General features: G+C 38.0%; 2 protein-coding genes and 3 non-coding genes across 5 annotated transcripts; 1 reads left to right on the top strand and 4 right to left on the bottom strand.

The window, feature by feature from the left end:
• Positions 1 to 6,372: 6,372 nt before the first annotated feature.
• Positions 6,373 to 6,480, bottom strand: LOC130938050 (small nucleolar RNA R71). Its single transcript, XR_009069232.1, has one exon. It is a non-coding gene; the product is annotated as a small nucleolar RNA R71 (small nucleolar RNA).
• A 54,053-nt stretch (positions 6,481 to 60,533) lies between these two features.
• On the bottom strand, positions 60,534 to 60,637 carry LOC130937095 (small nucleolar RNA R71). The gene has a single exon (XR_009068329.1). It is a non-coding gene; the product is annotated as a small nucleolar RNA R71 (small nucleolar RNA).
• A 23,492-nt stretch (positions 60,638 to 84,129) lies between these two features.
• LOC130932982 (UPF0481 protein At3g47200) lies at positions 84,130 to 85,961 on the bottom strand. The gene is made up of 2 exons (XM_057862462.1): positions 85,127 to 85,961; positions 84,130 to 85,046 (listed from the first exon to the last, which is right to left on the bottom strand). Exons 1-2 carry the CDS (start codon positions 85,829 to 85,831, stop codon positions 84,366 to 84,368), a joined length of 1,386 nt encoding a protein of 461 aa, XP_057718445.1. The 5' UTR covers positions 85,832 to 85,961; the 3' UTR covers positions 84,130 to 84,365.
• Positions 85,962 to 91,147: 5,186 nt separating this feature from the next.
• LOC130932906 (uncharacterized) lies at positions 91,148 to 94,421 on the bottom strand. Its single transcript, XM_057862362.1, has 3 exons — positions 93,335 to 94,421; positions 92,647 to 92,842; positions 91,148 to 91,885 (listed from the first exon to the last, which is right to left on the bottom strand). The coding sequence occupies exons 1-3, from the start codon at positions 94,028 to 94,030 to the stop codon at positions 91,362 to 91,364; spliced, it is 1,416 nt and encodes a 471-aa protein (XP_057718345.1). The 5' UTR covers positions 94,031 to 94,421; the 3' UTR covers positions 91,148 to 91,361.
• Positions 94,422 to 140,138: 45,717 nt separating this feature from the next.
• LOC130938536 (small nucleolar RNA R71) lies at positions 140,139 to 140,242 on the top strand. Its single transcript, XR_009069699.1, has one exon. It is a non-coding gene; the product is annotated as a small nucleolar RNA R71 (small nucleolar RNA).
• Positions 140,243 to 144,179: the final 3,937 nt, after the last annotated feature.

Raw genomic sequence — 144,179 nt, 5'->3', positions numbered from 1 at the left:
TGATGAAGTAGGACTCCCACAAAAAAAGTTATAAAGGTAATCCCTGAAAGAGACCTGAACAAGGTCCAAGAAAGAGGATTACAAAAATAACTTAGAAGAGCCCGACATGATGAAGTCGGACTCCCGCAAAACAAGTTATAAAAGTAATCCCTGAAAGAGACCTGAACAAGGTCCAAGAAAGAGGATTACAAAAATAACTTAGAAGAACCCGACATGATGAAGTCGGACTCCCACAAAACAAGTTATAAAAGTAATCCCTGAAAGAGACCTGAACAAGGTCCAAGAAAGAGGATTACAAAAATAACTTAGAAGAACCCGACATGATGAAGTCAGACTCCCACAAACGAGTTATAAAAGTAATCCCTGAAAGAGACCTGAACAAGGTCCAAGAAAGAGGATTACAAAAATAACTTAGAAGGGCCCGACGTGATGAAGTGGGCCCAAAGTACCAAGTTATAAAAGTAATCCCTGAAAGAGACCTGAACAAGGTCAAAGAAAGAGGATTACAAAAATAACTTAGAAGGACCTGACGTGATAAAGCCAGCCCAAAACATAAAGCTACAAAAGTAACCCCTGAAAGAAACCTAGATGAGGTCCAAAAAGAGGGTTACAAATAACAACTCGGACAAAAATTGACCTGACGAAATCAACAACCACAGCGTAGTTCCTTACTAAGACCTGAACAAAGTTCGAACAAAATAGATTGCCGAAAATAACATCAGGCAAAGGAATCAAGCCAATCAGGTCGGACAAAATTCCAACACTCCAAAGCCTACAAAGGTACCAAAATAAGTGCAGACGGACATGACATAAAAACACAGAGTTATAATAGTAGCAAGCTTCAAAGGCCACCAAAGGTCAGCCCAAAAAGCCTGAAAACCATTTTGTTTTTCAAGATAAAGTTGCTAAACAAGCAACTAAGAAAGTGTCAACAGCAAAATACCATTTACAAAAGTGAAGGTTCAAAAGCCCACAAGTCGGGCTAATTACACACAATACCAAGAATAATTAAAGAGGATCCAGAGGCTTCCCAGTAGCGGCATCAACATGGGGCGAAGGAGGGCGCGTTTGTAAATGCACAGCATCCACGGTCCCATCCTCTCGATTCAAGATCTGACAGTCAGGTTCTGACTCAATTCTGGCTGCAGGAGCTGAAGAAGTCAGCACGACAGAAGCCTTGGTGGCAGGCGCAGGAGGAGGCTCAGCATCATTATCATCAGGGTCGTCAGGGACAATCTGACCATCCCTCAGAACTTTGCCAAGACTAAAGAGAGTAAGGGCAAGCTCGGGTGCAAAAACTCGTACCTGCTCCTTTAAGTTCTCATAAGCAGCCGTCATGCTGCCCACGAGGTGACCCTGGAGCTCGGTATAATCATCCCGGGCAGTTTCCAATTCACCACAGAGACGCACCACCTCTCTGTAAGCCGAAACATAGCTCTCCTTGTGCTTTAGAGCAGTGTCTTCGGCCAACTTCACAGAAGCTGCCAAAGCCACTGAACTAACTTTTTCACCCTCTAATTCTTCTTCCACCTGTGCCGACTTTACCTCCAGCTCCTCCTTCAAACCTTTTATCCTATTAAACTCCGACTTAGCCTCCATCATGAAAGATTTGGTAGCATGGACCGGGATACCCTGAGCAGTTCGAAAAAGAGCCGCACCCATATGAGCCATCTTCACACTACTTTTAGTTATGAACTCCAGGTGATGAAAAATGGACACACCATCCATTGAAAGACCTCTATAGAGGGCAATTTGCTGGTCAACAAACTCAACAGCATCAAAATCAGGGGCATCAAGGTTAAAAGGCTCAGGCATTTTTTGCTTTTTCAGAGGAGGAGCGTCAGAAGCAACAGCTGAAGTTTGCGGAGGGTCAACCAGACGAACCCAGGGAGTAGGAATCATCCTCCTCGGCCCGGGTGAACTCGGCACAGACGGCTTCACCCAAACTTGAGAAGACCCATCTCCGGCCGCCTTAGCCAATATGTTTTGAGCAGCAGCAGCCTTCTCGCCTTTTTGAAGGCCTTCATGGAGTCATTATTTTTTGACATCTCTGAAAAAGTCAGACTGTACCCAACACAGTTCGGACCAGGGAAGGGTCCCCTAGAAACTTTTTGGTATCAAGATGGGGGGGTTCCCCCCATAGGTCCTCTAGAACAATCACGAAAGCCCGCTCAACCTCGTCAAGCATCTCCCAGGTATATCGAGATACTGTCGCATCCTTTTGGCATTCCAGAGGAAACGCAGGCTCGTCATTTTCATCGAGAAAAAAGGGGCGAGCCCCCTCAACAGCTCGAACCTTAAAGAAATAGTTCTTAAAATCCTTAAAGGATTCATCATACATGGCAAAAACTTTATGCCCTTAAGCAGATCTAAAAGAAACCCAAGAAGCTTTCTTTTTGGAAGAAGCCCTAGGCTTGGCCGAAACAAAGAGATAAAGAAAAAGAGTCTGAGAAGGTTTGATGCCTAATTCATGATAAAGCAACTGAAAAATCTTGACAAAGCCCCAGGAATTCGGATGAAGCTGGGATGGGGCAACGTTACACGACCACAACAAATCAGTCTCAAAAGCAGTAAAAGGAAAAGTAATGTTTAATTGGCTAAAGAAATATTCATAGGCATAAAAGAAAGGATGCTCCCCCTTGACTGATGTCGGAAAGCAAACCCTCTCATCATAATCAGGCGCTACAAGCTCATAATCCCTCTCTTGGGCACCGCTACCACAAACCCTATGATGTTTTCTCAACTCTACACAAAACTCGACATTCACCACCGAAACACACATTAAGACAAGGGAGTCCAACCAGTCGGACATCCCCTCAGGAACTTTAGAAGACGTCTCTACAATATTTTTGTGAGAAGACATGGCCAACTAGTCCTACAATCAAAGAAAAGATGGATTACTAAAACTACTCGAAGTACTAATCAAACATCTCGGCAAGTTAGTGAAGAGCATCTTGGCCATAAATGGATACAACTCAACGATAAAAATATGCAAATAAATAAATCAGACATATCAAACGAACAAAAGGAAACCCCGGAACTTATGCCAAAAGATCCATGGGCATCCTTTGGAGGCAGCAAAGGAATGAGGAGGTAGAAAAATTTTCAAGTCTACATCCTGGCATCTCTCAAACGGAAAAAACCCTCCTTCAAACCATAATATTTTCAAAATCATAAAAACATCATCATTTACCCAACATTCTATCAGCAAGTGGAATTGTCAAGCATCAAAGCATGCCAAGTAGAAAATGATCAAAATGCAACCTTCTTCAGAATCAAGCAAAGTTCGCGTCAAATCAGAAGGCACAATCAGGAGCAGTAACAAAAACTCAAAGCACTAAGAGCAGCAACTATCAAAAAAGAACGGCGAAAGATCAGGCAAATTAAGGAAGCCCAAAAATAGCGCACATTGCAGAAACAATCAGACACAAGCAAGCAAAAGAAGATTTAAACATTCTGAAAATAAAAGATCGAGACTTTCTCAAAAAGGATGTGAAACAACGAAGGAAGTAAAAAAGCAGAAAGAAGAACCAACCTAGAAAAACCGAAAACTTCAACAAAATTGGAAGGAAGAAGTGGAGTCAGAGAGTCGCCCTCTCACAAACAAAGGAAAGCACAGAACAATTACCGAAGCAGCGTCACAGGAAGAAAAACAAAAACTGCAAACCTCAAGCAAGAACGGAAATAAAGAAAGAAAAGGGAAGTTACGGAGAAGAGAAACCATTTTTCTGAAGAAGCGAAATTCAAAAAAGGGAAGACTAAAAGAGAAACGGCGCAATTAAAAAACAATTAATGAGGGGATTAAACCCTCGCTTGTTCCCAAGGCCAAAAGCGCTAATGTAAAAGTGCGCCTTTAAAAGAAAGCAAACATTCTGCATTCAAAGGAGAACTCTACCAAGAAAGAAATTGACAAAATGCTCGAGTTCGGCTTCACTAGAGAAGGATCGAAGTCTTAAAGACTCGACCTCAAAAACCGAGCTCAAGCAGGGGCACTGTTCATACCCTAGGTCGAGCTGTCAGACCTGGGATATTCTACAGACAAAGAGACCGACCTCTGTAGGTCAGGACAACCCGACCACTTCTCAAAGAGCTCGGCCAAGTCACCAGGAAAGCCCAAAAGAAGGGCCCTAGTGGAGGACTGCACACCTAAGCCCAAGGCAGTCCAAAGCCTATAGGGAGAAGGATGGTTCCCTCGAAGATAAGATAAGATAACTAACTTATCTTATCTAAGAAGGTTATTCCACGCAATTATAAATATGCTGGAGCACCCAGGTATAACTCATACTCTGATCCTACAAAAACCTGCTTAATACCCTTGCTAACTTAAGCATGGAGTCCCTTGCAGGTACCACCACCCTTCGGTGACGAAGGATCAGCACCATCGCTCCGTTCGACAAGTCGGACACGACAGCTCCGACCGGTACAGAAGATCTCGTCCAAGATCGACCTACAGTTTCAGGTAACCCTCGGAACATAAGCCATGTCTAATTCTTGGACCGGAGCTTTAGACTAACATTGCATGATTCCTGAAATTCTCATTAAGAATTTTGAATTCCTTATTTTCTTTTTTCCAAAATACTTTCGAAAAAAAATACAAAAAACAAAAAAATTTATAAAATCATAAAAACCAAAAATTTTATGTTTCTTGTTTGAGTCTAGTGTCACATTCTAAGTTTGGTGTCAATTGCATGTTTTTAATAATCATTGCTTTTTTCGAAAACTCATGCATTGTGTTCTTCATGATCTTCAAAGTTGTTCTTGATGATCTTCTTTGTTTGATCTTGTGATTTTCTTGTTTTGCATTATATGTTATTTTTCATATGCATTTTTAAATTGTTAGTGTCTCTAGTATAAAAATTTCTAAGTTTGGTGTCTTGCATATCTTCTCTCTCTTAAAAAAATTTTCAAAAATGTGTTCTTGATGTTCATCATGTTCTTCAACGTGTTATTGGTGTTCATCTTGGCATTCAAAGCATTCTTGCATACATTATCTGTTCTGATCTTAATTTTTCATGCTCTATTTCAATTGATGTTTTTCTCTCTCCTCATCAAAAAATTTCAAAAATATATCTTTTCAAGTGAATAGTACAGAAAAATAAAGATTCAGAACATACAGCAGAGGAATCACAGAGAAAAAGTTGGGCATTCAAAACGCCCAGTAAAAAAGGATTTCTGGCGTTTAAACGCCAGCCTGGGTACCTAGCTGGGTGTTTAACGCATAAGGAGGTAGCCAAATGGGCGTTAAATACCATAATGGATACCATTCTGGGCGTTTAAAGCCAGCATAGCACCAAGGAGGTGATTTTGTTTTCAATTCAAATCTTTTTCAAATTTTCAAGTTGTAAAACTAATGTTTCAAAATCTTATCTTTTTCATATCCTCTCTTATCAATTATATCCTTTTCAAAATCAAATCTTTTTAATTTCTTTTTCAATCATATCTTCTCAATCACATCTTTTTTAAAATAATTTTCAATCATATCTTTTTTATTGCTAATTTCAAAATCTTTTTCAAAATCACCTAACCACTTTCTCACTCTCAATTTTCAAAAACCATCAACCACTTTTTCAAAATTCTTTTTAATTATTTTAAACTTTTAGTTTTTAGTTTTATTTAAAAATTTGTTTTCAAAAATCCCCCCTCACGTCCTTCTATTTAAGGACTAACACTTCTCCTCAATTAGCAATTCGGACTCTATCATTCTTTATATGTTCGAAATCTTCTCTATCTACCTCATCCCTCTATTCCTATTTACCTCTGACACCTCAAGGAATCTCTATACTATGACATAGAGGATTCTATACTTTCTTGTTCTCTTCTCTTTCATATGAGAAGGAACAAGGACAAAGGCATTCTTGTTGAAGCTGATCCTGAACCTGAAAGGACCTTGAAGAAGAAGCTAAGAGCAGCTAAAGCACAACACTCTGAAGAGGACCTGGCAGAAAATTTTTGAAAAGGAAGCAAACAAAACAGCCATGGCCGAACCCAACAACAACAATGCAAGGAAGGTGCTTGGTGACTTTACTGCACCAACTCCTGACTTCTATGGGAGAAGCATCTCTATTCCTGCCATTGGAAGCAAACAACTTTGAGCTTAAGCCTCAATTAGTTTCTCTGATGCAACAGAATTGCAAGTTTCATGGACTTCCATTAGAAGATCCTCATCAGTTCTTGGCTGATTTTTTGCAAATCTGTGACACTGATAAGACCAATGGAGTTGATCCCGAGGTCTACAAACTTATGCTTTTCCTTTATGCTGTAAGAGACAGAGCTAGTATATGGTTGAACTCACAACCTAGAGACAGCCTGAACTCTTGGAAAAAGTTGGTCAATGCCTTCTTAGCTAAATTCTTTCCACCTCAAAAGATGAGTAAGCTTAGAGTGGAAGTTCAAACCTTCAAACAGAAGGAAGGTGAATCCTTCTATGAAGCTTGGAAAAGATACAAGCAATTGATCTGAAGGTGTCCTTTTGACATGCTTTCAGAATGGAGCATCATAGGTATCTTCTATGATGGTCTGTCTGAGTTATCCAAGATGTCATTGGACCATTCTGCATGCGGATCTATTTATCTAAAGAAAACGCCTGCAGAAGCCCAGGAACTCATTGAAATGGTTGCAAATAACCAGTTCATGTACACTTCTGAAAGAAATCATGTGAACAATGGGACAACACAGAAGAAAGGAGTTCTTGAGATTGATACTCTGAATGCCATATTGGCTCAGAACAATTTATTGACTCAGCAAGTCAATATGATTTCTCAGAATCTGACTGGATTACAAGCTGCATCAAGCAGTAATAAAGAACCATCTTCTGAAGAAGAAGCTTATGATCCTAAGAACCCTGCAATAGAAGAGGTGAATTACATGGGAGAACCCTATGGAAACACCTATAATCCTTCATGGATAAATCATCCAAATCTCTTATGGAAGGACCAACAGAAGCCTCAACAAGGTTTCAACAACAATAATGGTGGAAGAAATAGGTTTAGCAATAGCAAGCCTTTTTCATCATCTTCTCAGCAACAGACAGAGAACTCTGAGCAGAGTAGTTCTGGCTTAGCAACCATAGTCTCTGATCTATCTAAGACCACACTAAGTTTCATGAATGAAACAAGATCCTCCATTAGAAATTTGGAGGCACAAGTGGGTCAGCTGAGTAAAAATATTACTGAAACTCCTCCTAGCACTCTCCCAAGCAATACAGAAGAAAATCCCAAGAGAGAGGGCAAGGCCATAACCATGACCAACATGGCTGAACCTGGAGAGAGTGAGAAGGAGTTGATCCCAAGGAAATCTGAGGCTTATACAGAGATCATAGAGATTTCATTGAACCTCCTTCTGCCATTCATGAGCTCTGATGAGTATTCTTCCTCTGAAGAGGATGAAGATATTACTGAAGAGCAAGTTGCTAAGTGATGTGTGGAAAACGATCCAACACAAAACTCACCGGCAAGTGTACCGGGTCGCATCAAGTAATAATAACTCACATGAGTGAGGTCGATCCCACAGGGATTGAAGGATTGAGCAATTTTAGTTTAGTGGTTGATTTAGTCAAGCGGATCAAGTATTGGTTGAGTGATTTGTGTTTAACAGGAAGTAAATGACATTAAATGTAAAGGGGGAAGGGAAAATTTCAGTAAATTATAAAGCAAAAAAGTAAACTTGCAAAATCTTAAAGAACAAGAATGTAAATGACTGAAACTTAAAGTGCAAGAAATGTAAATTGCAGTAACTTAAATGGCAAGAAATATAAATTGCTTGAATGTAAAAGGGGTTTGAGGACTGGGATTGCAGAATCTAAACCAAGAGAAAGTAGATGGCAACAATTAAGAGAGCAAAAATTGAATCAGAAGCAATAAGCATTCAAACAGAAAGGAAATAAGGTGCAGCAGAGGTTCACAGAAGAACCCAAGTGAATTTTGATCTCAGGACTCAAGGGCTTAGGTAGCAGAGCCTAAAACCCAATTTCCTTCCCAGATCCGAGTTATCTAAGCAATTGACAGAAAATTAAAGAAGAAGCAATAGAAGAACAGAAATTAAATTGAATTATGCAGAAAACAAATTGAAAAGAGTTTGAATGGGAATTGAGACAGAATTTCCTCAATTTCACACACCCAAGACTCAGAAACAGAAGATTAGAAGTGCTCAGGCAAGAATGAGGAAGAAGAGAGATCAATTCTCTTCCCCAATTCTCAGAATTCTCAGTAAAGTTCCCAAAAAGCTCAAAATAAAAGTGAAAATTCAAAGCTCAAAGTAAAAGTGCCAAATTCAAAAGCTAAGCAAAAGGTCCTAATTACATCAAACTAACTCCTATTTATACACTTTCTATTCTTGGATTTTTGGATTTGGATGGGCTTTTGAATTGGTGAAGAAATGAATTAAAATGGGATTTTAATTTGAATTTTCGGCCCATGAGAAGTTGCTCCCAGGAGGCTGCCCTGCCCTTGTGGAGGGCAGGGCAGAAAATTGATGCATGGTGCGGACGTGTGGTGCGGCGTGGTGCGAGCTGGGCGCGGCCTTGGTGCGTGAGATGCTGCCCTGCCCGCGCCAAGGGCAGGGCAGGAAAAGTTGGTGCGCCAGAAATTCCTTGGTGCTGCCAGAATCAGGAATTGGTGCGCCAGAATCAAAAATTGGTGCGCCAGAATTGAGCTTGGTGCATAGGATGCTGCCCTGCCCCCGCAGAGGGCAGGGCAGGAAATTTCGGTGCTGCCAGGATTGAGGTTGGTGCGCCAGATGCTGCCAGGGACGTGCCATGGTGCGCCAGATTTGCTTCTTGGTGCGCCACACACAAGATTCTGCCCTGCCCGCGCAGAGGGCAGGGCAATGTTCCCTCCTTCACGTCCCGTGTTCGAAACACGGCCGGGGCACACGCTTCTCATTTTTTCTTGGCTTCTTGGCACGACAATCAACCTTAGTTCTTGGCTTCCTCATGGTTCCTTGTTCGAGTCTTGTGGCATGCATGGGTGACATTTTTCCCTTGAATTTCTTCCTTAGAGAGCCCGATACTGCCCTCCACAAGGGCAGGGCAAGGTTCTCTTCCTCTTGGTCCCAAGGCACATTTTGTGCTCTGCCCTTGTAGTGGGCAGGGCAGAGTTGCCTTCCTTGGTTGGTTCCTTTATGTTGCCCTCCTAGAGGGCAGTCTGCCCTTGTGGAGGGCAATGTTGCCTCCCCCTTTGCATGCGGCACGCTTCTTCTCTCTTTTGCCACACTTTCCTTTCCTTGGGCTACACTTCTTAGGCCACGCTTTTCCTTTTCTTTTCTTTTCTTCACCTACAATAGACCTAAACAACCACTCCAAGTATCACTAAATTCAAGAGGCTTATAAATCAATTAAAATTAGCTCAAACCTCATGGATTAACATTAATTTCATGGTGGTTGCTTGATTTAAAGAAGTTATGCATTTTCACTCCAAATCACTTACTTAGGATACAAGAAAGTGCATAAATGCTAACAAAACAAGTAAAATCAGCTTGAAAAATGGGTATATGATGACTTGTCATCACAACACCAAACTTAAATCTTGCTTGTCCCCAAGCAAGCATCAAAACTAAGAGTACATGAAATGAATAAGAAAAGGATATTATCCTTATTATGCAGATAGCAGAACTTGATCTATGGGGCATTTATGCAGACAATGACAACTCATTTATTGTTGCTGCTGCATAATACATATTTTGCATCAAAGGTTTGCTAAACTTGCTGTTAGAAGACTCACTTTTTAATTACTCCCTTGCTAACTCTTCTTGGCTTATAATGCTTTAACAAGCTTATTATTCTTTTAGAGGTTGGGTGTCAAATGCTGCAGCATAGCCTTTGGCTTTATTTTCTTTTCTTTTGCTCAACATCTTTCCACCACAGACACATGGCTCACTAATTCTTCCTAGGATCATTGATGCCCAGCATCTCTTTGGATAACTAAATGTTTTGTATCTAAGTTGCTCTTTATTGTGGATTTTCAATTGGCCATCCCAAATCAGTTGATCTAAGTGACCGGGTTTTAAAATACCCCTTAGAATTTACTCATCCAAGCAGATCTTAGTACAAGAACACCACATGCATATGTCCTAAGGTCCAAGCTATTGGTGTCCAACCTTTATTCTTTGTTTTTCTTGCCATTTTGGCTTTTTCTTTCCCTTTTCTTTCTGTTTTTGTTACCAAGGGCCTTTTCATTATTGATAAGAGTCTTTGTAACAGCAAGCTAACTCATAATTGAATGAGAATGATATTATGCAACAATTATTTCATGAGTTATGCATTTAATCATACACATATACCACCACCAACTTCCATTCATGCTTATGCAACATTGGATATTTTACTTTTCAATTCAAACCACACTCTTTTATTTAAGCATATGGGAAACAAAACAATATTTAAAGCTAAGTGATGGATAACAAGCAATATGCAGACTTAGCATTCTTCTAGCTATTTATTAACTAACTAAAGCGAAAAACAAAGAACAAGAATTGCATGAAGTAAAAGAAATAAATGATGGAGGCATATCATGTTTCAGACATGCATCTCCTTATTAGAGACATGAAAGAAGAAGTATGAAAGAACTTTGCCACCTTCTAATTGTCATGGCTGCTGCTTGATTCTCCATTCTTCTTCTTTCTCTTCCCTGTCTTGGAATAATCTTGGATCTCTTCACCAGGACATCTTCTTCCCCAAACAGAATCTAGGAGTCCTGAGAGCCCAACATCTTCCAATCTTTTAAAGGTTGACTCAGTATATTGATGAGTTCTTGCTTGTTGCTTGGCTAAAAATTCAGGGCATTGCTCAAATGGCTTGATATCAGGATTGAGTGTTGGCAAATTGTGGGTCAAGTACTCCAACCTTGCTTGCATATTTTCATCAATCTCCATTCTTTGTACGTATCTAACTTCTCCCATGGTATGATGAACATTCTTCCATTGATACAGGTTGTGACTATATTCCCCTGCTTTAGCTTGACTAAAATACAGCTTATCATATGATTCTTTGAACTCTTTGTATTGCTCTTTTTGTCCTTCAAGAATCTGTGCTTGAAATTCTTGCTGCTGAGTCATCATTTGTTGTTGCCATCTCTCTTGTTTTTCCTCCATTTGATGCTGCCAAGCTTCTCATTCTTCTTTTTCTTTCAAGAATTGCTCCATGAATTCTGGATAGGGCTCTAGATATTTCTCTTGGCCCCCTTGATTTTGGCCTTGTTGAGCCTGCATGAGTTGCTGAGATAATTCTTCTATTGATCTTTGTAACTAGCTCATGTCTATGACATCATGAGCTTGATTTCGTCCTTCCTCTCTTTGTGATCTCTTTTGTCTAGGAGCTACTACCCCTTCTTGATTTTCTTCTTCATTCGTTCCCTCCATGCTCTTCTTGGTAATCCATTTCCCTTTCTTCACTTTTATTGTATCCTCATCTTCAAAAATTACTCCAGCTTTGTCACATAGCCTGAGGATGGTACTTGGATGTCCAAGACTCTTTGATTTGCTTGTGCTATCGGCCATTTCTTGAATACTGTCAGCTATGAGTTGTGCGAGGTTGATCTCACCTCCATGCAAGATGCAGTATGTCAAGAGTGCTCGTTTGATTGTGACCCAAGAGGCGTTTCCAGTAGGAAGGATAGATCTCCTCACTATTTCATACCATCCCTTAGCCACAGGAGTGAGATTTATCCTCCTTATGTGACTTGGAACTCCCTTTGAATCTCTTTCCCAATCAGTGTTCTCCACACATAACCCTTGCAAAATTTCATCAGGATTATTTTCCCTTTGCAATCTAGCCTCATAACTAGGCTCTGCATAGGTTATGGTTCTCAACTTGAGGGCTCTTGTGATGGCTGCTGGACTGAAGCTCACTTCAACTCCTCTGACATAACTTGTGTAAGGAGCACTATCTTTATTTTCCTTCACAGCATTAGCATAGAACTCCCTAATCATAACTGCACTGATGTCGGTTAGAGGAGCACACAAGAGCTCCCACCTTCTTTCTTTAGTGATTTGCCTCATGATGGGGTATTCTCCTTCCCTTAAATCAAGACCTTTCTCATAAATGACATTCTTTGCCTCCATGAACCTATAATATCTCCCTTCATGGAATTGGGATCTAAATTTGGTTGCATCAAAGGATGGAGGTTCGGTTACCATAGGTTCCTTTCCCGGCCTTCTTTTTGAACTTGAAGAGGCCATCCGATTTGAGGTAAGAAGAAAGGAAAAATGAGAGTAGAAGAAATGTGTGTTGTGTTTGGGAAGAGTTTTGGTTCGGTTCTGTTGTGAGGTAAGGGAATTATGTTGGCTTTGAAAGTGGAAGAGAGTATGGTTTTCATATGAAAATGGCTTGAATGAGAGTGTGTATGCCGTGTTGGTGCCAACGGCTACTTATAGGCCAAGTCTTCAAGCTTCCCATCGAAACCACAATGAATGAATGTATGAAGAATCCGTTTGTGCTCATGAAGGGCTGAGATTGAATTGTTCATCTAGAGGACTCATGGAATGGACGGTCTGCATGCATGGTTGAGGCTTGACGAGGATCCTTCTTCCATTGGTTGCATGCATTTAGGTGTTCAATGTTTCATGCATGCAGATTTTGTTCCCCATGAGCGCATTCTCCTAGGCACATGTGACCTCCCTCACATAGCTTCTCCTAGCCGTGGCCCCTCCTTGCGTTTATCTTAATCTTTTTTCTCCTGCAAGAATAAAGATAGCTAGCCTTAGATCATTAATATGGCCGTTGGCAATTAATTTGTATTAAATGAAAAAAATTGTTTTGTTTTGTTTATTATTATGAAAAATATTTTCATGGTCAATTGTGTCCCTTAATTAAAGATGTTAAAGGTTGGTGAACACCAAACTTATCTTTTATTTAGGGGATGGCTTAGCAATGCAAACCATTCTTCACAATTGATGCATTTTAAAAGACTGATGTATGATCCCTTTGTGTATGGTTTTGAATCCATGATTGGGAAATGATCCTCTGAACATTGTTACACATGCAGACACCAAACTTAGTGTTTGGTCATATGCTTCCTCAAGAAGAATTATGCATATGTTCTAAGAATAACTCCCTCTCTTTTTGAAAAGCAAAAATTAAGTGTGCCTTAAGGGACACCAAAATTAGAAGTTTGACATGTGCTTTAAAACAAGTATGCAGTCATTAGGCATGAAAGTTCAAAATCATATTCAGAGGAATCATAGCTTATTAAATGAAAGAGAAGACAGAAATCTTAAATCATGGGTTGCCTCCCATGAAGCGCTCTTTTATTGTCACTAGCTTGACATTGGACTTCCCTTTAAGGTGGTTGATGTTGGTGATGTCTCAACTTGTCACCTCTCACTGTCAGCCTTCTTTGTGTGCCTTGATGCTCAATTTCCATATGCTCAAGAGAAAGTATTTGGTTGACAGTGTAATAATCTTCTGCTCCCTGTTGTTGATATACTAGTTGCACTTTATCACCTTTAGAAAATCCTTCAGTTGGGATTCTCTTGTTCTTCCACCCTTTGTGAGCTTTTTTCTTGCTCTTCACCTTTTTCTTGTTTGTTGATCTTTTTTTCTTGACAGTTATTTGAATTGTGATACCTTCCTTCTTGCTTATCACCCCTGCTTCCTTTTGAATCCCTTTTTCTTCTTGCATCTGTTTGTTTTTCTGTTCTACTTCCTTGTCAGTTGATTGCCTTGGAAGGAGATCATCACTCATTTTGCTTGTTTCTTCATCCCTTTGTAATTCTGGAAAGACTTTCAGTATGATGCTCTCCTCATGCATCCTGAGGGTTAACTCTCCTTGCTCTATATCCACAATGGCTCTAGCAGTGGCCAGAAATGGTCGACCAAGTATTATGGAGTCACTTCCATTTTCTGAAGAATCCAGGACCACAAAATCTGCAGGATAAATGAACTTGTCAACCTTAACTAAAAGGTTCTCAATTAGTCCTTTAGGATATACCACTGATTGGTCCACCAACTCCAAGGACATCTGTGTTGGTTTCACTTCCTCTATGCCAAGCTTTTTCACTAGAGAATATGGGATTAGATTTATGCTTGCTCCTAGATCACACATCCCTTTGTTAATGAATAGGTTTCCAATAGTGCATGGTAAGAAGAAACCTCCAAGGTCTTCAAGCTTGGGAGGGAGTCCCTTTTTAATGAGTGCACTGCATTCTTCACTAAGCATCACCGTTTCCTTCTCATTCCAATCTCTTTTCTTGTTGATGAGCTCCTTTAGAAACTTGGCGTACAAAGGCATTTGTTCCAATGCCTCAGCCAGAGGTATGTTGATTTCCAACTTCTTGAAAGTCTCAAGAAATTTGTGGAAATGTTGATCCTTTGTTTCCTTGTGAAATCTCTATGGATAAGGTAGTGGTGATGTTGAGCTCTTCTCCACTTGATGTTGTTTTGGAACTGGTTCCTCCAAGGTCTTCTTTCCTTTCTTCAAATTCTGTGGTTTGTTGTCTTCCTCTGTGAGTTTTTCTAGAGCATTCTTGCTTATCATGTCTTTGTTGATGGCTTCATCATTCTTTGTTGGCTCTGTGTCATTATGCTTGGTTGCTCCTTGGTTACCATCTGTTAATACTTTTCCACTTCTTAGTTGTACGACCTTGCATTCTTCCTTTGGGTTGGGAATGGTGTCACTAGGTAGTGAACTTGATGGTTTTTCAACAGAAATCTTCTTGGAGATTTGTCCAATCTGCCTCTCTAGGTTCTTCATGGAGGCTTCTTGGTTCTTTGTTGTCAATTCTTGGTTCTTCATCAGTTTCTCCATGAGCAGCTCTAGATTGGTGATTCTCTGTGAATCTTGTGAGATGGGTTGATTTTGGGGTGTTGATGGATGAGGATAAGTGTTTTGGTTGGTTGGGTGGTTATTGGGTGGATATTGGTTAGAATTTGGGTAGTTGTTTTGTGGTTTTCTGTATGAGTTTTGGTTAGTGTTTGGCTGGGGGTTGTGGTTTGTGTTTTTCCAATTGTTCTGACTTGTGTTTCTTTGCCATGGTTGTTGGGTTTGATTGTGGTTGTCTCCCCATCTGAGGTTGGGATGGTTCTTCCAAGATGGATTGTAAGTATCTCCATAAACTTCATTTGTTCCAGGATTTTGGTTGTGCATGTATTGGACTTGCTCTTGCTGTTGCTCCTCTTGAGTTTCTTCACTTTGCACCCAAGTGGTTGGTGGTTGGCTTGTGGTGCTCACTGCTGCAACTTGCAAGCCATCAATCCTTTTGGCCATTTGCTCAAATTGTTGTTGAATCTGCTGCTGCATCATCTTGTTCTGAGCCAGAATAGAATCAACTCCTTCCAACTCCATTACTCCTCTTCTCTGTGATGGTTGACGTTGTCTTTGATGAGCAAAGAAATATTGGTTATTGGCCACCATATCAATGAGGTTTCGAGCTTCCTCTGTGGTCTTCATGAGTTGTAATGAGCCTCCTGCAGAGTGATCAAGAGCTTCTTGAGCTTTAAGAGTGAGTCCCTCATAGAAGTTCTGCAACTTGTCCCATTCAGTGAACATCTCTGGTGGACATTTCCTCAATAGAGCCTTATATCTTTCCCATGCTTCATATAAGTTCTCAGCCTCCAATTGAGTGAACGTTTGAACCTCAGTCTTCAACCTTAGGATTCTTTGAGGGGGATAAAATTTGGCAAGAAACTTGCTCACCAAGTCATCCCAAGTGTTGATGCTTTCTTTTGGAAAGGTCTCTAGCCATTGAGTGGCTTTGTCTCTGAGAGAAAATGGGAAGAGCAGCAACTTGTAGCTATCAGGGGGTACACCATTTGTTTTCACTGTGTCACAGATTCTCAAGAAGGTAGACAAATGTTGATTTGGATCCTCCAAAGGCCCTCCTCCAAAAGAACAATTGTTTTGAACCAGAGTGATGAGTTGTGGCTTGAGTTCAAAATTGTTTGCATTGACATTGGAAGGAAGAATGCTACTCCCACAATGCCTAGCATTTGCAAATGTGTATGAAGCCAAGACTCTTCTCTGTTGTTGATTATTGTTGGCTCCTTCTCCTGGTTGATTGGTATCTCCTTCCATTTCTTGGAATTCCTCCTCAGATTCTTCTTCTCCAACAACGTTCTTCCCTCTTTCGGCTCTTCTTATTCTCCGAAGAGTTCTTTGATCAATTTCAAAGAGGATAGGGGAAGATCTTCCTATACCTGACATACAAACACACAACAATAAACACACAAACCCAGAAAATCAATAAAACTTCAATCTATTGCTAGAATGAGGTTTTAGTTAGTTTAAGCAAAAATTCAAACAGTTAGCGTGTTAGTAGGAATCAAAATAACAGAAAAGAAAAAGTGCTTAATCTAGACCTCCACTTCACTTAATCATTGTCAATCTATTTCAATCCCCGGCAACGGCGCCAAAAACTTGATGTGTGGAAAACGATCCAACACAAAACTCACCGGCAAGTGTACCGGGTCGCATCAAGTAATAATAACTCACATGAGTGAGGTCGATCCCACAGGGATTGAAGGATTGAGCAATTTTAGTTTAGTGGTTGATTTAGTCAAGCGGATCAAGTATTGGTTGAGTGATTTGTGTTTAACAGGAAGTAAATGACATTAAATGTAAAGGGGGAAGGGAAAATTTCAGTAAATTATAAAGCAGAAAAGTAAACTTGCAAAATCTTAAAGAACAAGAAAGTAAATGACTGAAACTTAAAGTGCAAGAAATGTAAATTGCAGTAACTTAAATGGCAAGAAATATAAATTGCTTGAATGTAAAAGGGGTTTGAGGATTGGGATTGCAGAATCTAAACCAAGAGAAAGTAGATGGCAACAATTAAGAGAGCAAAAATTGAATCAGAAGCAATAAGCATTCAAACAGAAAGGAAATAAGGTGCAGCAGAGGTTCACAGAAGAACCCAAGTGAATTTTGATCTCAGGACTCAAGGGCTTAGGTAGCAGAGCCTAAAACCCAATTTCCTTCCCAGATCCGAGTTATCTAAGCAATTGACAGAAAATTAAAGAAGAAGCAATAGAAGAACAGAAATTAAATTGAATTATGCAGAAAACAAATTGAAAAGAGTTTGAATGGGAATTGAGACAGAATTTCCTCAATTTCACACACCCAAGACTCAGAAACAGAAGATTAGAAGTGCTCAGGCAAGAATGAGGAAGAAGAGAGATCAATTCTCTTCCCCAATTCTCAGAATTCTCAGTAAAGTTCCCAAAAAGCTCAAAATAAAAGTGAAAATTCAAAGCTCAAAGTAAAAGTGCCAAATTCAAAAGCTAAGCAAAAGGTCCTAATTACATCAAACTAACTCCTATTTATACACTTTCTATTCTTGGATTTTTGGATTTGGATGGGCTTTTGAATTGGTGAAGAAATGAATTAAAATGGGATTTTAATTTGAATTTTCGGCCCATGAGAAGTTGCTCCCAGGAGGCTGCCCTGCCCTTGTGGATGGCAGGGCAGAAAATTGATGCATGGTGCGGACGTGTGGTGCGGCGTGGTGCGAGCTGGGCGCGGCCTTGGTGCGTGAGATGCTGCCCTGCCCGCGCCAAGGGCAGGGCAGGAAAAGTTGGTGCGCCAGAAATTCCTTGGTGTTGCCAGAATCAAGAATTGGTGCGCCAGAATCAAAAATTGGTGCGCCAGAATTGAGCTTGGTGCATAGGATGCTGCCCTGCCCCCGCAGAGGGCAGGGCAGGAAATTTTGGTGCTGCCAGGATTGAGGTTGGTGCACCAGATGCTGCCAGGGACGTGCCATGGTGCGCCAGATTTGCTTCTTGGTGCGCCACACACAAGATTCTGCCCTGCCCGCGCAGAGGGCAGGGCAATGTTCCCTCCTTCACGTCCCGTGTTCGAAACACGGCCGGGGCACACGCTTCTCATTTTTTCTTGGCTTCTTGGCACGGAAATCAACCTTAGTTCTTGGCTTCCTCATGGTTCCTTGTTCGAGTCTTGTGGCATGCATGGGTGACATTTTTCCCTTGAATTTCTTCCTTAGAGAGCCCGATACTGCCCTCCACAAGGGCAGGGCAAGGTTCTCTTCCTCTTGGTCCCAAGGCACATTTTGTGCTCTGCCCTTGTAGTGGGCAGGGCAGAGTTGCCTTCCTTGGTTGGTTCCTTTATGTTGCCCTCCTAGAGGGCAGTCTGCCCTTGTGGAGGGCAATGTTGCCTCCCCCTTTGCATGCGGCACGCTTCTTCTTTCTTTTGCCACACTTTCCTTTCCTTGGGCTACACTTCTTAGGCCACGCTTTTCCTTCTCTTTTCTTTTCTTCACCTACAATAAACCAAAACAACCACTCCAAGTATCACTAAATTCAAGAGGCTTATAAATCAATTAAAATTCAATTAAAATTAGCTCAAACCTCATGGATTAACATTAATTTCATGGTGGTTGCTTGATTTAAAGAAGTTATGCATTTTCACTCCAAATCACTTACTTAGGATACAAGAAAGTGCATAAATGCTAACAAAACAAGTAAAATTAGCTTGAAAAATGGGTATATGATGACTTGTCATCACTAAGTACCTTGGAGCAATCATGAAGCTGAATGCCAAGTTATTTGGTAATGAGACTTGGGAGGATGAACCCCCATTGCTCACCAATGAACTGAATGATTTGATTAGGCAGACATTACCTCAGAAGAAACTGGATCCTGGAAAATTCTTAATACCCTGTACCATAGACACCATGACCTTTGAGAAGGCTTTGTGTGACCTGGGGTTAGGCATAAACCTCATGCCATTCTCTGTAATAGAGAAATTAGAAATCCTTGAGGTGCAAGCTGCAAGAATCTCACTAGAGATGGCAGACAAATCCATGAAACAGGCTTGTGGACTTGTAGAGGATGTTTTAGTGAAGGTTTAGGGCCTTTACATCCCTGTTGACTTCATAATCCTGGACACTGGGAAGAATAAGGATGAATCCATCATTCTTGGCAGACCCTTCCTAGCCACAGCAAAAGCTGTGATTGATGTTGGCAGAAGAGAGTTGGTCCTTCAAGTGAATGAGGACTACCTTGTGTTTAAGGCTCAATCATCTCCTTCTGTACAAATAGAGAAGAAGCATGAAAAGCTTCTCTCAATACAGATTCAAACAGAGCCCCCACATTCAAACTCTTAAGTTTGGTGTTGAGAGGCCATCATCATGCTCTGAGTATCTATCAGGCTCCATGAGAGCTCACTGTCAAGCTATTGACATTAAAGAAGCGCTTGTTGGGAGGCAACCCAATTTTTACTTATCTATATTGAATTTCTATTTTCCATTATTATTTTATGTTTTCTTTAGGATGATGATCATGTGGAATCACAAAAACAAAAGCAAAAATAAAAAACAGCATTGAAAACAACACACCATGGAGGATGAGCTTACTGGCGTTTAAACGCCAGTAAGGCTAGCAAAATGGGCATTAAACGCCCAGTCTGGCACCATTCTGGGCATTTAACGCCAGAAAAGGGCACCAGACTGGCGTTTAACGCCAGAAAAGGGCACCAAGCTGGTGTTAAACGCTAGAAAGGAAAGAAAAGCTGGTGTTAAACGCCAAAAATGGGCAGCAACTTGGCATTTAACGCCAGGATTGGCACTCAAAGTGGCATTTACACGCCAAAATGGTGCAGGGATGAGAAATCCTTGATACCTCAGGATCTGTAGACCCCACAGGATCCCCACCTACCTCAACTCACTCTCTCTCTTCTTCACACCTTTCCATAACACCCTTCCCCAAATACCCCTCACTAATCACATCCATTTCTCTTCCCCATCACCTCTTCACCACTCACATCCACCTACTCTTCTCCAAAAACCCTACCTACCTCACAGTTCAAATTCAAATCCTTTCCCTCCCAAACCCAACTCCTAATACACGAACCCTACCCTTTCTTTCCACTCCTATATAAACCCCTCATCCATCCTTCAAACTCACAAATTAAAAACATTTCTTCTCCCGCTTGGCCGAACCACTCACACCTCTCTATCTCCTCCACTTCTTCTTTTTCTCCATCCTTCTTTCTTCTTTTGCTCGAGGACGAGCAAACCTTTTAAGTTTGGTGTGGAAAAAGCATTGCATTTTGTGTTTCCATAACCATTTAAGGCACCTAAGGCCGGAGAAACCTCTAGAAAGAGGAAAGGGAAGGCAAAAGCTTCCACCTCCGAGTCATAGGAGATGGAGAGATTCATCTCAAAGGTCCATCAAGACCACTTCTATGAAGTTATGGCCAAGAAGAAAGTGATCCCTGAGGTCCCTTTCATGCTCAAAAGAAGTGAGTATCTAGAGATCCGACATGAGATTTAAAATAAGAGGTTGGAAAGTTCTCACCAACCCCATTCAACAAGTCAAAATCTTAATGGCTCAAGAGTTCTATACTAATGCATGGATCACCAAGAACCATGATCAAAGTGTGAACCCAAACCCAAAGAATTGGCTTACAATAGTTCGGGGGAAATACTTAGATTTCAGTTCGGAAAATGTAAGGTTGGCATTCAACTTGCCAATGATGCAAGGAGATGCACCCCCCTACACTAGAAGGGTCAACTTTGATCAAAGGTTGGACCAAGTCCTCATGGACATATGTGTGGAAGGAGCTCAGTGGAAAAGAGACTCCAAAGGCAAGCCGGTTCAATTGAAAAGGCATGATTGATAAATGAAATTTATCATGCCGATATAGAATTCAATAATGGATGTAATCGTGAGTATAGTCTAATCGACATTCAAACTTCACATCAAACAATCCTACAATCTATAACCGAGAGTACTAGACTCCCGAGTCATCCTCCCTTGGAATTGCTAGAGAATGCATCTTATTGATTAGGAAGCCTTGTTATTATTCTTTGAGGGTTTAGCAAAATAGATGACAAACAATCAATTTTAGAAGACTTGGCCTAGGGTCGGCATTAGAAATTCTATCATTGTAGCTTCTTCAATGATGATAACAATTAGGCCTTGCTTCATTTAGTTAACCCCTAGGTATAGAGAAAAGTCAAATGAGAGTAACTAACTTGAGTCACAAGTCCTAGTTTTACCCTAGGGAAATCTAGCTTTAGTGCACTCCAAGTCAATTAGCAATTTCTAATTCCAAATCAACAATTGACATAAACTATTCAACTCTTTCTAATGGTCCAAACCCTATGCCAAGTAAGAAACTTTTACTCTATAACTAGTGTTGGTATTTTATCAAACAATTGATGAGCAAGGATGAAAGGCATAGTAAGAATGAGAAGAAATTAGAATTAAAAGTGCTTCAACACAGGAAACTAACAACAATCAACAAAGAACAACAATGGAAATGAACTTCTCAAGAAATTGATAGAATCTAAAACTACAAAGTTGAATCTAGGATCTATGAGAATTGAGCAATTACAAGCACTAATTGAGATAGAGAAGAAGATCTATAACATGAACAAAGTAAATTGAGAATTGCAATGGATCTCACCAAAGAGTGATTGAGAATTCAGAAGTTGAAGAAGATGAACCCTAATGAGAGCTTGGAATCTCTCTCTCTACCCAAGAGTGTAACTACCATTAGCAAAAATATCTAGTACAATCTAAAAATGAGCCAAAAAAATCCTTTAACCCTTCAACCCCTGGTCTTCTTAAGCTCTTCCCGCCAAGGCACTTCCCCAAGATGGGATTTCCAACTGTATCCACACCCAGGTCACGTGACTCTTTTAAAAATCATATTCGAGTATCGGTGCGCACGCGCAAAGCACGCGTGCGCACCACTGGGCATCTTGCAATGCGAGCGAAAGCGTAATGTACGCGTGCGCGCCCATGGGGATCATGGCTTAGCCGCTACACGTGCCGGCTCGTAGCTTGGCTTCTGACTTTGGCTTCTAGCTGCGCAATCCACGCGGGCGCGCCAAGTACGCGCACATGCTCTTGCTGAAGTTTCCAAGGCTCAATTTCTCATGCTCCCTTCCTTTGCACCCATTCTCCTTCTCTCTTCCGGTTCATCCCTGCCCTATATTCTGAAACCACTTAACACACATGTCACGGCATCGAATGGCACCAAGAAAAGATTAGAAATGTATCTAGTTTAGTGCAAAATAAGAATGTTTTCATCCATAAGGCAGAAATTAGGAAAGGAACACAAAGTCTTGTATTTTCATATGAAAAGCGTGTGGAATCATTGATAAAACCCTTGAAATCAATACAAGATAAACCCTCAAAATGGGGTTTATCAATGACCTTAAACCCGTGGTTAGAGGATGGTTGGAATTCATCCAACGCTCCATCATTCCTACTAGCAACCGATCCAAAGTGACTATAGATCGGGCTATCATGATCCATAGCATCATGATTGGAGAGGAAATAGAAGTTCATGAGGTCATATCTCTAGAACTCTACAAAGTGGCTAACAAACCCTCCACCTTGGCAAGGTTTGCCTTTCCTCATCTCATCTATCACCTATGCAATTTAGCTGGAGTTGTCATAGGAGAAGACATCCTCATTGAAGAGGACCAGCCCATCACTAAAAAGAGGATAGAGCAAATAAGAGAGCCCACTCATGGACCTCAACAAGAGCATGAGGAAGTCCCTCATCAAGAAATCCCTAAGACGCCTCAAGGGATGCATTTTCTTCCACACAACTATTGGGAGCAACTCAACACCTCTTTGGGAGATTTGAGTTCCAATATGGAGCAACTAAGGATAGAGCACCAAGAGTACTCCACTATTCTCCATGAAATTAAAGTGGATCAAATAGCCATGAGGGAAGAGCAACAAAGGCAAGGAAGAGACATAGAGGAGCTCAAGCGTTCCATTGGATCTTTAAGAGGAAGAACTAGCCGCCATCACTAAGGTGGATCCGTTCTTTGATTTCCTTGTTCTTATTTTTCTATTCTTCGATTTTTATGCTTCATGTTTTATCTATGTTTGTGTCTTCATTACATGATCATTAGTATTTAGAGTCTATGTCTTAAGGCTATGAATGTCCTATGAACCCTTCACCTTTCTTAAATGAAAAATGTGCCTAATTACAAAAGAACAAGAAGTACTTGAATTTTGAAATTTATCTTGAAATTAGTTTGATTATTTTGATGTGGTGGCAATACTTTTTGTTTTCTGAATGAATGCTTGAACAGTGCATAATTTTGATAGTGAAGTTTATGAATGTTAAAATTGTTGGCTCTTGAAAGAATGATGAAAAAAGAAAAAGGTTATTGATAATCTGAAAAATCATAAAATTGATTCTTGAAGCAAGAAAAAGTAGTGAAATACAAAGCTTGCGAAAAAAATGGCGAAAAAGAAAAAGCAAGCAGAAAAAGCCAATAGCCCTTTAAACCAAAAGTCAAGGGAAAAAAGGATCCAAGGCGTTGAGCATTAATGGATAAGAGGGCCCAAAGAAATAAAATCCTGGCCTAAGTGGCTAAATCAAGTTGTCCCTAACCATGTGCTTGTGTCATGAAGGTCCAAGTGAAAAGCTTGAGACTGAGTGGTTAAAGTCGTGATCCAAAGCAAAAAGAGTGTGCTTAAGAACTCTGGACACCTCTAACTGGGGACTTTAGCAAAGCTGAGTCACAATCTGAAAAGGTTCACCCAGTTATGTGTCTGTGGCATTTATGTATCTGGTGGTAATACTGGAAAACAAAGTGATTAGGGTCACGGCCAAGACTCATAAAGTAGCTGTGTTCAAGAATCAACATACTGAACTAGGAGAATCAATAAAACTAACTTAATTCTAAATTCCTAGAAATGTCAATCATTCTGAACTTCAAAGGATAAAGTGAGATGCCAAAACTGTTCAGAAGCAAAAAGCTACTGGTCCCGCTCATCTAATTGGAGCTAATCTTCAATGATATTTTGGAATTCATTGTATATTCTCTTCTTTTTATTCTATTTTGTCTTCAGTTGCTTGGGGACAAGCAACAATTTAAGTTTGGTGTTGTGATGAGCATATAATTTATACGCTTTTTGGCATTGTTTTTAAGTAGTTTTTAGTATGATTTAGTTAGTTTTTAGTATATAATTATTAGTTTTTTATGCAAAAATCACATTTCTAGACTTTACTATGAGTTTGTGTGTTTTTCTGTGATTTCATGTATTTTCTGGCTGAAATTGAGGGACCTGAGCAAAAATCTGATTCAGAGGCTGAAAAAGAACTGCATATGTTGTTGGATTCTGACCTCCCTACACTCGAAATGGATTTTCTAGAGTTACAGAAACCCAACTGGCGCGCTCTCAATTGCGTTGGAAAGTAGACATCTTGGGCTTTCCAGAAATATATAATAGTCCATACTTTGCCCGAGTTTTGATAATGCAAACGGGTGTTTTAACGCCAACTTTCTACCCTTTTCTGGCGTTAAACGCCAGAACTGGCATAAAAGCTGGAGTTAAATGCCCAAACTGGCACCAGAGCTGGCATTTAACTCCAAGAAAATCCTATGCATGTGAAAGCTTCAAATACTCAGCCTAAGCACACACCAAGTGGGCCCCGGAAGTGGATTTTTGCATCATTTACTTATTTCTGTAAACCCTAGGTTACTAGCTCATTATAAATAGGACCTTTTACTATTGTATTTGGATATCGGGTGATCTTTAGATCATTTTTGAGACTATCTTTGTATCACTTTTGATCTCTTGATCACGTTCTGGGGCCTGGCCATTTGGCCATGCCTGGACCTTCATCACTTATGTATTTTCAACGGTGGAGTTTCTACACCTCATAGATTAAGGTGTAGAGCTCTACTGTTCCTCATGAATTAATGCAATTACTACTATTTTCTATTCAATTCAAGCTTATTCTTGTTCTAAGATATTCGTTCGCACTTCAACATGATGAATGTGATGATCAAGTGACACCCATCACCATTACCACTTATGAACACGTGCTTGACAACCACTTCCGTTCTACCTGAAAACAAGCTTGAATGTATATCTCTTGGCCTTCTGGTCCACGATGCATAGTTGCCTCTCCTGACAACAGAGCCTTCCATTCCGTGAGATCAGAGTATTCCGTGAGATCCAGAAAGTCTAAACCTTGTCTGTGGTATTCCGAGTAGGATCTGGGATGGGATGATTGTGACGAGCTTGAAACTCATGACTGTGGGCACAGTGACAATGCGCAAAAGGATCAGTGGATCTTATTCCAACACAAGTGAGAACCGACAAATGATTAGCCCTACGTAACCCGTAACCGGACCATTTTCACTGAGAGGATGGACGGTAGCCATTGACAACGGTGATTCCCTAACATACAACTTGCCATGGAAAGGAGTACGCATGACTGGATGAAGGCAGTATGAAAGCAGGGATTCAAAAGGAACAAAGCATCTCCATACGCTTATCTGAAATTCCTACCAATGAATTACATAAGTATCTCTATCCTATTTTATGTTTTATCAATCTTTTAATTATCAAAATCCCATAACCATTTGAATCTGCTTGACTGAGATTTACAAGATGATCATAGCTTGCTTCAAACTGACAATCTTCGTGGGATCGACCCTTACTCACGTAAGGTATTACTTGGACGACCCCAGTGCACTTGTTGGTCAGCTACGTGGAGTTATGAAGAAAGTGTGTGAGATCACGATTTCTCATACCAACTACTAGGATGGAAAGAAACATTAAAAAGCTCAATAGAGTTGAAAAACCTAGTAGATGCTTGTGGTGAAGATGTGTCAAGAAGAGACCTGGGCGAGTAAATTCTTAGGGGTGTTTTAACACCTAGTGCCCTAAAGCCAACTAGTTTAGGAGTGCTAATTGAAAGCCTAACTAAAGGGTTGTCTTGAGACAAAACACTTAGAGTCGTGGCCAATAAAAAGAAAATGAAATAACTCTTATTACTTCAAGGTGACAATCAATAAAAAGGACCCCTGAAGCTTATACTTGGAAGAACACTCAAGGATCTAGAAGCTCTTTGTGGCTTCGAAACCAAAATATGCATGCATGTGTTAAACACTTAGTCCCATCCTTAGTTATGTTTGTATCCACTCAAGGTCAAGTCTCAATTCTTATAGACACTACTCACATTGATTTGCTTGGGACAAGTAAAGCTTAAGTTTGGTGTTGTGATGATTTGCATCCTCTACCTTTTTTCTTGCATAAAAAGGACCATAAAAGAGCATAATCTCATTTGATCATTGCAATTCATGCAACATTTGATGAATAATATAGTACATTGCTTTGAAATGAGTTTGTGCTAAATTTCAGGTGAAAAAGATATAAAAAATGAGAAGAAAACAACAAAACAAGCTGGGCGTGTGAAACTGGTGTGCCACATGGAGCAAACGCCACAAAAATGCACTCGTGTGGCACGCCAGGAGCTGGGCGTGGCACGCCAGTACTGAAGTCCAAAAGAGATTCTCAAAGCATTTACATGGGCGTGGCACGCCAGAAGCTGGGCGTGGCACGCCAGTACAGTTTTCCAGAAAGCAACAATGAAGGCCACTAAAGGGGCGTGGCACGCCAGGTTGGACGTGGCACGCCTAGCCCACCACTTACGATGGGCATGCCACTTGAGCCATGGGTGTGGCACGCATGGCATGGCATGGCACTTGAACATCATGGCATGGCATGCTAGTATAAGATGCCAGAAAAGGGGCTAAAGGCTAAAAAGGTTTGGGCGTACCACTTGAGGTCGAAGGCGTGGCACGCCAAGCCCTCACCCTCACTTGGGCGTGCCACTTAAGCATCCAGGCGTGGCACGCCAGCATACAAGAAGGACAAAGCAAAGGCTGGGCGTGCCACTTGGTATCGAAGACATGGCACGCCAGCTTAAGAGTCTCACCTGGGCGTGCCACTTGAATGCTGAGCGTGGCATGCCAGCTACTGGAACCAAGGTAAAATGATGGGCGTGGCACGCTGGTTTATTTTCCAGAAAGGGAGTTAGGAGGCCAACCATAAGGGCCTGCCATTTGGTATCGAATGCGTGGCACGCCAGCTACTGATGATTAGATTTTTGACGGCTTAGAATTTCACAAATGAAATCTCTTCGAAGTATAGTTTCTAAACCAAGCAATAATCCTTTCATACAAAAGATTGTTTGTCACTAAAACAAACCCCTAAAATTATAAACCGAAGTATTTAAACCTCGGATTGTTCTACCTAGGAATTACAATAAAGTGTCTTGTTATTGGTTATGAGTTATGTTTTGGGGTTTTGATAAGAGGCATGAAAGATAAATGGCAACGGAGTAAACTAATGGCTAAAAAGGTCTTGGCAAGGTTTGGTGGTCAAGAATCTCTATCCTAATCACTAACTAAAACTTGAGAATTGGCAAGGATCAATCCCATTAAGTCATCCTCTAACTAGTACTAAAGGAAAGTTAAATGAGCTATATCAATCCTAGTCCGTAAGTCCTAACTCTCCACTAATTCAATTAGTGAGAATTAGGGTCAATGTCTCCCAATCATCAATTACTTGGACATTAGTAACTCAAGAGTTTCTAAGTTAGCTTCCCAAGCCAAGAATATAAAATTCTACTCTATAATCCAACCAAGCATTTTAGCAAACACTTGGAAGGCACAAAAAGAAAGCATAGTAAAATTGCAAGGAAAGTAAATCTACACTACTCAATTGCAAGGAATTAAACAACAACAATTAAAGAAAATAAGATCTACATGAATTACCTTAAATTGCATTAAAGGAAAATGGAAGAAGAAAGAGTGCATCAACAACAAAGTAAACAATTACAAGAATGAAATACAAAATTAGAGAGAGGAAGAGTACAGGAATAAGAAATTGTAAAGGAAAAGTAAATCAAAACATGAATTACACCTAGATCTAAGAAGAGATTAACCTAATCCTATTCCTAGAGAGAAGAAAGAGCTCTCTCTAGAAACTAACTCTAACTACTTCTCAAACTAAACTATGACTAATGATGACTAGCATCTAAGTTCCTGCATTCCCCCTTCAATCCTTGGCTTAAATAGCATCAGAAATGAGTTGGATTGGACCCACAAGGCTTCTAAAATTGCTGGCCACGAGTTACATTTTAAAAAGTCATGCGCAGCATCGGCATGTACGCGTTGCAACCATGACAAATCTTATATCATTTTGAAGCCCTAGATGTTAGCTTACCAACGCAACTAGAGCTGCCTCTTTTGGACCTCTGTAGCTCAAGTTATGATCGAATAAGTGCGAAGAGGTCGGCTTGACAGCTTTTGCGATTCCTTCATTGCTTCATGAGTTCTCCATTTTTACATGCATTTTCTTCATCCCCTCAATCCAATCTTTGCCTCCTAAAGCTGAAATCACTTAACAAACATATCAAGGCATCTAATGGAATCAAAGTGAATTGAATTTATCTATTTTGAGACCTAAAAAGCATGTTTTTACTCTTAAGCACAATTAAAGGAGAATTTACAAAACCAGGTTATTTCATTGAATAAATGGGAGACAAGTTGGCAAAACCCTCTAAATTCAACACTAGATAAATCCTAAAAATGGGGTTTATCAGCAACCACTCTCCACCCAGGCGTGCCACTTTGAGTCTCAGATGTGGCACGCCATCATCACCAATCAACCAAAAGAAGAGCTAGGCGTGCCACTTGAATGCTGGGCGTGGCACGCCAGCAAAGGACCATGCACACAAATGGGCGTGGCACGCCAGACCCTGGGAGTGCCATGCTAGTTCAACTTTCCAGAGAGATGGATCAAGCACACAGCATGGGCGTGGCACGCCAGTCCCTGAGCGTGCCACGATATATAGTTCAATTTTCCAGAAGCAAGAAGAAGAGGAAGAAGGCCTGGGCGTGCCACTTGGGCCCGAAGGCGTGGCACGCCAGGCTACACAAGTGATTAAAAGACCCTTGACGTGCCACATGGTCTCAAAGGTGTGGCATGCCAGGGAAGCTAACGAAGGAGGGTGTGCCACTTGACGAGCTGGGCATAGCACACCAAGCTAAAATCAAAGGAATGCGTGGCACACCACTGAAGCGCCAGCCACACGCCAGCTGGGAGATCACGTTTATTAAGTTCTTTTTCCCTCCAAATTGTAATTTTCTTTTCACTTTTGTATTTCCTTTATTTTCAGAGTTGGTAGTAGTATAAATAACCCCAAAAAAGTACTGAGAAAAATGGAGGTTAAGTAGTTAGGAAGCAAAGTTGTAGTTAATAGCTTTTAGATCTACTTTTTACTTTATCATCTTCTCCATCTCAAGTACTTTTCTCTGAGCTATGAGTAGCTAAATTCCCTTTCATTGAGAGAGGGAGCTCTGTTGTACTTGATGGATTAATGATAGCAAATTTCTTCTTCTCTTCATCTTCTCTTTGATTTGCTAGAAGGAATTTCGTTCTTCATGCTTAGTGTTTAATTATCTTGGAAAAGAGATTGAATGCAAAATAGGTTTCATGGGAACCTTGGAAAAGGAATCATGAAACCATGCTTGAAATCCCTTCTCACACTTGAGTAGAAACTGGGTTTTGGTGTTTGGATATGGTGACATAAAATCCTCCCTCTACTTGGATCTATGATGATGTGTGGTATAATCAGGGACCAAGCATATCTTTCTTCGTGAGCAATTAGACAAAGGAATTGGCTATTGATCAAGATCTAAGAGATTGAGTCACCAAGGGATTGGGACTCAATCAATCATGATTGCCAAGAGGTCAATGAGTTGCATGATTGAAGAAGATATGGGTTAGATTTAATCCAAAAAGATAACATCTCCTGATCTCAATGAATTTCCCTATTCTCATCTTTCACCTTCTTTATACCTTTCTTTTACATTCTGCAAATCCTGATTCCCATTTACAATTATGTCATTTAAACTTCTACCCTTTTTCATTCTTGCCATTTTCATTTCTGCATTTTACTGCTTCTCTTTATTTTTGAGTCATTTATAATTCTGCCCTTTTATAATTCTGCAATCACAATCTATTCTATTAGCTTAACTAATTCACCAATTGATAAAAATTGTTCAAATCTACCAAACTCTGTGGATACGATCCCACTCCACTGTGGGTTATTACTTGATGATAAGTTTGGCGCGCTTGCCAAAAGAACGGATTCATAATAAAAAATTTTATGTGTAGTAAATTTTGGTCATCAGAACCCCCTGAAGAGTGGTCCACAGCTTTCTTTGTTTCATACGATAGACCTTCATAGAAGATGTGTAGTTGGGAACATATCTGGAGGGCACTTCCTTGTCAAGTCTTTGAACATCTCCCAAGCCTCATAAAGTAGTGTTTCACCATCTTGCTATCTGAAGGTTTGCACCTCAGTTCTCAATCTATTGACTCTTTGTGGAGGGTAGAATCTTGCTAGAAACTTGTTCACAACCTCCTCCCAAGTGGTCAAGCTCTTCTTAGGGAATGCCTCCATCCACTTTGCTGCCTTATCTCTGAGTAAGAAAGGGAACAAGAGTAGCTTGTAGGTGTCAGGATGTACACCATTAGATTTTACAGTGTCGCAAATCCTCAAGATTGTAGTGAGATGTTGGTTTGGGTCCTCTTGAGCACCCCCTCCATATGAACAATAATTCTGGACAAGTGTGATGAGTTGAGGTTTCAACTCAAAGTTGTTAGCATGGATTGTTGGCTTCAGGAAGCTGCTGCCATAGTTTCCTGGATTTGGGTTAATGTAGGAGCTTAAGACTCTCCTCTCTTGCCCAACATGATTGCCAGCTTCCTCTCCAACATGGTTATGCACTTCTTCCTCCATAGTAGTTCTCAATTCTTCCTCCATTACTTCCTCTCCAACTATGCCTTTGCCTCTTGCTTCCCTCCTTAATCTAAAGAAGGTCCTCTTAGGTTCACTATCGAAGGAGGATGAAGTTTCTCCCATTCTACCTGTCATACATTCAACAAATAGCCAGTAGAGGGCAAGTGAAGTAAAAAACTCTTGTTGAGGTTAGTGGTTAGCTTGGTTGATTCAATTGATCAAACAGTTAATATGGCAGTAAGAAGACTGGAAATATGAACAGTGAGTAACTAAAATGATTAAAGTAAAAACAAAACAAAACAGGAAAGCAGAGAAAAGAAACTAAAAAGGAATTAACAAGGTAATTAAAATGCTTAATCTAGCTCCCCAATCAATTTAGTAATTGTCAAATTCAAACTAATCCCTGGCAACGGCAACATAAAACTTGATGTCCAGAATTCACACCACTCAAAATTTTGATTATGAATCTGTTTGTTTAGCAAGCGCACCAAAATTATCGTGAAGTAATAACCCAGAATGGAGTGGGATCGTATCCACAGAGATTGGTAGATTTGAGCAATTTTAATCAATTGGTGAATTAGTCAAGTTGAGCAATATAGAGTATGGTTGCAGAATTGTAAATGGACAGAAAAGTAAATGACTCAAAAGTAAAGAGAAGCAGTAAAGTGCATAAAAGGAAATGGCGAGAATGTAAAGTGTAGAATCATAAATGACTTGATTGTAAATGGGAATGGGGATTGACAGAATTGTAAAGAAAGCTATAAAGAATGTGGAAGATAAGAATAGGGGAATTCATTGAGATTGGGAGATATTGCTCTCTTTGGATTAAATCTAGCTCATCTCATCTTCAATCATGCAACTCATTGACCTCTTGGCAATCATGATTGATTGAGCCCCAATCCCTTGGTGACTCAATCCCTCAATTCTTGATAATCAGTCAATTCCATGGTCTAATTGCTCATGAAGAGAGATATGCTTGGTCCCTGATTATACCACACATCCTTGTAGATCAAGAATAATGGGTGGATTATATGTCACCATATCCAATCACCAAAACCTAGATTCCACTCAAGTGTGAGAATGGATTTCAAGCATGGTTCCATGTTTCCTTTTACAAGGTTCCCATGAAACCCATTTTGCATTCAACCTCTTTCCCAAGATGATTGAACACTAGCATTAAAACGAAATTCCTTTTAGCAAATCTAAGAGAAGATGAAGAGAAGAAGAAATTCACTATTATTAATCCATCAAGTACAACAGAGCTCCCTCTCTCAATGAGAGAGAATTTAGCTACTCATAGCTTAGAGAAAAGTACAAGAGGTGGAAGAGATAATTGTAAAAGTAAATCTAAAACTACTTTAACAAAACTACTACCCAACACTCAACAACAACCACCTTCTCAGTACTTCCAGGGGTTATTTATACTACTCCTACTACTAGAATTAAGAAAATACCAAAAAAAAAGAAAATTACAATTGGAGGGAAAAAGAAAACTCAATAAACGTGACCTCCAGTGGTTGGCGTGTGACTGGCGCTTCAGTGGCGTGCCATGCCTAGCTCCAATTAGGCTTGGCAAGCCACACCTAGCTCTCAAGTGGCACGCCCCATGTGTTGATATCCCTGGTGTGCCACGCCTTCGATCCCATATGATTGGCTTCCTATCTCCCTTTCTAGAAATATAACTGGCGTGCTACGCCCTTTGTGCACGCATCTTCACCGTTCTGGAAAATATAACTAGCGTTCTACGCCCAGGGTCTAGTGTGCCACGCCCATAGTTCTTCTTCGTTCTAGTAGCTGGCGTGCCACTCCCAACATTCAAGTGGCATGCCCAAATGATCAATGAGGGTTGCCGTGCCACGCTTTGGCATTCAAGTGGCACGCCAAAGTAAAGATGAGAGCTTGGCGTGCCACCCCTTCGATCTTAAGTGGCACGCCCAGCTTTACTTTGCCTTCTCTAGTCATTGGCGTGCCACGCCTGGATCTTTAAGTGGCACGCCCAAGTGATGCTTTAGAGCTGGCATGCCACGCCTTCGACATCAAGTGGCACGCCCAGCTTTACCTGGCCTTCTCTAGTCATTGGCGTTCCACGCCTGGGTCTTCAAGTGGGACGCCCAAGTGACATTTGGGAGCTGGCGTGCCACGCCTTCGACTTCAAGTGGCACGCCCATGATGGTTGATGGTCTAGGCGTGCTACGCCCATCTTGGCGTGCCACGCCCCTCTTGTGGCTTCTAGCATTGTTTTCTGGAAAATTGTACCAGTGTGCCATGCCCAGCTCCTGGCATGCCACACCCATATACTTTCATGGCGTTTGCTCCAAGTGGCACGCCAGTTTCACACGCCCAGCTCTGTTTTGTTGTTTTCCTCCCTTTTTGTTGCACTTTTTACCTGAAATTCAGCACAAACCTATTTCAAAGCAATGTACCATAATACTTAACATTTAGCTCATGAAATTGCATTGAAACAATGAATATGTGCTCCTTTTATGGTCCTTTTACATAGGTAAAAAGGGTATATGATGCAAGTCATCACAACACCAAACTTAAGCTTTGCTTGTCCCAAACAAATTAATGTGAGTTACTTTTAAGTGAATTAAGACTTCAACCAAGAATAAGTGCATTCATTACCAAAAGTAAGGCTAAGTATTAACACATGCATGAGTATTGTTGTTTCAATGCCACAATGAACTCCTAGACTCTTAAGGAATTTTCGAGTGTTTGTCTTAGGTGCCCTTTTTATTGATTGTCACCTTGAAGTAGCAAGAGTTGCTTCTTTTTCTTTTCTTTTCAATTGACTACGACTCAAAGTGTTTTGTCTCAAGACGACCCTTTAGCTTAGGCTTTCAATTAGCACTCCCAAACCAGTTTGTTTTAGGGTACTAGGTGTTGAAACACCCCTAGGAGTTTACTTGCCCAGGTCTCTTTTCTTGACATATCTACTAGGATATCTAACTCTTTTAAGCTTATTTAGGTTTCTTTCCACCCCAGTAGTTGATGCTCAAAGTTTTGGGTCTTTGTTGCTTACTGCTTCTTGGTTTTATAGATATTCAAGAGACATCCTTAGCCTTTACTTGTCACTTCCTCTAAGTCTAGTTACTTATCATGACTCATTTTCTTTTTAATTTATTCATGGTCCTACACTTAGTTCCTTTATCTCTTGGTTTTGAACATCCTCACTTGGTCTTAATCTCTCTTACTCTTTTTTTTTTGCAACAATTCACAAGAGACTCTTATGGAAACAAACTACTTCTTTTATTGATGATTGTAAAACTTAACAACATTGCATTTTCTTTCTTTGAAAACATAAAAGACTCATAAAATAAACTTCAGGACATAAAAAAACTCAACATTAAACATAAACTATCCTAACATTGTAACTTATTATCAAACAAAAATTTAAACATAAAGAGAACTAAACAGAATTCAGAAATTTAAAAGAAATGTCAACCATAGGACTTAACAATCTTGAGCAGCTTCAGTTCATTGGCCCTTTTCCTTTATCCTTCTTTTTGGAGTAGGAGGAGTCATCACCATTCTTCTTAGAGGATTCCTCTTGGGCTTCCAAAACCCCAGCCTCCTCATGTAGGATTTCACATTTTCTTTATGCTAGTCTGTAATTTCTTCTTGCCTTGAACTGAGCTCTACCACCTTTTGCATGTATGTAGGGTAGTTGGGGTTCAGGTTGGCTACTGCATTACACAGATAGCTCAATTTTGTTTTTGCATAGCCATCATATTATCCTTTTGCTATGGTTCTAGCTTCATAAAGATGCCTAAACTCAGCAAGGTTCACCAGTTGGTTTTGTTGTTGTTCTAGGAATATTCCAAGGTTACCTTGCATCTCACCCTAGTTGAACTGTCCTTGCTGCTCTTTCATTGACTCCATACTTCCTTGGAATTGTTGTATGTTCTCATTCATGTGGTCTCATTGTTGTTATTGCTATTTGAGTTGGTTGACATCCTCTCTCAGGTGGTGTATGTCTCCTTTCATTTGGTGTATGTCTTCTTGCAACTGCTCCCAATTGACACCTTCAGGAAATTATTGGTAATGGTGGTATGGTGGTGGTTGAAGTGCTAGGTGAAGTGGTTGATCTTCAGCCTATTCTTCTTGTTGAGGTTGCCCGTGTGATTCATGAGCATGCGCTCGATGCTCTCTGGCCCTTTGAAGTGGGTTAACAGCTACCACCTCGGCCATCTTCTTGGCAGTTATAGGCTTCTCTTACTCCACCATGACTTCATCAATAATCTTCTTAACCTCTGCTTCATCACATAGCCTTTGGATGATGTTGGAGAATGTCAACCTTGAGCTATCTTTGGTACTTTTCAATATTTTGTTGATGTTGTTGGCAATCATCTCCCCAACATTGACATTTTCTCCCTTCATTATGCTGTATATGAGCACAGTTCTTTCTTTAGTTACCTCTGAAGTGTTAGAGGTGGAAATTAGAGTCCTCCTCACAAAGTCTAGCCACCCTCTAACTTGGGGCTCAAATCTCTTCTCCTCAGCTGGTTGGATCTCTCATCCTTGTCATTAATCCACTGCATATTCAGTAAGCAAATTTCATTGAGGATTTCATCAAATCCTGGGTCCTGCTGCTTGATCCTCCCTTTATAGCACTGGTGGAGCTTGTTTTCTTCACCATCAACATTCTGTCTATGTTGGAGGGGCTGTAATCAATGGCCTTCCCCCTAACATAGCTCAGATAGCCATAAGGTTACCCAGGTTGGGGCACTGCAATGGCATAGAACTCTCTGACCAAGCTTTCTACCACCTTCCTTGGTGAGTTGCACAAAAGTACCCATCATCTGTTTTTGATTTCCCAGTTGATCTCCGGGTGCTCATTTCTACCAAGTTGGAAGCCAACTTTGGGAATGATTTGCCTCTCACTCACCCAACCATAAAATTAGTTTTGGTTGAATGATGAGAGAAACTTGTACTCATTGTAGCTTGAAGAGGATCTTGAAGTTGGTTCCTTGGTCTTTCTCTTCTTTGATGATGATGCTCTTGGTGGTGCCATTGGGTGAGAAAAGAAGTGTGTGTGGTTAAAGAAATTGGAAGAAGGTGTAGAGAAACAAAGAGCAAAGTAAAGGTTTGCTCCACACACCAAACTTAGGACTTGATTGTCCCTAATCAAGTAGAGAAAAAGAGAAAGAAAAGAGAGAAAAAGGGTTCTTTCGCGTGTGAACTTTGGGTGGGTTGAAGTGTGAGGAGTGGTGGGAAGTGTTTGGCTTTTATAGTGGTTAGGAGGGTTGGCTCGAAGGGGGGTTTGTGGTGGGATTTAAAAGCAATTCATCTTTTCCCACTTGGGAAGTGGCGCCTAGCGTAGGAAGAGGTGCCAACCCTTCTTTTCTTTTGATTCTCTGCATGTGTTGAGTTCCAAAGTGCAAGTACACTTTGACTCTCTTCTTGATAAGCTATCAATCATGTGGGCCCTATCCTCTCTCCTGAACGTGAAAATCGAAACACCATAAGTGAAAAGAACCCCTTTATATTCCCTTTCATAACATATAATTGAAATGCAATTGATGAGTGTCCCTTGGGACACCAAACTTAATTTCCTTGCATCTAAAAAATTGGTTTTATCATTGAGTATTTAATGTGTTTATAAGGGTGAATTAACTTCACTTCTTTCACATTCTTTAACTCCTTCTGAACACATTAAGGTGACCTTATATGCACAGCCAATATATTTAATGCATTCAGACTAAAAACATGCTAGGCTTACTATATGGACATTACATGGTAGTGGCCACACCAAACTTAATCTCCAGGCTTACTCTCAAAATTAATTCATTCAAAGGTTTGTAAGCCTAGATTAAGTGGGTTAGTGGCCACACCAAACTTAGCTTTTTAGCTAGTTCCCAACCCAATCACTCATATTCAGTAAGTTTGTTCATCAAATAACATTTTCAGAAAAAGAAAACAAAGAAAAGAAAACAAATTGAAGAATTACTAGCTATCAAATATTGGAACTGATATGTAAACAAACTAATCTACCACTTACAATCTACTCTTAGAAAGCAAGAGAAACAAAGGTATTAAACTGGAACTTAAACTATCTAAATTGGCAATTCTAAAACTACTTCTAGAAAGCAGGAAATCAAAAGGATATGAATGTTGGGGTGCCTCCCAACCAGCGCTTCTTTAATGTCATTAACTTGACATTCCTCCATCTTTAGCTGAGTTTCACTACAAGAAAAAACAATATTTGTAACAAAAAAATTGTTACAAAAAATCAAAATTTTGAAACAAAAGGATTTTGTAACAAAAAAAGGGGTCATTGCAGTATGTCCCGTTACAAAAAGTTTTTGTAACAAAAAATGGAACTGTTACAATTCAAAGTGATATTTTGTAACAAGTTTTTCTGATACAAAAAACCAGAAGTCATTACAAAAGTGGTAACAAATTTTGATCTTCAAGGTATTTTTTGTGACAATCTATTTTTTCTATCATAAAATTTTGTTACAAAATGTAACTTGATTTTGTAACGTTTTTTTTCTTTAGTTACAAAAGCAAAATAATTATTTTGTAACAATTTTTTTTAATACAAATTGCATGCATAATATAAATATACTAAAATATACTGAAATTAATTACTACAAAATGAGATATTTCATTAAACTCAAAATATTGATACACAAATTTCTCTTGAAAAGTAATAAAACATGTTACAAATCTAAACAATAAAAAATACTACAAACCTATGACTATGTTACATCAAGTTAGGCTATAAACCAATCCCAATGACAAATCCTAAGAAGCATATTTCTAATTAGTAACTCTCCTGCATTGACAATAACAATTAACAAAATAAATAAATAAAAAAAAAGTGAAATCAGGAAACCATCATTGGCAATAACAATTACAATTAACAAAACTTAAATTAACAAAATTATCAACATATTTTCAATCAGTAAGTCTCCTGCAAATCTCACATCAATTGGTTAGCATAGCACATACTAAAATGTAAGACAAATTATATGTCAATGTTATAATAAACCTGTTATAAGTCGCTTCTTTTATCCCTCTGAGATGCTCTTGAGCATTTCATCGCCCACCAATGTGTCTCTACATATGTCTAAACCTAATATCTTTGTGAAAAATATCTTAGCACTTAGGAGATTGGAAGACTTATAAAAATGTCAATATGATGTAAGTTGTATTGAAACGGGATACTAATAGCTTGAGCCTATTAATCTCTATTTTTACATTTTTATCAACTCAACAAATATTAAACTATTTCGCAATTTACTTAATGAATACCTTTATTATGTACTCTACCACAAGATCTATTTCATGTCCTCCAAAAGCTATTAACTACAAAAGAAAATAGATTAGATTATTAGTTTGTGTAAGAAGCTTTCATACGGGAGAAACAGAGGAGAAAATACTTCCTGAAAAAGGGAAGGGAAAAAATAATTAATAAAGAGCATACCTTCATGAAAATATCAAGATCAACATCTGGTTTTATTCCAGCACTCTTTTCTCTCCTAGCAAGCTCTAGCAGCATATCTGTTAACGCTCAATACTTTAATACTTAGAATCGTAAGTATTTTCTAATGAACCAAATATAAAAAACAACTACTCAATGTAACTTGTGTATCATAACACATTACCAATAAAACTGATGGCTGAAAGTAATCTAGTAAGATGGCTAAATAGTTTTTGCTCATCAATTCCACCACCATTATAATATATTTACTAAGCAGCTCAACAGTAATCAACCAATACAATCCATCAAATTCAGCATTCACAATAATTATTTGTCAAATAATTCACAATCCACATAATCAATCAAACACTAAATCAACAATTCCAAATCTCAATCTCAACCATTCCAATCATAATTTTAGCCACAATTCAACATTCACATAATTAATCAATTACTCACAGCTACTAAAACAGAACAAGGGTAAAAAGAGCTACTGTAATAGCAGAACGGAGCAACCGCAATCCCGAACTGACTCGGCAGCAGCTCCGATAGCGGCCAGAAGCCCCTGTGGTTCAACAGCAACCTTAATTTTGACGTGCAAACACTGGAACTCAGCCCTACAATACCAACATTTGAATATCTTTAATAAACTTTAACAGAGCACTATTTTTCTAAATTTAATTTTCGAGGGTTCCGACAAGGAACACTTACCGCACTCAGAAACAATGCTAGCACAGAGCAATGGGATCTCCGACGGTAACTCCCAGTGGCGGCTCCACGGACGGTGATTGGGCATTGCAACGCGAGCAGCACCGCCTTCTCCTTCCGTTTTCCTCCTTCCACGCGTTTGCTCCTCGCGCGCATTCTTGTTGGCGGCAGTGAAGAGAGATGCAACGGCAGTGGAAGCTGGCGTTGCGGATAGGAGCAGCAGTGGCGATGCATGAATGTCAATGAGGGTGGCTGATGCGACGCTCGCTCTCTCACCCACGAGCTCTTTCTCTCCGTGACTCTGCTTCGATGGCGGCTGCCAGAAGCTCCGGTCTTCACCCACGACAGCGACGATGGCGATCGGAGATGAGGGTGACGGCGGTGGCGACAGCAACATGCGAGGCAGCTTCTCTCTCTCCTTCCAGTCACAGCCTCTCTCTCTCTCTTAGTGACTCGATGGCGATGGCGGCTCCCTGCCCCACCGGCGCCATCCCCTTTCTTTCCCCGTCTTCTTTTTAGCTTTTTCCCTTCCTTCCGTGCCCCCCCTTCTTCTTTCTTTCCCTTTCTTTTGTTTCTTTCTGCTGTAGGTTAGCTTAGGAAAGCAAAAGTGAATGGCGGCTAGGGTTAATCTAGGGAGTTAGGGTTAATTTGGTTAAAGTTAGGTTTTGGATTGAATTTAGGAAAATTTGCCTTTAGTAATTTTAATCAAAATAGGATATGTTTTATTAATTTTAAATCTAATTTAATCATTAAAATTATTTTAGAAATATTATTTAATTATCAGTTTGCTAATTAGCATTTAATTAGGTATTCTAATTTAAAATTAGAAATAATATAATTAATTTTCTCTATTTATAAAAATTAGAGTATTAAATTCCAAAATCTCAATTATTTAACTAAATCGTATTAAATTCTTATTCTTTTACGACTATTAAGTTGTATAATTTAAATATATAAAATTATTCAATAATTATAAGATTAAATAAGAAGATATTTAAAATAATTTCTAAAAATAAAATTTTTAAAAATTATATTGATTTATGATGAAATTATCTCTGAATCTATTTAATTATTTCTAATAAATTATTTCTAAAATTATAAAGTTTAAACTTAATAAAATAAAATCACAATTTATTTATATTTAGATTTTCAAAAATGCAGGATGTTACAAAATAAAATTATTTTAAAAAAAATATATACACAATTTTTTTTTATTCTTAAAGTGTTTAACATTTTGAAAAAAAAAATTGTTATAAAACATATTTATATTTTGTGACAAATAATTAACTTGTTACAAACAATATTGAATTTTGTGACAAATTAATTTTTTGTTACAAAATAATTGGAGTTTTTGAAACAAAAAGTTATTTTGTTACAAAACAATTGAAGTTTTTGAAACAAAAAACAAAATTTGTTACAAAATATTTTGAATTTTTGCAACTTGTTTTTTTTTTGTTACAAAATATTACAATATTTTGTAACAAAACACCATCTCGTTACAAAAACTAACATAATTTGTAACAAAATAAAACAGGTTATTTGCAACAACTTGTAATATTGTTACAAAACATTATTCTTTTGTAACAATCACATATTATTATTACAAAATACTATTTTTTGTAACAATTTTAAATTTGATACATATTTTTTGTTATAAATATTCTATTTTCTTGTAGTGGTTGTAGCTCACTCTCTGCTCCTCCAAAGAGTCTCCCAAGTAATGTTTGAGTCTATGGCCATTTACAGTGAAAGTTCTCTGAGTTTTGTCCTCCATGAGCTCTACATGATCATAGGGGGTACTTTAAAGATGGTAAAAGGTCCTAACCATCGAGACTTAAGTTTTTTTGGGAAGAATTTGAGTCTTGAGTTATATAATAACACCTTTTGACCTTCTACAAACTCTCTTCTTGCTATCTTTTGATCATGGCACCTCTTAGCTTTTTCCTTGTAGATTTTGGTATTTTCATATGCTTGAGCTCTGAGTTCTTCTAGTTCTTATAGTTGCAAGATTCTTTTCTCCCCAGCAGCATTACTATCAAAGTTTAGTAGCTTGAGTGCCCAAAAGGCTTTGTGTTCAAGCTCCAGGGGTATGTGACATGCCTTCTCATACACCAGCTGATATGGGGGTCATCCTTATTGGTGTTTTGAAGGCTGTCCTATATGCCCAAAGAGCGTCATCCAGCCTCTTTGACCAGTCCTTTCTTGAAGCTCCCACAGTTTTTTCTAGGATCCGCTTTAGCTCTCTATTAGATACCACTGTCTGCCCACTTGTTTGAGGGTGATAAGGTGTTGCAACCTTATGTTTCACTCAATATCTCAAGAGGAGGGCTTCCAATGGTCTATTGCAAAAGTGGCTCCCTCCATCACTATAAGAGCTCTGGGTACTCCAAATTGGCTAAAGATGTTCCTCCTAAGGAAGTTCATGACTACCTTGTTAGCATTTGTTGGTGTTGCAATGGCCTCCACCCACTTAGATACATTGTCCACTACCACTAGAATGTACTTGTTTGAGTATGAGGTAGGAAAAGGCCCCATGAAGTCAATTCTCCATACATCAAACAACTCAAGTTCTAGGATAAACTATTGTGGCATTCATTGCACCTTGACACCAATTCCTTAGCATCTTTGAATACTGTTGGCCAAAAGAATCCACATTGGAGCACCTTTGCTGTTATTCTTTCTCCACTAAAATGGCCTCCATATGCATATCCATGGCATTGCTACAACACTTCTTGCCCTTCCTCTTGTGAAACACATCTCCTCAAGATTCCATCAATACCCTTTTTGAACAAGTACGGCTCATCCTAGATGTAGTGTTTAGCATCATTGAGTAGCTTCCACCTTATGTGCCTGTTGATGTTGGTTGGTAACTCCTCAATAGCCTTGAAGTTGGCTATATCAGCAAACTAAGGGCTTTCTTGAATCATCATCAACTGCTCATCAGGGAAACTTTCATTCACTTCAAATTGTTGTGCTCCATCTTTTTCATGTGGAATTCTTGAGAGGTGGTCAGCCACCTTGTTCTCTACACCACTTCTATTTTTTATCTCTATGTTGAATTCTTGAAGTAGCAAGACCCACCTTATTAGCCTAGGCTTGGATTTTTGCTTGGTCAATAGATACTTGAGGGCTGCATGATCAGTGAAAACAGTAACTTTTGAGCCAATAAGATATGATCTAAACTTATGAAAAGCAAACACTATGGTTAAAAGTTTCTTCTTTGTAGTGGTGTAGTTCCTTTGATTCTCATTGAGGACTTTACTAGCATAGTAAATAACATGCACTAGCTTCTCTTTCCTTTGCTCTAGAATAGCACCAACAACGAAATCAGATGCATCACACATCAATTCAAAGAGTAAATCCCAGCTAGGTGGTGTTATAATAGGTGTAGAGGAAAGTCTATTTTTAAGTTCATCAAAAGCTAACATACACTCTCTATTAAAGACAAAGGGGGTATTTGAGACAAGTAGGTTGCAAAGGGGTTTTGCAATCTTTGAAAAATCTTTTATAAACTTCCTATAGAATCCAACATGTCCTAAAAAGCTTCTAATTGCCTTGACATTGCAAGGTGGAGGCAACTTCTCAATTACTTCTACATTTGCCTTGTCCACTTCTATACCCTTTTTAGAGATCTTATGACCAAGAGCCACCTATCCAGTTACCATGAAATGTCACTTTTCCCAGTTTAAAACCAGGTTAGTTTCCTGGCATCTCTTTAGCACCATGGCAAGATGATGTAGGCAATCAGAATATGAATCCCCAAACATAGAGAAGTCGTCCATAAACACTTCTATGAACTTCTCAATCATGTTTGAAAAGATGGAGAGCATGCACCTTTGGAATGTTGCAGGTGCATTGCACAATCCAAAAGGGCATTCTCCTATAAGCAAAGACTCCAAAGGAACAAGTAAAAGAGGTTTTCTCCTTATCCTTTGGGTCTACAACTATTTGGTTGTAGCCAGAGTAGCCGTCCAGGAAGCAGTAATATTCGTGTCTTGCAAATCTTTCAAGCATCTAGTCCATGAAAGGTCGGGGAAAGTGGTGCTTCCGGGTGGCTTCATTGAGCTTCCTATAATCAATGCACATGCGCCAGCTAGTCAGTGTTCTTGTAGATATTAGTTCATTCTTCTCGTTTGGTGCAACAGTGATCCCTCCTTTCTTAGGAACCACTTGGATAGGGCTTACCCAAGGACTGTCTGAGATAGGGTAGATTACCCCTGCTTGCCATAGTTTCAATACCTCTTTTTTTACTACCTCATTCATTGTTGGGTTCAACCTTCTCTGTTGCTTTCTTGAGGGCTTTGCACCTTCCTCAAGTAGGATCTTGTGCATGTACATTGAAGGACTGATTCCCTTTAGATTCGCGAGTGTCCAACCTATAGCATCCTTAGGTTGTTTCAGCACTTGGATTAACTCCTCTTCTTGTTCCTCATTCAGGTTTGAGTTAATGATTACTGGGTATGTGTTGTTATCACCCAAGTAAGCATATTTCAAACTTGGAGGTAGAATCTTTAGTTCCAACTTTGGTGCCTCTACTTCCATCTTGCTTGGCTTATCAATCATGATTAATTTGCCCATAGCCTCCATTGGTAGCTCACCACATGAGACTTGTTGGTCTTGCTCTTAGGTTTCTTCACATTGTTCTTCCTCTAGGACTCCTTGAACCAAGGTTTCAATGGTATTCACCATCATGCATTCACTAATGGCTTCTTTGGGGTAGCTCATTGCCTTGAAGACATTGAAAACCATCTTCTCTTCATGTAGTCTCAAGACTAGCTCCCTTTTTTGAACATCAATTATAGCTCCAGCAGTGGCTAGGAATGGCCTTCCTAGAATAATTGATGTGTTGGCTTCTTCCTCCATGTCAAGCACAACAAATCAGCTGGGAAGATGAATTCCCCCACTTTCACCAATAGATCTTCCACCACACCATAGGGGAATTTAAACGTTCTGTCAGCCAATTGGAGTGCCATCCTTGTTGGCTTGGCTTGCTCTTTTCTCATTTTTTCATCATGGCCAAAGACATGAGGTTTATGCTTTCTCCGAGATCATATAATGCCTTCTCAATGTTCATATCCCCAATGATACAGGAGATTTGTAAGCTCTCAGGATCTTTTAGCTTTTGGGGAAGCTTCTTTTGTATTATGGCATTACACTCCTCAGTGAGCACTACAGTCTCTTTCTCCCCCCCAATTCATCTTCCTTAGCCTTTGTGGATAGGGTACTTGTGGCACATAAGGCTTCAGAACTTGATTTGGTGAGGATGGTGCAGAGGTCTTTTCTTCCTTCTTGATTTCAGGTTCCTTTGCAATTTCTTCTTCTTGGTGGTTTCGACTTGGGGTTGTTTCTTCCACAACCTTTTCACTTCTTAGTGTTATAGCCTTGCACTCTCCCCTTGGGTTAGCCATGGTGTCACTAGGAAAGGTATGTGTGCACATACGTATTTGCTTGGATAAGCTCACTAATTGTGCCTTTAACTTTGAAATTGCTGCCCCTTGATTCTTTATGTTGGATCTGGCCTCTTCATGGTTTGCATCTATCTTTCTGTCAGCTTGTAGCTGTCTTTCCAGAATAGTGAAGATAGTTCCAGTCAGTTGTGTTGAAAATTGTGCTATGGCTACCTCCAATTTTGAGAAACTGTTGTTGATTTCACATGGTTGTTGTATGGTAGGGGTTGATGTATGTTGGTGGTGGCTGTTGTGTGTTTGCTGTGTGGGGTGATATGATGTGTTTTGTTAGTTATGGTAGGGTCTGTTGTTGCTTGATTGGTGGTTGGAGTTGTGGTTGTTGTGATGATTGGAGTGATATAGTTTGTGGTCTTGTTGGTTTTCCCACCCAAAATTTGGATGGTTCTTCCATCCTGGGTTGTATGTTTTAGAGTTTGGATCATATGATGGTCAAGATGGGTTGTTCACATAATTTGCCTGCTCCCATTCACATTCAACTTCAGGTGCAACTTCTTCTTGAGGTAGTGCTTGAGCTTGGATAGCTGAGACTTGGCTTGCCTCCACCTTCTTTGTTAAGGCTGCTAATTGTGCTGCAATTGCCTTGTTTTGTGCTAACAAGACGTCCATAGAGTTGAGTTCTAGCACTCCTCTCTTTTGAGCTCTTTTGAAGCATAGAAGTACTCATTTTTGGCTACAGTCTCGATAACATCTATGACCTCCTTAATAGTTTTCTTCTTGTTGAGTGAACCCCCTAAAGAGTGGTCCACAGCTTTCTTTGCTTCATACGATAGCTGATGAGCGGATAATTTCTACGCTTTTTGACATTATTTTTAGTATATTTTTAGTATATTTTAGTTAGTTTTTATTACATTTTCATTAGTTTTTAGTTAAAGTTCACTTTTCTGGGCTTTACTATGAGTTTTTGTATTTTTCTGTGATTTCAGGTATTTTCTGGCTGAAATTGAGGGACCTGAGCAAAAATCTGATTTAGAGGCTGAAAAGGACTGCAGATGCTGTTGGATTCTGACCTCCCTGCACTCGAAGTGGATTTTTTATAGCTACAGAAACCCAATTGGAGCGCTCTTAGTTCCGTTAGAAAGTAGACATCCTAGGCTTTCCAGCAATGTATAATAGTCCATACTTTGCCTGAGATTTGATGGCCCAAACCGGCGTTGCAAATCAGCTTCAGAATTCCCGACGTTTAACGCCGGAACTGGCACAAAAATTGGAGTTAAACACTCAAACTGGCATAAAAGCTGGCGTTTAACTCCAGAAAAAGTCTCTACACATGAAAGCTTCAATGCTCAGCCCAAGCACACACCAAGTGGACCCCGGAAGTGGATTTTTACGTCATTTACTCATTTCTGTATACCCTAGGTTACTAGTTCACTATTAATAGGACCTTTTGACATTGTATCTGGACCTCATGACACTTTACACGTTTCTCATTGTATCTTCTACAGCATGAGTCTCTCAACCCCATGGTTGGGGGTGAGGAGCTCTGCTGTGTCTTGATGAATTAATGCAATTACTACAGTTTTTCATTCAATCACGCTTGCTTCTATTCTAAGATATCACTTGTTCCTAAACTTGATGAATGTGATGATCTGTGACACTCATCATCATTCTCACCTATGAACGTGTGCCTGATAACCACCTCTGTTCTACCTTAGATTGAGTAGATATCTTTTGGATTCCTTAATCAGAATCTTCGTGGTATAAGCTAGAATTGATGGTGGCATTCAAGAGAATCTGGAAGGTCTAAACCTTGTCTGTGGTATTCCGAGTAGGATTCAGGGATTGAATGACTGTGACGAGCTTCAAACTCCTGAAGGCTGGGCGTTAGTGACAGACGCAAAAGAATCACTGGATTCTATTCCAACCTGATTGAGAACCGACAGATGATTAGCCGTGCTGTGACAGAGCGCGTTGAACATTTTCACTGAGAGGATGGGAGGTAGCCATTGACAACGGTGAAACCTTACATACAGCTTGCCATGGAAGGAGTCTTGCGTGCTTGAAGAAGAAGACAGTAAGAAAGCAGAGATTCAGAAGATAGAGCATCTCCAAAACCTCAACCTATTCTCCATTATTGCAAAACAAGTAATTATTTCATGTTCTTCCACTTTTCACAATTAAACCTGAGAATTATTAATATCCTGACTAAGAGTTACAAGATAACCATAGCTTGCTTCAAGCCGACAATCTCCGTGGGATCGACCCTTACTCACGTAAGGTATTACTTGGACGACCCAATGCACTTGCTGGTTAGTTGTGCGGGATTGCAAAAGTGTGATTGCAATTTCATGCACCATGTTTTTGGCGCCGTTGCTGGGGATTGTTCGAGTTTGGACAACTGACGGTTTATCTTATTGCTTAGATTAGGACTGTTTTATTTTTGTTGGTTTAGAGTCTTTTATTTGAGTTTAGTTTCATATTTTAAGTTTGGTGTCAATTGCATGCTTTTGTTTTCTTTTTTTTTCGAGTTTGCATGTCCTTAGTCCTTTCTTGATCCTTAAAAATTCTAAGTTTGGTGTCTTCTTTGTGTTTTCCTTTAAGTTTTCGAAAATTTGTGTCTGATTTTCTAAAAATTCTAAGTTTGGTGTCATTTTGTTGTTTTTCTCTTTCCTCATTTCAAAAATTAAATCTTTTTCAAGATAATTTTCAATCATATCTTTTCAATTGCTAATTCCAAAATCTTTTTTTTATTAACTAATTGATTTAGTTTTCAATTTGTTTTGATCTTATTTTTTTTAGTTTTCGAAATTTTGTTTTATTTTATTTTAAATTTTTCGGTCACCTTTAATCAAAAAAAAAATTTGCTTTACTTGTGAATCCATATCATATTCCCTTTCTCCATCATGGACCTAAGTGGAATTGAACAGTCCAGAAGGACTCTGGGGTCATATGCTAACCCCATTATAGCTGTATATGGGAGTAGGATCTGTATACCTCCCATTAAAGCAAGCAGCTTTGAGTTAAATCCTCAACTCATTATCATGGTGCAGCAAAATTGCCAGTATTTCGGTCTTCCACAGGAAGAACCTACTGAGTTTCTGGCACAATTCTTATAAATTGCTGACACAGTACGTGATAAAGAGGTAGATCAGGATGTCTATAGATTATTACTGTTTCCATTTGCTGTAAAAGATCAAGCTAAGAGGTGGTTGAATAACCAACCCACAGCAAGCATAAAAACATGGAGACAATTATCAGACAAATTCCTGAATCAATTTTACACTCCAAAAAGGATGACACAGCTAAGGCTGGACATCCAAGGCTTTAAACAAGAGGATAATGAATCCCTTTATAATGCTTGGGAGAGGTATAGAAGTATGCTAAGAAAATGCCCCTCTGAAATGTTTTCAGAGTGGGTACAGTTAGACATCTTCTACTATGGGCTTACAAGAAAAGCTCAGATGTCTCTAGACCACTCTGCTGGTAGATCTATATATATGAGGAAGACGATTGAAGAGGCTCAAGAGCTTATAGATACTGTTGCTAGAAATCAACATTTATACTCTAGCAATGAGTCCTCTACAAAAGAAGAAGTTATGGCAGTAGCCACTGATCCTAATCCTCAAGAACAGATGGTTGAGCTTAATCAGCAACTACACCTGATGACAAAACAATTAGCAGAATTTAAAGAGATGCTCCAAGAAACTAAAATTGCTAACAAGAACATAGAATCACAGTTGAATCAGGCAAAACAGCAGTTATCTAAACAAATAACAGAAGAATGCCAAGCAGTTCAACTGAGGAGTGGGAAGACATTGAATAACACTGCTCAAAGTAGCAAAAAGCCAATAAAGGAACAATTGACAGAGGATAACCAAACCACTGTCCAAAATCTCTCTGAGGACAGTAAGAGCCCAGAGATGAATACTCTTGGCATTCAAATGCCAGAAAGGGGGGAAAAGCTGGTGTTAAACGCCCATTCCCTGCCCAGTTCTGGCGTTCAAACGCCAGAAAAGGGGGAAAAGTTGGCGTTAAACACCCATTCTTCACCCAACCTTGGCGTTCAAACGCCAATGAGGAATCAGACACCTGAGAGTGCTGGTAGTAACCCCTCTAAAAAGGCTTCTCCAACCACCTCTATAAGGAATAAACCTGCAGCAACTAAGGTTGAAGAATATAAAGCCAAGATGCCTTATCCTCAGAAACTCCGCCAAGCGGAACAGGATAAGCAATTTGCCCGCTTTGCAGACTATCTAAGGACTCTTGAAATAAAGATTCCGTTTGCAGAGGCACTTGAGCAAATACCTTCTTATGCTAAGTTCATGAAAGAGATCTTAAGTCATAAGAAGGATTGGAGAGAAACTGAAAAAGTGTTTCTCACTGAAGAATGCAGTGCAGTCATTCTGAAATGCTTACCAGAAAAGCTTCAAGATCCAGGAAGCTTTATGATACCATGCACATTAGAAGGTGCTTGCACCAAGACAGCCCTGTGTGACCTTGGAGCAAGTATCAATCTAATACCTGCATCCACTATCAGAAAGCTTGGGTTGACTGAAGAAGTCAAACCAACCCGGATATGTCTCCAACTTGCTGATGGCTCCATTAAATATCCATCAGGCATAATTGAGGACATGATTGTCAAGGTTGGGCTATTCGCCTTTCCAACTGACTTTGTAGTGCTGGAAATGGAGGAGCACAAGAGTGCAACTCTCATTCTAGGAAGACCATTCCTAGCAACTGGATGAACTCTTATTGATGTACAAAAAGGGGAAGTAACCCTGAGAGTCAATGAGGATGAGTTCAAGTTGAATGCTGTAAAAGCTATGCAGCATCCAGACACACCAGATGACTGCATGAGCGCTGACATTATTGACTCTTTGGTAGAAGAGATCAATATGACTGAAAGTCTAGAATCAGAGCTAGAGGACATCTTCAAGGATGTTCAACCTGATCAGGAAGAACCAGAGGAAACAAAAGAAATTTTGAAAATTCCTCAGGAAGAGGATAAGCCTCCCAAACCTAAGCTCAAACCACTACCACCATCCCTGAAGTATGCATTTTTGGGAGAGGGTGACACTTTTCCAGTGATCATAAGCTCTGCTTTAAATCCACAGGAAGAGAAAGCACTGATTCAAGTGCTAAGGGCACACAAGACTGCTCTTGGGTGGTCCATAAGTGATCTTAAGGGCATTAGCCCAGCAAGATGCATGCACAAGATCCTATTGGAGGATAATGCCAAACCAGTGGTTCAACCACAAAGGCGGCTAAATCTAACCATGAAGGAGGTGGTGCAGAAAGAGGTCTCTAAATTACTAGAGGCTGGAATTATTTATCCCATTTCTGATAGCCCCTGGGTGAGTCCTGTCCAAGTTGTCCCCAAAAAGGGAGGCATGACAGTGGTTCATAATGAAAAGAATGAACTGGTTCCTACAAGAACAGTTACAGGGTGGCGTATGTGTATTGACTACAGAAGGCTCAATACAGCCACCAGAAAGGATCATTTTCCTTTACCATTCATATACCAAATGCTAGAAAGACTAGCTGGTCATGATTATTACTACTTTTTGGATGGCTATTCAGGTTACAACCAAATTGCAGTAGATCCTCAGGACCAAGAGAAAACAGCATTCACTTGCCCTTCTGGCGTGTTTGTCTACAGAAGAATGCTTTTGGTCTGTGTAATGCACCTGCAACTTTTCAGAGATGCATGCTATCCATCTTCTCTGATATGGTGGAGAAGTTCCTGGAAGTCTTCATGGATGACTTCTCAGTATATGGAGACTCATTCAGCTCATGTCTTAACCATCTAGCACTTGTCCTGAAAAGATGCCAAGTGACTAACCTGGTATTAAACTGGGAGAAATGTCACTTTATGGTGACTGAAGGAATTGTCCTTGGGCACAAAATTTCAAGCAAGGGAATAGAGGTGGATAAAGCAAAGGTAGAGGTAATTGAAAAATTACCACCACCTACCAATGTTAAGGCAATCAGAAGCTTTCTGGGGCATGCAAGATTCTACAGAAGGTTTATAAAGGATTTTTCAAAAATTGCAAAACCTCTGAGCAACCTGCTAGCTATTGACACACCATTTGTGTTTGACACAAAGTGTTTGCAGGCATTTGAGACCCTGAAAGCCAAGCTGGTCACAGCACCAGTCATCTCTGCACCAGACTGGACATTACCATTCGAATTAATATGTGATGCCAGTGACCATGCCATTGGTGCAGTGTTGGGACAGAGGCATAACAAGCTTCTGCACGTCATTTATTATGCCAGCCGTGTTCTAAATGATGCACAGAAGAATTACACAACCACAGAAAAAGAGTTACTTGCAGTGGTCTATGCCATTGACAAGTTTAGATCCTATTTAGTAGGATCAAAGGTGATTGTGTACACTGACCATGCTGCTCTTAAGTACTTACTCACAAAGCAGGATTCAAAACCCAGGCTCATAAGATGGGTATTGCTTTTGCAAGAGTTTGATATAAAAATAAGAGACAGAAAAGAGACAGAGAACCAAGTAGCTGATCATCTGTCTCGAATAGAACCAGTAGCTGGGGCGTCCCTCCCTTCTACTGAGATCTCTGAGACTTTCCCAGATGAGCAACTCTTTGCCATTCAGGAAGCTCTATGGTTTGCAGATATTGCAAATTATAAAGCTGTGAGGTTCATACCCCAAGAGTACGGCAGGGTGCAAAGAAAGAAATTAATTTCAGATGCCAAGTACTACCTATGGGATGAGCCATATCTCTTTAAGAGATGTGCAGACAGAATGATCCGCAGATGTGTACCCAGAGAGGAAGCACAAAGGATCCTATGGCATTGCCATGGATCACAGTATGGGGGACATTTCGGAAGTGAGCGAACCGTCACTAAGGTCCTCCAATGTGGCTTCTACTGGCCCACTCTCTATAGAGATGCCCGAGAGTTTGTGCGTAACTGTGACAGTTGCCAAAGAGCTGGTAACTTGCCTCATGGATACGCCATGCCTTAACAAGGGATTCTAGAGATTGAATTGTTTGATGTATGGGGTATTGACTTTATGGGTCCGTTCCCACCATCATACTCAAACACTTACATTCTAGTGGCAGTGGACTATGTATTTAAATGGGTAGAAGCAATTGCTACACCCACTAATGATACTAAAATCGTGCTGAAATTCCTCCAGAAACACATCTTCAGCAGGTTTGGTGTTCCCAGAGTACTAATCAGTGATGGGGGCACTCATTTCTGCAATAAACAGCTGTACTCTGCTATGGTCCAATATGGAATTAGCCACAAAGTGGCAACCCCATATCATCCACAAATAAATGGGCAAGCTGAAGTCTCTAACAGAGAGCTAAAAAGAATCCTAGAACGGACTGTAATTGCCCGTAGAAAGGATTGGGCAAAGAGCTTGGATGATGCTCTGTGGGCATACAGAACAGCATTCAAGACTCCAATAGGAACCTCTCCATACTAACTTGTGTATGGCAAGGCCTGTCATCTGCCCGTGGAGCTGGAACATAAAGCCTACTGGGCAACCAGATTCCTAAACCTGGACGCTAAGTTAGCTGGTGAAAAAAGATTGCTCCAGCTAAATGAGCTAGATGAATTTAGACTCAGTGCCTTTGAAAATGCAAAAATTTATAAGGAAAAGGCAAAGAAGTGGCATGACAAGAAGTTTTCATCCAGAGTCTTTGAGCCAGGACAAAAAGTTCTGCTCTTCAACTCTAGGCTCAGACTGTTCCCAAGAAAACTTAAATCCCGATGGAGGGGTCCGTATGTGATTACAGGAGTGTCACCATATGGATATGTTAAGCTTCAGGATACTGATTCTGACAAAAAGTTCATTGTTAATGGACAGAGGATCAAGCATTATCTTGAAAGCAATTTTGAGCAAGAATGCTCGAAACTGAGGCTTGAATGATTCTCAGTGAAGGTCCAGCTAAAGACATTAAAGAAGCGCTTGCTGGGAGGCAACCCAGTCATTAGCAGGTTATCTGTTTTGTTTAATCAAAGTTTGATACATAGTCTCAAAGGGCAATCATCAAAATTGAAGGAATTCACAGAGTTACAGAAGGATTCAGTGCAAAAAGCAGAGAAAAAGAGCTTGCTAGCGAGAAAATGCCAGTAAGGGGTACTTTGGGCGTTAAACGCCAGAATGGGCACCATTCTGGGCGTTTAACGCCAGTAAAGGTGCCATTTTGGGTGTTAAATGCCAGAATGGGCACCATTCTGGGCGTTTAACGCCAGGTGTGCAACATCCTGGGCGTTTAGCAAAACGCCTAGTGATGAAGGGGTTTCTGGCGTTTAACGCCAGCCAGGGTACCTGGCTGGGCGTTAAACGCCCAAATTGGCCAACATTTGGGCGTTAAACGCCAGAATGGATACTATTCTGGGTGTTTAACGCCAGAAAGGTGGGAGACAGAGATTTTGCTTTCCACTTCAAATTTTTTCAAACTTTCCTGTTTTGATCCATAATTTTCTACATAAATACATTTCAAACTTTCATTCACCTTCAAATTTTCAAAATTAAAATCATTCTTCAAATCTCTTTCAAATCCTTTCCAAATCTTCTTCAAAAAAACTCAAATATCTCTCAATTTCTTTCCATATCTTCTCAAATCTCCTTCAAAATTTTCGAACTCTCTCTCCCTTCCTTATAAATATATGTTCGGCCATACCCCCCTTCCCTTCCATTCGAATTTGCTCTCCTCTTCTCTCTCCTCTTTCCTTTCTTTTGCTTGAGGACAAGCAAACCTCTAAGTTTGGTGTGTTTTTCCGTGATCACTAAGTTAAGGCTCATCAAGATCATGGCTCCCAAAGGAAAACAAACCAATTCAAGAGGCAAGAAAGAGAATGCTCCAAAAGACCTTTGGAGTCAAGAGAAGTTCTTAACCAAAGAACATGCAGACCATTAACACAAAATAATGGGTCTAAGGTCAGTGATCCCGGAAGTTAAATTTGATCTGAAAGAAGATGAATATCCGGAGATCCAAGAGCAAATTCGAAACAGAGGATGGGAAGTTCTAACCAACCCTGAGACAAAGGTTGGGAGAAATATGGTTCAGGAATTCTACTCAAATTTGTGGCTGACAGACAAGCAGAGAATGACTGGAACCGCTTTTCATACCTACAGAACCATGGTCAAAGGGAGAATTATTTACTTCCATCTGGACAAAATAAGAGAGGTCTTCAAATTACCTCAACTACAAGATGATCCTGAATCCTTTAATAGGAGAATGGTGAGAGTAGATAAGGGGTTGGATCAAGTTCTAGAGGACATATGCCTCCCTGGAACCAAGTGGATGACCAACTCAAAAGGTTTCCCAAACCAACTCAAAAGGGGAGATCTCAAACCAGTTGCAAGAAGCTGGTTGGACTTCATAGGGCGTTCTATCTTGCCCACTAGTAACCGTTCTGAGGTTACTACCAAGAGAGCAGTGATGATTCATTGTATTATGCTGGGAAAAGAAGTGGAGATTCATCATCTGATTGCTTGTGAGATTTACACAATTGCAAACAAGAACTCCACTGAAGCCAAACTGGCTTACCCAAGCTTAATCTCTTTGCTATGTAAAGATGCTCGGGTGAGGATGGGAGTAGATGAATTCATCCCAATTGAGCACCCAATCACCAAGAGGTCAATGGAAGGACAAATGCAAGATAACTCTATCAAAAGGAGGGCGCAAGAGTTCCTCCCTGAACTTCCTGAAATTTACTACTGGACTCATCTAGAAGCATCTGTTGCCAAGCTGCAAGAAGCTATGGAACAAATTAAGATAGAACAGCAGTATCAAAACTGCATGCTCTGCAAATTGCTGAAGGAACAAGAGAAGCAGGGGCGTGAGCTACAGGAGTTGAAGCGCCAAAAGCTCTCCCTTGAAGGGTCAATTAGCCTACAAGTTGAGGGAGCATCCACTTCTCAAAATCAAGGTTGTTGCGTCCTAACTCTGTGATAACCTCTATCATTAGGAGTCTATTTAAATTTTTGTTTTCTATTACTATTAGTCTTATCTTATATCTATTTTTGAGTCTTGTTCTTAATTCATGATTAATAAAATTTAAGGTTCATGTCTTAAAGCTATAAATCTCCTATGAATCCATCACCTCTCTTAAATGAAAAATGCTTTAATCACAAAAGAACAAGAAGTACAGGATTTCGATTTCATCTTTGAAACTAGTTGAATTAGTTTGATGTGGTGACAATACTTTTTGTTTTCTCAATGAATGCGTGAACAGTGCATATGTCTTTTGAATTTGTTGTTTTAAGAATGTTAAAATTGTTGGCTCTTGAAAGAATGATGGAAAAGGAGAAATGTTATTGAGGATCTGAAAAATCATCAAATTGATTCTTGAAGCAAGAAAAAGCAGTAAATACAAAAAAAGAAGAAAAAAAAACAAAAAAAAAAAGAGAGAAGAGGAAAAAGAAAAAAATAATAATAATAAAGTTGTGACCCAAGGCAAAAAGAGTGTGCTTAAGAACCCTGGACACCTCTAATTGGGGACTCTAGCAAAGCTGAGTCACAATCTGAAGAGGTTCACCCAAGTATGTGTCTGTGGCATGTATGTATCCGGTGGTAATACTGGAAGACAGAGTGCTTTGGGCCACAGCCAAGACTCATAAAGTAGCTATGTTTAAGAATCATCATACTTAACTAGGAGAATCAATAACACTATCTGACTTCTGAGTTCCTATGGATGCCAATCATTCTAAACTTCAAAGGATAAAGTGAGATGCCAAAACTGTTCAGAAGCAAAAAGCTACTAGTCCCGCTCATCTAATTGGAGCTAAGTTTCTTTGATATTTTGGAGTCTATAGTATATTCTCTTCTTTTTATTCTATTTTGATTTTCAGTTGCTTGGGGACAAGCAACAATTTAAGTTTGGTGTTGTGATGAGCGGATAATTTATACGCTTTTTGGCATTGTTTTTAGTATGTTTTTAGTATATTTTAGTTAGTTTTTATTACATTTTCATTATTTTTTAGTTAAAGTTCACTTTTCTGGGCTTTACTATGAGTTTGTGTGTTTTTCTGTGATTTCAGGTATTTTCTGGCTGAAATTGAGGGACCTGAGCAAAAATCTGATTTAGAGGCTGAAAAGGACTGCAGATGCTGTTGGATTCTGACCTCCCTACACTCGAAGTAGATTTTTTGGAGCTACAGAACCCCAATTGGCGCGCTCTCAATTGCGTTGGAAAGTAGACATCCTGGGCTTTCCAGAAATGTTAATCGTCCATACTTTGTCCGAGATTTGATGGCCCAAACCGGCGTTGCAAATCAGCTTCAGAATTCCCGGCGTTTAACGCCGGAACTGGCACAAAAATTGGAGTTAAACGCCCAAACTGGCATAAAAGCTGGCGTTTAACTCCAGAAAAAGTCTCTACACATGAAAGCTTCAATGCTCAGCCCAAGAACACACCAAGTGGACCCCGGAAGTGGATTTTTACGTCATTTACTCATTTCTGTATACCCTAGGTTACTAGTTCACTATTAATAGGACCTTTTGACATTGTATCTGGACCTCATGACACTTTACACGTTTCTCATTGTATCTTCTACAGCATGAGTCTCTCAACCCCATGGTTGGGGGTGAGGAGCTCTGCTGTGTCTTGATGAATTAATGCAATTACTACAGTTTTTCATTCAATCACGCTTGCTTCTATTCTAAGATATCACTTGTTCCTAAACTTGATGAATGTGATGATCGTTGACACCCATCATCATTCTCAACTATGAACATGTGCCTGACAACCACCTCCGTTCTACCTTAGATTGAGTAGATATCTCTTGGATTCCTTAATCAGAATCTTTGTGGTATAAGCTAGAATTGATGGCGGCATTCAAGAGAATCCGGAAGGTCTAAACCTTGTCTGTGGTATTCTGAGTAGGATTTAGGGATTGAATGACTGTGACGAGCTTCAAACTCCTAAAGGCTGGGCGTTAGTGACAGACGCAAAAGAATCACTAGATTCTATTCCAACCTAATTGAGAACTGACAGATGATTAGCCGTGCTGTGACAGAGCGCGTTGAACATTTTCACAGAGAGGATGGGAGGTAGCCATTGACAACGGTGAAACCCTACATACAGCTTGCCATGGAAGGAGTCTTGCGTGCATGAAGAAGAAGACAGTAGGAAAGCAGAGATTCATAAGATAGAGCATCTCCATAACCTCAACCTATTCTCCATTACTGCAAAACAAGTAATTATTTCATGTTCTTCCACTTTTCACCATTAAACCTGAGAATTATTGATATCCTGACTAAGAGTTACAAGATAACCATAGCTTGCTTCAAGCCGAAAATCTCCGTGGGATCGACCCTTACTCATGTAAGGTATTACTTGGACGACCCAGTGCACTTGCTAGTTAGTTGTGCGGGATTGAAAAAGTGTGATTGCAATTTCGTGCACCAATAGCCCTTCATAGAAGATGTGTAGTTGAACCCATTCGTTGAACATATCCGGAGGGCAATTCCTTGTCAAGTCTTTGAACCTCTCCCAGGCCTCATAAAGTGTTTCACATTCTTGCTGTTTGAAGGTTTGCACCTCAGTTCTCAATCTATTGATTCTTTGTGGAGGGTAGAATCTTGCTAGAAACTTGTTCACAACCTCCTGCCAAGTGGTCAAGCTCTCCTTGGGGAATGCCTCCAACTACTTTGCTTCCTTATCTCTGAGTGAGAAAGGGAACAAGAGTAGCTTGTAGGTGTCATGATGTACACCATTGGATTTTACAGTGTCGCATATCCTCAAGAATGTAGTGAGATGTTGGTTTGGGTCCTCTTGAGCACCCCCTCCATATGAACAATTATTCTGGACAAGTGTGATGAGTTGAGGTTTCAAGTCAAAGTTGTTACTATGTATTGTTGGCTTCAGGATGCTGCTGCCATAGTTTCCTAGATTTGGGTTGATGTAGGAGCCTAAGATTCTCCTCTCTTACCCAAAATGATTGCCAGCTTCTTCTCCAACATGGTTATACACTTCTTCCTCCATAGTAGTTCTCAATTCTTCCTCCACTACTTCCTCTCTAACTATGCCTTTGCCTTTTGCTTCCCTTCTACCTGTCATACATTCAACAAATAGCCAGTAGAGGTTAAGTGAAGTGAAAACTCTTGTTGAGGTTAGTGGTTAGCTTGGTTGATACAATTGATCAAATAATTAATATGGCAGTAAGAAGACTAGAAATATGGACAGCAAGTAACAAAAAGGATTAAATCAAAAACAAAGCAAAATAGGAAAGCAGACAAAACAAACTGAAAAGGAATTAACACGGTAATTAAAATGATTAATCTAGCTCCCCAATCAATTTAGTTATTGTCAAATTCAAACCAATCCCCGGTAACGGCGCCATAAAACTTGATGTCCGAAATTCGCACCCCTCAAAATCTTGATTATGAATCCGTTCTTTTGGCAAGTGCACCAAAATTATCGTCAAGTAATAACCCACAATGAAGTGGGATCGTATCCACAAAGATTGGTAGATGATGAGCGAATAATTTATACGCTTTTGGCATTATTTTTAGGTAGTTTTTAGTAGGATCTAGTTACTTTTAGGGATGTTTTCATTAGTTTTTATGCTAAATTCACATTTCTGGACTTTACTATAAGTTCCATGCTGCATTCTGGAGTCAAACGCCAGAAACACATCACCAACCAGAGTTGAACACCAAAAACACGTTACGACTTGGCGTTCAACTCCAAAAGAAGCCTCAGCTTGTGTAAAGATCAAGCTCAGCCCAAGCACACACCAAGTTGGCCTCGGAAGTGGATTTCTGCATCAATTACTTATCTCTGTAAACCCTAGTAGCTAGTCTAGTATAAATAGGACTTTTTACTATTGTATTTGACATCTTAGTTCCATATCTAGATTTTTCACATCTTGGGTTTTGTTTTGGGGGCTGGCCATTCAGCCATGCCTGAACCTTGATCACTTATGTATTTTCAACGGTGGAGTTTCTACACACCATAGATTAAGGGTGTGGAGCTCTGCTGTACCTCCAGTTTTAATGCAATTACTACAATTTTCTATTCAATTTGATTTATTCCTGTTCTAAGATACCATTCGTACTTCAACTTGATGGATGTGATGATCTGTGACACTCATCATCATCCATCCTTATGAATGCGTGCCTGACAACCACCTCCGTTCTACAAGTGAGAGCTAGAGTGTGTATCTCTTGGATTCCTGATACACGACGCATGGTTGCCCCATGCCTGACAATCGAGCTTTCCATTCCGTGAGATCAGAGTCTTCGTGGTATAAGCTAGAATTGATGGCAGCATTCATGAAGGAACACAACATCTCCATAAGAAGGATTGGATGAAAGTAGTAGGAAAGCAGAGATTCAGAGGGAACACAACATCTCCATACACTTATCTGAAATTCCCACCATTGGATTACATGAGTAACTCTATCTTTATTTTCTGCTTTATTTATTATTCGAAAACTCCATAACATTTATTATCCGCCTAACTGAGATTTACAAGATGACCATAGCTTGCTTCATACCAACAATCTCCGTGGGATCGACCCTTACTCACGTAAGGTATTACTTGGACGACCCAGTGCACTTGCTGATTAGTTGTGCGAGGTTGTGAAGAAAGTGCTAAGTTATAAACGCGCATACCAAGTTGAAGCCATTATTAGAGATCACAATTTCGTGCACCAAGATTTTGGCGCCGTTGTCGGGGATTGTTCGAGTGTGGACAACTGACGGTTCGTCTTGTTGCTCAGATTAGGTAATTTTCTTTTTTTAATTTCTTTTCAAAAAAAAATTTTCAAAAATATTTTTCAAAATTTTCCCTTAATTTTCGAAAAATCCTTCAGAGTTTTTTAAGAATGAATTCTAGAGTTTCAAAATGGTATGCTGAAGCTTGGCTGGCCATCAAGCTTTAGACTAACCTGGTATGATTCCTGGAATTTTGATTGAGGACTTTGAATTTATTACTTCCTTTTTCCTATATGTTTTTCGAAAAAAAAAAAATAAAATCCAAAAAAAATAATAAAATTATAAAAATCAAAAATTTTGTGTTTCTTGTTTGAATCTTGTGTCATATTTTAAGTTTGGCATCAATTGCATATTCATTTTGTTCTTGCAATTTTCGAAAATTCATGCATTCATAGTGTTCTTCATGATCTTCAAGTTGTTCTTGGTAAGTCTTCTTGTTTGATCTTGATGTTTTCTTGTTTTGTATTTTATTGTTTTTCATGTGCATCTTTGCATTCATATTGTCTAAGAATTAAAGATTTCTAAGTTTGGTGTCTTGCATGTTTTCTTTGCATAAAAAATTTTTCAAAAATATGTTCTTGATGTTCATCATGATCTTCAAAGTATTCTTGGTGTTCATCTTGACATTCATGCATCATCGGTTTTGATGCAAAATTTTCATGTTTTGGGTCATATTTGTGTTTTTCTCTCTCATCATTAAAAATTCAAAAATAAAAAAAATATCTTTTCCTTTTTTCTCTCAAAATTTTGAAAATTTGGGTTGACTTAGTCAAAAATTTTTAAAATTAGTTGTTTCTTGTAAGTCAAGTCAAATTTTCAAATTTTAAAAATCTTTTCTTTTCAAAACTTTTTCAAAAAAAATAAATCTTTTTCATTTTTCTTTTTAATTTACGAAAATCCTTTAAATTATTTTTCAAAAATCTTTTTCTTAGTTTTAGCTTTATTTTTGAAAATTATGCTAACAATTAATGTGATTGATTCAAAAATTTGAAGTTTGTTACTTTCTTGTTAAGAAAGGTTCAATCTTTAAATTCTAGAATCTTATCTTTTAGTTTCTTGTTAGTCAAGTAATTAATTTTAAACCCTAATCCCTGATTAATTTTCTGTTTGGATTCTCCTTTCTTTATTCCCTTTCTTCTTCTACTAATAATAAGGAACCACTTTATTGTGACATAGAGGATTTCTCTTCTTTTTTTGCTCTCTTCTCTTTCATATGAGCAGGAACAAGGAAAAAGGCAATCTTGTTGAAGCTGACCCAGAACCTAAAAGGACTCTGAAGAGGAAATTAAGAGAAGCTAAATTACAACAATCCAGAGACAACCTTGCTGAAATTTTCGAACAAGAAAAGGATATGGCAGCCGAACCCAATAACAATAATGCAAGGAGGATGCTTGGTGATTATACTACACCTACTTCCAAGTTTGGTGGAAGAAGCATCTCAATTCCTGCCATTGGAGCAAACAATTTTGAGCTGAAACCTCAATTAGTTGCTCTAATGCAACAGAACTGCAAGTTTCATGGACTTCCATCAGAAGATCCCTATCAGTTTTTAACTAAATTCTTGCAGATCTGTGAGACTGTTAAAACTAATGGAGTAGATCCTGAAGTCTACAAGCTCACGCTTTTCCCTTTTGCTGTAAGAGACAGAGCTAGAGCATGGTTGGACTCTCAACCTAAGGATAGCCTGGACTCCTGGGATAAGCTGGTCACGGCCTTCTTGGCTAAATTCTTTCCCCCTCAAAAGCTGAGCAAGCTTAGAGTGGATGTTTAGACCTTCAAACAAAAAGATGGTGAATCCCTCTATGAAGCTTGGGAAAGATACAAGCAGATGACTAAAATATGTCCTTCTAACATGTTTTCAGAATGGACCATGATAGATATATTATATTATGGTCTATCTGAGTTCTCTAAGATGTCACTGGACCATTCTGCAGGTGGATCCATTCACCTAAAGAAAACGCCTGCAGAAGCTCAAGAACTTATTGACATGGTTGCAAATAACCAGTTCATGTACACTTCTGAGAGGAATTCCGTGAATAATGGGATGCCTCAAAGGAAGGGAGTTCTTGAAATTGATGCTCTGAATGCCATATTGACTCAGCAAGTCAACATAATTTCTCAATGTCTGAATGGATGGCAAAATGCTTCCAACAGTACTAAAGAGGCATCTTCTAAAGAAGAAGCTTATGATCCTGAGAACCCTGCAATAGCAGAGGTAAATTATATGGGTGAACCTTATGGAAACACCTATAATTCATCATGGAGAAATCATCCAAATTTCACATGGATGGATCAAAAAAAGCCTCAACAAGGCTTTAATAATGGTGGAAGAAATAGGCTCAGCAATATCAAGCCTTATCCATCATCTTCTCAGCAACAGACAGAGAATTCTGAACAGAGCACCTCTAACTTAGCAAACTTAGTCTCTGATCCGTCTAAGACCACTTTAAGTTATATGAGTGACACAAGGTCCTCCATTAGAAATCTGGAGGCACAAGTGGGCCAGCTGAGTAAGAAAATTACTGAAACTCCTCCTAGTACTCTCCCAAGCAATACTGAAGAGAATCCAAAAAGAGAGTGCAAGGCCATTGATATAATCAATATGGCCGAACCTAGAGAGGAAAGAGAGGACGTGAATCCCAATGAGGAAGACCTCATGGGACGTCTCTCAAGCAAGAAGGAGTTCTCTATTGAGGACCCAAGGGAATCTGAGGCTCATATAGAGACCATAGAGATCCCATTAAACCTCCTTCTGCCATTCATGAGCTCTGAAGACTATTCTTCCTCTGAAGAGGATGAAGATGTAACTGGAGAGCAAGTTGCTCAATATTTAGGAGCTATCATGAAGCTGAATGCCAAGTTATTTGATAATGAGACTTGGGAAGGTGAACCTCCCTTGCTCATTAGTGAACTAGATACATGGGTTCAGTAAACTTTACCTCAAAAGAGACAAGATCCTGGCAAATTCGTAATACCCTGCACCATAGGCACCATAGTCTTTGAAAAAGCTCTGTGTGACCTAGGGTCAGGTATAAACCTTATGCCACTCTCTGTAATAGAGTAGCTGGGAATCATTGAGGTACAACCTGCCATATTCTCATTACAAATGGCAGACAAGTCAGTAAGACAAGCTTATGAATTAGTAGAGGACGTATTAGTGAAGGTTAAAGGCCTCTACATCCTTGCTGATTTCATAATCTTAGACACTAGGAAGGAAGAGGATGAATGCATCATCCTTGGAAGACCCTTCCTAGCCACAACAGGAGCTATGATTGATGTTGACAAAGGAGAACTAGTCCTTCAATTAAATGGGGACTACCTTGTGTTTAAAGCTCAAGGATCTTCCTCTGCAACCATGGAGAGGAAGCATGAAAAGCTTCTCTCAGTACAGAGTCAAACAAAGCCCCCACAATCAAACTCTAAGTTTGGTGTTGAGAGGCCACATCCAAACTCTAAGTTTGGTGTTGAATCCCCACATCCAAACTCTAAGTTTGGTGTTGGAAGTCTACAACATTGACCTGATCACCTGTGAGGCTCTATGAGAGCCCACTGTCAAGCTATTGACATTAAAGAAGCGCTTATTGGGAGGCAACCCAATTTTTATTTATCTAATTTTATTTTATTTTCATTGTTCTTTTATGTTTTCATGTGGAGTCATGAACAAAATACTAAAATTAAAAATAGAATAAAAAACAACAGAACAAAAATCACACCCTGGAGGAAGGACTTACTGGTGTTTAAACGCTAGTAAGGAGCATCTGGCTGGCGTTCAACGCCAGAACAGAGCATGGATTTGGCATTGAACGCCAGAAACAAGCAGCATCCTGGCGTTTGAACGCCAGGAATATACCCTGAGGAGAGCTGGCGCTGAACGCCAGAAACAAGCATGGAACTAGGGTTCAATGCCAGAAACATGCTGCAATTGAGCGTTGAATGCCCAAAATAAGGATCACTTTGGTGTTTAAACGCCAGAATTGCATGCAAAGGCATTTTACACGCCTACTTGGTGTAGGGATGTAAATCCTTGACACCTCAGGATCTGTGGACCTCACAGGATCCCCACCTACCTCACCCTCTCTCTCTCCATTCACAGTCATCCCTTCTGTTTTCCATTAACCACTCACATCCATCCACTCTTCCCCATACACCCCACCTACCCTCAAAATTCAAAATCTCTTTCCCACCCAATCCCACCCATATAGCCGAATACACACATCCCTCTATCTCCTACATATCTTCTTCTTCTTATTCTATTCTTTCTTTTCTTACTCGAGGGTGAGCAATATTCTAAGTTTGGTGTGGTAAAAGCATAGCTTTTTGTTTTTCATAACTATTGATGGCACCTAAGGCCAGAGAAACCTCTAGAAAGAGAAAAGGGAAGGAAATTGCTTCCACCTTTGAGTCATGGGAGATGGAGAGATCTATCTCAAGGGTCCAAAGCTCAGTAATAGAGCATTTGACTGCACATCAAAAGAGCCCACTCATGGACCGCATCAAGAAAATTCCTGAGATGCCTCAAGGGATAAATTGTCCTCCACACAACTATTGGGAGCAACTAAGGATAGGAGCACCAAAATCACTAGGGATCAAGCAACAGAGACAAGGAAGAGACATAGAGGAGCTCAAAAAGCACCATTGGTCCTTCAAGAAGGCGCCACCCTCACTAAGGTGGACTCATTCCTTAACTTCCTTGTTCTTATTTCTCTATTTTTTCGATTTTATGCTATATGTTTGTCTATGTTTGTGTCTCTACTACATGATCATTAGTATTTAGTAACTATGTCTTAAGGCTATGAATAATTCCATTAATCCTTCACCTCTCTTAAATGAAAAAAGTTTTTACTTCAAAAGAACAAGAAGTACATGAGTTTCGAATTCATCCTTGAATTTAGTTTAATTATATTGATATGGTGACAATACTTTTTGTTCTCTGAATGAATGCTTGAACAATGTGTATTTTTTATCTTATTGTTTATGAATGTTAAAATTATTGGCTCTTGAAAGAATGATGAACAAGAGAAATGTTATTGATAATCTGAAAAATCATGAAATTGATTCTTGAAGCAAGAAAAATCAGTGAAAAAGCAGAAAGCTTGTGAAAAAAAGAAAAAAAAAAGAAAAAGCAAGCAAAAAAAGCCAATAGCCCTTAAAACCAAAAGGCAAGGGTAAAAAGGATCCAAGGCTTTGAGCATCAATGGATAGGAGGGCCCAAGGAAATAAAATCCAGGCCTAAGCGGCAAAATCAAGTTGTCCCTAACCATGTGCTTATGGCATGAAGGTCCAAGTGAAAAGCTTGAGAGTGAGTGGTTAAAGTCATGATCCAAAGCAAAAAGAGTGTGCTTAAGAGCTCTGGACACCTCTAACTGGGGACTCTAGCAAAGCTAAGTCACAATCTGAAAAGGTTCACCCAGTCATGTGTCTGTGGCATTTATGTTTCCGGTGGTAATACTGGAAGACAAAGTGCTTAGGGCCACGGCCAAGACTCATAAAAGTAGCTGTGTTCAAGAATCAACATACTTAACTAGGAGAACCAATAACACTATCTGAACTCTGAGTTCCTATAGATGCCAATCATTCTAAACTTCAAGGGATGAAGTGAGATGCCAAAACTCTTCAGAAGCAAAAAGCTACAAGTCCCGCTCATCTAATTAGAACTAATATTCATTGATACTTTGGGATTTATAGTATATTCTCTTCTTTTTGGCATTGTTTTTAGGTAGTTTTTAGTAGGATCAAGTTACTTTTAGGGATGTTTTCATTAGTTTTTATGCTAAATTCACATTTCTGGACTTTACTATGAGTTTGTGTATTTTTCTATGATTTCAGGTATTTTCTGGCTGAAATTGAGGGACCTGAGCAAAACTCTGATAAGAAGGCTGACAAAGGACTGCTAATGCTGTTGGATTCTGACCTCCCTACACTCGAAATGGATTTTCTGGAGCTACAGAACTCCAAATGGCAAGCTCTCAACGGCGTTTGAAAGTAGACATCTAGAGCTTTCTAGAAATATATAATAGTCCAAACTTTATTCGAGATTAGATGACGTAAAATGGCGCTCAACGCCGGTTCCATGTTGCAATCCGGAGTCAAACGCCAGAAACACGTCACGAACCAGAGTTGAACACCAAAAATACGTTACGACTTGGCGTTCAACTCCAAAAGAAGCCTCAGCTCGTGTAAAGATCAAGCTCAGCCCAAACACACACCAAGTGGGCCCCAGAAGTGGATTTCTGCATCAATTACTTATCTCTGTAAACCCTAGTAGCTAGTCTAGTATAAATAGGACTTTTTACTATTGTATTTGACATCTTGGTTCCATATCTGGATTTTTCACATCTTGGTTTTTGTTTTGGGGGCTGGCCATTTGGCCATGCCTGAACCTTGATCACTTATGTATTTTAAACGGTAGAGTTTCTACACACCATAGATTAAGGGTGTGGAGCTCTGCTGTACCTCGAGTTTTAATGCAATTACTACTATTTTCTATTCAATTCTATTTATTCCTGTTCTAAGATACCATTTGTACTTCAACCTGATGGATGTGATGATCCGTGACACTCATCATCATCCATCCTTATGAACGCGTGCCTGACAACCACCTCCATTCTACAAGCGAGAGCTTGAGTGTGTATCTCTTGGATTCCTGATACACGACGCATGGTTGCCCCTCACTTGACAACCAAGCCTTCCATTCCGTGAGATCAGAGTCTTCGTGGTATAAGCTAGAATTGATTGCGGCATCCATGAGAATCCGGAAAGTCTAAACATTTTCTGTGGTATTTCGAGTAGGATTCTGGGATTGTATGACTGTGACGAGCTTCAAACTCGCGATTGTTGGGCGTGATGACAAACGCAAAAGAATCAATGGTTTCTCTTCTGACATGATCAAGAACCGACAGATGATTAGCCGTGCCATGACAGAGCATATGGACCTTTTTCACTGAGAGGATGGGATGTAGCCATTGACAACGGTGATGCCCTACATACAGCTTGCCATGGAAAGGAGTAAGAAAGATTGGATGAAAGCAGTAAGAAAGCAGAGATTCAGAAGGAACACAGCATCTCCATACACTTATCTGAAATTCCCACCATTGAATTACATGAGTAACTCTATCTTTATTTTTTGCTTTATTTATTATTCGAAAACTCCATATCATTTATTATCTGCCTAACTGAGATTTACAAGATGACCATAGCTTGCTTCATACCAACAATCTCCGTGGGATCAACCCTTACTCACGTAAGGTTTATTACTTGGACGACCCAGTGCACTTGCTGGTTAGTTGTGCGAGGTTGTGGAGAAAGTGCTAAGTTATAAATGCGCATACCAAGTTGAAGCCATTATTAGAGATCACAATTTCGTGCACCAGTAGATTTGAGCAATTTTAATCAATTGGTGAATTAGTCAAGCTGAGCAATATAGAGTATGGTTGCAGAATTGTAAATGGACAGGAAAGTAAATGACTCAAAAGTAAAGAGAAGCAGTAAAGTGCATAAAAGGAAATAGCGAGAATGTAAAGCGTAGAATCATAAATGACTTGATTGTAAATAGGAATGGGGATTGATGGAATTGTAAAGAAAGCTATAAAAAATGTGGAAGATAAGAATAGGGGAATTCATTGAGATTGGGAGATATTTTTCTTTTTGGATTAAATCTAGCTCATCTCATCTTCAATCATGCAACTCATTGACCTCTTGGCAATCATGATTGATTGAGCCCCAATCCATTGGTGACTCAATCTCTCAATTCTTGATAATCAGCCAATTCCTTGGTCTAATTACTCATGAAGAGAGATATGCTTGGTCCCTGATTATACCACACATCCTTGTAGATCCAGAATAATGGGTGGATTATATGTCACCATATCCAATCACCAAAACCCAGATTCCACTCAAGTGAGAGAAGGGATTTCAAGCATGGTTCCATGTTTTCTTTTCCAAGGTTCCCATGAAACCCATTTTTCATTCAACCTCTTTCTCAAGATGATTGAACACTAGCATTAAAACGAAATTCCTTCTAGCAAATCAAAGAGAAGATGAAGAGAAGAAGAAATTCACTATCATTAATCCATCAAGTACAACAGAGCTCCCTCTCTCAATGAGAGGGAATTTAGCTACTCATAGCTTAGAGAAAAGTACAAGAGATGGAAGAGATGATTGTAAAAGTAAATCTAAAACTACTTTAACAAAACTACTACCCAACCCTCAACAACAACCCCCTTCTCAGTACTTCCATGGGTTATTTATACTACTCCTACTACTAGAATTAATAAAATACCAAAAAGAAAAGAAAACTACAATTGGAGGGAAAAAGAAAACTCAATAAACGTGACCTCCAGTTGCTGGCGTGTGACCGGCGCTTCAGTGGCATGCCACGCCCAGCTCCAATTAGGCTTGGCGCGCCACGCCTAGCTCTCAAGTGGCACGCCCCTATGTTTTGATATCTGTGGTGTTCCATGACTTCGATCCCAAGTGGCGCGCCCAGGGTCCTCTCAAGCTTTGCTTAGCCTAGCGTGCCACGCCTTCGAGCCCAAGTGGCATGCCCAGGCTTTTGTTGGGCCTTTGTTAGCCTGGCGTGCCACGCCTTCGAGCCAAGTGGCACGCCCAGGCCTTTGTCTTCCTCTTCTTCATTCTGGATAGTTGTACTAGCCTGGCATGCCCAGGATCTAGCGTGCCACGCCCATTTTTGCGCTTAGTTCCTTCGTTGGCGTGCCATGCCCAAAAGTCAAGTGGCACGCCCATGTCTTCTTCTTGTTGATGGGTGACGCTGGCGTGCCACACCTGAGACTCAAGTGGCACGCCAAAGTGAGAAATGATAGCTAGCATGCCACGCCTTCGACACCAAGTGGCATGCCTATATGATTGGCCTTCTATCTCCCTTTCTAGAAAATATAACTGGCATGCCACTCCCAGGGTCTGGCATGCCACGCCCTTTTTGCACGCATCTTCACCGTTTTGGAAAATATATCTAGCGTGCTACGCCCAGGGTCTAGCGTGCCACGCCTATAGTTCCTCTTTGTTCTAGTAGCTAGCGTGCCACGCCCAACATTCAAGTGGCACGCCTAGATGATCCATGAGGGTTGGCGTGGCACGCCTTGGCATTCAAGTGGCATGCCAAAGTGAAGATGAGAGCTTGGCATGCCACGCCTTCGATCTCAAGTGGCATACCCATCTTTACTTTGCCTTCTCTAGTCATTGGCGTGCCTCGCCTGGGTCTTCAAGTGGCATGCCCAAGTGATGGTTGAGAGCTGGCGCGCCACGCCTTTGACATCAAGTGGCACGCCCAGCTTTACTTGGCCTTTTTTAATCATTGGCGTGCCAAGCCTGGTTCTTTAAGTGACATGCCCAAGTGACATTTGGGAGCTGGTGTGCCACGCCTTCGACTTCAAGTGACACGCCCATGATGGTTGATGGTCCTGGTGTGCTACGCCCATCTTGGTGTGACACACCCCTCTTGTGGCTTCTAGCATTGCTTTCTGGAAAATTGTACCAGCGTGCCACGCCCAGCTCCTGGCGTGCCACGCCTATATATTTTCATGGCGTTTGCTCCAAGTAGCATGCCAATTTCACATGCCCAACTCTGTTTTGTTGTTTTCTTCCTTTTTTTTTGCACTTTTTACCTGAAATTCAGCACAAACCCATTTTAAAGCATTGTACCATAATACTTATCATTTAGCTCATGAAATTGCATTAAAACAATGAATAAGTGCTCCTTTTATGGCCCTTTTACATAGGTAAAAAGGATAAATGATGCAAGTCATCAATAATCCAATCCACCATTTATTTAATTCAATCCTATCTTAAAGTCAACTAACCTAAGTGTCCACAAATATTGTATATTACATAGAGAAAATCGAAACCATACCTTGGCCGATTATCCTCCACGCACAAAACCACCAAAAAGCCAAGACAACTCCAAAAAGCACCAAAGCTCAAACTAACAACACATATATCACCAAAATCAAAACCTAGAAACCACAACATACAACACTACAAGGTTATATGAGGAACTTTGCCTTGTCCAAAGAGGACTAGGACAAATTCCAACAATTACCCGCTAGTAGAGTTCACCTAAACAACCAAAATCACAAAAATCTACTCAAATACTATATCCAAAAACGTGAAATCTGTTAGGGTTGAAAGGAGGAGTATGAAATTTGAGTTCTTACCTACTTTGTTTAGCTAGAATTTAAGAGCTAGATGAGAGCTTCATGTGGCCACAAACGACTCATCAATTGGAGCTCCGAATCAAAAGTTATAGAGCTTTAAAGGGGGAGATGAATAGTGACAATGGCTCCCTATCCGAGTTCTCTCTCTCTCTCTCTCTCTCTCTCTCTCTCTCTCTCGCTCTCTCTCTCTCTCTCTCTCTCTCTCTCTCTCTCTGTGTGCTGAAATATACTTCTTTGGCGTATTTATGGCTTTATTAAAGTTGTGCTTGGACCCAATGGACCCGGTCCAACCGTGTTGCATTTTTTGTTCGTTTAACTCAACTTTAGGCCAAATGATGAGCGGATAATTTATACGCTTTTTGGCATTGTTTTTAGGTAGTTTTTAGTAGGATCTAGCTACTTTTAGGGATATTTTCATTAGTTTTTATACTAAATTCATATTTCTGGACTTTACTATGAGTTTGAGTGTTTTTCTGTGATTTCAGGTATTTTCTAGCTGAAATTGAGGGACCTGAGCAAAACTCTGATAAAAGGCTGACAAAGGACTGCTGATGCTTGGATTCTGACCTCCCTGCACTCGAAATGGATTTTCTGGAGCTACAGAACTCCAAATGGCGCGCTCCCAACGGCGTTGGAAAGTAGACACCAGAGATTTCCAGCAATATTTAATAGTCCATACTTTATTCGATATTAGATGACATAAACTGGTGCTCAACGCCAGTTCCATGCTGCATTCTGGAGTCAAACGCCAGAAACACGTCACGAACCAGAGTTAAACACCAAAAACACATTACAACTTGGCGTTTAACTCCAAAAGAAGCCTCTGCACATGTAAAGCTCAAGCTCAGCCCAAGCACACACCAAGTGGGCCCCGGAAGTGGATTTCTGTATCAATTACTTATTTCTGTAAACCTTAGTAACTAGTTTAGTATAAATAGAACTTTTTACTATTGTACTAGGTGTTTTTTGACAATATAGTCTCTTGACCATTCGGTCTTTTGATCATTTATGGGGGCTCGCCATTCGGCCATGCCTGAACCTTGATCACTTATGTATTTTCAATAGTGGAGTTTCTACACACCATAGACTGAGGGTGTGGAGCTCTGCTGTACGTCGAGTTTTAATGCAATTACTAGTATGTTCTCTTCAATTCAGCTTATTCTTATTCTAAGATATCCATTGCACTTCAACCTGATGGATGTGATGATCCGTGACACTCATCATCATCCAACCTCATGAACGCGTGACTGACAACCACTTTCGTTCTACCTTAGACCGAGCGTGTGTCTCTTGGATTCCTTAATCAGAATCTTCGTGGTATAAGCTAGAACCCTTTAGCGGTCATTCTTGAGAATCCGGAAAGTCTAAACCTTGTCTGTGGTATTCCGAGTAGGATTCACGGATTGAATGACTGTGACAAGCTTCAAACTCGCGATTGTTAGGCGTGATGACAAACGCAAAAGAATCAATGGATTCTATTCCGACATGATCGAGAACCGACAGATGATTAGCCGTGCTGTGACAAGAGCATTTGGACCTTTTTCACTGAGAGGATGGGAAGTAGCCATTGACAACGGTGATGCCCTACATACAGCTTGCATGGAAAGGAGTATGAAGGATTGAAAGTAAGAAAGCAGTATGTTGCAGAGATTCAACAGGGATAAAGCATCTCCATACACTTATCTGAAATTCCCACCAATGATTTACATAAGTATTTCTATCTTTGTTTTATGTTTTATTTATCTTTATATTCGAAAACTCCATAACCATTTGAATCAGCCTAACTGAGATCTACAAGATGACCATAGCTTGCTTCATACCAACAATCTCCGTGGGATCGACCCTTACTCACGTAAGGTTTATTACTTGGATGACCCAGTGCACTTGCTGGTTAGTTGTGCGGAGTTGTGAAGAAAGTGTTGAGTTAGTAGATGTGCATACCAAGCTGAATGCCATTGTTAGAGATCATAATTTCGTGCACCAAGTTTTTGGCGCCGTTGCCGGAGATTGTTCGAGTTTGGACAACTGACGGTTCATCTTGTTACTCAGAATAGGTAATTTTCTTTTCAAAAAGTTTTCAAAAATCCTTCAAAAAAATTTTTTATTTGTTTTCGTTTTTCAAAAAAAATAATTTTCGAAAAAAAAAACAAAAAATTTAGAAAATCATAAAAAAAATATTTTGTGTTTCTTGTTTGAGTCTAGAGTCAAAATTTTAAGTTTGGTGTCCATTGCATGTTTTTAAAAAATTTATGCATTTTTCGAAAACTCATGCATGTGTTCTTCATGATCTTCAAGTTGTTCTTGACAAGTCTTCTTGTTTGATCATTATGTTTTCTTGTTTTGTGTCTTTTGTTGTTTTTCATATGCATTTTTGCATTCACAGTGTCTAAACATTAAAGATCTCTAAGTTTGCTGCCTTGCATGTTTTTCTTTTCTTGAAAATGTTCAAAAATAAGTCTTGATGTTCATCTTGATCTTCAAAGTGTTCTTGGTGGTCATCTTGACATTCATAGTGTTCTTGCATGCATTGAGTGTTTTGATCCAAAATTTTCATGTATTTTGTCATTTTTATGTTTTTCTCTCTCATCATTAAAATTTTAAAAAAATCAAAAACATATCTTTTCCTTATTTTGCTCATAATTTTCGAAAATTTGAGTTGACTTAGTCAAAATTTTTTAAAACTTAGCTATTTCTTATAAGTCAAGTCAAATTTTCAATTTTTAAAAATCTTATCTTTTCAAAATCTTTTTCAAAAATCAAATCTTTTTCATTTTTTATTATTTTCGAAAATTTTTAAAATTTATTTTCAAAATCTTTTTCTTATTTTTATTTCAAAATTTTGAAAACTTTACTAACAATTAATGTGATTGATTCAAAAATTTAAAGTTTGTTACTTTCTTGTTAAGAAAGGTTCAATCTTTAAATTCTAGAGTCATATCTTTTAGTTTCTTGTTAGTCAAGTAATCAATTTTAATTTTAAAAATTAAATCTTTTTCAAAATATCTTTTTCAATCATATCTTTTTAAAATATCTTTTTCAAATCATATCTTTTTCAAAAATTTGATTTCAAAATATCTTTTCTAACTTCTTATCTTTTCAAAATTGATTTTCAAATCATTTTCAACTAACTAATTGTCTTTTTGTTTGTTTTTTAACTTTTTCAAAACCACCTAACTACTTTTCTCTCTCTAATTTTCAAAAATCATCCCCCTCTTTTTCAAAATTCTTTTAATTAACTAATTGTTTCAAATTTTAATTTTTAATTTTATTTCTTCTCTTAATTTTCGAAAATCACTAACCCTTTTTCAAAATTTATTTTTGAATTTCTCCTGCTCTCATCTCCTTCTATTTATTTATCTACTAACACTTCTCTTCCACTCAAGAATTCGAACATACTCTCTTCCCCCTTATGTTTGGATTCTTACCTTTTCACTTCTTCTATTCTTTTCTTCTTCTACTAACATAAAGGAATCTTTTTACTGTAGTAAAGAGGATCCCTATTATTATTTTCTGTTCCCTTCTTTCTCATATGAGCAGGAGCAAGGACAAGAATATTCTTGTTGAAGCAGATCCTGAACCTGAAAGGACTCTGAAGAGAAAACTAAGAGAAGCTAAATTACAACAATCCAGAGATAACCTTACAGAAATTTTCGAAAAGGGAGAGGAGATGGCAGCCGAAAATAATAATGCAAGGAGGATGCTTGGTGATTATACTAAACCCACTTCCAAATTTGATGGAAGAAGCATCTCAATTCCTGCCATTGGAGCAAACAATTTTGAGCTGAAGCCTCAACTAGTTGCTCTAATGCAACAGAACTGCAAGTTCCATGGAATTCCATCAGAAGATCCCTATCAGTTTTTAACTGAATTCTTGCAGATCTGTGAGAGCGTTAAGACTAATAGAGTAGATCCTGAAGTCTACAGGCTCATGCTTTTCCCTTTTGCTGTAAGAGACAGAGCTAGAATATGGTTGGATTCACAACCTAAAGATAGCATGGACTCTTGGGATAAGCTGGTCATGGCCTTCTTGGCTAAGTTCTTTCCTCCTCAAAAGCTGAGCAAGCTTAGAGTAGATGTTCAGACCTTCAAACAAAAAGATGGTGAATCCCTCTATGAAGTTTGGGAAAGATACAAGCAGATGACCAAAAGGTGTTCTTCTGACATGCTTTCAGAGTGGACCATTTTCGATATATTCTATTATAATCTATCTGAGTTCTCTAAGATGTCACTGGACCATTCTGCAGCTGGATCCATTCACCTAAAGAAAACGCCTGCAGAAGCTCAAGAACTTATTGACATGGTTGCAAATAACCAATTCATGTACACTTCTGAGAGGAATTCTGTGAATAATGGGACGCCTCAGAGGAAGGGAGTTCTTGAGATTGATGCTCTGAATGCCATATTGGCTCAAAACAAAATGTTGATTCAACAAGTCAACATGATTTCTCAAAGTCTAAATGGATGGCAAAATGCATCCAACAGTACTAAAGAGGCATCTTCTGAAGAAGAAGCCTATGATCCTGAGAACCCTGCAATGGCATAGGTAAATTACATGGGTGAACCTTATGGAAACACCTATAATTCTTCATGGAGAAATCATCCAAATATCTCATGGAAGGATCAACAAAAGCCTCAACAAGGCTTTAATAATGGTGGAAGAAATAGGCTCAGCAATAGTAAGCCTTTTCCATCATCTTCTTAGCAACAGACAAAAAATTCTGAGCAGAGCACCTTTAGCTTAGCAAACATAGTCTCTGATATGTCTAAGGCCACTTTAAGTTTCATGAGTGAAACAAGGTCATCCATTAGAAATCTGGAGGCACAAGTGGGCCAGCTGAGTAAGAAAATCACTGAAACTCCTCCTAGTACTCTCCCAAGCAATACTGAAGAGAATCCAAAAAGAGAGTACAAGGCCATTGACATAATCAACATGGCCGAACCTAGAGAGGAAGGAGAGGACGTGAATCCCAATGAGGAAGATCTCATGGGACGTCTCTCAAGCAAGAAGGAGTTCCCTATTGAGGACCCAAAGGAAGCTGAAGGTCATATAGAGACCATAGAGATCCCATTAAACCTCCTTCTGCCATTCATGAGCTCTGAAGACTATTCTTCCTCTAAAGAGGATGAAGATGTAACTGGAGAGCAAATTGCTCAATATCTAGGAGCCATCATGAAACTGAATGCCAAGTTGTTTGGTAATGAGACTTGGGAAGGTGAACCTCCCTTGCTCATTAGTGAACTAGATACACGGGTTCAGCAAACATTACCTCAAAAGAAACAAGATCCTGATAAATTCTTAATACCCTGTACCATAGGCACCATGACATTTGAGAAGGCTCTGTGTGACCTAGGGTCAGGCATAAATCTTATGTCACTCTCTGTAATGGAGAAGCTAGGGATCATTGAGGTACAGCCTGCCACATTCTCATTAGAGATGGCAGACAGATCATAAAGACAAGCTTATGGATTAGTAGAGGACGTGTTAGTGAAGGTTAAAGGCCTCTACATCCCTGCAGATTTCATAATCTTAGACATTAGGAAGGAGGAGGATGAATGCATCATCCTTGGAAGACCCTTCCTAGCCACAGCAAGAGCTGTGATTGATGTTGACAGAGGAGAGCTAGTCCTTCAATTAAATGGGGACTACCTTGTGTTTAAATCTCAAGGATCTTCTTCTGCAACCATGGAGAGGAAGCATGAAAAGTTTCTCTCAATACAGAGTCAAACAAAGCCCCCATAATCAAACTCTAAGTTTGGTGTTGGGAGGCCACAACCAAACTCTAAGATTGGTGTTGAATCCCCACATTCAAACTCTAAGTTTAGTGTTGGGAATCTACAACATTGACCTGATCACCTGTAAGGCTCCATGAGACCCTACTGTCAAGCTAGTGACATTAAAGGAGCGCTTATTGGGAGGCAACCCAATTTTTATTTATCTAATTCTATTTTTATTTTTATTGTTCTTTTATGTTTTATTAGGTTCATGATCATGTGGAGTCACAAAACAAATACTAAAATTAAAAACAGAATCAAAAATAGCAGAAGAAACAGCACACCTTGGAGGAAGGGTTACTGGCATTTAAACGCCAGTAAGGAGCATCTGGCTGGCGTTCAACGCCAGAACAGAGCATGGATCTGGCGTTGAATGCCAGAAACATGCAGCAATCTGGCGTTTAAATTCCAGGATTGCACACTAAGGAAAGCTGACGTTCAACGCCAGAAACATGCTGCAGATTGGCGTTGAATGCCCAAAATAAGCATGGAACTGGCGTTCAACGCCAGAAACAAGCATCAATCTGGCGTTAAATGCCAGGATTGCATGCAGAGGGCATTTTACATGCCTCATTGGTGCAGGGATGTAAATCTTTGACACCTCAGGATCTGTGGACCCCACAGGATCATCTCATGATCTGTGGACCCCACAGGATCCCCACTTACCTCAACTCACCTTCTCTCTTCTTCACATAATCACCTCAATCTCACTTCCCCATCACCTCTTCACCACTCACATCCATCCACTCTTTCCCACCCAAACCCACCCTAAATGGCCAAATACACACCTCTCTCCCTCACCTCCATATCTTCTTCTTCTTCTTCTATTCTTTCTTCTTTTGCTCGACGACGAGAAACATTCTATGTTTGGTGTGGTAAAAGCATAGCTTTTTTTTCCATAACCATTTATGGCACCTAAGGCCGGAGAAACCTCTAGAAAGAGGAAAGGGAAGACAAAAGCTTCCACCTCCGAGTCATAGAAGACAGAGAGATTCATCTCAAGGGTCCATAGCTCAGTGGTAGAGCTTTTGACTGCACATCAAGAGAGCCCACTCATGGAACTCAACAAGAGCAGGAGGAATTCCCTCATCAAGAAATTCCTGAGATACCTCAAGGGAAACATTTTCCTCCACACAACTATTGGAAGCAACTAAGGTTAGGAGCACCAAAATCACTAGGGATGAAGCAACAAAGGCAAGGAAGAGACATAGAGGAGCTCAAAAAGCACCATTGGTCCTTCAAAAAGGCGCCACCCTCACTAAGGTGGACTCATTCCTTAACTTTCTTGTTCTTAATTCTCTGTTTTTCGGTTTTTACGCTTAATGTCTATCTATGTTTGTGTCTTTCCTACATGATCATTAGTATTTAGTAACTATGTCTTAAGGCTATGAATAATTCCATGAATCCTTCACCTCTCTTAAATGAAAAATGTTTCTAATTCAAAAGAACAAGAAGTACATGAGTTTCGAATTTATCCTTGAAATTAGTTTAATTATATTGATGTGGTGACAATACTTTTTGTTTTCTGAATGAATACTTGAACAGTGCATATTTTTTATCTTGTTGTTTATGAATGTTAAAATTGTTGGCTCTTGAAAGAATGATGAACAAGAGAAATGTTATTGATGATCTGAAAAATCATAAAATTGATTCTTGAAGCAAGAAAAAGCAATGAAGAACAAAGCTTGCGGAAAAAAAAGTGGCGAAAAAAATAGAAAGAAAAAGAAAAAGCAAGCAGAAAAAGCCAATAGCCCTTAAAACCAGGGGCGGAGCTAGAAGAAATATTAGAGGGGGGCCAAAAATATTTACACACTAAAAAAAGACTAAAATAAAATTTTAAGGTGGGCTAAACTGAAATTTACATATAATTTATATGTAAAAAATTAAAATTAGGGGGGGCGATTGCCCCCCCTTTCTATGTATGTAGCTTCGCCCCTGCTTAAAACCAAAAGGCAAGGGTAAAGAGGATCCAAGGCTTTGAGCATCAATGGATAGGAGGGCCCAAGGAAATAAAATCCAGGCCTAAGCGGCTACATCAAGCTGTCCCTAACCATGTGCTTGTGGCATGCAGGTCCAAGTGAAAAGCTTAAGACTGAGTGGTTAAAGTCGTGATCCAAAGCAAAAAGAGTGTGCTTAAGAATCCTGGACACCTCTAACTGGGAATTTTAGCAAAGCTGAGTCACAATCTGAAAAGGTTCACCCAATTATGTGTCTGTGGCATTTATGTATCTAGTGGTAATACTGGAAAATAAAGTGCTTAGGGCCACGGCCAAGACTCATAAAAGTAGCTGTGTTCAAGAATCAACATACTTAACTAGGAGAATCAATTAACACTATCTGAACTCTGAGTTACTATAGAAGCCAATCATTCTGAACTTCAAAGGATAAAGTGAGATGCCAAAACTGTTCAGAAGCAAAAAGCTACAAGTACCGCTCATCTAATTAGAACTAATATTCATTGATATTTTGGGATTTATAGTATATTTTCTTCTTTTTATCCTAATTGATTTTTAGTTGCTTGGGGACAAGCAACAATTTAAGTTTGGTGTTGTGATGAGCGGATAATTTATATGCTTTTTGGCATTGTTTTTAGGTAGTTTTTAGTAGGATCTAACTACTTTTAGGGATGTTTTCATTAGTTTTTATGCTAAATTCACATTTCTGGACTTTACTATGAGTTTGTGTATTTTTCTGTGATTTCAGGTATTTTCTGGCTGAAATTGAGGGACCTGAGCAAAACTCTGATAAAAGGCTGACAAAGGACTGCTGATGTTGTTGGATTCTGACCTCCCTGCACTCGAAATGGATTTTCTGGAGATACAGAACTCCAAATGGCGCGCTCTCAACGGCGTTGGAAAGTAGACATCCAGAGCTTTCCAGCAATATATAATAGTCCATACTTTATTCGATATTAGATGACACAAACTGGCGCTCAACGCCAGTTCCATTCTGCATTCTTAAGTCAAACGCCCGAAACACGTCACGAACCAGAGTTAAACGCCAGAAACACGTTACAACTTGGTGTTTAACTCCAAAAGAAGCCTCTGACCGTGTAAAGCTCAAACTCAGCCCAAGCACACACCAAGTAGGCCCCGAAAGTGGATTTCTGCATCAATTACTTATTTCTATAAACCCTAGTAACTAGTTTAGTATAAATAGAACTTTTTACTATTGTACTAGGTGTCTTTTGACAATATAGTCTCTTGACCATTCGGTCTTTTGATCATTCATGGGGGATGGCCATTTGGCCATGCCTGAACCTTGATCACTTATGTATTTTCAACGGTGGAGTTTCTACACACCATAGACTAAGGGTGTGGAGCTCTGCTGTACCTCAAGTTTTAATGCAATTACTACTATTTTCTCTTCAATTCAGCTTATTCTTATTCTAAGATATCCGTTGCATGTCAACCTGATGGATGTGATCATCCGTGACACTCATCATCATCCATCCTCATGAACGCGTGACTGACAACCACTTCCGTTCTACCTTAGACCGAGCGTGTGTCTCTTGGATTCCTTAATCAGAATCTTTGTGGTATAAGCTAGACCCATTTGGCAGTCATTCTTGAGAATCCGAAAAGTCTAAACCTTGTCTGTGGTATTCCGAGTAGGATTCAGGGATTGAATGACTGTGACGAGCTTCAAACTCGCGATTGTTGGGCGTGATGACAAACGCAAAAGATTCAATGGATTCTATTCCGACATGATCGAGAATCGACAGATGATTGGCCGTGCTGTGACAATAGCATTTGGACCTTTTTCACTGAGAGGATGGGAAGTAGCCATTGACAACGGTGATGCCCTACATACAGCTTGCCATGGAAAGGAGTATGAAGGATTGAAAGTAAGAAAGCAGTATGTTACAGAGATTCAATAGGGATAAAGCATCTCCATACACTTATCTGAAATTCCCACCAATGATTTACATAAGTATTTCTATCTTTATTTTATGTTTTATTTATCTTTATAATCGAAAACTCCATAACCATTTGAATCAGCCTAACTGAGATCTACAAGATGACCATAGCTTGCTTCATACCAACAATCTCCGTGGGATCGACCCTTACTCACGTAAGGTTTATTACTTGGACGACCCAGTGCACTTGCTGGTTAGTTGTGCGGAGTTGTGAAGAAAGTGCTGAGTTAGTAGATGCGCATACCAAGTTGAATGCCATTGTTAGAGATCACAATTTCGTACACCACCAAACCTTTAGGATAAATGCCCGGTTTGCTATTTCAAAAAATCTTCTAAGGTTTTCTACTATTTCACTCTCTCTTACGCAGTATTGGACAGACTTAATCCAGTACTGGCAGCTAATCTATCGGTACGCATTTTTACGCAAAAATTTTCAAAAGAGAACATTTTTCCACTCAAAAAAATCTACTAAATCCGAATCTCACATTTATATTTTAAGAAAAACATTTTTTTAATTTGGAACCTATTCTGGAAAATTAAATTTATTCTATTCTAGTTAAGCGATTTTTCGTGAAAATTTCAGTTCTTACGATACACATCATTTTTTAGTTATTGCATAAGTAACACATAACATCCATAATTTCATATTGATAACATCCATAATTTCGTACTAATAACATTCATAATTTCATATATATGATGTCCATAATTAATATTACCAAATTTTAAATTATGTATCTTATTGTATTCTTCAAATTATTTCATATGTGTACTACTAATGGATCATGATTTTAGTTATTTTAATATTTTTTATTTAATATTTATATGTATGCTTATTTATTAATTTTAATATGATAAGTTAATAATTATTTTTAAAAATTTTATTTTTTAATTTTTTTATATTTTATTTTTTATTTTTATTTTCTAATAGTCTATATATAAAATATGAGTTGTACAGTAAAAGTTGTTAAAATTTTTTAATTTAACATCTATAATATTTTATATGTATAATATACATAATTTTAAACACAACTTTTATAATCAATGGCTTGGTACTAATTTATTATTTTATTTTGTTGGTCAAAAACTATTAATTTTGGACTTTTCTAATTTTCAATAAATATAGACTAATCAAATTTAAGATGGTTTTATTTTTTATAAAATGTATTGAGGTAATTTGAGAATTTTTTGAGATGAAAAATAATAGAATTTAAACTTTTTATTTGAGAATAAAATTATAGAATTATGAATGTAATAATGAAACAAAATTTTTTGAGATTGGAACATTGAATTTGAAATTGACTTTTGGTGTAATTAATGAGAGAAGATAGTTATAGAAAGAAATTAATTGCGTCAATTAAGTTAGGAGAGTGATCGACACTCTTTTATTAGTGCAAATGTTATTGACTATATGATTCATGGTTACTGACATGGACATGGGACACGAGACACGACACAATACGGGACATACGAACATCGGAATTTTAAAATCTTATAAGACACGGGGACACGACATATATATAAAATATAAAGCATATTTTTGATAAATTACAATAATATTTTAATTTTTTATTGATATTAAAATATAAAATAATTTTTTAATTATTTTTAATATCTTCTTTTAATTATATAATGTATTTAAAATGGCGCCCACCGTGGGGCGAGTAAAATGAGTCCCACTCCCCTTAGGTTCATAAAACTTGATTTGCATTCAAATTTTTGAACCAATCTCAACAATCTTGTTTAAGATTTTATTTAATACCTCTTATCAAATTTTAATATATCGTAACTTTTTATAAAGTATGTACTTTATACATTCAAATTGTTTTATTTTTACATATCATAATATTTCACATTTCATAATCGATCAATGAACCAATCCGAAAACAAACTCGACTTTCAATCAATTCAAGAACAAACTCGGTTTTCAATTTTGCTTTCTTTTTCAAAGTTCTCTATTTACACAAGTAAAATTATATATTTTATTCAACATACTTTTATATTTATATTTTGTGTAACTAATATTTACTGATTTATTAGTTATATTCAAACCTCAATATATTTTCTATACAATAATGATATATAACAACCATGTCAATCGTATTTTTATTTCATTATATATTATATTCTTATTATTTAATGACTTTATTTATATAATTAAATGACGATAATGATGAGTTCAAATTTTAATATTAAGCAAAAACACAAAAAGTTAAGCAAAAAGAATATGTTATAAAATTTTATGTTACTATTTGTTTAATACAAAAAGTTAAGCAAAAACACATGCAAACATTTAAAATTTATTATTATTGCACGAGGAATATCCTTTGTCATACTGTAACTGTTACAAACATTATACTAAATGTATAATTCAATAACTATTATCTTGTTGCTTTATTATCAAATTAAAGCATGTCCTACAAAACAAAATTCAAATATTCACATTTGACATGTATGACATTCATATATGTCGTCTTCTTCTCCACAATTATCAACTTTCAAAGTATATTTTTTTACTTTGAACTATATTACTTTTACAATATATATTATTCAATATATGTTGCGACTTTATACGACCTATTCATTTTCTCAATTTATCTTATTCATGTCAGACCTTCACTATAAATTATAAATATTCAATAACTAATTGCTTTGAGCGAGAAATACATCAATTAGTTGTTGTGAGCCGAAAAAATTCCCAAGACAATTAACCATTATATCCTCAGATCATACAATCGATTCCGTCAATAGATATCTATCTCTGAACTTTTCAGTTCACATACAATTAAATGCTAAAATTTTTCTTAAGCGGAAAAGTATCACCCACATAACTATCCTGATTGAATGACTCTTATCACTCAATTACTTTTTGGATAAGTGCCGACATAATAACCCGACTAAGCTTGGGGGCTCACCATATCATTATATGCTTATCTTTTAACCGAGTTATAACTCATTTTATTTTCTAAGCTTAGCATGGATAATTTGATCGGCAGACAACGCTTGGGGGCTGTGATCAGTCAACTTATAGCTCGGTCTTTATTGTGCATTATAAGTTATAACTCGGCCTTAATTATCATTCATTCTGTAACCAACACCTTCATTACCGATTTAGTGACCATCATTTCAAACTTGATGACCAAACAGTCATAACATGAATATCATTCATCAATTCTATGCCTATAAAAGGAATCTTCTATATCTAATCTCAGGGGAAACATGATAAGTTCTATAAGTTCTATATCATGTCTTACATTCTATATTCATAGAATTATTTACACACAACACATGATAACTTCTATTTCATGTCTTATATTCTATATTCATAGAATTATTCTTATACTTCTTAAACACTTACTGACTTGAGCGTTGGAGTGTCTTTTGCAGGTACCTACCCCCTTGTTCTCTCCTTGCCGATGTATAACTCATCCCGACAAGAAGCTTGAAGACGTTCATCGACGGACGAGCTATACACCGGCCAAACTCAGCAAGAACATAAAATATTTTGTCTTAATAAATAATAATATATATTATTTTCAAATTTATTTCAAGAATACATGTTAAGAATAAGGCTGGGCGCACTGATACGTAATGATATTTAGGTGCATCTAAGTATGTCCAAAGAAAAATTTTTTATTTTTTATAAGGACACTGTTGGACAAGACAGACATGTGTGTCAAATAAGGGTTAATGAATGTCGTGTCCAAAATGTATCCGACACATAAACACGACAATTTAGCGAAATATTCGTACTTTATAGATTATTGATCATATATTTTTTATTTATTATCTATAATATTTTGAGTATCAAACATTACTCTAAAGGGTGATGTGTACCTGCTCCTCTTAAATACAAAACGAACATCCATCTTTTGTAGTTGTGTTCCATTTGTTCTAAATTAATAAGTTCGTGCCAATGTTACCATGCGTAACGGCGTGAAGTGTTTATATATAGATACATATGATCAGTATAATAACGTATCTTAAAAGGGATAAAAAGATTGTATTTATACGTACTCAAAAAGGAATAAAATTGTAATTACTTATGATTGTTGATTGTTAACTTTTTTTTCTTAAGTAATTAACATTTATTTGATATATATGATGAAAAGTTTTCCTAGTTTGGGTTTAGGTGATGTAGTGTGCAAGAAAAAATCACCACCTCTGCTAGTGGCAAAACTTGAAATAAAAGTTTGGAGAGGCAAAAAATTTAATATTAAAATTTAATAATAATATTTAAATATAAATAAAATTTATAAATATAATTATTTTTTAAATTTGTTATTAATAAAATAATAAATAAATAATTTTACAAATAAAAAGTATAAAATCATTTATAATAGTATTTTTAGAATTTTTAGTGACTTGAAATCTTCAATAATTGAATCAGAATTAAATTTTTCAGTAATTTTTTTTCAATTTCTTTTTTTATTGTTTTCATTGTTCAAAATGATCGCTCTGTAGTAATTGTAGAAACTGAAAGAGTTAATATTAGACGAATCAATCTATTAATCAAGAAAGTTACTTATTGAATAGAGAGTTACCAAATATAAATAAAAAACTATAAATCTAAATGCTTTTAAGTTATAATAAAATATTTGAGATAATTAAACTAATTTTTTATTTTTTTAAAAAATATTACTAATTTTTTAATAAAACTTTTGGGAGGACCACCATCCCATTGTCTCAACTAAATCTTGCCAAGTATCCTCTGCTTGAATAGGTCCATCGATATATACCCCCTTGCTTGCGATATTTGGATTTCTGAATACGTGGACAACGTCTGCGAAGCAGTAAGAATAGAAGAAGTCTTAGCCATGGACCGGGGTCATGGCCTCATGGGTACCTATTAACAAGTATTTCTTGTATAAGTGTATATAACATTACAGCTAAACTTTTTAAATATTGAGATAAGTTTGGTATTTTAAAAAATGTTCAGCGATTTTCTCGTGTTTCCCGTATATGCGGAGAAATCTGACATAAATTCAATTTGACATTGCGGAATTGTCATTTATTATATTTTTTAATTTTCGAAAAACACAAAACTACAACAGTATTTTATTTTTATTATTTTTAATTTTTTAAAAATTATAAAACTTCAGTATCGTTTTGTCATTTATTGTTTTTTTATTTTAATAAAAAAATCAAAATGACAATATCATATTATATTCTTCTACAAAGTTAAAAATATTATGTTCTCTCAACAAATTGATAATATATAGGATAGAGTAGGATTTGAACTCTATCATAATCCTACTTAAAAATTAATTTTTTTTTTTTAAAATTCCACTCTACTCTATATAGGGATTGAGATTCTCTCAACGCTAACCTTACTCACATTCTAAATTTCTAAATCCTACCCTACTCGACCTTGCTCGCAGAGAAATAAAAAATTTTCAAGCAAATATAAAATTCAATAATTTCAAAATTTATACATATTAATAAAGTAAAAAATAAAAAATTAAATTCAAAGTAAAAATAAAAAATTTTTATACATGTTAATGAAACCTCTTTCTTTTACTATGTTTATGAAACTTTGATTTTTCCACGTAACGACTAACAACGCTTATTTAAGATACACAAAGTGGCTAGAAGCTATTTTTATCAAGTAGATGATATGTAAAAATTTGTGCCAAAAAAGGGGTTACACCAGAGCAACAACTCTACAGACAGAGCCAGTATGTATGTCATTGTAGATCAGAAGAAAATCAGCGTCAATTAATCAGTTAAATTTTTGGGGATCAAAATACTGATAAGCCGCGAAGTAGGTCTGAGCCACAGTAAGAAGCAACAAAACGAAGGCAGCAAGTGCAGAGATAAAGGACCATGGCGTATCAAAATACCTATACTTGAAGGTAGCCCACTGAACATGCCAACTATTACTATAATACTGATGAACCTCGTTGAACAATCGAGACAAGTAACACATTTCCAAGTCAACCGCGACGTCTTTGCCAGCGTTGTTAACGAAGCTCGCAACTTCCCCTTCAGTCCCAAAGTGGTTCTCTATTATGTTCCTGTCGCACAGGTACTCCACATCCCTGTACGTGTTTATGAGGCAGTCCAAAAGCGTGACGTACGTGGTGAACTGCTTGGAGCACGAGCTGTAGCACTGCTCGAACGCCACACAGTTGAGCAAGAACGAGCTCATGAAGTCGTCTACCGTTAGCATCGGCATCTCGATCACGCCGTGTTTGAATGTTACTTGCAGGAATGTTTCTTTGTCGTTCCCCGGGTTGATCTTGATCCCTGAACACCGAAGCTTGGAGACGCATTGGATCACGTGCGTTGGTGTTGACACCGTTTTTGGCTCTGCCACTTGTTCGTCGTTCGGGATGAAGCTGGACCGAATCAGGTCCAGTAAGTGCATCCCCTTTGCGGTCGTGCTCTTCTGCGCTATTACCTGTATTGCACATATTGAATACATATACACGTAGGATTATTAAATATAAATATAATTGTGCATCATAAACTAGGACACACCTCGTCTGGCCTAAGCAAAATGTTATTGAAGAATTCCAGTGCGAGGGCAGTGAGCGAGGACGTTGACTTATCTTGGGGGATGTTTGAGACCTCAAACAAGCGTTGAAGGATGAAGAACGGGATCTGGTTTTCTAGCTTGAGGAAATCTCGGTAGAAAAAGGGTAAAATCCAGGACATGGTGACTAAGGGATCGTTGAGTTCAAAGGGTACCAATCTTGCAACCTTGCGGAAGAGCTCGATGATGAAACAACCGTCAAGGACCATCATCTCGATGAAATCGTGAGTGTCTAGTTGAAGGGCTTCGGAGTAACACTCTCTGGCTCTGGATTCTAAGGGTGCCAGGGATTCTAATAGGGCCTCTAAAGTTAACCCATGGAGGTGTGTCCGAGCAAGTAGGGAAGCGAGGTAGCTCCACTTGTGTTCCTCGATCATGTTCAGGCGAGATTGGGCGCGGTGGTAAGGACCAATGGACACGATTCGGGGATGGTAGGCTTTTCCGTTTGCGTCGATTAGGCTCTGTGGAACCCTGAAGATGCAACAGGTTCTCTTGCCTGCGCCTTTACTTAAAAGTTTAGGGCTACCTGTGATCTTGGCTTGCATGGAAGCTAGTCTCTCTTGGTTAACTTTCCACTTGCACATGTCTATTACGTGGTAATTGTTTTTGTTGGGTTCTCCTCCATCTTCTTCATTGGAATTGTTTCCCATGGTGAAACTTGGTTGTCGGTGGTAGATGGGAGTGGTGGCTTAGTTTCTTCCAATAATTTAGTTCGTCACGCTGTTGATTTTAATTTATATTTTGTTGGGACATGCATTATACATTACTTGCACGCATTGAATGGATGGCGTATTGACATTGGCCCAGGCTCTTTAATGTGGCAACTGGGGAAGCCGACACCTTTGAAAGTTTTGTTATTTGATGGACCATATGAAAAGGGGACAGAAGCAGAAATTACTGGAGAAAGTCCTTGGAATTAAGACACTATGATCATCATTTGAAGACCAAACACATATAAAAATGTTAAAGTATGGCAAACATGGAGCAAAACACAATTTGGTGTGTTTGAACGTCAGAATTCCATGCCATCCGGGAACAGGGGTGATCTCTTCTAAATTTGTAGGGGGTTGATACTTGATACTATAAAATAAAACTGTTTACACAACTTGACAAAATTTTGGTAGGCCCAAACTAAAGGAATACGTTGGTTCCACTAAATGGGTAAATGTGGAATGGGAAGAAACCAAACAAGTGTATCTCTTTTTTTTTTTTTGGTATTGAAACGGGGCTAAAAGCCCTAAAGAGAACTAACTACAAACTATTCGGGGTAAAGAGACCCCTTTTTCATCATCAAAAAGGATGTGAACGACCTTTCGGGGAAGTATATCTCAAAAGTGTAACCCCAATTCTAAGGATAGACTTTTACGTGCTAAACAATCACCACATCTGTTGTCTTCTCTGTAGATATTTACAAAATATATATTCCACTCTTTTTCTCTCCAATTGTGGATGTTTCTGATTAGTGCATTTGGGTGATTTGCCAGGTTTTTGTTGCTGTTAAGAGTGGCTATGACTGCTTTGGAATCACATTCCACAATAATATTCTTTAGCCCCAAAGTCCAAGCAATTTTTAAACCTTGGTCTATTTCCCACAATTCTGCTCTATAAGCTGTACAATCTCCTATGTAGTATGAAAATCCTCCTACCCACTTGCCATCTTCATTTCTTAAAATTCCACCACATCCAGCTTTGTTATTCTGTCTGGACCCATCTGTATTTAGAGTTATCCAGCCATGTGGAGGTGGGTTCCATTTAATTTGCCTTTCCTTCTTTTAATTGATAATTCTCTCCTTCATTCTCCTATCAAAAGCCTCTCGAATTTCCTTCACTTTCTTCTCAATTTCTTAGTGGGGATTAGGCGGCCTAGTGTACCCTTGGTCATGAACTTCCTTGTTTCTCCAATTCCAAAGCTTCCAGCAAGTGACAATGAAGTAGTCTAGCCATGCTTGGGTTTCATGTTTGCTCAGTCGAAACCTGAGGTTCAGCTCCAGCCATTGGTCTCGATTTGTTGTGAAGAAGCTCTGCAATGTGTTCGGGTCAATGAGTTGATTCCATATGGTGGCAGCCTTCGCGCAATCCCTAAAGGTATGAATTGCACTCTCCATTTGGTTTTTGCAGATGGGGCAATCTCCACTTCCCCCAAATATTCTACTCCTTCTCTGATTTGTGAAAATTCGATCATGCATCAATTTCCAGATTAGGATTTTCGCCTTTTGGGGCCCCTTCCAATTCCATATCATTGTCCATTTGGTTTTTGACGGGGTTGTCCAGTTTGCCAGGGCTCTATATGTTGCTACTATAGAGAAGTCGCCATCCTCTGATAGCTTCCAGCCCCTCTTGTCTTCGTTGCCATTGCTTCTTGGAGGTGGTTGAGCTATGATTTTCTGCACCGTCTCCTCAGGTAATGCTCTGCTCAATTTGGTTAAATTCCATCCTCTAGTATCATCTGCCCATTCTCTTACTTTGCTGTGAATGTCTAAATTAGTGTGAGTTGCATAATTTTTCAGGGTTCCTCCATCTTCCACCCAATTGTCTGTCCAGAAGAAAGTTGAGCGCCCATCTCCAATGAAAGAAATAGCATGCTTCAAAAAGGTTGGCCAGGTCTTCATTAATTCTTTCCATAGGTCAGAATCTGATTTTCTGGTAATCTATTGAGTTGTGGAGCTGTTACTAATGCTGTTATTGTATTTCTGAAGTAAAATTTTTGCCCATAGAGTATTAGGTTGTTCTTATAGCTGCCAAATGATCTTTAGCAAAAAAGCCTCATTCATAAGTTCTAATTTCCTGAACCCTAGCCCTCCTTCATGTTTTGGGAGGCACAAAGTTTTCCAATTCACTACATGAAGACCTCTTTTGTTGTCTGTGTCTCCCCACACAAAATTTCTTTGTAGTTTTTCTATATCATTGCACACCACCTTGGGGACTTTTCCATGTTGCATATCAAAATTCACGCTCGGGCTTATGACTGATTGTGCAAAGGTTATCCGCCCAGCTATGGAGAGGCATTTGCTCTTCCATCCTTTTAATTTTCCTTGCACTCTTTCTAACATTGTTTTGAAATTTTCCTTTCCCTTTCTCTTGTTGTTTAACATGGCTCCAAGGTATTTTCCAAGCGTTTTGCTTTCTCTGAATTCTGTCTGGCTTAAAATATTTCTTCTGGTGGTTGGATCAGTGTTTTTTGAAAAAACTATAGAAGATTTTGCTGTGTTGATTTTCAAGCTCGCCGCTTTGCAAAATGCTTCCATGGTTTCTTTGATGTTCTCTATTTGTTCATTTGTTGCTTCTGCAAAAAGTAACAAATCGTCAGCAAACATTAAATGGGACAGGTTAATACCATTTTTTCTAAATATAAACGGGGACCAAAACCCCTCATCTACTCCCTGTTCAATGTACTGAGAGAGCTTATCCATACAGATGACAAAGAGGTATGGGGATAAAGGATCCCCTTGCCTTATTCCCCTTGTTGGATAAAACGTCTCAGTTTTGTTCCTGTTCCAAAGCACATTGTAGTTAACTGATCTCACTCCTTCCATAATTATGCTGCTGAGTTTGTTAGGAATTCCAAATTCTATGAGTCTCTGCTGGATGAAGTTCCAATTGATCCTATCATAAGCTTTCTCAAAGTCGATTTTTATCGCCATGTATCCTTTTTTCCCTCTCATCCTCCTCATTGAATGCATCACTTCTTTAGCTATGATGATGTTGTCATGGATCTTCCATCCCGGTATGAAACTAGATTGGTGGGGGGATATTCTATCATTCAGGAGGGGTTTGATTCTCTGAACAATAACTTTAGCAAGTATCTTGTATTTCACATTGCAGAGTGCGATGGGTCTAAATTGATTTATGAACTCTGGGTGATGTGTTTTGGGTATGAGGGCTAGGAGAGTTGCATTGGTTTCTTTTATGATAGTGGGTTTTGCCCAACAGGTTTGTGTGAACTCCACAATCTTGTTCTTCATAAGATTCTAGTTGTGTTTGAAAAAGGCTGCTGGAAATCCATCTTCTCCGGGAGCTTTGGTGGACCCAATGCTAAAGAGGGCTTTTTTTATTTCTGTGACTGTGGGAGGGGCTTCCATACGCCGGCAAAAAAGGGGATCCAAGTTAGGTAGAGTAATAGACTCAAACACCCAAGGACAGTTGCTTACCTCTTCTTTATAAAGGTTTTGGAAGAAACTGGTTATGTGATTTTTTAAGCTTTGATCATCCTCTATCCATTCACCATTAAGGTTCCTCAGCTTTAAGATTTTGTTCTTCCTCCTTCTGATGATAGTTTTGGTGTGGTAGAAACGGGTGTTTCTATCTCCCTCAACTATCCATTGTTCTCTGGATTTTTGAAGCCAGAACATTTCTTCTTTGTCAAGAATTTCATTGAGCTCCTTATTAAGGTTGACTTCGAGCTGGTCCAGAAAAGGGTTTTGGCCATAGCTATTACATCTTTGTATGCCTCCCAATCTGTTCATGATCCTTCTCTTTGCTTTAAAGATATTGCCAAAAATATGTTTGTTCCAAGTGATCAATTCTTGTTTAATATTGGGGAGAGAGCTCAGGAGGCTATTGTTGATGTTGTTGTTCCATGTTTGAAATAGGAAAGAATCAAAATCTGGGTGATGTGTCCACATTAACTCAAATCTAAAGGGTCTGTTGTGGTTAAGGTTTCCGCAATCATTTTCTGTAATGAGGAGAGGGTGGTGGTCCGAGTTGGTTCTCGGCAAGACCTTGACCACTGCCTCATGATGGAGAAGTCTCCATGAAGAGTTAGAGAGGGCACGATCGAGTCTCTTGAAGACTCTCTCATGACCATTCCAAAGTGGACCCTTCCAGGTGAATCTACTTCCACTAAAACCTATATCAATAAGACCACTGTCATTGATCCAGTTAGCAAAACGATTGCAAGCTCTGTTATCAATAGTACTACCTCCCTTTTTCTCTGTGGCGTCTTTTATCTCGTTGAAATCCCCTGTGACAATCCAAGGGCTATGAGTTCTGTTGGCAATGTTTAACAGCTTCGTCCATAGTGAACTTTTATTTTGGGGTTGGGGACTGGCGTACACAGCTGTCATAAACCAAGCTTCTTTTCTAGGGGTTTCGATTTTTGTGTGTATATACTGTTGGTCAGTTTCCATGGGGGTAATATTGAGATTATTATCATTCCAGCAGATTCATATGCCTCCTGAGAACCCATGTGCCTCTTCAATAATCGAATTGTTGAAACCAAGATTTCGGATAACAGTTTTAGCCCTGTCACCACTAACTTTTGTTTCAAGAAGAATCACAATATCTGGTTTATTTTGATTGCAGATCTCTCTTAAGGTGCGCCTGAAACCTGAGCTGGCTGCACCTCTTACATTCCAAGCCAAAATAATCATTGAAAAAAGGCAGTAAGATTAATTCAGCTGCATATCAGCAGCTTCAGGTTGCCTCAGCTTGTTATTAGCAGGTGTGGTAAAGTCCACATCCTACCTCTATAGAGAAAGAGGCACCTTCAATTGGGCCAGGATACTAGTCGATATATTTTTAATATTGACTATTTTGGATGTTGAATTCTTGATAGATGGAGCCCAGTCTCACAACGTTCATCCCCAGAAATCAAAATAGGCCCAGGAAAGCACAACACAAACCAAGAGCTGCAAACGATAGCGATCGATCACTGCCACTGGAAAAGCATAACCTGAAGAGAATCCATCTGGGTTGATTAACACAACAAGGAGATCAGTAAAAGAAATCCAGAAACAAACAATATGCAAATTTGACTTGACAAGTCATATCCAAACACGAAAAGAAAAGGGGCATTGGAAAAAGAAAATAACATAAGATTAGACTGATTGGTCCTTGTCAAATTGATCCTTTCTTGAGTGAAGTGAGTAGTACTCAATCCTCATTACATACTATTCTCCGCCGACAACTAACATCTAACAATTCCTTCTTCCAATATTAATTAGTAAATAATAAACATAACATCAACATTAAGTGTGAAAATTATAAATATTAAGAAAGACGACTTGCTACATACACGAGTCATGTACATATACCCAGATTATCTTCTTGGGTTTACTTCTCTTGTTTTTTAGATTATATCTAACTAAGCCTATTCTAAGGTGGTGAAAAAAGAAAAGAAAGAATAAGGTAAAATCTTGGACAATTTAATTAGCTCAGCTGCGTCAAAATTTGGCCACGGTTTTAACATTCTAGCTCCTCTGAGAATTCTTCAACTAGAAATCCAAAGATAGCAAGTTCAAGCTCCCCAGCCATGTCCCTTATCTGATCCACATTTTTCTTCTTCCAACCATTTTCCTCTCTTGTAAAATCTTCTTCTATCATCATGTCAATTGTGTTTGACTCCACTTGTTTCCAAAGCTCCATTCTCTTGCACACCTTTCTCACCACCATGTCCCTATTATTATAATCTTCTAAGCGCTCAATTTCCCTCTCTTCCTCTGCAATGACATCAGATACAAGTCTCTTAAGGCCTTCTGGGAATTGAAGTCTTGATGACTCAAAGAGAGCTTCAAATACTTGTTCTATCAAGCAATTTTCTTTACACGATAATGCTTCACTGGCCTCGTATACATATCCATCATCTTCCATGACCGTTTCATCCTCCTCCTCTTCTTGATCCAGCATTATTTTCTCGAGTTCTACCGGATCTAGCCCCGCGAGTTTCTCGAATCTACGAAGCTTGTACAATAGATTCTGCTTAGTTCCTGTCAAAATAAAAAATTATCAATCATAAATAATATATATGATTGATGTTCAAACAATGCAAAACATGGAAAACAATGAGTTCAAGATGCATTAAGGCTCAGACGCTATTAGTGGGAAATTTAAGGCGTGGGAAACCCGAAACAGATCATAAAATGGGTTCCACCACTAGTTTAATTACCATAGCCATGTTAAATTGATCTGTAACTAAGAATTGGTATGCAACAACCAAAAAGGACCAACTTTTATGAAACCCCAAAGGGCTAAGATAGCTCAAATGTTATGCAGCGCACTAAATACAAGTATATCCCAATCTAGGAGAGATTTCCTAACATGAAAAGATGTGGGTCACGTTAGAATTTATTTACAAAATGGCACAAATACTTTTCAACTTAGCTGTAAAAACAAAGAGTACGCCAAAGCCACATTGAATGGGAAATGCTCTCTGAGTGCTTAGCATATGTGATCTTCCAAATGGAACCCACATAGATAGCGCGGTTACAATATCGACACAATCACATCACATAGAATGATGAATCATTTTTCGCTCTTAGGCTAATTAAGTAGGTGCACAGTTTTCATTATTAATCTGCAGTGATAAGATAATTGAGTATGAAATGAATGAACACAAATAAAAACAGTGACACCACCATTTCTCCATCACCAAATGAAAGAGGCGTGTGGGATGGGGCGTTGAGGGAAAACGACGGCACAACAAACAGAGAGAATGGTACAAAAATAAATAAATGAAATTATGACATACTCTGCATTATGGCATAGCTGCACTCCAAATCGAAACCATGCTCCTCATTTTCGTCCTCGTCGTCGTTTCCATGCGCTTCGTCATCGTCCTCGAAGGGTGGGTCTAGAACAGACACGGGACTACACTGTTCCTTATCTTCTTCTAGTTCCCCCGATTGGAATTTATGCACACTCTCACCGCCGTTACTTTCTTTGTCCTATTAAGATAAGATAAAATGTTCATCAGCAAATATGTTATAAATTAATATGGAAGGTACATCCAGTTCTAACGAAATATTCAAATTAATGTTATTGAGTGACGATGCTTGCTGTTTATTGCGGTACAAGATGCCCTCTTTACAAATTGAACAAGAATACAATACAAACTTGGAACCGTTATGTGCTTAATCGCGAATGTGGGGATCTAATGACGGCAAGCAAGAGCAAACAAAAATCACAGTTTGTCATGTTTTATGAAAAAAGTCCACTTGAAGTGAGAAAATGGAGAAAAGATTTGCATGTGGCAGAAAAAGAATCGAAAAGTACAATCATAAAAGCATAATAATAATAATAATAACAACACGGTCCATGGAGCTAAATCTTAAAGGAAATAGCAGATTACCGACAAAGAATAAACTAAACCCCTGAATGATTAATATAGTAAGGTTGAGAGACGAGTTGACTCAGAAAACAAAAACTGATTAACGAACCTGCGTAGTGTGGGGAGTTTGTGGTGATGAGGGCGGAGGTGAAGGTAGCTCCGGCGTGTTGAGGCCGGAGGAGGAGTAGGGGCTCTTTTGAAGAACAAAACGGAATGGGCTTTCACAGAATCCTCCATTGTGAATAATATGGTGGTGGTGGTGGTCATCAAAGTTGGTACTAGTGCTACTTGAGGTTTCCATGTCGAGAGACTCATCATCGTTGCTCTCTGACCAAACATAGTATGAACATCGAAACCCCAACTCGTAGGATCTATTAATCACATTTTCTCGATCTTTGAGGGAGCTCACCTTGAGCTTGTGCTTGCGGCGGTTCTGCTTTAGTCTCCTGAAGAAGGAGCCCAATAGGCCGAAGCCGTGATTGGTCTTTTTGTGTTTGTGGATCCTGAGAGCGGCTTCGAGAAGAAGCGCGGCGGTTCGAGAAGGAATGTGAAGGAATATGGGCTTCTTGTTATTATTGGGCGATGGGAGTTCCAAGAGAGGGGATTTGGTGGTGGTGGTAGTGGAGGTGGAGAAGCATGCGTTCTTGCAGAGATTGAGTGGGAAAGTTGTGCTGCGTTGTTTGCTGTAGACGAGAGTAGTAGTGGTGGTCTTCATGTGGGTTCTCCTATCGGAAATGTACTTGTTTAGTAGGAAAGGCTCTTGCTCTTCTTTCAGAAGCTCCTGTAACAAGGACTTGTGATCCATCACGTTAGTTTTGGTTCAAGACGGAGAGACCAGAGTTTGAGGAATGCGAGTGTTGTAGCTACAACATTTGGGGGAAGAGAGACAGAGAGAAAGAAAGAGAGAATGCCGTGGAGATTCAAATCTAGTCTAATAGAAAAGGTTAAAGTATCCAGGTTATAAGAGCAGAGCAGAGAAGAGACTGATTGGTGAATGGTAAACGAATTACTATAGAATAATGTTCCGGAGTGGAGGTGGGGGAGACAATACAAAACACAACAAATATTTAAAATTCTGTATTCTGTAATCTGTATGTAGATTGTAGAGCCAGGAGGGGGCTAGCCGGCTAGGTAGGCTGCTTCCATAAAACAAAATACTGACTACTGCTATACTAATACACAAAATCACTTTCTCAACTACAGATTACGGTCATTAGTAACTAATTAGGATTAGGATGCCAGCGGTTATTGAGCCCAGTTGCCAAGTCTCAACGTAGTCCCTCCTGTCAACACATTTCTGGGGGGCAACCTGCGATTGTAAACCATGTTTTAAATGTTACCGCAAATCCGTAATTAGCTAATTATATACTCTACGTTTTTGTCTCAGCCCTCAATATTTGACTGCTGAGTGCTGACAAGGCTACCACTACACAAGGCTCTCTTTATTATTGTTCGGTTCTCCCTTCTCCCTTCATCCTAGTATCCTACTACAGCTATGGGTGTTCGCGGTGCAGTTTGGTTCGGTTTTTTAGGAAAAAGTCATTCGATCCGATCGTTTAATTAAGTTATGATTCAATTTGGTTTGGTTTTTTTGTCAAGACCATCCGAACCAAACCAAATCAATTCGGTTTGTTTGATTTTCTATCAATTCAAAAAAATTACTACCATACTATTATGCAAAGTCATAACGTTGAAATCGACAAACAGAAATACACAATAGCTAACAAAGTCTTAATTTAATGAAATTTAACCACAACAGAATTCAAATACGACAATTAAAGAAGTTTAATAATTCAACAGTCAACACAACTGAAAATAAAAATAAATTGTCATTAAACTAATAGCAAAGTTATGGTGTCTTCTCCAACAAAATAGCTAAACTTCTTAATGCAAACCAACCTGAAATAAAAACAACAACAACAATAATAATAATAAATATAAGGAGAACAATTCCTACCATAACAAGATGTACTCAATTAGACTCAACACCAGAATCTTCTTCATTAGGATCACGAGTGAGTGCAACTTCTACAAAATATAATAAACAAGAAGCAATCATAACAAATAATATATATTAATAAAAACTATATTAAAATAAAAAAATTATAAGTAGAAACTTAACCATACCTAATTCCAACTTCTCCAATTCCTCGATGAGTTCCTCAAGGACAAGTTTTGGAGAGTTTCTGAGCCAATTTTGTGTACAAATTAACGCTTCAGCTGTCATCGGAGTTAGAGAACTCCTATAATTATCCAACACCTTTCCTCCAGTACTAAATGTCGATTCTGAAGCAACTGTGGAAACTGGCATGGCTAAGACATCTCTTGCAATCTGCCCAAGAATTGGATATTTAGTGGAATTCACTTTCCACCAATTTAGAATGTCAAATTGCATGCCACTCTTCTCTAATGCCTCCATAAGATATAACTCCACCTCATTCTTGTTAACTCTCTCATTGAATTGCATTTCCTTCTAAAATTTCATAGCAAAAGAAGTTTCATGTGCCTCAAGCTCTTGTGTGCTAATTTCAGGAGGATCTTGCCGAGTAGATCTTTGATAGTTACCACCAAACAGCCTATAGCTATCAAACACCTTGAAAAGCGTCTCCTTCACCTTTGAAGTTAAGAATTCAGCATTTTCTTTTTCATACAACTTTTCAAAACTTCACTTAATCAATTGAAGCGTATACCTAGGATCAAGAACAATTGCAATGAAAATTATCATGTTTGTGTTTTTTATATTTTCCTAATACTTATCATACTTGGACTTCATTTTCTCAGTCATGCCCTGAAAATACCGTATCTAAGCTTCCCATCCAATGCTTAAGTGTAGACAATATTTTACAAAAGTCATTAAAGTGTTGAGAAGATGTCACGAACGTTGAACCAGAAACTTTGTTAGTAACCTCATAAAATATTTTAAAAACTTGACAAAATGCCTTGCATTCTCCCAATCCTCAGACTTAGGAATCCCACCAGCCATCATAGCATATTTAGAATCTCTCTCCCCCAATCGTTTAAATGCCTTTTGAAACTTCAAAGCACTTTCAAGCGTTAAAAAGGTAGAGTTTCACCTGGTAGGAACATCTAAATGGACAGTGCCTTTTTCCAGAATTCTAGCTTCCTTAATCATAGTTTTAAACCTCTCAGTACGACCCGGTGATGCACGCACATGCCGAACTGCATTTCTAATCTTTAAAATTGACTCATGCATTTCTCTCAACCCATCATTCACAACGAGATTTAAAATATGAGCACAACATCTAACATGTAAAAACTCTCCCCTTAATGGATGTGAGTTCTAATCCTCCATTCTATTTTTCAACTAAGAAAGTGCAACATCATTTGAACTAGCATTATCAACAGTGATATAAAAATCTCGGGATATTCCCCAGCTCAACAAACATCTCTCAATCTTCCTACCAATTATTTTTCCCTTGTGATTCTTGATAGCACAAAAATTCAAGATTCTTTTTTGCAGTTTCCAATTAGCATCAATATAATGAGCAGTAAGGCAAAGATAGTTCAAGTTTTGCACAGATGACCAACAATCAGTTGTCAAATAAACATTTTGATTTAGTTGAGAGAAAACAGACTTCAACTTAATTTTTTCATTCAAATAAAGCTTCCAACAATTCCTAGCAACTGTGAGCCTTCCAGGAATTGGAAACTTGGGTTGCAAACAACTCGTATAATAACGAAAACCCTCCCCGTCAACATGCGAAAAAGGTAATTCATCCACAATAATCATTCTAGCAAGCGCTTGTCTACAACGATCAACATCAAATGACACGGCAGAAAGTGAACTACATATCCCTTTCCTATCATCCTTTATCACATCTTGAAAACAAAAAATCTTTTGGGTAAGATCTAATGCTTCCTTCGAAAATTTTTTGCATTGTGACAATAAGTGATTTTTCATGTTACTAGTGCCATTTTTATGTGTATCAGAAGAATAACTAGCCCCACACCAATTACATTTTTATGTCCAAGACCTAGGTCTACAAGGTTTTCTCTTACCTTTGTCGGCCTCAGTTTCAGCAGAGTCATCAACAGGAGCTTCTTCAACAGCCCGCCTTTTCCCTCGACCTCTACTAGCAAGCTTCCTTATGTTTCGATGAGGAGCTGGGACAGGAGGCAATGCAGTCGGAGATCTGATGCTTGTTGATTCATTCGGAAGAGGAACTGGCGGCAATCCGGATTCGCCCATATTCTCACTTGAACTGACGTCAAACTACATAAATAAATACAATAAATTAAGGCCAGAAACACAACAACAAATAAATTAATAACCAACAATAAACTGCACAACAAATCAATAACCAACAATCCAGCAATACCAATTACCAAGTTATCAACATTCAACAATAAATCAATAACCAGCATCCAGCAATAATTCAATAACCAGTAATACCAAATTACCAACAATAAAATGAACCATTAAACAGCAACCAGCAAGGCAACAAGCAGGAGATTTTCAATATAATGAACCATTAAATAACAATAAGATGAACCACTAAACAGTAACCAGCAAGGCAGCAAGCAGGACATTTCCAATATATTGAACCATTAACCAACAATAAAATGAACCATTAAACACCAAGCCAACAACAGCAAGTAGCAACAAATCAACAATGCATTTGTATGTAAGTATTAACGTGGAAAAAAGGCTATAAATCAACAAAACTTAGCAACAAATCCACAAATCAACAGCAAGTAACAACAAATCAACACCAATGAGAAAATCCAAATAGTAGGTATAAATGATAAAAGGCTATAATAGCAAGACATTACCTGAATCGGTTTTTTGGTTCAGTTTGCCGGTTTAGTTTCTGTCCGGATCGGTTTTGAATGCCCCTAACCACAACTATTCCCTGTATTCACATCACTTCTGCTTCTACACATCAACTTCTTCATCCAGATAAATATATGTTTGCGCACCAAAACGCCAAAAAGTTGTTTAGCGCACTGATAAGCCAAGTAGGCGCAAAATAAAAATGTTCATTTTAGTGGAGTCTTGTTTGCAATTACATAGAAAATAGAGGGGTTATTTATTAATTTTTTAAATGAATATATTTAGTTTAGTTGTTTAAATTAGTTAACTATTACCGCCGCCTCCCTCCTCCTCCACCTGGTTCTCTTCCACTTCTTCCTCCGCCGTCGCAAGCCGTCCCTTTTATTATCTCCACCGCCAACAACGACTCAAACCTTTCCACTGCCTCTCATACTGGCTCTTTCATTGCGCTACCAACTCCTTCTCCTCCCTACTCATACATGGTGGCTTCGGCATCGTCTTCTCTGGCATGCCCAAAGTCCACTGCCCACACTCCTTGCTTTCGTCTTAACAACCTTCTACCGCAAGAACTAGTATTCCTTGATCTACCACCACACCTTGGAGGGGAAGCTTGCTTATAGCATCTCACGTCTCCATAAAAACCTCTATTTTCTACTAATTGACCACTATACTCACCAGAATCTGCTTCAGAAAAAATGTTCAATACAATCCATATTACTCCAATTTCTTAAAATCCCTAAAAATTCCAATACCCAAAATCAAACAAGATTTCAGATTCAAATTACTGTTCTAACATCAGAACGACCAAAATATATACAAATACAGTTTTAATTTCAAATCACTGCTAATCCCAGAGTTTAAAATTCCGAAGCAATTCTAATGAAACCATAAAATGCGTTGCGTGATTCAACTCTTTGACGAACATCACCGAACAGGGGAGAATGTGGTGGGTTATCACAATGGAAACCAGCCAAAATGCCTCCCACCCTTCCAATAGCAAATGGGCAGATTCCATTTGTTATATTCATTTTATTAACTATAGTGGAAAATTAGTTTTTTTTAGACTAATTTTATTTATTATAGTTAAATAATATAGAGAATAATTTTATTAATTATAGTAAAATATCATGGAAAATTAATAATTTTTTAGAATAATTTTATAAGTTATAGTAACATAATTTAAGAAATTAATTATTGTTTTGAGTAATTTTATTAATGAGAAATTAATAATTATGTTAGATTACTTTTATTAATTATAGTGATATGTCATGAAAAATTATTAATTATTTAGAGAATTAATCACAGTAAGATGTTGTAAAAAAATAATTTTTCATTAATTAAGATGCTATAAAAGATTAATATTTTATTAATTATTTAGGGTTTATAATTTAGAGTTTAGGATTTAGGGTTTAAGATTTTTTTTTCTTCTTATCCTTGATATGCGTCAATCTTTTTTGAACTTTAGAATTTACTACATATTAATTTACTACATCTTTCTATATAATAATATAATTATTCTCCATATCATTTAACTATAATTAATAAATTAAAATTAATATTACAAAATTACTATATATATATATATATATATTATATAATTAATCAAGTTACTCTAAAAAATTACAAATTTAGGATCTAACATTTAGGCTTAGGATTTAAAATTTTAAAATTTTTTTATCCTTGATATATGTGCATTCTTTCATTTGAGCATTAGAATTTACTACATACGTTTTTATTATGAAAAAGTATAGATAGACAATAAAAAAACTAAATAATGTGAATAACGGATATATTGGATGTTCAATTCACTACATGTGTGGATGATTATCCTAATATTAAGATTTAGATGGGGTAATTTGGGAGTGTAGTGCATTTTTACATTATTGGGCCAATTTTAGAGCCTATTATTCATATTGTTCACAAAAATCATTGTCTATCTAATCCTTTTATCATTTTCGATTTATTCCCCAAATCAATGATAACACCTATCAATTTAATAAAATTAATAAAAAATTCTAATTTTCTAAATTATATTACTATAACCTAAAAAGTTATTCTAAAAAATTACTAATTTCACATAACATCTTACTACATAATTAATAAAATTAGTGTAACAAAATCACTAATTTTTATATATATATATATATATATATATTATAATTAATCAAGTTATTTTAAAAATTACTAATTTAGTTTTCAGGATTTATGATTTATGGTTTAGGATTAAGGTTTTTTTTTATTCTTTATATTCGTCCATTCTTTCATCTAAACCTTAAAACTTAGTAGCATATTTTTTTTTATTTATTCTTCAAATTAATGGTAACACCAATCAATTTAATAAAATTAATCTAAAAAATACTAATTTTTACAGCATCTTATTATTATAATTAATACTCTAAATAATTAATAAATTTTTATGACATATTACTATAATTACTAAAATAAATTTAACAAAATCACTAATTTTTAATATATATTACTAATTTTTTATATATTACTATAATTAATCAAGTTACACTAAAAATTACTAATTTAAAGTTTAGGGTTTAAGAATTTTTTTTCTTATTATACTTGATATATGTCCATCCTATCATTTGATCGTTAGAACTTACTACGTATATTTTTTCTATTTTCGATTTATTCCCTAAATTAGCAATAATGCTAGTCAATTTAATAAAAATAATCTAAAAAATATTAATTTTTTATAGCATTTTACTATAGTTAATACTTTAAATAATTAATAATTTTTTATGACATATTACAATAACTAATAAAATTATTTTATAAATTTACTAATTTTTCAGATTATATTACTATAATTAACAAAATTACTAAAAAAATTTATTTTCTAAATCATATTACTATAACCAAAATTATTTTAAAAAATTACTAATTTCATATAACATCTTACTATTATAATTAATTAAATTATTTTCTATATCATTTAACCATAATTAATAAAATTAATATAACAAAATCACTAATTATATATATATTATTAATAAAACTAAGAGAGTACGTGATAAAATTGAGAGAGTACATACAGATAATTTGTGTATTTTTTCTTTATAGACGTTTGAAGGTGGTTGATTCAATAATTATAATTAATTAAGTTGCTCTAAAAATTACTAATTTAAGATTTAAGGGTTAGGATTTTTTTCGTTTTCTTATTCTTGATATACATCCATCCTTGTATTTAAACCTTAGAACTTACTACATATATTTTTTTGTGTTCGATTTATTCCCCAGATCAACGGTAACACCTATCAATTTAATAAAATTAATCTAAAACATACTAATTTTTGATGGTATCTTACTATAATTAATACTCTAAATAATTAATAAATTTTTATGACATATCACTATAATTAATAAAATTAATCTAAAAATTATTAATTTCTCATATTATATTATTATAATTAATAAAATTATTTTATAAATTTACTAATTTCTCATATTATATTACTATAATTAATTAAATTACTAAAAAAAGAACTAATTTTCTAAATCATATTACTAAATCATATTACTGTAACCTATAAAGTATAAGTCTCCATGTAAAAAAAATTAGTCTATACAAGTCCAATCTTCTTTTCAGATAGGTATTGCCTGAATGAAAGCAACCGAGTCCAACCCAACTGTGTGCCAACATGACCCGACCCGAAACATCTTCTGCCTCTCCTTGGCCAGTCTCTTGTCCACCATCTCCATGCCGCTTCGATCCTTCGCCGCTAATTCTCTCGGACAAAACTAAATAAGCTTCAGTCTGGCGTTAAACGCCAGGATTGCATATAGAGGGCGTTTTACACGCCTAAAGGGTGCAGGGATGAGAAATCCTTGACACCTCAGGATCTGTGGACCCCACAGGATCACCTCAGGATTTGTGGACCACACAGGATCCCTACCTACCTTCTCCCTCTCTCTCACACCTTTTCATAACACTCTTCCCCAAACATCATTCACCAATCACCTCAATCACTCTTCCCCATCACCTCTTCACCACTCACATCCATCCACTCTTCCCCATAAACCCCACTTACCTTCAAATTCAAAATCTCTTTCCCTCCCAAACCCACCCTATATGACCGAACCTAACCCCTCTCCCTGCACTATATATACCCCTCCACACTTCTTCATTTTCACAAAACACAACCCTCTCTTCTCCCTCTTAGCCGAATACACATCTCTCTCCCTCTCCTCCATATCTTCTTCTTCTTCTTCTATTCTTTCTTCTTTTGCTTGAGGATGAGCAACATTCTATGTTTGGTGTGGTAAAAGCATAGCTTTTTTGTTTTTCCATAAACATTGATGGCACATAAGGCCGGAGAAACCTCTAGAAAGAGGAAAGGGAAGACAAAAGCTTCTACCTCCGAGTCGTGGGAGATGGAGAGATTCATCTCAAAAGCCCATCAAGACCACTTCTATGAAGTTATGGTCAAGAAGAAGGTGATCCCTGAGGTCCCTTTCATGCTCAAAGAAAATGAGTATCCGAAGATCCGACATGAGATCCAAAGAAGAGGTTGGGAAGTTCTTACCAACCCCATTCAACAAGTCAAAATCTTAATGGTTCAAGAGTTCTATGCCAATTCATGGATCACTAGGAACCATGATCAAAGTATGAACCCGAATCCAAAGAACTATCTTACAATGGTTCGGGGGAAATGGTTAGATTTCAGTCTGGAGAACGTAAGGTTGGCATTCAACTTGCCTATGATGCAAGAAGATGCACACCCCTACACTAGAAGGGTCAACTTTAATCAAAGGTTGGACCAAGTTCTCATGGACATATGTGTGGAAGGAGCTCAATAGAAAAGAGACTCAAAAGGCAAGCCGGTTCAATTGAGAAGACTGTACCTTAAGCCTGTGGCTAGAGGATGGTTGGAGTTTATCCAACGCTCCATCATCCCCACTAGCAACCGATCTGAAGTAACTGTGGATCGGGCCATCATGATCCATAGCATCATGATTGGAGAGGAAGTAGAAGTTCATGAAGTCATCTCTCTAGAACTCTACAGAGTAGCCGAAAAGCCCTCCACCTTGGCAAGGCTAGCTTTTCCTCATCTCATTTGCCATCTATGCTACTTAGCTGGAGTTGTCATAGAAGGAGACATCCTCATTGAAGAGGACAAGCCCATTACTAAGAAGAGGATGGAGCAAACAAGAGAGCCCATTCATGGATCTCAAGAGACACATGAGGAAGCTCATCATCAAGAAATCCCTGAGATGCCTCAAGGGATGCATTTTCCTCTAAACAACTATTGGGAAGAACTCAACACTTCTCTAGAAGGATTGAGTCATGACATGAACCAATTAAGGGTGGAACACCAAGAACACTCCATCATTCTCAATGAGATTAGAGAAGATCAAAGAGCTATGAGGGAGGAGCAACAAAGGCAAGGAAGAGACATAGAGGAGCTCAAGAACACCATTGGTCCTTCAAGGAGAAGGTGCCACCATCACTAAGGTGGACTCATTCCTTAACTTCCTTGTTCTTATCTCTCTGTTTTTCGGTTTTTAAGCTTCATGTTTGTCTATGTTTGTGTCTTTATTACATGATCATTAATGTCTAGTAACTATGTCTTAAGGCTATGAATAATTCCATGAATCCTTCACCTTTCTTAAATGAAAAATGTTTTTAATACAAAAGAACAAGAAGTACATGAGTTTTGAATTCATCCTTGAAATTAGTTTAATTATATTGATGTGGTGATAATACTTTTTGTTCTCTGAATGAATGCTTGAACAGTGCATATTTTTTATCTTGTTTTTTATGAATGTTAAAATTGTTGGCTCTTAAAAGAATGATGAAAAAGAGAAATGTTATTGATGATCTGAAAAATCATAAAATTGATTCTTGAAGTAAGAAAAAGCTGTGAAGAACAAAGCTTGCAAATATATATATATATATATATATATATATATATATATATATATATATATATATATATATATATAAGAAAAAGAAAAAGCAAACAGAAAAAGCCAATAGCCCTTAAAACCAAAAGGCAAGGGTAAAAAGGATTCAAGGCTTTGAGCATCAATGGATAGGAGGGCCCAAGGAAATAAAATCCAGGCCTAAGTGGCTAAATTAAGTTGTCCCTAACCATGTGCTTGTGGCATGCAGGTCCAAGTGAAAAGCTTGAGACTGAGTGGTTAAAGTCGTGATCCAAAGCAAAAAGAGTGTGCTTAAGAGCTCTGGACACCTCTAACTGGGGACTTTAGCAAAGCTGAGTCACAATCTGAAAAAGGTTCACCCAGTCATGTGTCTGTGGCATTTATGTATCCGGTGGTAATACTGGAAAACAAAGTGCTTAGGGCCACGGCCAAGACTAATAAAAGTAGCTGTGTTCAAGAATCAACATACTTAACTAGGAGAATCAATAACACTATCTGAAATCTGAATTCCTAGAGATGCCAATTGATGGTGTTTTTGTGGAAAAACGAATTTCCAACACATAAATCCAACCGGCAAGTGTACCGGGTCGCATCAAGTAGTAATAACTCACAAGAGTGAGGTCGATCCCACAGGGATTGATGGATCAGGCAACTTTAGTGGGTGATTAGTTTAGTCAAGCTAACATTGAAGTGAATTGTGTGAAGTTGATCAACAGAAAGTAAATTGCAGGAATGATAAAGTTGCAGAATGTAAATGGGCAGAAAACTTAAAGAGCAAGAAAGTAAAAGAGCTGAAACTTAAATTGCAAGAAAAGTAATCTGCATGAAAAGTAAAGGGGGGTTGGGTGCTGGAAATTAGGGAAAAAGACAGATAGGTCCCTGACTTTTTAAACTTTTGACAAATACATCCCTGACAAAATTTAAATACAAAAAAGTCCCTGACTTTAACAAACGGAGGACAATTTAGTCCTTCCGTCTATTTGCCTCTCATACACCTAACGGAACTGGCTGACGTGGCTGAAACGGTGTACAGGTGTCCGTTACGGTGCCACGTTGGAAGTGGAAAAAAGTTCAAAGGACAAATAAGTCCTTGACGTCATTTTACAAATAAAGTTCGAAGGACAAATAGGTCCTTGAGAATTTTTTTTTCATTATACTTCTATTATGCTTCTATTATGAGAATTTAGTTTATAAAATTAGGCTAATTTTTTTTGTATGGAAAAAATATTGGTGTTTTTGTTGAAAATGGGAGAATGTGGTGTAATTATAGATGGGTGAATTTTTTTTGTGGGAAGTCAACACGTGGGGGCGTGGTGAACACGTGGCATCATTCTGGCCAACACGTGGGGGGCATGTTGAACACGTGGCAGCATCTTAGCCAACACATGGGGGCGTGTTGAATAATTTTCATAATACTGTAATACACTTTAAATGTCAATATTCAACCAAAACGCCAATTTTCTTTCCATATTAAAAATAATTTCTAATAAAATTATGCTTGTATTTTGAAATCTAGTTAACTTGTTTTATTCTACAATTTAAATTATTTGTATTCAAATTGTAGAAATTGGGCTTGTTATGTTTCTACTCTTTTTTTTTAAATTGCATTAGTTTAGTTTTAGTGCATTTGTGTATTATATTAGAATTTGTTAAATTGTATTAGTTCAGTTTTCATCATACCAGTGGCATTAGTTGGCATTAGTTCATTTATGCATCAAATTAGCATTAGTTCATTTGTGCATCATTCATGTATTAAGTTAGCATTAGTGCATTTGTGTATTATATTAGAACTAGTATTTTTATGCATAATAATATTACAAGAATATTTTTTTTAAATTATAGTTCACTTTGTTCTAACAGTATAAATTATGCATGACACAAAAGATTTATAAAATCAAACTACTTTTACAAAAAAGTCGTAAGTTGACAAAAGTTTCTGACTAAGAAGACCAAGATATCTGCAGATAAAAAATTAAATAATAAGATTTTTAGTTATTATTTTTATATGAAAAAGTCTAATTTTTTATTAGTAATTAATTTTAACATTCATTATCTAAAATTTAAAATAATTTAATGTGTATAATTTTACATTTAAAATATTTTAATTGTAAAAAAATATCGAATGACATATTTTGATTTGTCAAATTACTAATATAAAATATAATTATATATAGAGTAAAAATAGTAGAGAGAAATATAAAAATGGAGAGAGGTAGATGAGAGAATTTAGGAAATGAGTTTATTAATTTTGAAAAAAAAATTCTCAAGGACCTATTTGTCCTTCGAACTTTATTTGTAAAATGACGTCAAGGACTTATTTGTCCTTTGAACTTTTTTCCACTTCCAACGTGGCACCGTAACGGACACCTGGACACCGTTTCAGCCACGTCAGCCAATTCCATTAGGTGTATGAGAGGCAAATAGATGGAAGGACTAAATTGTCCTCCGTTTGTTAAAGTCAGGGACTTTTTTGTATTTAAATTTTGTCAGGGATGTATTTGTCAAAAGTTTGAAAAGTCAGGGACCTATTTGTCTTTTTCCCTGGAAATTAAAGAGAGCAATAGATCAAAACTCAAAAACTCTTGCAGAAAGCTTAACTTGCAGGAAAGTAAATTAGGATCATGAACAGAAATGTAAAATGAAGAACAAGTGCAGAAGAATTAAATTGCTTGAAAGTAAATTGAAAGCCAATGAAACAGTAAAAACAGAAGAGCAGCTAAGAACTCAACTCAATTGTAAAATAAAATTAAAGATCTCAGGGAATCAAAGAGACTAGAAAACAAGTCTAGATCTCAATTCCTTCCTTGATCAAAGTAGAAAGCAGATAAAGAAAGATGAAAGCCGTAGAGAAAAACTTGGATCCAAAACTCAATTCACTGAATTATGCAGAAAATCAACAAAGAGCAATCTTAGATCAAGAACGAAACAGAATTCCTTCAAATCTCAATCCAAGATTCAAGATAGAAATGAAAATTAAAGGAGAGAGCTCTCTACTACTAATGCTCCCTAGTGGAGCTAGCCTCCCTAATCAAGCTTTCCTTCTGAAATGAGAGTGATGCCTTTATATAGGCTTTTTACAAAATGAAAATAAAATGAAATTGAAATTAAAAACAAATTCATAAAATGAAATTCCTAATCTAGCTTCTCTGTGTGCCTTTGAGTCATGTTGAGTGGGCTTTTTGATTTGGTGGAGAATTGAATTAAAATGAATTCTTAATTGAATTTTGGTTGATTTTGGCCCATATGTTGCTACCAGGAGGCTGCTCTGCTCTTGCGGAGGGCAGAGCAGTGAAGCTTTATGTGGGGATGCATGTTGCGTGCCAAGTGTGGGAGGGGCACCAGGGGATTGCCCTGCCCTTGTGGAGAGCGGAGCAGCAGTGTCTTGTGCGCGCCTTGCCCCTGCCCGTGCTGTGATGCGCACGCCCAAGCTCCTTTGTGTGCGTCCAAGCATGCGTGCCATTCACCAAGGAATGTTGCTCTGCTCTCCTTGTGGGCAGTGCAAAGCTTTCCAAGGGGAGTGCCATGTTCGAATCCCATGGAGTGCATTGCTTGGCTTTTTCTTCTTGGCACCTAATTCACGCATAAGGCTTGGCTTCCTAGAGATCCTTAGGTCGAAACTTGGTGGAGGAAGTTGCTACAATTTTTTCTTGAATTTTCATGAAGAGAAGCACGACAATGCCCTGCTCTCCAAGAGGGCAGAGCAGAATAATGAGCGCTACTTTTCTTTGGAGTGAGGCTCCAGCTTCGAACCTTGGTGGAAGCACTTTGATTTATTTTCGCTTATTTTTTGCCCTTAAAGATGCCTTTCACTCATGCCTCAATTGTACGCCAAATATGGATTGCTATATATCGTTGGAAAGCTCTGAATGTCAGCTTTCCAACGCAACTGGAAGCACATCAATTGGACGTTTGTAACTCAAGTTATAGCCCTTTGAAGTAGGCATGGTCATGCTGGCCCAGATTTTAACTTAGCGAAAATTTGCTTCCAACCTCACTTTGTTTCATCATGATATTGCCATGCCCTTGGCAAGAGCAGGGCAATGTGCGTGCTGGTTGCTTCCTCCTTTAATTTGGTCATGGGCCACGCTTTTAAAAGCGTGGCCTAAGACTCCAAAGTGTGCTAAAACTAAAATATGTTCCCCAAAGCTCTTTTTTTCTCCTTTTTAGCTTATTTTGTGCTTCTTTGCTTCTTTTTCTTCTTATTTCCTACAAGATTTATAAAATTAAAAGATCAAGAAAATATATCATTTAAGCCCAAAAGCATTCAATATTTAAGCACAAATCATCAATTTCTTGTATGAAAAAGCATAGAAAAATAGGTATATGATGACTTGTCATCACAACACCAAACTTAAACCTTGCTTGTCCCCAAGCAAGAAAAGAATCATGCAATAAAAATTGACAATCCAAGGTAAGAAGAGTAGTAAGTTAATGTTCATGGCAAGCTAGTTTTCTATGCATGCTACAATCACAAAAGAGATGTAAATGATTGATGCTTCTATCTAGCTCATTTTATGAAATTCTTTTCTTATAATTCTTCCTTGAAACAAGCTTTTGATTTTTTTTATTAGCTTCTCCTTTTGGGTGCTTTGCCCCATGAGTTAATAACAAAGCTACGACTTCTAAATGCTTTGTTTTCAAGTATTACCACTTGATACATAAGCACCACAAGCATTTAATTAGAGGACTTCATTAAGCTCATTTTTCTTTTCTTTTCTTGACTCTCTAATCATTGATGCTCAGAGCCTTGAGCTTTGAGGGAGTGCTTTTGCACTTGAGCCTAGCCTTGACTTCTAAGTGTTTTGTTTTCAAGCATTTGGCTTGATACATAAACACCACAAGCACTTAGCAAATAAATTGCCATTGGTACTCAGAGCCTTCAGCTTTCTCATTCTTTCCCTTTTTCTTTTCTTGCTTTAATTGTATTTGCTTCTTCAAGGTTTTCATGATTTCAAAAGATTTCACAAAATGTACTAGATGAAAAACTTCAATTAAATAAAATCCAATGCAATTGAGTAACAATCAATCATACTAGCTTTCCAATACTTGTATGCACATGCTAAATTCTTCTTTAATTCCTTGTTTGTTTATGATCATGATGCTTTTTTTGCTTTTGAATTCACAGGATTCAAGTTGGTAGTTATAATGTCACAGCACTATGTTTCAATCAAAATTCAAGCTATGCTTAGTCATACCACACATGCATACAGAGAATATAAAGACAATCATGCAATTTAAAGTGTTGGAAACAAAGGAGAGGAAAAGGAACTTTACAACCTTGTAGTCCATCTTCTCTAATGTTGTCATTTTCCTCCCATTCTTCTCCTTCCCATACCAACTCAGAATGCTTGCTTATCCTTAAGCAACAGTTAGGACAATGGTGGTGGGGTCTAAAATGGATCATGAATGTCTTACACAAGAGCATGTCAGTAGCATATGTGTTTAAGCAAGTAAGATTAAGAGTAACCATCAAGGCACAGAGAAACAGACACATTGTGATGCAAACATAAGATGGTGTGCATGATACTTTGCATAAAAAAATAAGTGGCACACCAAACTTAGTGTGACACTCTCACTTGGAATTGATGCAAGTATCTAGTAAACATTGGAACCAAATTTTGTTGCATAGCAACACCAAACTTAGAATGCAACCATATGCCAATTTATTTGAACTAAAACTAAACAAGAGAAAATGTTATTTGTTGGATACAATCACCAAGCCAAGATTTGTCATGAATAAGGATCTCTTGGTGATGTATTAACAAAAAAAGTTAATAAAAGAAAACATAAAAAAAGTGACTAAAATAAAGAGAATGCAAACGAAATGTCAAAACAAAAGAAAAATAACAACGCAAAGGCAATATGATTATGCAGACAAGTGATGTTGCTGGATGAGTTGCATAGAAAAATAAGTGGTACACCAAACTTAGAATCTTGGTGTGTCACTTTCATTTTTGATTTGATGCAATCATCCAAAAAGATTGAAAATAATTTGTTGCAAGGCAACACCAAACTTAGAATGTAATCATATGCCAATTTATTGAAATTTAAACAAAGCATGGAGAAGAAATGTACCTACTGTCTACCTGTTCTTCACTTTCTTCCTCTTCTTCCAGTTTGTTAAGAGGAATGACTTCAAGGGAGGAGAAGTTTCAGCTATTGTCCCCTGTCTTGGTCTCCTTTCAGCAAGCTTTCTTTTGAAATTGGCTTGATTGAGCTTGTTTGCTTGATCAGGGGGAGGATTGTTTGCAGTTGACCTTTTCTTGAATGTTGTCCTTGGTATCTTGGTTACAATCCTCTTCTTGGTGTTTTTGTCAATTGCCTTCACTTCTTTGGATTCCAGACTTGGTTGCTGTGTGATTATTGGAGTTTTGTATTCATCCAGAGCCTTTTGACTTGGTGGTTCCATGAGCTTTTTCTCTATGTACTTCTCTGCTTCACTTGAGTTTGGAATTCTTTGGTTGTCTTTCTCACTTTCTTGCTCTTCCACTTCCTCCCTTGCACTCAACATTTAACTTAATAGCTTTTTCATTGAGGAGGTTTGTTGATCTTCCCAACATTTCTTCATCTCCTCTTCATATTTCTCAATCACAGATTCAATTGTTGAGAGTTGTTAGGTCAGGAAAGTTTGTTAGAGTTGTGAGTCTTCATGTTCCCTTGTCATCTCAAGTGCAGTTTCATTTTCAACCACCTCATTCTTCATTGAAAGTTCATTTGATACGGTAGCCTCCTCATCTTGCTCTTCCTCCATTGAAATTTCAATTGATATAGGAACCTCTTCTTCCTCTTCTTCACTCACAGATTGTTCCTCATCCTTAACACTTGGTGACCCTGAATGAATCCTCTTTTGCTCTACATGCCCTTCTATCTTCTTGAGGAGGAATTCTTGTTCTGTCCAGCGTTGTTTTTGTTCTTCCATAATTTGTTCTTGTCTTTCCAATAATTCTCTGGACTTTTGAAGGGGGTCCTCAGCTACTAGCTCAAAAGATGAAGGTTGAGAGTAATTTTGTGGTTGGTGAGATGAGTTGTATGGATCTTGGAGGAAATTTTGTGTTAAGGCATAATCAAATGATGAACACTCTTCCAAGTATGCTCTGGCAGCATAATCAAGTGATAATGTCCTTAAATAATTAGAATGTGAATCATTGCATTTCCCTTCCCAGCCATCATTTGTGTACGTGCTATAATAGTATGAGTCACTTTGTGGCTCTGGGAAATAGTTCATTTCACTTGATTGTTTATACTCCTTCATTCTTTGTTGATACTCCCATCCACCATGAGGATAATGATTTGAATCATTTTGTGGTGGTGGTTGGTATCCCTCATAATTCTCTTGCTCATCTTGGGGTTCTGAAGCAAATCTCCATGGATTGGAGTGCTCAGAATTTGTATCTTCTTGGTGATATCCCAACCATCATTAGAATAATGACTTGAATCATATTATGATGGTGGGTAATATCCCATGAAGTTTGTTTGACTAAAAGATGAGGTGAACTCCATTTGAATTTTGTAAAACACAACACCAATGAAAATTGAAATTACTCATATCAGAGATGAGTTTTGCTTAGTGAGGCAAAAACACAAACACCTTGGTTTCAACTTTAAAACAGAGAACAAAAAAAAGAAAATGCTTGATCTAGACTTCTCACCCACTTAATCATTGTTGATCTAATCAATCCCCGGCAACGGCACCAAAAACTTGATGGTGTTTTTATGGAAAAACGAATTTCCAACACACAAATCCAACCGGCAAGTGTACCGGGTCGCATCAAGTAGTAATAACTCACAAGAGTGAGGTCGATCCCACAGGGATTGATGGATCAAGCAACTTTAGTGGGTGATTAGTTTAGTCAAGCTAACATTGAAGTGAATTATGTGAAGTTGATCAACAGAAAGTAAATTGCAGGAATGATAAAGTTGCAGAATGTAAATGGGCAGAAAACTTAAAGAGCAAGAAAGTAAAAGAGCTGAAACTTAAATTGCAAGAAAAGTAAATTGAATGAAAAGTAAAGGGGGGTTGGGTGCTGGAAATTAAAGAGAGTAATAGATCAAAACTCAGAAACTCTTGCAAAAAGCTTAACTTGTAGGAAAGTAAATTAGGATCATGAACAGAAATGTAAAATGAAGAACAAGTGCAGAAGAATTAAATTGCTTGAAAGTAAATTGAAAGCCAATGGAACAGTAAAAACAGAAGAGCAGCCAAGAACTCAACTCAATTGTAAAATAAAATTGAAGATCTCAGGGAATCAAAGAGACTAGAAAACAAGTCTAGATCTCAATTCCTTCGTTGATCAAAGTAGAAAGCAGATTGAAGAAGAAAGAAAGATGAAAGCCGTAGAGAAAAACTTGGATCCAAAACCCAATTCACTGAATTATGCAGAAAATCAACAAAGAGCAATCTTAGATCAAGAATGAAACAGAATTCTTTCAAATCTCAATCCAAGATTCAAGATAGAAATGAAAATTAAATGAGAGAGCTCTCTACTACTAATGCTCCCTAGTGGAGCTAGCCTCCCTAATCGAGCTTTCCTTCTGAAATGAGAGTGATGCCTTTATATAGGCTTTTTACAAAATGAAAACAAAATGAAATTGAAATTAAAAACAAATTCATAAAATGAAATTCCTAATCTAGCTTCTCTGTGTGCCTTTGAGTCATGTTGAGTGGGCTTTTTGATTTGGTGGAGAATTGAATTAAAATGAATTCTTAATTGAATTTTGGTTGATTTTGGCCCACATGTTGCTACCAGGAGGCTGCTCTGCTCTTGCGGAGGGCAGAGCAGTGAAGCTTTATGTGGGGATGCATGTTGCGTGCCAAGTGTGGGAGGGGCACCAGGGGATTGCCCTGCCCTTGTGGAGAGCGGGGCTGCAATGTCTTGTGCGCGCCCTGCCTCTGCCCGTGCTGTGATGCGCACGCCCAAGCTCCTTTGTGTGCGTCCAAGCATGCGTGCCATGCACCAAGGAATGTTGCTCTGCTCTCCTTGTGGGCAGCGCAAAGCTTTCCAAGGGGAGTGCCAAGTTGGAATCCCATGGAGTGCATTGCTTGGCTTTTTCTTCTTGGCACCTAATTCACGCATAAGGCTTGGCTTCCTAGAGATCCTTGGGTAGAAACTTGGTGGAGGAAGTTGCTACAATTTTTTCTTGAATTTTCATGAAGAGAAGCACGACAATGCCCTGCTCTCCAAGAGGGCAGAGTAGAATAATGAGCGCTACTTTGCTTTGGAGTGAGGCTCCAGCTTCGAACCTTGGTGGAAGCACTTTGATTTATTTTTGCTTATTTTTGGCCCTTAAAGATGCCTTTCACTCATGCCTCAATTGTACTCCAAATATGGATTGCTATATATCGTTGGAAAGCTCTGAATGTCAGCTTTCCAACGCAACTGAAAGCACATCAATTGGACGTTTGTAGCTCAAGTTATAGCCCTTTGAAGTAGGCATGGTCATGCTGGCCCAGATTTTAACTTAGCGAAAATTTGCTTCCAACCTCACTTTGTTTCATCATGATATTACCATGCCCTTGGCAAGAGCAGGGCAATGTGCGTGCTGGTTGCTTCCTCCTTTAATTTGGTCATGGGCCACGCTTTTAAAAGTGTGGCCTAAGGCTCCAAAGTGTGCTCCAACTTCAAGTGTTCCCCAAAGCTCTTTTTTTCTCCTTTTTAGCTTATTTTGTGCTTCTTTGCTTCTTTTTCTTCTTTTTTTCTACAAGATTTATAAAATTAAAAGATCAAGAAAATATATCATTTAAGCACAAAAGCATTCAATATTTAAGCATAAATCATCAATTTCTTGTATGAAAAAGCATAGAAAAATAAGTATATGATGACTTCTCATCACCAATCATTCTAAACCTCAAAGGATAAAGTCAGATGCCAAAAATGTTCCGAAGCAAAAAGCTACAAGTCCCGCTCATATAGTTTGAACTAATATTCACTGATATTTTGAGATTTATAGTATATTTTCTGCTTTTTATCCTATTTGATTTTCAGTTGCTTGGGGACAAGCAACAATTTAAGTTTGGTGTTGTGATGAGTGGATAATTTATACGCTTTTTGGCATTATTTTTAGGTAGTTTTTAGTAGGATCTAGCTACTTTTAGGGATGTTTTTATTAGTTTTTATGCAAAATTCACATTTCTGGACTTTACTATGAGTTTGTGTGTTTTTCTGTCTGAAATTGAGGGGCCTGAGCAAAAATCTGATTCAGGCTGAAAAAGGACTGCTGATGCTGTTGGATTCTGACCTCCCTGCACTCGAAATGGATTTTCTGGATCTACAGAATTCCAAATGGCACGTTCTCAACTCCGTTAGAAAGTAGACATCCAGGACTTTCCAGCAAAATATAATAGTCTATACTTTATTCGAGTTTAGACAACACAAACTGGCGTCCAACGCCAGTTCCATGCTGCATTCTGGAGTAAAACGCTAGAAACACGTCACAAACCAGAGTTAAATGCCAAAAACATGTTACAACTTGGCGTTTAACCCCAAGAGAAGCCTCTGCACGTGTAAAGCTCAAGCTCAGCCCAAGCACACACCAAAGTGGGCCCCAAAAGTGGATTTTTGCACTAAGACTTATTTTTGTAAGCCCTAGTAACTAGTTTAGTATAAATAGAACTTTTTACTATTGTACTAGGGGTCTTTTTTCCCAGATTTCGAATTCATATGTCCTTTGGGAAGGCTGGCCATTCGGCCATGCCTGGACCATCACTTATGTATTTTCAACGGTGGAGTTTCTACATACCATAGATCAAGGTGTGGAGCTCTGCTGTACCTCGAGTATTAATGCAATTACTACTATTTTCTATTCAAATATGCTTATTCTTATTCTAAGATATTCGCTGCACATCAACATGATGAATGTGATGATCCGTGACACTCATCATCATTCTCACCTATGAACGCGTGACTGACAACCACTTCCGTTCTACCTTAGAACGAGCGAGTATCTCTTAGATTCCTTAATCAGAGTCTTCGTGGTATAAGCTAGAATTATTGGCGGCCATTCTTGAGAATCCAAAAAGTCTAAACCTTGTCTGTGGTATTCCGATTAGGATTCAGGGATTGAATGACTGTGACGAGCTTCAAACTCGCAATTGTTGGGCATAGTGATAGACGCAAAAGAATTAATGGATTCTATTCCGACATGATCGAGAACCGATAGATGATTAGCCGTGCTGTGACAGAGCATTTGGACCATTTTCACTGAGAGGATGTGAAGTAGCCATTGACAACGGTGATGCCCTACATACAGCTTGCCATGGAAAGGAGTATGAAGGATTGGATGAAAGCAGTAGGAAAGCGGAGATTCAACAGGAACAAAGCATATCTATGCACTTATCTGTAATTCCCACCATTGAATTACATAAGTATCTCTATCTTTATTTTATGCTTTATTCATCTTTATTTTCGAAAACCATTATAACCATTTGAATCCGCCTGACTGAGATTTACAAGATGACCATAGCTTGCTTCATACCAACAATCTCCGTGGGATCGACCTTTACTCACGTAAGGTATTACTTGGACGACCCAGTGCACTTGCTGGTCAGTTGTGCGAAGTTATGACAAAGTGTGATTCACGTTTGAGAGCTCCAAGTCTATTGGCACCATTGTTGATGATCACAATTTCGTGTACTAAGTCTCAACTTCATGAACTCATTTCTTCTGAGGGGTTCCATGATTTATAGGATTCCTCTCAGAAGTATACATGAACTGGTTGTTAGCAATCATCTCAATACATTCTCTAGCTTCTGCAGGCATTTTCTTCAAGTGGAGAGATCCACCTGCAGAGCTGTCCAATGAAATTTTGGATATCTCAGACAAACCATCATAGAACACGCCTATGATGGACCATTCTGAGAGCATGTCAGGAGGACATCTCCTGACCAGTTGCTTGTATCTTTCCCAAGCTTTATAGAGGGATTCACATTCTCTTTGTCTGAAGGTTTGAATATCCACTCTAATCTTGCTCATCCTTTGAGGAGGAAAGAATTTAGCCAGAAAAGCATTAACCAGCTTTTCCCAAGAGTCAAGACTCTCTCTAGGTTAGGCTTCCAACCATGTCTTAGCTATATCTCTTACTGCAAAGGAAAAGAGCATAAGCTTATAAACCTCAGGATTTACTACATTGATTTTTATAGTATCACAGATTAGCAAGAACTCAGCTAAAAACTTATGTGGATCTTCCATTGGAAGTCCATGGAACTTACAGTTCAGCTGTAGAAGAGAGACTAACTGAGGCTTAAGCTCAAAATTGTTAGCTCCAATAGCAGGTACATCAATGCTTTTGCCATAAAAGTCAGAGGTAGGCATGGTGAAGTCACCAAGGACCTTTCTTGGCTCCTCTTGAGGTTTGGCCATGTCCTCCTTTTCTTATTCAAAACTTTCTAAAAGGTCTTTTCCAGAGTGTTATGCTTTAGCTTGTTGTAAACGCCTTCTTAAAGTCTTCTCAAGTTCAGGATTATGAGTCAAGAGGGGTTCTTTATCCCTGTTCTTGGTCATAAACAAGAAGAAAAGGAAAAGAAAGAAAAGAAGAAGACTTTCTATGCCAATAGGCAATAAGCTTCTCCTTAGAGTGAGATATGAAGAAAGAAGAAGAAGATAGAAAGAAAGGAAATCACAAGAAAGATTTTTGTGCCAATTGGCAAGAAGCTCCTAGTGAGATGTGAAGAAAGAAGAAGAGTATAGAAGTGAAGATGGAAGATAAGAGACAAGAAAAATTTGAATAATATGAGTAGAGATGAGAAGATGTATAAATAAAAAAAGTAAATAAGAATTAAATATTTTTGTTTTTATTTTATTTATCTAATAGTTTCTGAAAATTAGTTGATTAATTTAAAAAGAATTAAAAATTTAAATGTTAAATTTTCGAAAATAGAAGAGAGAGAAGAGGAATAAGTTTTTGAAAATTAAGAGAGATGAGAATTGGTTTGGTAGTTTTGAAAAAGAAGAGAGAGAAGAAGATATTATTTTCGAAAATTAAGAGTAGAAGAGTTAGTTAGGAAGTTTTGAAAAAGAAGAGAGATAGTTTTCGAAAATTAAGAAAGAGAAGAGTTAGTTAGGTAGTTTTGAAAAAGAAGAGAGAGAAGATAAGATATTAATTAAGAAAAGATTTGAATTTAAAATAAAATAGAAGATAAGATAAGAAAAGAATTGAAATTAAAATTTGAATTTAGAAGAAGATAAGATAAGAAATTAAAATGATTTGAAAAAGATTTTATTTTAAAATTGGAAGTCAGAAAAGATAAGATAAGAAACTAAAAAGATTTGAAAAAGATTTTAAAAAGATAAGATTTTGAAATTTGATTTTGAAAAAGATTTAATTTTAAAATTTGAAATTTGAAAAAGATAAGATAAGAATTTTAAATTTTGAAAAAGATATTTAAGATTTTGAAAAAGATAAGATTTTTATTTTTAAAAAATTTAATTTATTTTTTTGAAAACTTGACAACTAAGATATGATAAGATAAAATTTTGAAATTAAAATCTGAATTTTTAATTTAAAATTTTTGAAAATAATGTTAAATTAAATAAAAAGATATATTTTTTATTTTGAATTTAATAATGAAAGAGAAAAAGACAAAAAAGACACAAAACATAAAATTTTTATATCTAGTACCCCTTATTTTCAGAAAATTTTGGAGGGAAACACCAAGGGACACCAAACTTAAAAATTTTAAAATCAAAATGCACAAAGACTTAAGAACACCTTGAAGACTAACAAGAACACAAAGAACAAAACTTAAAGACTCAAAGAACTCAAGAACATAAAAAGGACACCAAACTTAAAATTTTTAGAAAACCAAAACACAATTTTCGAAAAACAAAAGAAAAATAATAAGAAGACACCAAACTTAAAAATTTGACACAAGATTTAAATAAAGAAAAATTATTTTTGAAATTTTTTTGAAAGAAAGACTCAAAAGAACAACAGTTACCAAGAACATAAGCACAACGCTCTAACCAATTGAACAAAGAAAGTAAAAACTATTTTTGAAAAACTTTTCAGAATTTTCTAAAAAAAAAGAAAAGTAAAATTAAAATTAAAAGACTCAACAAGAACACAAGACTCAAACAAAAAACAAAGATTAAACAAAAAAAAGAAAAATATTTTTGAAAAAGGTTTTTAGATTTTTTGAAAATTAAAATGAAGAAGAAAATAAAAATAAAATACTCAAATAAAGTAAAATAAGGTACCTGATATAGGGAGCAAGACAATCCTTGAGTTTGTCTAAACTCAACAATCCCCAGCAACGACGCCAAAAACTTGGTGCGCATGAACCTAACACTTTCGTACAGCAGCACTAGCAAGTGCACTGGGTTGTCTAAGTAATACCTGAGCGAGTCAGGGTCGATCCCACAAGGATTGTGGTTTGAAGCAAGCTATGGTTATCTTGCAGATCTTAGCTAGGCAGATTAGAAGGTTGTTGAAATATGATGATCATGAAACTATGAAAGTAAAAGGGATAGAAAATACTGATAGGAATAGGGTTAAGGATTGGAGTTGCTTTGTCTTTCTTAATGAACTCTAGTAATACTGTCTTCTTTGCTTGTGAATGATCTTCTTCTATGGCAGACTGTATGTGATCAAAGCCATTGCCCGTGGTCATTGATCTCTTCTGCTACAGATCAAACATCATTTCCCGTGATCATTCAATCTGATGGAGGGTGAAGCTCTAGCAGTTCATTCTCTTGGTGATCCTACTCAAAACGCCACAGACAAGATCTAATCTTCCGGATCAGAGAATACTGCTTCTATGGATTCTAGCCTATACCACGGAGACCTTAATCTCCTCGAAAACCGGCAGAACTTGTGTCTCGAGAAGTCCCCAACGAAGTCGTGGATTAACCTTCTGAGAGATGTATAAATATAGTTGTTGGCTCGTGCTTTCCTGCCAAGTATTCACACGAACCCAAGTAGACACGGGTGTTTGTCATGCACGTTCATCTTAATGTGATGAATAGAGCTAATTTGTTAGATCATCCTATTCACCACCATGAAGATCGGATACACATCTTAGAAGTAAATCAAACACAGATCGAAGAAGAAACAGTAATACTTTTATTAATTCATAGGACTCAGCAGGGCTCTGCGTGTCACTGCTCGCTGGTTATCTCCTTAGTTTCTTGTGTTCCTTCCATTTTTTGCAAGCTTCCTCTCCATCCTCTAAGCCATTCCTCCCTATAAAGCCTGAAACACGTAACACACGGATCACGGCATCAAATGGTATAAACAAGAATTAAAATACACAAATTAAAGACTTCTAGGAAGCAAGTTTTCAACCATAGATCAAGACTAGGAATGAGTTGTAAAGCCATGCAAATCATATGAATAAGTGGGTAAAGACTTGATAAAAATCACTCAATTAAACACAAGATAAACCATAAAATAGTGGTTTATCAGGCTCCTCCCCTCAACTTAAGACGTTTAGAATCTCGTACTGATACAAAGTAAACGTGTATGATGGTAAAAGTGAAGTAAAAGTTGAAGTTTTCTCCTAATGATTATGTAAAATACACTTTAAATACTAAACAGATGACTAGTAAGGATAAAACAGTCTATTTAGTGCTAAAATCCACTTCTGAGGCCCACTTGGTGAGTGTTTGGGCTGAGCTTTGATGAGATCCACATGCTATGAGGCTCCTTGGGCGTGGAACGCCAGCAAGGGGGTCCTCTCTGGGCGTTTGGACATTGGTCTCTACTTTTGAGCGCTGGATGCTTGGAAGGGGGCAGGTAGTTGGCATTGGGTGCCAGTTTTGGGCCTTCTAATCCGAAGCAAAGTATGGACTATTATATATTTCTAGAAATCTCTGGAAGTCATCTTTCCATATCTATTGAGAGCGCTCCATTTGGACATCTGTAGCTCCATAAAAGCTCTTTCGAATGCAGGCAGGTCAGATCTAGACAGCATCTACAGTGCTTTCTCTGTCTCTAAATTAGACTTCTGCTCCAACTCCTCAATTTCAGCCAGAAAATACCTGAAATTGTACAAAAATACAAAAACTCATAGTAGTATCCAAAAATGTGAATTTAACACTAAAACCTATAAAAACTTAATAAAAACTACTAAAAACTATATAAAAATGATGTCAAAAATCGTATAAAATATCCGCTCATCAGTATTAAAGGAAAATATTGAAAGATAGATATGAAATTTAAAAGATTAAATGAAAATAATTTTACAAAAAAAAATATTATTAAAGATTTAGTCTTAAGTTCCAAAAATTATAACAAAGGTTTAGCTAACATGTGCCAAGGGCACATGATAACACTACTATTAATAGATTGTTTTAAATATTTTTTATTTAATAAATGAAAAAAATTATTGAAAATTTAAACTTTTTATATTTAAAAAAAATTAATTTATCATCTTAGTATCTGTCTTTAGAATGCAAGTTAGGTAAATCCTTTCAATAATTTATGTCGCTATTTTCTAAAAATGTTAAAGAAATTGAAATTTTAATTCAAAATCACTAAATATAATATTAAATCCCAATTTCAAGCTCCCATTGTGGTGTAGACGTGTAGTAGTGTTTAGTAAGCAATTAAATATCGCGACAAAGAGATATTAAATGAGACAAGTAGTTGTAATTGGTCTTCTGAAAATTGGACCGACTATCGAACCGTTCTTGTTGTTGTACATTGGTATAACCAGTTCAAGTGTGGTTCAATCAAAAAATTTATTTTATACTAAAATAATAAATAAATTTAAAATTATCTTCCAAATTTAGAGCGCTACGTGAAATGTCATTGACCAAAATCTTATAACCTTATCAAAATACAATCACAAAAGTAAAATAACAAAAACAAAATATCCAAATATAAAATGTCAACATTTGTCATCGATCATCCAAATCCACAAAAACTTGGTGCAGATTTGTAGGTAATTAACATAGTTATACTTCTATTAAAAATGACTGGATTGAATTATAGTATACAAGTTAAAGATAGAGATGAACGCACGTCATCTTAAGTGATTTTTAGGGTTCTTTTTCATTCATTTTCTTAGGTTTTAATCAAATTTCTTATGTTTTTTAATAGAATTCCATAAATAATCAAATATTTTTAAGTTGGAAAAGTGTTGTTGTGTTTTCAGAAAATTTTAAACTCAAAATAAGCAAGAATTAAAGCTTTTTTTACAAGAAAAATACAATTACAGCAAAAGTGTGGCTTAAGGAACAAAAGTGTGCCCTAAGGAAAAGAGAAACGGAGCCAAAACTGCACGCAATAGGTACAGCCGGCGGCCAAGACCACATGCCCAGAGACCATGCTGCATGCTTGGCAGCCTCTTCCCTTTACTCCTAACACGATTGGCGGCCAATCCAAATTCCCCGCGGTCCTGCTTTCTCCCTTCATCCACTGGGAGTCCCTCATGCTTCTAGGTCACATGCCCGGTATGTGTTGTCCCTGGAAGGTGCATTTGGACTTATTGATGAGTTTGAATTCACTCCCCCCAATAAAAATGGTGAATCCGTTCTTTGGCAAGCACACAAAAATTATCGTCAAGTAATAACCCACAGTAGAGTGGGATCATATCCACAGAGATTGGTAGATTTGAGCAATTTTTATCAATTGGTGAATTAGTCAAACTAAATAGAATAAGTTGTGATTGCAGAATAATAAATGGCAGAAACATAAATGGCAAATGAATAAAGAAAGGCAATAGAGTGTAGAATTAGAAATGGCAAGAATGTAAATAGGGAATGGGAATTTGCAGAATGTAAATGAAAGCTTTAAAAGAATGGGAGAGATAAGAATAAGGGGAATTCATTGAGATAAGGAGATATTGTCTCTTTGGATTAAATCCAGCTTATATCCTCTTCAATCATGCAACTCATTGACCTCTTGGCAATCATGATTGATTGAGCCCCAATCCCTTGGTGACTCAATCTCTCAGATCTTGATCAATAGCCAATTCCTTGGTCTAATTGCTCATAAAGAGAGATATGCTTGGTCCCTGATTATACCACACATCATCATAGGTCCAAGTAGAGGGAGGATTATATGTCACCATATCCAAACACCAAAATCCAGATCCTACTCAAGTGTGAGAAGGGATTTCTAGCATGGTTTCATGTTTCCTTTTCCAAGGTTCCCATGAAACCCATTTTGCATTCAACCTCTTTTCCAAGATGATTGAACACTAAGCATGAAAAACGAAATTCCTTCTAGCAAATCAAAGAGAAGATGAAGAGAAGAAGAAATTCACTATCATTAACCTATCAAGTACAATAGAGCTCACTCTTTCAATGAGATGAAATTTAGCTACTTATAGATAAGAGAGAAAGTACAAGAGATGGAAGAGAAAAAGTGTAAAAAGTGAAAGTGAATCCAACTAGAACTTTCCACTCACCCCCTACTACTGAGATCCCCCTTTTAATACTTCCAAGGGATATTTATATTACTTCTAGGTCTAGAAAAATAAAGGAAAATACAAAAGTGAAAAGAAAATTACAATTTGGAGGGAAAAGAAACTCAACAAACGTGATCTTCTAGCTAGCGTGTGACTGCCGCTTCACTGGCGTGTCACGCTTCCTTTGATTCTGTCTTGGCGTGCTATGCCTCATTACCCAAGTGGTACGCACTCCTTCATTACATTCCTGGTGTGCCACACCTTCGAGCCAAAGTGGTACGCCCAGGGTATTTCAATTGACCCTTGTAACCTGGCGTGCCACGCCATCGAGCCAAAGTGGCACGCCCAGGCCATTTTAATAACCTCAAGTAGCCTGGCGTGCCACACCTTCGAAACAAAGTGGCACGCCCAGGCCATTTCCTCATCTTCATCCTTTCTTAAAACTTGTACCAGCGTGGCACGCCCAGGGTTTGGCATGCCACGCCCCTCTAAATGCCTCATCCCTTTGCTGGATAGGCAAAATTGTGATTTACTCTTTTCATAACTTGAATAATTCTTAGCAATGGCTCCAAAAACTTGGTGCACACTACTATGGTTCACTCACATTCTTCACAACTTCACACAACTAACCAGCAAGTGCACTGGGTCGTCCAAGTAATAAACCTTACGTGAGTAAGGGTGGATCCCACGGAGATTGTTGGTATGAAGCAAGCGATGGTCATCTTGTAAATCTCAGTTAGGCGGATTCAAATGGTTATAATGATTTTCGAAAATATAAAGATAAATAAAGCATAAAATAAAGATAGAGATACTTATGTAAATCATTAGTGGGAATTTTAGATAAGCGCATGAAGATGCTGTGTTCCTTCTGAATCTCTACTTTCCTACTACTTTCATCCAATCATTCTCACTCCTTTCTATGGAAAGCTGTATGTAGGGCATCACCGTTGTCAATGGCTACTTCCCAACCTCTCAGTGAAAATGGTCCAAATGCTCTTGTCACAGCACGGCTAATCATCTGTTGGTTATTGATCATGTCGGAATAGAATCCATTGATTCTTTTGCGTCTGTCACAACGCCCAACAATCGCGAGTTTGAAGCTCGTCACAGTCATTCAATCCCTGAATCCTACTCGGAATACCACAGACAAGGTTTAGACTTTCCAGATTCTCAAGAATGGCCGCCAATAATTCTAGCTTATACCACGAAGACTCTGATTAAGGAATCCAAGAGATACACGCTCGGTTTAAGGTAAAACGGAAGTGGTTGTCAATCAAGCATTCATAGAGATGGATGATGATGAGTGTCACGGATCATCACATCCATCAGGTTGAAGTGCAACGAATATCTTAGAACAAGAATAAGCTAAATTGAATAGAAAATAGTAGTAATTGCATTAAAACTCGAGGTACAGCAGAGCTCCACACCCTTAATCTATGGTGTGTAGAAACTCCACCGTTGAAAATACATAAGTGATGGTCCAGGCATGGCTGAGAGGCCAGCCTCCAAAATGTGATCAATAGTCTCCTAAGATGAACAACTGATTAAAACTGAGACCAAAGATGTCTAATACAATAGTAAAATGTCCTATTTATACTAGACTAGTCACTAGGGTTTACAAAAATAAGTCTAAATGTAGAAATCCACTTCCGGGGCCCACTTTGGTGTATGCTTGGGCTGAACTTGAGCTTTACACGTGCAGAGGCTTCTCTTGGAGTTAAACGCCAAGTTGTAACGTGTTTTTGGCGTTTAACTCTAGTTTTTAATGTGTTTCTGGCGTTTTACTCCAGAATGCAGCATGGAACTGGCGTTGAACGCCAGTTTGCGTCATCTAAACCCGAACAAAGTATGAACTATCATATATTGATGGAAAACTCTAGATGTCTACTTTCCAACTTTGTTGAGAGCGCTCCATTTGAAGTTCTGTAGCTCCAAAAAATTCATTTTGAGTGTAGGGAGGTCAGAATCCAACAACATCAGCAGTCTTTTGTCAGCCTCCTATCAGATTTTTTCTCAGGTCTCTCAGTTTCAGCCAGAAAATACCTAAAATCACAGAAAAACACACAAACTCATAGTAAAGTCCAGAAATGTGAATTTTGCATAAAAACTAATGAAAACATCCCTAAAAGTAGCTAGATCCTACTAAAAATACCTAAAAATAATGCAAAAAAGCATATAAATTATCCGCTCATCACAACACCAAACTTAAATTGTTGCTTGTCCCCAAGCAACTGAAAATCAAATAGGATAAAAAGAAGAGAATATACTATAAATCTCAAAATATCAGTGAATATTAGTTCTAACTATATGAGCGGGACTTGTAGCTTTTTGCTTCTGAACAGTTTTGGCATCTCACTTTATCCTTTAAAGTTTAGAATGAGTGGCATCTATAGGAACTCAGAGTTCAGATAGTGTTATTGATTCTCGTAGTTAAGTATTTGATTCTTGAACACAGCTACTTTTATGAGTCTTGGCTGTGGCCCTAAGCACTTTGTTTTCCAGTATTACCACCAGATACATAAATGCCACAGACACATGACTGGGTGAACCTTTTCAGATTGTGACTCAACTTTGCTAAAGTCCCCAGTTAGAGGTGTCCAGAGCTCTTAAGCACACTCTTTTTGCTTTGGATCATGACTTTAACCACTCATTCTCAAGCTTTTCACTTGGACCTGCATGCCACAAGCACATGGTTAGGGACAGCTTGATTTAGCCGCTTAGGCCTGGATTTTATTTCCTTGGGCCCTCCTATCCATTGATGTTCAAACCCTTTGATCCTTTTTACCCTTGCCTTTTGGTTTTATGGGCTATTGGCTTTTTCTGCTTGCTTTTTCTGTTTCTTTTATTTTTTTGCCACTTTTTTTCGCAAGCTTTTCTTATTCATTGCTTTTTCTTGCTTCAAGAATCAATTTTATGATTTTTTAGATCATCAATAATGTTTCTATTTTTCATCATTCTTTTAAGAGCCAACAATTTTAACATTCATAAACAACAAGATAAAAAATATGCACTGTTCAAGCATTCATTCAGAAAATAAAAAGTATTGTCACCACATCAATATAATTAAACTAATTTCAAGGATAAATTCGAAACTCATGTAGTTCTTGTTCTTTTGTATTAAAAACATTTTTTATTCAAGAAAGGTGAAGGACTCATGGAATTATTCATAGCCTTAAGACATAGACACTAGACATTAATGATCATGTAATAAAGACACAAACATAGACAAAGATGAAGCTTAAAAACCGAAAAACAGAGATATAAGAGCAAGGAAGTTAAGGAATGAGTCCACCTTAGTGATGGTGGTGCCTTCTCCTTGAAGGACCAATGGTGTTCTTGAGCTCCTCTATGTCCCTTCCTTGCCTTTGTTGCTCCTCCCTCATAGCTCTTTGATCTTTTCTAATCTTATTGAGAATGATGGAGTGCTCTTGGTGTTCCACCCTTAATTGGTTTATGTCATGACTCAATCCTTCTAGAGAAGTGTTGAGTTGTTCCCAATAGTTGTTTGGAGGAAAATGCATCCCTTGAGGCATCTTAGAGAATTCTTGATAATGAGCTTCCTGATGCATCTCTTGAGATCCATGAATGGGCTCTCTTGTTCGCTCCATCCTCTTGTTAGTGATGGGCTTGTCCTCTTCAATGAGGATATCTCCTTCTATGACAACTTCTGCTAAGTAGCATAGATGGCAAATGAGATGAGGAAAAGCTAGCCTTGCCAAGGTGGAGGGCTTTTTGGCTACTTTGTAGAGTTTTACAGAGATGACTTCATGAACTTCCACTTCCTCTCCAATCATGATGCTATGGATCATGATGGCCCGATCCACAGTTACTTCGGATCGGTTGCTAGTAGGAATGATGGAGTGTTGGATGAACTCCAACCATCCTCTAGCCACAGGCTTAAGGTCCAGTCTTCTCAATTGAACCGGCTTGCCTTTGGAGTCTCTTTTCCATTGAGCTCCTTCCACACATATGTCCATGAGGACTTGGTCCAACCTTTGATCAAAGTTGACCCTTCTAGTGTAGGGGCGTGCATCTTCTTGCATCATAGGCAAGTTGAATGCCAACCTAACATTTTTCGGACTGAAATCTAAGCATTTCCCACGAACCATTGTAAGCCAATTCTTTAGGTTTGGGACTATGCTTTTATCATGGTTCCTAGTGATCCATGCATTGGCATAGAACTCTTGAACCATTAAGATTCTGACTCGTTGAATGGGGTTGGTAAGAACTTCCCAACCTCTTCTTTGGATCTCATGTCGGATCTCCGGATACTCATTTTTCTTGAGCATGAAAGGGACCTTAGGGATCACCTTCTTGGCCACAACTTCATAGAAGTGGTCTTGATGGGCTTTTGAGATGAATATCTCCATCTTCCATGACTCAGAGGTGGAAGCTTTTGTCTTCCCTTTCCTCTTTCTAGAGGTTTCTCCGGCCTTAGGTGCCATCAATGGTTATGGAAAAATAAAAAGCTATGCTTTTACCACACTAAACTTAGAATGTTATTCGTCCTCGAGCAAACGAAGAAAGAATAGATGAAGAAGAAGAAGAAATGGAGGAGAGGGAGAGAGTTGTGTGTTTTGGGCAAGGGGGAGAAGAGAGGGTTGTGTTGTGTGGAAATGAAGAAGGATGGAGGGGTTTATATAGTGGAGGGAGAGTGAATGGGGTTCGGTTATTTAGGGTGGTTTGGGTGGGAAAGAGATTTTGAATTTGAAGGTAGGTAGGGTTTATGGGGAAGAGTGGATGGATGTGAGTGGTGAAGAAGTGATGGGGAAGAGAGATTGAGGTGATTGGTGAAGGGTGTTTGGGGAAGAGTGTTATTGGATTGTGTGAAGAAGAGAAAAGGTGAGTTGAGGCAGGTGGGGATCCTTTGGGGTCCATAGATCCTGAGGTGATCTTGTGGGTCCAAAAATCCTGAGGTGTCAAGGATTTATCATCCCTGCACCAATTAGGCAAGTAAAATGCCCTCTGCATGCAATCCTGGCGTTTAACGCCAGATTGATGCTTGTTTCTGGCGTTAAACGCCAAAATGTAGCATGTTTCTGGCGTTTAACGCTAGCCTGATGCTTGTTGCTGGCGTTAAACGCCAGCTTCCCTTAGGGTGCAATCCTGGCGTTTAAATGCCAGACTGCTGCTTGTTTCTGGCGTTCAACGCCAGATTCATGCTCTGTTACTGGCGTTTAAATGCTAGTAAGCTCTTCCTCCAAGGTGTGCTTTTTCTTCTGCTGTTTTTAATTCTCTTTTAATTTTTGCAATTGTTTTGTGACTCCACATGATCATAAACCTAATAAAACATAAAAGAACACTAGAAATATAGATAAATAAAAATTGGGTTGCCTCCCAATAAGCACTTCTTTAATGTCAATAGCTTGACAGTGCGCTCTCATGGAGCTTCACAGATCATCAGAGCATTGTTGGGACCTCCCAACACCAAACTTAGAGTATAAATGTGGGAGTTCGACACCAAACTTAGAGTTTGGTTGTGGCCTCCCAACACCAAGCTTAGAGTTTGACTGTGGGGGCTTTGTTTGACTCTGTATTGAGAGAAGCTTTTCATGCTTCCTCTCCTTGGTTGCAGAGGAAGATCCTTGAGCTTTAAACACAAGGTAGTCCCCATTCAATTAAAGGACTAGCTCTCCTCTGTCAACATCAATCACAGCTCTTGCTGTGGCTAGGAAGGGTCTTCCAAGGATGATGCATTCATCCTCATCCTTCCCAGTGTCTAGGATTATGAAATCAGCAGGGATGTAAAGGCCTTTAACCTTCACTAACATGTCCTCTACCAATCCATAAGCATGTTTTATTGACTTGTCTACCATCTCTAATGAGATTCTTGCAGCTTGTACCTCAAAGATCCCCAATTTCTCCATTACAGAGAGTGGCATAAGATTTATACTTGACCCCAGGTCACATAGAGCCTTCTCAAACGTCATGGTGCCTATAGTACAAGATATCAAGAATTTACCAAGATCTTGTTTCTTTTGAGGTAAAGTTTGCTGAACCAATGTATCTAGTTCACTAATGAGCAAGGGAGGTTCACCTTCCTAAGTCTCATTACCAAACAACTTGGCATTCAACTTTATGATGGCTCCTAGATATTGAGCAACTTGCTCTTTAGTTACATCTTCATCCTCTTCAGAGGAAGAATAGTTCTCAGAGCTCATAAATGGTAAAAGAAGGTCCAATAGAATCTCTATGGTCTCTAGGTGAGCCTCAGATTCCTTAGGTTCCTCAGTTTAGAACTCCTTTTTGTTCAGAGGACGTCCCAGGAGGTCTTCCTCACTAGGATTCATGTCCTTCTCCTCCCTTTTGCATTCGGCCACACCAAGTAAGGTTATGGCCTTGCACTCTCTTTTTAGATTATCTTCTGTATTGCTTGGGAGAGTACTAGGAGGAGTTTGAGTGATTTTCTTACTCAGCTGACCCACTTGTGCCTTCAAATTTCTAATGGAGGATCTTGTTTCACTCATAAAACTTAAAGTGGCTTTAGACAGATCAGAGACTATGTTTGCTAAGCTAGAGGAAAAAGGCTTGCTATTGCTAAGCCTGTTTCTTCCACCATTATTAAAGCCTTGTTGAGGCTTTTATTGATCCTTCCATGAGAAATTTGGATGATTTCTCCATGAAGAATTATAGGTGTTTCCATAAGGTTCACCCATGTAATTTACCTCTGCTATTGCAGGGTTCTCAGGATCATAAGCTTCTTCTTCAGAAGATGCCTCTTTAGTACTGCTGGATGCATTTTGCCATCGATTCAGACTTTGAGAAATCATGTTGATTTGCTGAGTCAACATTTTGTTCTGAGCCAATATGGTATTCAGAGTATCAAATTCAAGAACTTTCTTCCTCTGAGGCGTCCTATTACTCATAGGATTTCTCTCAGAAGTGTACATGAATTGGTTGTTTGCAACCATTTCAATAAGTTCTTGAGCTTCTGCAGGAATTTTCTTTAGGTGAATGGATCCACCTGCAGAATGGTCCAGTGACATCTTAGAGAACTCAGATAGACCATAATAGAATATATCTAGAATGGTCCACTCTGAAAGCATATCAGAAGGACACTTTTTGGTCATTTGCTTGTATCTTTCCCAAGCTTCATAGAGGGATTTACCATCTTTTTACTTGAAGGTTTGAACATCCACTCTAAGCTTGCTCAGCTTTTGAGGAGGAAAGAACTTAGCCAAGAAGGCCATGACCAGCTTATCTCAAGAGTCCAGGCTATCTTTAGGTTGTGAGTCCAACCATGTTCTAGCTCTATCTCTTACAGCAAAAGGGAAAAGCATGAGCCTGTAGACTTCAGGATCTACTCCATTAGTCTTAACAGTCTCACAGATCTGCAAGAACTAAATTAAAAACTAATAGGGATCTTCTGATGGAAGTTCATGAAACTTGCAGTTCTGTTGCCTTAGAGCAACTAGTTGAGGTTTCAGCTCAAGATTGTTTGCTCCAATGGCAGGGATTGAGATGCTTCTTCCATTAAATTTGGAAGTAGGTGTAGTATAGTCACCAAGCATCCTCCTTGCGCCTCCACCATTGTTATTGGGTTTGGCCATGTCTCTCTCTTTTTCGAGATTCTTTGTAAGGTTTTCTCTGGATTGTTGTGGGATTTGCTTCAACAAGAATGTCCTTGTCCTTGCTCCTGCTCATATGAAAAAAAAAGAGAACAGAAAAAGAAGAGGAATCCTCTATGTCACAGTATAGAGATTCCTTTATGTTAGTAGAAGAAGAAAAGAATAAAAGGAGGAGAAGAAAAATTCAAACACAGAAGAGAAGAGGGGGTTCAAATTTTTGAGATGAAGAGAAGTGTTAGTAAATGAATAAATAAATAGAAGGAGATGAGAGAGAGAGAGTTTTCGAAAATTAACTAGAATAAAGGAAAATATTTTTGTTTTTATTTTAAATTAAAGTTAAAATTCGAAAATTAAGAAAGGGAATAAAATAAAAATTAAAATTTGAAACAATTAGTTAAAAGAAGAATTTTGAAAAAGAGGGAGGTAATTTTCGAAAATTAGAGAGAGGAAAGTAGTTAGGTGGTTTTGAAAAAGATAAGAAACAAACAAAAAGTCAATTAGTTAGTTGAAAAAGATTTGAAAATAAATTTTGAAAAGATAAGAAGTTAGAAAAGATATTTTGAAATTGATTTTGAAAAAGATATGATTTAAAAAAGATATGATTAAAAAGATATGATTGAAAAGATATTTTGAAAAAGATATTTTGCAAAATATTTGATTTTTTAAAATTAAAATTGATTACTTGACTAACAAGAAACTAAAAGATATGACTCTAAAATTTAAAGATTGAACCTTTCTTAACAAGAAAGTAACAAACTTCAAATTTTTGAATCAATCACATTAATTGTTAGTAAAGTTTTTGAAATTTTGAAATAAAGATAAGAAAAAGATTTTGAAAATAAATTTTAAAAAATTTTAGAAAATAATAAGAAAAATGAAAAAGATTTGATTTTTGAAAAACATTTTGAAAAGATAGGATTTTTAAAATTGAAAATTTGATTTGATTTATAAGAAATAGCTAAGTTTTAAAAATTTTTTACTAAGTCAACTCAAATTTTCGAAAATTATGAGCAAAATAAGGAAAATATATTTTTTTATTTTTGAATTTTTAATGAGGAGAGAGAGAAAGAAAAGATATCATTTTTGTGTTTTTCTCTTTTTTTTTTCAGTAAACAACAAGATTGACACAAGACATGAAAAATTAAGATCAAAACAAATAATGCATGCAAGAACACTTTGAATGTCAAGATGAACACCAAGGACTCTTTGAAGATCAAGATGAACATTAAGACTTATTTTTGAAAAATTTTCAAGAAAAGAAAAACATGCAAGACACCAAACTTAGAAATTTTTAATGCTTGCACACTATGAATGCAAAAGTGCATATGAAAAACAACAAAAAACAAAAAACAAGAAAATTTAAAGATCAAACAAGAAGACTTGTCAAGAACAACTTGAAGATCATGAAGAACACATGCATGAGTTTTCGAAAAATGCATAAATTTTTAGAAAAATGCAATTGACACCAAGCTTAAAAATTGACACTAGACTCAAACAAGAAACACAAAATATTTTTGATTTTATGATTTTCTAATTTTTTTGGATTTTTCGAAAACTATTTTCAGAAAAACGAAAATAAATAAAAAATTTTGAAAGAATTTTGAAAACTTTTTGAAAAGAAAATTACCTAATCTGAGCAACAAGATGAACCGTCAGTTGTCAAAACTCAAACAATCCCCGGCAACGGCGCCAAAAACTTGATAGGAAAAATTGTGATTTACTCTTTTCATAACTTGAACAATTCTTAGAAATGGCTCCAAAATCTTGGTGCACACTACTATGGTTCACTCACATTCTTCACAACTTCACACAACTAACCAGCAAGTGCACTGGGTCGTCCAAGTAATAAACCTTACGTGAGTAAGGGTGGATCCCACAGAGATTGTTGGTATGAAGCAAGCTATGGTCATCTTGTAAATCTCAGTTAGGCGGATTCAAATGGTTATAATGATTTTCGAAAATATAAAGATAAATAAAGCATAAAATAAAGATAGAGATACTTATGTAAATCATTAGTGAGAATTTTAGATAAGCACATGAAGATGCTGTGTTCCTTCTGAATCTCTGCTTTCCTACTGCTTTCATCCAATCATTCTCACTCCTTTCTATGGCAAGCTGTATGTAGGACATCACCGTTGTCAATGGCTACTTCCGATCCTCTCAGTGAAAATGGTCCAAATGCTCTTGTCACAGCACGGCTAATCATCTGTTGGTTCTTGATCATGTCGGAATAGAATCCATTGATTCTTTTGCGTCTGTCACAACGCCCAACAATCGCGAGTTTGAAGCTCGTCACAGTCATTCAATCCCTGAATCCTACTCGGAATACCACAGACAAGGTTTAGACTTTCCAGATTCTCAAGAATGGCCGCCAATAATTCTAGCTTATACCACGAAGACTCTGATTAAGGAATCCAAGAGATACATGCTCGGTTTAAGGTAAAACGGAAGTGGTTGTCAATCAAGCATTCATAAAGATGGATGATGATGAGTGTCACGGATCATCACATCCATCAGGTTGAAGTGCAACGAATATCTTAGAACAAGAATAAGCTAAATTGAATAGAAAATAGTAGTAATTGCATTAAAACTCGAGGTACAGCAGAGCTCCACACCCTTAATCTATGGTGTGTAGAAACTCCACCGTTGAAAATACATAAGTGATGGTCCAGGCATGGCCAAGAGGCCAGCCTCCAGAACGTGATCAATAGTCTCCTAAGATGAACAACTGATTAAAACTGAGACCAAAGATGTCTAATACAATAGTAAAATGTCCTATTTATACTAGACTAGTTACTAGGGTTTATAGAAATAAGTCTAAATGCAGAAATCCACTTCCGGGGCCCACTTTGGTGTGTGCTTGGGCTGAGCTTGAGCTTTACACGTGCAGAGGCTTCTCTTGGAGTTAAACGCCAAGTTGTAACGTGTTTTTGGCGTTTTAACTCTGGTTTGTAACGTGTTTCTGGCGTTTTTCTCCAGAATACAGCATGGAACTGGCATTGAACGCTAGTTTGCGTTGTCTAAACTCGAACAAAGTATGGACTATCATATATTGCTGGAAAGCTCTGGATGTCTACTTTCCAACGCCGTTGAGAGCGCACAATTTGAGTTTCTATAGCTCCAGAAAATTCATTTTGAGTGCAGGGAGGTCAGAATCCAACAGCGTCAGCAGTCCTTTGTCAGCCTCCTATCAGATTTTTGCTCAGGTCCCTCAATTTCAGCCATAAAATACCTGAAATCACAAAAAAACACACAAACTCATAGTAAAGTCCAGAAATGTGAATTTTGCATAAAAACTAATAAAAACATCCCTAAAAGTAGCTAGATCCTACTAAAAACTACCTAAAAACAATGCCAAAAAGTGTATAAATTATCCACTCATCACGTGCCACGCCTCATCGTTCAAGTGGCATGCCCAGTTTGTTGGCTTCTTATCTCCTTCTCTGGAAAACACTACCAGCGTGCCACGGCATGAGACTGGCGTGCCACGCCCATCACTAGCCTTGGTTCCAAGAGTTGGCGTGCCACGCCTAAATGTTCAAGTAGCATGCCAAAATGAGATTCCTTTGCTAGTGTGCCACGCCTTCGATACCAAGTGGCACGCCCAGCTTTTGCTTGGCCTTATTGAGTGTTGGCGTGCCACGCTTAGTCATACAAGTGGCAAACCCAAGTGAGATATGTGAGCTGTCGTGCCACGCCTTTGATACCAAGTGGCACACCCAGCTTTGGTTTGGGTCTTCTTTGTGCATTGGCGTGCCACACCTGTGTTGTTCAAGTGGCACGCTTTAGTGGAATTATTGGGCTGGCGTGCCACGCCTTCGACACCAAGTGGCACGCCCAGACCTCATTTAGCCTTCAACCTCCTCTCTGGATTCTTGTACCAGCGTGCCATGCCATGTTGCTCAAGTGGCACGCCCATTCAATTGTGGGTCACTTAGGCTTGGCGTGCCACGCCTTGATCCTCAAGTGGCACGCCCAAGTGAATTCTGGAGCTGGCGTGCCACGCTTTCGAACCAAAGTGGCACGCCCTAGTGATGAACTCTTCTAAATGATGAATTGGCGTGCCACGCCCAGCCTCTGACGTGCCACGCCCCTTCAATGGTCTTCATTATTGCTCTCTGGAAAGTTGTACTAGTGTGCCACACCAATGTAATTTTGTGGCATTTTTTCCAGGTGGCACGCCTACTTCACACGCCCCACTTGTTTTGTTGTTTCCTTCCTATTTTTGATGACTTTTTTTCCTGAAGTTCAGCACAAACTCATTTCAAATCAATGTACTATGATATTCATCAATTAAGGCATGTATTGCAATGATCAAATGAGATTATGCCTCTTTTATGGTCCTTTTTATGCAAGAAAAAAGGGTAGATGATGCAAGTCATCACTTATGCCCAAATTCCTCTAGAACAAGCCTAGTGTAAAGATAATTCCAACTCTCAAGATGCAATAATTAAGGCCCAAACCTAATTATCTACATCATTAGAAGCCTTAATCACATCCAAAACATTCAACACTCGTGAAGATTAGTTATTAATTCTTTCTAAAAACATAAAGGATTTGGTTGTTAGGATATGATTTGAATTATTAATTTTTATTGAAGTGAATAACTAGTTATCTTATCTTTTCCTGCAAAACATGAGATTAGGATAGTTTGAATTTGAATTCTAGCATTAGGATATAAATAATGAACCTTGTTCACAGAGAGGAGATTCCGTTCCTAAGCATAATTTTGTTCTCGTTTTTCTTTCATTCCATGGGTAACTGGTGGACGAAATTGGGATCATCAACAATGGCTCCAAAGACTTGGTGCTCTCAAACATAAATCACACTTTGTCACAACTCCGCACAACTAACCAGCAAGTGTACTGGGTCGTCCAAGTAATACTTTACGTGAGTAAGGGTCGATCCCACAGAGATTGTTGGTATGAAGCAAGCTATGATCATCTTGTAAATCCCAGTCAGGCGGATTTAACTAATTTAAGAGATTATTGGTTTTTTGAATAATAATAATAATAAATTAAATAGAAAATAAAGATAAAGTTACTCATGTAATTCAATAGTGGGAATTTCAGATAGGTGCATAGAGATGCTGTGTTCCTTTTGAATCTCTGCTTTCCTACTGCTTTTATCCAATCTTTGTCACTCCTTTCTATGGCAAGCTGTATGTAGGGCATCACCGTTGTCAATGACTACATCCCATCCTCTCAGTGAAAATGGTCCAAATGCTCTGTCACAGCACGGATAACCATCTGTCGGTTCTCGATCATGTTGGAATAGAATCCCTTGATTCTTTTGCGTTTGTCATCACGCCCAGCAATCGCGAGTTTGAAGCTCGTCACAGTCATTCAATCCCGGAATCCTACTCGGAATACCACAGACAAGGTTAGACTTTCCGGATTCCCATGAATGCTGCCATCAATTCTAGTTTATACCACGAAGATTCTGATTAAGGAATCCAAGAGATATGCGCCCGGTCAAAGGTAGAACGGAAGTGGTTGTCAGTCACGCGTTCATAGGTGAGAATGATGATGAGTGTCACGGATCATCACATTCATCATGTTGAAGTGCAACGAATATCTTAGAATAGGAATAAATCGAATTAAATAGAAAATAGTAGTAATTGCATTGAAACTTGAGGTACACCAGAGCTCCACACCCTTAATCTATGGTGTGCAGAAACTTCACCGTTGAAAATACACAAGTGATAAAGGTCCAGACATGGCCGAATGGCCAGCCCCCATGAAAGACCGAATAATACAATCCAAGACGAAAATACAATAATAAAATATCCTATTTATAATAAACTAGCTACTTAGGGTTTACAGAAGTAAGTAATTGATGCAGAAATCCACTTCCGGGGCCCACTTGGTGTGTGCTTGGGCTGAGCTTAATCTATCCACGAGCTGAGGCTTCTCTTGGAGTTGAACGCCAAGTTGTAACGTGTTTTGGGCGTTCAACTCTGGTTCGTGACGTGTTTCTGGCGTTTGACTCCAGAATGCAGCATGGAACTGGTGTTGAGCGCCTGTTTACGTCGTCTAATCACGAATAAAGTATGGACTATTATATATTGCTGGAAAGCTCTGGATGTCTACTTTCCAAATCCGTTGAGAGAACGCCATTTGGAGTTTCGTAGCTCCAGAAAATTCATTTCGAGTGCAGGGAGGTCAGAATCCAACAGCATCAGCAGTCCTTTGTCAACCTCCTATCAGAGTTTTGCTCAGGTCCCTCAATTTCAGCCAGAAAATACCTGTAATCATAGAAAAACACACAAACTCAAAGTAAAGTGCAGAAATGTGAATTTAGCATAAAAACTAATGAAAACATCCCTAAAAGTAACTAGATCATACTAAAAACTACCTAAAAACAATGCCAAAAAGCGTATAAATTATCCGCTCATAGCTTTAAGACATAGTTACTACATACTAATGATCATGAAGTAGAAACACAAAACATAGATAAAAATGAAAAAGAGAAAAAATGAGAATAAGGAATGAATCCACCTTAGTGGCGTCTTCTTCTTGAAGGACCAATGATGTCCTTAAGCTCTTCTATGTCCCTTCCTTGCCTTTGTTGCTCCTTCCTCATTGCTCTTTGATCTTCTCTAATTTCATGGAGAATGATGGAGTGCTCTTGATGTTCCACCCTTAATTGATCCACATTGTAACTCAAATCTTCTAAGGAAGTGTTGAGTTGTTCCCAATAGTTGTTGGGAGGAAAGTGCATCCCTTGAGGTATCTCCAGGATTTCTTGGTGATGAGCTTCCTCATATGTCTCTTGGGTTCCATGAGTGGGCTCTCTTGTTTGCTCCATCCTTTTCTTAGTGATGGGCTTGTCCTCCTCAATGAGGATATCTCCTTCTATGATAACTCCAGCTGAGTAACATAAATGGCAAATAAGATGAGGAAAAAGTTAGCCTTGCAAAATTAGAGGGCTTATCAGCTATTTTGTAGAATTCTTGGGAGATGACTTCATGAACTTCTACTTCCTCTCCATTCATGATGCTATGAATCATGATGGCCCGACCCACAGTAACTTCAGATCGGTTGCTAGTGGGGATGATGGAGCGTTGGATGAACTCCAACCACCCTCTAGCAATAGGTTTGAGGTCCAGTCTTCTTAGTTGAACCGGCTTGTCTTTGGAGTCTCTTTTTCATTGAGCTCATTCCACACATATGTCCATAAGGACTTGGTCCAACCTTTGATTAAAGTTGACCCTTCTAGTGTAAGGGCGTGCATCTCCTTGCATCATGGGCAAGTTGAACGCCAACCTCACATTTTCCGGACTAAAATCTAAGTATTTCCCCCGAACCATTGTAAGATAATTCTTTGGGTTCGGGTTCTTACTTTGATCATGGTTTCTAGTGATCCATACATTGGGAAGTCTTGAACCATTAAGATTCTGACTTGTTGGATGGGGTTGGTTAGAACTTCCCAACCTTTTCTTTGGATCTTATGTCGGATCTCTGGATACTCATTTTTCTTGAGCTTGAAAGGGACCTCGGGGATCACCTTCTTCTTGGCCACAACATCATAGAAGTGGTCTTGATGGGCTTTGGAGATGAATCTTTCCATCTCCCATGACTCCGAGGTGGAAGCTTTTGTCTTTCCTTTCCCTTTTCTAGAGGATTCTCTAGCCTTAGGTGCTATCAATGGTAATGGAAAAAACAAAAAGCTTATGCTTTTACCACACCAAACTTAAAATATTGCTCGCCCTCGAGCAAGAGAAGAAAGAAAATAAGAAGAAGAGAAAATATAGAGGAGAGTGAGTGAGAGGTGTATTCGGCCAAGAAGAAGAAGAGAGGTTTGGGTTGTGTGAAAATTAAGGAGAATGGAGGGGTTTATATAGGGAGAGGAGAGGGGGTAGGTTCGGCCATTTAGGGTGGGTATGGGTGGGAAAGAAATTTGACTTTTGAAGGTAGGTGGGGTTTATGGGGAATAGTGGATGGATGTGAGTGGTGAAGGGGGTAATTGGGAAGAGAGATGGAGGTGATTGGTGAAGGTTTTGTGGAAGAGTGTTTATTGGAAAGAGAGGATGAATGTTGGGAAGAGGGGAAAATATGGTAGGTGGGGATCCTGTGGAGTCCACAGATCCTGAGGTGTCAAGGATTTACATCCCTGCACCAATTAGGCATGTAAAATGCCTTTCCATGCAATTCTGGCGTTTAAACGCCGAAGTGATGCATGTTCTGGGCGTTCAACGCCCATGTGCAGCATGTTTCTGGCGTTGAATGCCAGTACCATGCTTGTTTCTGGCGTTCAGCGCTAGCTCTCCTCAGGGTGCATTCTTGGCGTTTGAACGCCGGGATGTTGCTTGTTTCTGGCGTTCAGCGCCAGATCCATGCTCTGTTCTGGCGTTGAACACCAGCCAGATGCTCCTTACTAGCATTTAAATGCCAGTAAGTCCTTCCTTCAGGGTGTGATTTTTCTTCTGCTGTTTTTGATTCTGTTTTTAATTTTAATATTTTTTTCGTGACTCCACATGATCATGAACCTAATAAAACTTGAAAGAACAATAAAATAAAAATTAAATTAGATAAATAAAAATTGGGTTGCCTCCCAATAAGCACTTCTTTAATGTCAATAGCTTGACAGTGGGCTCTCATGGAGCCTCACAGGTGATCAGGTCAATGTTGTATAGTCCCAACACCAAACTTAGAGTTTGGTTGTGGGGATTCAACACCAAACTTAGAGTTTGGTTGTGGCCTCCCAACACCAATACTTAGAGTTTAACTGTGGGGGCTCTGTTTGACTCTGTACTAAGAGAAGCTCTGCATGCTTACTCTCCTTTGTTACAGAAGGATAGCCGTGTGCCTTAAACACAAGGTAGTCCCCATTCAATTGAAGGACTAATTCTCCTCTGTTAACATCTAGCACAGCTTCTTCCGTGGCTAGGAAAGGTCTTCCAAGGATGATGCATTCATCCTCCTCCTTTCTAGTGTCTAAGATTATGAAATCAGCAGGAATGTAAAGGCCTTTAACCTTTACCAACACGTCCTCTACTAATCCATAAGCTTGTCTTGCTGACTTGTCTGCCAATTGTAATGAGAATAAGGCAGGCTGTACCTCAATGATCCCCAGCTTCTCCATTACAGAGAGTGGCATAAGATTTATACTTGACCCCAGGTCACATAGAGCCTTGTTAAAGGTCATGGTGCCTATGGTACAGGGTATTAAGAATTTGTCAGGATCTTGTCTCTTTTGAGGTAATGTTTGCTGAACCCATGTATCTAGTTCACTAATGAGCAAGAGAGGTTTACCTTCCCAAGTCTCATTACCAAACAACTTGGCATTCAGCTTCATGATAGCTCCTAAATATTGAGCAACTTGCTCTCCAGTTACATCTTCATCCTCTTCAGAGGAAGAATATTCTTCAGAGCTCATGAATGGCAGAAGGAGGTTTAATGGAATCTCTATGGTCTCTATATGAGCCTCAGATTCCTTTAGGTCTTCAATAGGGGACTACTTCTTGCTCAGAGGACGTCCCAGGAGGTCTTCCTCATTGGGATTCATGTCCTCCTCCTCATCCTTGCATTCGGCCATATTGATTATATCAATGGCCTTGCACTCTCATTTTGGATTCTCTTCTGTATTAATTGGGAGAGTGCTAGGAGGGGTTTCAGTGATTTTCTTACTCAGCTGGCCTACTTGTGCCTCCAGATTTCTGATGGAGGACCTTGTTTCATTCATGAAACTTAAAGTGGCCTTAGACAGATCAGAGACTAAATTTGCTAAGTTAGAGGTATTCTATTCATAATTCTCTGTCTGTTGCTGAGAAGATGATGGATAAGGCTTGATATTGCTGAGCCTATTTCTTCCACCATTATTAAAGCCTTGTTGAGGCTTTTGTTGATCCTTCCATGAGAAATTCGGATGATTTTTTCATGATGAATTATAGGTGTTTCCATAAGGTTCACTCATGTAATTTACCTCTGCCATTGCAGGGTTTTCAGGATCATAAGCTTCTTCTTCAGAAGATGCCTCTTTAGTACTGTTGGATGCATTTTGCCATCCATTCAGACTTTGAAAAATCATGTTGACTTACTGAGTCAACACTTTGTTCTAAGCCAATATGGCATTCAGAGCATCAATTTCAAGAACTCCCTTCCTCTGAGGCGTCCCATTATACATGGAATTTCTCTCAGAAGTGTACATGAATTGGTTATTTGCAACCATGTCAATGAGTTCCTGAGCTTCTGCAGGCGTTTTCTTTAGGTGAATGGATCCACCTGCAGAGTGGTCCAATGACATTTTGGAAAACTCAGATAGACTATAATAGAATATATCTAACATGGTCCACTCTGAAAACATGTCAGAAGGACACTTTTTGGTCATCTGCTTGTATCTTTCCCAAGCTTCATAGAGGGATTCACCATCTTTTTGCTTGAAGGTCTGAACATCCACTCTAAGCTTGCTTAGCTTTTGAGGAGGAAAGAATTTATCCAAGAAGGCCGTGACCAGGTTATCCCAGGAGTCCAGGCTATCTTTAGGTTGTGAGTCCAACCATGTTCTAGCTCTGTCTCTTACAGCATAAGGGAAAAGCATGAGCCTGTAGACTTCAGGATCTACTCCATTCGTCTGAATAGTCTCACAAATCTGCAAGAACTCAGTTAAAAACTAGTAAGGATCTTCAGATGGAAGTCCATGAAACTTGCAGTTATGTTGCATTAGAGCAACTAATTGAGGTTTCAGCTCAAAATTGTTTGCTCCAATGGCAGGAATTGGGATGCTTCTTCCATCAAACTTGGACGTGGGTTTAGTAAAATCACCACGCATCCTCCTTGCATTATTGTTGTTGGGTTCGGCTGCCATCTCCTTCTCTTGTTCAAAAATATCAGAAAGGTTGCCTCTGGATTGTTGTAATTTAGCTTCTCTTAGTTTCCTCTTCAGAGTCCTTTCAGGTTCAGGATCAGCTTCAACAAGAGTGTTTTTTTCCTTGTCCCTACTCAAATGAAAGAGAAGAGAACAAGAAAAGAAGAGAAGAGGAATCCTCTATGTTACAGTAAAGAGGTTCCTTATTATTAGTAGAACAAGAAAGGGAATAAAGAAAGGAGAATCCAAACACAAGGGTAAGGATAGAGGCAGTGATTGGAGATGAAGAGAGGTGAAGAGAAGTGTTAGTAAATGAATAAATAAATAGAAGAAGTTGAGAGAGAGAATTCGAAAATTAATTTTGAAAAGGAGTTAATGATTTTCGAAAATTAAAGATGAGATAGAATTAAAATTAAAATTTAAAACAATTAGTTAATTAAAAAGAATTTTTGAAAAAGGGATGAGATATTTTCGAAAAGTAGAGAGAAAAAAGTAGTTAAGTGGTTTTGAAAAAGATAAGAAACAAACAAAAAGTCAAATAGTTAGTTGAAAAAGATTTGAAAATCAAATTTGAAAATATAAGAAGATAAGAAGTTAGAAAAGATATTTAAAATCAAATTTTTGAAAAAGATAAAATTTTGAAAAAGATATGATATAAAAGATAAGATAAGATAGATTTAATTTTTAAAATTAAAATTAATTACTTAACTAACAAGAAACTAAAAGATATGATTCTAGAATTTAAAGATTGAACATTTCTTAACAAGAAAGTAACAAACTTCAAATTTTTGAATCAATCACATTAATTGTTAGTGTAATTTCGAAAATTTGAAATAAAATTAAGAAAAAGATTTTTGAAAAACATTTTTAAACTTTCGAAAATCATAAGATAAAAATGAGAAAGATTTGATTTTTGAAAAAGTTTTGAAAAGATAGGATTTTTAAAATTGAAAATTTGACTTGACTTGTAAGGAACAACTAATTTTAAAATTTTTTTGACTAAGTCAACTCAAATTTTCGAAAATTATGAGAAAATTAAGGAAAAGATATATTTATTTTATTTTATTTTATTTTATTTTATTTTTTATTTTTTTTGAATTTTTAATGATGAGAGAGAAAAAAAATAACAAAAATGACTCACAACATGAAAATTATGAATCAAAACTTATGATGCATGCAAGAACACTATGAATGTCAAGATGAACACCAAGAACACTTTGAAGATCATGATGAACATCAAGAAGATATTTTTTGAAAAATTTTTTATACAAAGAAAACATGCAAGACACCAAACTTAGAATTCTTTAATGCTTGGACTCTAACAAACAAAAAATGCATATGAAAAACAACAAAAGATACAAAACAAGAAAACATCAAGATCAAAAAAGAAGACTTACCAAGAACAACTTGAAGATCATGAAGAACACTATGAATGCATGAATTTTCGAAAAATGCAAGAGATTTTTAAAGCATGCAATTGACACCAATCTTAAAAATTGACTCAAAACTCAAACAAGAAACACAAATTATTTTTTATTTTTATGATTTTATGATTTTTTTTGTGTATTTTATTTTATTATTTTTTTTCGAAAATAATTTTTGGGAAAAACGAAAACAAAGAAAAATTTTGAAAAATTTTTGAAAACTTTTTTTTTGAAAAGAAAATTACCTAATCTGAGCAACAAGATGAACCGTCAGTTGTCCATACTTGAACAATCCCCGGCAACGGCGCCAAAAACTTGGTGGACGAAATTGTGATCATCAACAATGGCTCCAAAGACTTGATGCTCTCAAACATAAATCACACTTTGTCACAACTCCGCAAAACTAACCAGCAAGTGTACTGGGTCGTCCAAGTAATACCTTACGTGAGTAAGGGTCGATCCCACAGAGATTGTTGGTATGAAGCAAGCTATGGTCATCTTGTAAATCCCAGTCAGGTGGATTTAACTAATTAAAGAGATTATTGGTTTTTGGAATAATAATAATAAATTAAATAGAAAATAAAGATAAAGTTACTCATGTAATTCAATAGTGGGAATTTCAGATAAGTGCATGGAGATGCTGTGTTCCTTTTGAATCTCTGCTTTCCTACTGCTTTTATCCAATCTTTGTCACTCCTTTCTATGGCAAGCTGTATGTAGGGCATCACCGTTGTCAATGGCTACATCCCATCCTCTCAGTGAAAATGGTCCAAATGCTCTGTCACAGCACGGCTAATCATCTGCCGGTTCTCGATCATGTTGGAATAGAATCTCTTGATTCTTTTGCGTTTGTCATCACGCCCAGCAATTGCGAGTTTGAAGCTCGTTATAGTCATTCAATCCCGGAATACCACGGACAAGGTTAAACTTTCTGGATTCCCATGAATGCCGCCATCAATTCTAGCTTATACCACGAAGATTCTGATTAAGGAATCCAAGAGATATGCGCTCGGTCTAAGGTAGAACGGAAGTGGTTGTCAGTCACGCGTTCATAGGTGAGAATGATGATGAGTGTCACAGATCATCACATTCATCATGTTGAAGTGCAACGAATATCTTAGAATAGGAATAAATCGAATTGAATAGAAAATAGTAGTAGTAGCATTGAAACTTGAGGTACAGCAGAGCTCCACACTCTTAATCTATGGTGTGCAGAAACTCCACCGTTGAAAATACACAAGTGATGAAGGTCCAGGCATGGCCGAATGGCCAGCTCCCATGAAAGACCGAATAATACAATCCAAGACGAAAATACACTAATAAAATGTCCTATTTATAATAAACTAGCTACTTAGGGTTTACAAAAGTAAGTAATTGATGCAGAAATCCACTTCCGGGGCCCACTTGGTGTGTGCTTGGGCTGAGCTTGATCTATCCACGAGCTGAGGCTTCTCTTGCAGTTGAACGCCAAGTTGTAGCGTGTTTTGGGCGTTCAACTCTGGTTCGTGACGTGTTTCTGGCGTTTGACTCTAGAATGTAGCCTGGAACTGGTGTTGAGTGCCAGTTTACGTCGTCTAATCGCAAATAAAGTAGGAACTATTATATATTTCTGGAAAGCTCTGGATGTCTACTTTCCAACGCTGTTGAGAGCGCGCCATTTGGAGTTTTGTATGTCCAGAAAATCCATTTCGAGTGCAGAGAGGTCAGAATCCAACAGCATCAGCAGTCCTTTGTCAGCCTCTGATAAACTCCAATTTGACGTTTTATCTTGTATTGAATTTAGAGTATTTTGTAGACCTTTTCTCATATTTACCCAATGAATTAGCATGGTTTTATAACTTCTCCTTTAATCGTGCTTAAGAGTGAAAACATGCTTTTTAGGTCTTAAAATAGCTAAATCTAATTCACCTTGATTCCATTAGATGCCTTGATATGTTTGTTAAGTGATTTAAGGTTTAGGAGGCAAAGATTGGATCAATGGAATGAAGAAAGAAAGCATGAAAAGTTGGAGAACTCATGAAGAAATGAAAGAACTGGAAAGCTGTCAAGCCGACCTCTTCGCACTTAAATGACCATAACTTGAGCTACAGAGGTCCAAATGATACGATTCTAAT

Source organism: Arachis stenosperma, chromosome 6 (assembly GCF_014773155.1).
Source record: "Arachis stenosperma cultivar V10309 chromosome 6, arast.V10309.gnm1.PFL2, whole genome shotgun sequence".
Lineage (NCBI taxonomy): Eukaryota > Viridiplantae > Streptophyta > Magnoliopsida > Fabales > Fabaceae > Arachis > Arachis stenosperma.
Note: the sequence above shows the minus strand (reverse complement) of the source record. Positions and strands in the feature narration are given on the sequence as shown.

Bases quoted from the DNA above. Each gene is read 5' to 3' on its own strand.
- LOC130932906 (XM_057862362.1), bottom strand. From the start codon at position 94,030: ATGGATCACAAGTCCTTGTTACAGGAGCTTCTGAAAGAAGAGCAAGAG. The intron at 92,843-93,334 runs GTTCGTTAATCA...TTATCTTAATAG, and splicing joins AAACTCCCCACACTACGCAG to GACAAAGAAAGTAACGGCGG. The intron at 91,886-92,646 runs GTATGTCATAAT...TTATTTTGACAG, and splicing joins CAGCTATGCCATAATGCAGA to GAACTAAGCAGAATCTATTG.
- LOC130932982 (XM_057862462.1), bottom strand. From the start codon at position 85,831: ATGGGAAACAATTCCAATGAAGAAGATGGAGGAGAACCCAACAAAAAC. The intron at 85,047-85,126 runs GTGTGTCCTAGT...TGTGCAATACAG, and splicing joins TTTTGCTTAGGCCAGACGAG to GTAATAGCGCAGAAGAGCAC.